General features: G+C 53.9%; 2 protein-coding genes across 12 annotated transcripts; one reads left to right on the top strand and one right to left on the bottom strand.

Annotated features, from left to right (window-relative positions):
• Window positions 1-27,186: 27,186 nt before the first annotated feature.
• Window positions 27,187-83,654, top strand: ALPL (alkaline phosphatase, biomineralization associated). Of its 5 annotated transcripts, none has more exons than XM_080800479.1 (12): window positions 27,187-27,362; window positions 64,216-64,380; window positions 68,364-68,483; window positions 68,855-68,970; window positions 70,105-70,279; window positions 71,065-71,240; window positions 74,849-74,992; window positions 76,853-76,922; window positions 79,157-79,291; window positions 81,186-81,377; window positions 81,831-81,950; window positions 82,626-83,654. In XM_080800479.1, the coding sequence occupies exons 2-12, from the start codon at window positions 64,320-64,322 to the stop codon at window positions 82,889-82,891; spliced, it is 1,575 nt and encodes a 524-aa protein (XP_080656605.1). In that variant the 5' UTR covers window positions 27,187-27,362; window positions 64,216-64,319; the 3' UTR covers window positions 82,892-83,654. The 5 variants fall into 5 exon arrangements, with proteins under 5 accessions (XP_080656605.1, XP_080656607.1, XP_080656609.1 ...); XM_080800481.1 differs by lacking the exon at window positions 27,187-27,362 and adding an exon at window positions 53,639-53,715; XM_080800483.1 differs by lacking the exon at window positions 27,187-27,362 and adding an exon at window positions 53,660-53,715 and having other exon boundaries at window positions 81,831-81,910; window positions 82,626-83,652.
• A 12,972-nt stretch (window positions 83,655-96,626) lies between these two features.
• RAP1GAP (RAP1 GTPase activating protein) lies at window positions 96,627-121,248 on the bottom strand. Of its 7 annotated transcripts, none has more exons than XM_080800866.1 (24): window positions 120,715-120,917; window positions 118,331-118,366; window positions 117,263-117,310; window positions 116,216-116,254; window positions 115,547-115,732; window positions 113,328-113,431; window positions 112,968-113,046; window positions 112,529-112,582; window positions 111,357-111,440; window positions 111,018-111,118; window positions 110,756-110,885; window positions 109,536-109,691; window positions 109,069-109,140; window positions 108,361-108,447; window positions 107,784-107,921; window positions 105,778-105,909; window positions 103,783-103,860; window positions 102,711-102,820; window positions 101,618-101,731; window positions 99,930-100,053; window positions 98,836-98,938; window positions 98,377-98,480; window positions 97,628-97,648; window positions 96,627-97,513 (listed from the first exon to the last, which is right to left on the bottom strand). In XM_080800866.1, exons 1-24 carry the CDS (start codon window positions 120,787-120,789, stop codon window positions 97,286-97,288), a joined length of 2,403 nt encoding a protein of 800 aa, XP_080656992.1. In that variant the 5' UTR covers window positions 120,790-120,917; the 3' UTR covers window positions 96,627-97,285. The 7 variants fall into 7 exon arrangements, 6 of the variants coding, with proteins under 6 accessions (XP_080656992.1, XP_080656991.1, XP_080656989.1 ...); XR_013966685.1 differs by adding an exon at window positions 98,059-98,100 and having other exon boundaries at window positions 97,512-97,648; window positions 98,377-98,511; XM_080800868.1 differs by adding an exon at window positions 98,059-98,100 and having other exon boundaries at window positions 97,512-97,648.
• Between the last annotated feature and the right edge of the window lie 18,848 nt (window positions 121,249-140,096).

Raw genomic sequence — 140,096 nt, 5'->3', positions numbered from 1 at the left:
TAGTTTGAACTCTTAGTAGCCTCTCCAGGCCAGAAGCCACGCCCAGTACTTGCCATCAGACATGCCTGGAACACCTGTCGATCTGGGCGAATTCATCTTCCTGAGGTTCCCAGAGGACCCTGAGCTTCCAGCCAGTAAGTGACATTCTTGACTCACCTGGTGAGGCTGTTGGGAATTCAGTAGGTGAGGTATCAGGCCAGCATTTCCAAGAGCTCTATGGCTCCAGGTTTCATAAAGTCAACCTCAGTTCCTGAAAGCTCTCTGGTCATATATTCATGTCTTTCTCAAATATGACATTCCAGTCAAAGCCTTGGTAAAATAACCAATGTTCCCAATGGTGTCCTGTTACAAGGAGAACAGATTCTTATTGAACTTATGCAAATGACTAGGATTGCCTTGGGAGAAAGAATACCAACTGAGACCTTTTGAATTTCAGAGGGTTCAGGTAGAGAGAAAAGTTAAATGCTTTTATTTGTTTTATTATTTCTGCATATCACTGATGTCTTTTTTTTTTTTTAAGATTTTATTTATTTGAGAGAAAGAGAGAGAGAGAGAGATCACAAGTAGGCAGAGAGGCAGGCAGAGAGAGAGGGGGGAAGCAGGCTCCCCTCTGAGCTGAGAGCCGGATGCGGGGCTCCATCCCAGGACCCTGGGATCATGACCTGAGCCAAAGGCAGAGGCTTAACCCACTGAGCCACCCAAGCGCCCCAGCATATCACTGATGTCTTAAGAGAAAGTTTCCTTAGCCTGGAAGACCAAATATTAGAGAAGCAGCAATGTTTCAACCAAGAGTTACAAAAAACTATAATCTTCTTTTCCTGATTCACTTAGTCCAATGTCCTATTCTTGTTTGGTTTGAATGCAGCTTTTAGTTAGTTCTGGAAATTCTTACCCATTTCAGTTGTAGAATTTTAAAGATTTTAAACACCTGTATCTGTCCTAAGTCCCTTTTGGAAATCTCCTTGAAGATGAACTATTTTACAAGAGAATAAAAACAGTAACTATACATGACAAAAGACTATAAAAAAGGGGATATGGTTAAAGATCTGATGAGAGGCTACAATACAGCGGTCAAGGATGTCCGGTTATTTCTGTGACACGACACTTCAATAATCAAAATCTCAAGTGATGACCTTATATGAAACCATTAGAACTTCAGGAATTGCTTATCATCTCTAGAATAGTTATAGCATTTACCCAAATATAACCTAAGGCTAAGCATTTGTTTAACAGTGCTCGGAGAGTAACTTAAATAAATAAAAAGGCCAAATGCAAATAAAAATGCCTACTGAGTGAAAGAGACTTTATTTACAATTTAAATCTTGGGAGTTTGTTAAAAGTTTAGGAAGTTTTAGAGCACAGGCCTAAATAGGATTAGGGATGGTCAAAGACTAGATGAAGGCAAAACATAGAAACTGGTTCTTCTGGGCAGGCAAAAAGAAAACAACTGTTTACATTTTCTTATCAAGAACAGACCCAACAATTCAAGAAAACTATGTCTGTTTAACAGATAGAAAGCAAACTTTCAATCTACACCAATATACTTTCAAAATCCATTCACTTCTGGACTCCTGGGTGGCTCAGTCAGTTAAGCTTCTGCCTTTGGCTCAGGTCATGATCCCAGGGTCCTGGAATTGAGTCCCACAGCAGGCTCCTTGGTTAGCGGGGAGCCTAAGCCTCCCTCAGCCTGCTGCTCTCCCTCTCTCTCTGACAAATAAATACATAAAATCTTTTTTTTTAAAAGTCCATTCATTTCAACCTTAGTCCATCCTGACCATACCTAAAATTGCTTTCCAAAGATTTCCCATCACAAACATTCTACAACTTTCTTTTGCGTTCAGATTTTGCCCAGGCCATTTTTCTCCAAACAACCATCTTATTTAGGACAAAATTACCTGTTGTTGTTGCTTTTTTTTTTCCCTAAGATTTTATTTATTTGTCAGAGAGAGTGTGGATGAGCTTACAAGCAGGGGAGGAACAGGCTCCCAGCTGAGCAGGGAGCCAGATGTGGGACTCGATCACAGGATCCTGGGATCATGACCGGAGCCAAAGGCAGATGCTTAACCAACTGAGCCACCGAGACCTCCCTACCTTCTTTAACCCTCAACAAAAATGCATTCCCATTCCTTGTAACTTTCTTACATATCTCCTACTTTTCTACTTACAGAGTTGCTTCCCATATTTCCATCAGTCTTCATTATTTAGTTGAATTTTGCACTTTTTTAGAAAACTCAGTTTCCAGTGAAGACTAAACTCATTTGATGGCAAATTTCTCAATCAGTTAAGCACAAATCATGTTTACCAACAAACTCATATATCCCTCATTTTTTTCAGTAAGTAGTCAAAAGCACAAACCTCATCCAGTACTCAGTGCTTTAGCACTTTATCCTATCTGGAAAAGACCTAGATGTCCAATGAATTTAATTCCACTTATCATCCAAGCAAAACTTTAAAGTTTCAGGTTATCAAAGACTTTGAAAAATATCTTAACAATTACCCATGAAAACTCTGAGACAAGACAAGATTAACCATCATTTTAGGTCATCTTTTTTTTTTTTTTTAAGATCTTATTTATTTATTTGACAGAGAGAGAGACACAGCGAGAGAGGGAACACAAGCAGGGGGAGTGGGAGAGGGAGAAGCAGGCTTCCCACAGAGCAGGGAGCCCGATTCGGGGCCAGATCCCAGGACCCCCGGCATCATGACCTGAGCCGAAGGCAGATGCTCAACGACTGAGCCACCCAGGTGCTCCTTAGATCTTTTTGCTAACACATTGTAACAAAGATAACATGAGCTTATTTGACCTTCACTAAATCTTGGTAGAATTAAAGTTCCACACTTAGTGCTAATAACTTTAAAGACATAACCATCTTAATTAAACCAACAAACAGCTTAAATACTGAATTATGTTCCCTGGATCTTCCGCATTGCCAATTTTTACCTGAAACACAGGCGGAGAAATCTGGAGTGGGCGGTGTTAGGTCTAGGAGGCGCTCTTCTTGCTCCTTGACAGTGAGGGGAGAAGGAGCCATGGTGCAGGAGGAACGGTGGTTGGTACAGAGGCCAATTATGCCGGCTGCACCCCAGGTGGTGCAGAAACACGAGGTAGGGGAGGGGGAGGCAGAAGAGGGGAAGTGCTGCCAGAAGGCAGAGAAGGTTCGAGGTTCTAGAGCTAATCAGCTCCAACAGAGGAACAGATGCCAAGTTTTCCTGCCAACATGGAATTATGCAGTCCATGTCAGGCGAAGACAGGGAATTTCCTCCAAAGAAAGGGAATTTTGGCAGCTGTTTGGGAATATTCCTTAAAGTTCCTGTCCCGAGGCGGACTAACCATAGTTGCCTCCAGTTACAGCCATTAACCCAGGAAATGAGTGGTGGAGAAGCTCTCACATCTATTATTAGTAGGAGGAACAGAGAGAGTCAGATTCCCCTTTGCTAGGGAGGGCCTGTGTTTCCTCCAGCAATCTAGGTTTCCTCGGAGGAGGCCTTTTTAGATAACGATCATCCATATGTCAGGAGGGATTTTTACAAGCCAAACATGTTCTGCAAGAGGCCCTTAGGTCTGGGTCCTGATTTAGAGCCCTGAAAGCCTGGATGGACCTAGGGTACTTCTATTTGCCCTGCTTCCCGCAGAGAGATCTGACAGATCCCACTGAGGCCATGCAGTGTTACAGGAGATCAGTCCTTTTCCTATGTTTTTTCAATCCGAATTGTGTCCACTGGGTTAAAAAGCATCCCAAGGAAGAGTCCTTAGGAACCAAAGAAGGAGCCTGCTGAGGCCATGTTCCCGGAAAAGTAAAGTTGATTACCAAATTCCCCCAACTCCCAAGTGGCGTCCCACACACCATATGTCAGAGGTTCTGTGTGTCAAAAGTCACTAGAGGTGTCCCTCAAACAAAAGTTGCTATTGATCACTACCCCATCTTCCCGTGAAGGCATTCCTGCCATGCCCCTCCCCTTCCCCAACGCATCCTAGGCTACAGATGGGTGCCTGATGAATGGCCTGAAACACTGTGCTGTGCTGTCCTATGCCCTGGAAGTCGTGTTACCCCCTGTCATTTTTAACCCACGGAGAACACTAGAAAAGTTTTACAAGGGAAATTACCTGATTTTGTAATTCAACTAGTTACTAGAGAACATTGACGGAAATTAGTAAAGATAGAAATCAACCACGGTTCTAAGCAACATTCCAACACAAGTAGTCTTTACAGCCAACTTCCCTAGGAAATGGTTCCCCAGCTGGGCTTTAGTTCAATCGGGTCCTGGTTTCGGCCAGCTCCCAGTGGAGGTCCCGTGGCCAGAAGTGGCTAGACCAGGTATGTGAAGCACTTGACATTAGATCAATCAGGAAGAAACCTCACACGGAGTCTTAAGATTAGCAACCATCCTGGTGACTTAGGTGGCTGTCCCGTGCCCAAGACAGATGACTTTGTATAAAGACAGGAATAAAGAGGGCATCAAGTTTCTGGGTCTTATTACATCCAGGCCAGGGTATTAACTCCAGCCAAAAGGCAGGCTTTCTCCTCCCCGCAGAGTAGCCACAGGCTAGAGGATTGTGGCCTGAGCAGTCGGCATGAAAACGTTCCAATAAGACCATACTCCTTAACAAACCCCAGAAATGAGAGTAAAAGAAGAGAAAGTACTCGCCAAGTTTGCACCCAAGCTCAGAGTCCACATGAAAAGACCCGGAAGCCCTACAGTTGGGTGCCATCAAGATGTGGTTTTGGAATATAGGTGAGGTTTGGTGGGGTGAGGTCGGGAGCTGAGGACCAAGAAAGAATTCTTGAGACATCTTTGGTGCAAAATGGCGGTTTTATTAAAGCACGGGGACAGGACCTGGGGGCAGAAAATGCTGTTGCCCCAGGGTTGTGAGAGGTGGCTGACTATACACTTGCCAGTTGGGGGAGGTAAGGAAAACAGGTTGCAAAAAAAGATTTTCATATGTTAAAGAAGACTCCCTGCTTGCCATTGTCAAGTTCAGGTTGTTCTTCCCTCCAGCAAGGCATTAATCTTAAAACAGCTTCCCATCTTAAGGAATATCACACATATCCCAACCAGGCCTTGGGGGCGGTGCAAGGTGTCAACCTGGGCTTCTTCCTCGGCTAGTCTTCTGCTCCCTCATCCCATTCATGACCTGATGGGCATTTGGGTTGTTTCTACTTTTTGGCCACGGTAAATAACGGTGCTGTGCACATTGGTGTATATGTTTTTGTTTGAATGATTGTTTCCAATTCTCTTGAATCACTGGTCATATCATAATTCTATGCTTAACTTTTTTTTTTTTTTAGAGAGAGAGAACATGAGCATCGGGGAGGGGAGAGGGAAAGAGAGAAAATCTCAAGCAGACTCGACTCTGAGCAGGAGCCCTATGTGGGGCTCAATCCCACAACCCTAAGATCATGACTTGAATGGAAACCAAGAGTCGGATGATTAACCGACAGAGCCACCCAGGCACCCCTCTTGTGCTTCACATTTTGATTAACTGCCAAACTGTTTTCCGTAACAGCTGCCCCATTTTACGTGTCCCACGGCAATGTGTGAGAGTTCCAGTTTCTCTACCCCCTCACACGTGTTATTTTCTTCTGCTCGTTAGCCATCCTGATGGGTATGAAGCGGTAGCTTTGTGGTTCAGACTTGCATTTTCCTAATGACGAATGATACTGAGCCTCCTTTCATGCGCTTTATTGGCCATTCGTATATCTTCTTTGGAGAAATGTCTATTTAAGTCCTTTGCCCATTTTAAAAATTGGGTTATTTTTCTTTTTGTTGTTGCATTGTAAGAACTCTCTCTCTCTCTCTCTCTCTTTTTTTTTAAAATAGACTCCACACTCAGCATCAGGCTTGAACTCAGAACCCTGAGATCAAGACCTGAGCTGAGATCAAGAGTCAGATGCTTAACCGACGGAGCCATCCAGGTGCCCCTGTAAGCATTCTTTTTTTTTAAAGATTTTATTTATTTATTTGACAGAGAGAGAGAGAGAGAGCGATCACAAGCAGGCAGAGAGAGAGGGGGGGAAGCAGGATCCCTACTGAGCAGAGAGCCAGATTCGGGGCTCGATCCCAGGACCCTGAGATCAGGACCTGAGCCGAAGGCAGAGGCCTAACCCCCTGAGCCACCCAGAAGTCCCCCCTCCCGTAAGCATTCTTTATATATTCTGGATACTGGACCTCTTCCAGTTATATGATTTGCAAATATTTTCTCCTAGTCTGTGGGTTGTCTTTTCACTTTCTTCATGGTTTCCTTTAACGCACAAAAGTTTTTCATGCTGATGGGGCCCAATTTATCTACTTTTTCTTTTATTGCTTATGTTTCTGGTATCATGCCTAAGAATCTACTATCAAATTCAAGGTCATGAAGATTTACCCCTATGTTTTCTTCTAGAATTTTACAGCTTTAGCTGTTACATTTAGGTCTTCAATCCATTTTCCCTTAATTTTTTTTTAAGATTTTATTTATTTATTTGACAGACGGAGATCACAAGTAGGCAGAGAGGCAGGCAGAGAGAGACGGAGAAGCAGGCTCCCCACTGAGCAGAGAGCCCAATGCGGGACTCGATCCCAGGACCCTGGGATCATGACCCCAGCCGAAGGCAGAGGCTTTGACCCACTGAGCCACCCAGGCACCTTTCCCTTAATTTTTGTATACAGTATAAGAAAAGGATTCAACTTCACTTTTTTGCATGTGGATATCTAGTTTTCCCAGCACCATTTGTTGAAAAATCTATTTTTTCCCCACTGAGTGGTCCTGACACTCTTGGGAAAAAAATCAACTGACCATAAATATACAGATTTATTTCTGGACTCTCAATTCTATTCCACTGATCTCTGTCTATCCTTATGCCAATACCACAGTATCTTGAACACTGTAACTATGTAGTAAGTTGGGTTTTGTTTTTCATTTTGGTTTTGTTGTTTTTTAAGTGGACTCCATGCCCAGCGTGGAGTCCAATGAGGGCCTTGAACTCCTGACTCTGAGATCAAGACCTGAGTTGAAATCAAGAGTTAGACACTGACTGAGCCACCCAGGTGCCCCTGTAATAAGTTTCTGAAATCAGGAATTGAGTCCTCCAATTTTGTTCTTTTTAAAGATTGTTTTGGCTATTCTGGGTTCCTTGAGTTTCCATATACATTTTAGGATCAGCTTGTCCATTTCTGCAAAAATGGTAGTTGGAATTTTGTCAGGGAATGCACTGAAACTTTAGATCTGGGGAATGCTGCCATCTTATAAATATTAAGTCTTCCAAACCATGAACAAGGGATATTTTTCTATTTATTTATGTAATTCTTTTCAACAATGTTTTGTAGTATGTATATATTACTTTTTCTTTTTCTTTCTTTTTTTTTTAAGATTTTTATTTATTTGAGAGACAGTGAGAGAGAGCATGAGAGGGGAGAAGGTCAGAGGGAGAAGCTGACTCCCCGTGGAGCTGGGAGCCCGGGGCGGGACTCGATTCCAGGACTCCGGGATCATGACCTGAGCCGAAGGCAGTTGCTTAACCAGCTGAGCCACCCAGGGGCCCTGTATGTTATTTTTCTTAAGTAAGCTCTATGCCCAATGTGGAGCTTGAACCTATGACCCCGGGATCAAGAGCCACATGTTCCACTCACTGAGCCAGTCAGGTGCCCCAGTTTTGAGGTTTTTAGTGTGTAAGTGTGCATGACCTTGGTTAAATTTATCCCTAAGTATTTTACTTTTTTGATGATAAAATGGGATTATTTATTAACTTCACTTGGAGAATTTATTGCTAAGCGCTTAGAAGTACTATGTTTGTCGGGATGCCTGGGTGGCTCAGTCTGTTAAATGTCTGCCTGCAGCTCAGGTTGTGATCCCAGGGTCCCAGGATCGAGTCCCAAATGGGCTCCTTACTCAGCGGGGAGCCTGCTTCTCCCTCTGCCTGCTGCTTCCCCTGTTTGTGCTCGCTCTCTTTCTCTGACAAATAAATAAATAAATCTTTTTAAAAAATACTATTTATGTTTGTATATTGGTATTTTGCATTGTATTGTATTTTGTATCCTGCAAAACTGTATCTTGCTAAACTTGTTTACTAGTTCTAAGTAGATTCTTTAAGATTTTCTATACACAAGATCATGACATTTGAGAATAGAGGTTTTTCCCTTTCCTTTCCAATCTACATGCCTTTTATTTCTTTTTCTTGCCTAACTGCTCTGTCTAGAACCCCCAGTACAATGCTGAACGGAAGTAGTGAGAAGAGACATCCTTGTCTTGTTCCGAATCTTAGGGGGAAACATCACCAATATGATATTAGGCGGGGGTTTTTGTGGATGCCCTTTGTCAGACTGAGGAAAAGTTCTCTTCTCTTACTAGTCTGTTGAGTGTTTTTATCATGAAATGATGTTGGATATTCTAGAATGCTTTTTTTTTTTTTCATAAACTGAGATGATTCTGTAATTTTATCCCTTCATTGTAAAAATATAGTAAATTGCATTGACTGATTTTTGAATGTTAAATCAGTCTTGAAATCCTGAAATAAGTTCTGCTTGGTTATGATATATTCGGTTTGCATTTGATTTGTTGTTTTTTAAAAATAGTTTATTTATTTATTTGGGAGAGAGGACATAGGAGCAGGAGGAAGGGCAAAGGAAGAGGGAGAAGCAGACTCCTGTTGAGCAAGGAGCTGGACATGGGGCTTGATCCCAGGACCCTGAGATCATGACCTGAGCTGAAGGCAGAGACTTAACTGACAGAGCCACCCAAGTGCCCCTGGTTTGCTATTGTTACTTTTTTTTTTCTTTTTTTTGGTTTGCTACTATTTTTTTTTTTAGATTTATTTATTTATTTAAGAGAGAGAGCTCAAGAGCGAGAGAATCCCAAGCAGACTCCCTGCTGAGAGCAGAGCCCAATGCGGGGCCTGATCTCGTAACTCTGAGATCATGACCCGAACTGAAATCACCAGTCAGACACCCAACTGACTGATCCACTCAGGTGCTCCTAATTTCCTACTATTTTGTTGAGGATTTTTGCATAAATATTCACAAGGGATATTGGCTCTGTTGTTTTCTCATAATGTCTTTTTTTTTTTTTAAAGATTTTATGTATTTGACACAGAGATAGAGTCAGCACAAGTAGGCAGAGTGGTGGGCAGAGGGAGAGAGAGAAGCAGGCTCCCCACTGAGCAGGGAGACTGGCACCGAGCTTGATCCCAGGATCCTGGGATCACGACCTGAGCCGAAGGCAGCCGCTTAACCGACTGAGCCACCCAGGGGCCCCTCTCATAATGTCTTCGTCTGGCTTTGACATCATGGTTATACTAGTCTCACAGAATGAGATGAGAAGTGCTCCCTCCTCTACTTTTGGAAGTGTTTTGGAAAGACTGCTGTTAATTCTTCCTCAAGCCGTTGATATAATTCACCAGTAAACCCTCTAGGCCTGGGCTTTGCTTTGTTGGAGTTTTCTGACCACTGATTGATTCTCTTTACTTGTTATGTGTCTATTCAGTTTTCTTTTTTTTTTTTCTTTTTAAAATTCAGTTTTGGCAGTTTGAGTCTTTTTCTTTCGAAGATTTATTTATTTATTTGTTTATTTATTTATTTTAGAGAGGGAGAGAGAAAGAGAGAGACCTTGGTGGGTCAGGAGCAGAAGGAGAGGGGGAAACTCAGGCAGACTCCACACTGAGCACGGAGCCTGATGCAGGGCTCCAGCTCAGGACCTTGAGATCATGACCTGAGCCAAAATCAAGAGCCAGTCACTCAACCGGCTGAGCCACCCAGGTGCCCCTCCCTTCACTTTTTTAACTTGGAGGCAGACTAGGGAAAGGGTGAGAACAGGAACATTGGTAGTAAACAGACCCTGCTCTTATCTAAGTCTACCATTTATTAGCTATGTATTATGGGCTGGTTACCCAGTATCTCTGAATCTGTTTTCTCAAATGTAAAGTGTTATCATTAGTGAAAATTAGAAAAACATCTAAAGCACCTGGTGCCATGTGGTCACCTACCAAATATTAACTCCCTCTCCATTTCACCTTCTTTCTTCTTTATTTAATTCTCAAAACAACCTTCATTCAGTCATTTATTCACTCAACAAACATTTATTGACTATCAACTGTGTGTCACGTGCTAAGCTCTGGGGAAACGATGTGAATTAAAATAGCCACTGTCCCTGGCTGCCTGAAGGTTACAGTCAAGAGGGAAAGATGGAAGAGGAGTAGTAATCAAATAACCATACTGGGGCACCTGGGTAGCTAAGAGTCCTGGGATCAAGCCCTGCATCAGGCTCCCCACTCAGCAGGGAGTTTGCTTTTTCCTCTGCCTTTGCCCACACCCCCACCTGCTTGTGCTTGCTCTCTTTCAAATAAATAGATAAAACCTTAAAAAAAAAACAAACCAAAACCAAATAACCATACTAAAGTTAGGAAAATGAACCCAGTTCACTAAAAGGAATAGAATGGGAACCTGAACTCTCTCATGCCTGCTAATCAGAGAGGGCATCTGGGAGATGACCCTTTAGCTGAAAATGGAGTAAATAGGAGAGAATGAGGCAAGGCTTTAAGGGAGGAAAGGGGGCTTTCCAGGCAGAAAAGACAGGATGTGCAAATGTCTTGTATCAGGAAAGAGCATGATACATTCAAGGAACCAAAGGAAGGCTTGAGCGGGCCCAGCAAGGAGTCAACTGTAGCTAAGGCGGTAAGGGCCAAACTCTGATAGGCCCAATCAGCCAAAGGAAGAAATGAGGTCTTTAGCAGAAGAGCAAGGAGGACCCATGGATGGCTTTTTGGCAGGGACGGAGGTAGGAGCAGGATGGGATCAGGTCTGCCTTTAGAAGAGAGAGCAGGGGACGCCTGGATGGCTCAGTCAGTTAAGCCACTGCCTTCAGCTCAAGTCATGATCCCAGGGTCCTTGCATCAAGCCCCACATGGAGCTCCTTACTCAGCAGGGAGCCTGCTTCTCTCTCTGCCTCTGCCTGCCATACTGCCTGCTTGTGCTCTCTCCCTCTCTGACAAATAAATAAAATCTTTAGAAGAGAGAGCAGAGAGCAGTGTTATACCCTGAGACCACGGGGAAGCCTTGCAGTCATCCTGGTAGGGAGGTGGTTGCTCTGAGTAGAATGGTGGGTGGGGAGATGGAGGGGAGTGGTCAGAATTTAGAAATACTTAGGGATTTATCATGTAAAACAAAGAGAAGCTGGACATGGTCTGGACATAGGGAGGGAGAGACAAGGAGGACAGTCAGGTTTTTGGTGTGACCATGGCTGAAAGGCAGTGTCAGTGAGACAGGAACTCACAGGACCAGGACTGAGGCGGCAGGGAGAAGTTGGGTCCTGTTATCTCCACTGAGTTCTTTTAGGTAGAGAGACTGGTTACGCCCAGACAGCTGGGTGGTGTGGGAGGGGGTAGTGATGCTGTTCTGAGCACCCGCTGATCCGGAGGAAAATTCCAGTTAGTGTGTGTGTGACAGGGAGTGGAGGTGGTGGTTAGAAATACTCGATTGCTTAAGATCTGGGAACATCCATGTCTGGGCATTCTGGAAAGGATTTCATACCTCATATGGAAGACAGAGCCAGCAAGAATGAAGCCAAGAAACTGTTTCCTGCAAGCACAGAACTATTCTGGGCAGCAGCCACCCTGCTGACGGTGTGCGGGCCCTGGCATACAGTAGGTGCTCAGTAACTGCTGAGGCTGGCCTAGCATCTGAATGTGGGGGCCACGGAGGGGATGCTTTACCCACTCACTCACAGGTGTCTCCCTCACCTTCAGGGATCAAACTGGGAAGAGTGGTCCCTTCCTCACCTGGGAAAGCCTACGTGTCAGGACAGAAAGAAAGGAAAAGTGAACTTTTCTGAATACCTACTATGTGCCAGGAATATCTTTACAGCTATTGTGAGCATTTACTTACTAGATTGACTTGAAGAGTGAAGGAATTCCCATTTGAAGTTCAGGGAGGACAGGACTTTTCCTGCTCAAGGACACACAGCCAGCCACTGACAAAGGTGTGGTTCCAACTTGGCTGTCCAACCCTTCCGGCAAGAGAGAAACTAGGTATCGGAACAAAGAGACCCAGGTTGGTTCTGAAACCCCTCAGGCTTCAGGGATTTGAACAAAGTGAAACTGATGCTGATGTAATTGGCAAAGTTGAATTTCAAAGCACCCCTCCACCCAAGGATGGGGAGGGGATGAAATTCCTAAACTGGGAAAATAATTACATCCCATTCAAGCCCTTGGCAATTTGCCCCTAAAGGTAATTAGCACTGAATGCTGAAAACAGGGAGAAAGCACACACTGGCCAGGGGCCATGGGAGAAGCGGCAACAAATTATTGTTCTTTGAGAATTACAAATATCAACAAGTCAATTCAGGGATTGTGTTGGGCACTGAGCTCCCAGAGAAGAGCTCTGCCTCATGCTGCCATCCGGTTCGGACTAGGGTGACGCAAGATCCCAGTCCCATATTGCTTGTAAGACCCCAGGACCCAGGAGCAGTTCAAGACAGTAAAACTCTGCTCCCACTCTTCCGCACAGGCTCCCCAACCCCTTAGCAAACTGGACTTCCAAGGGAAGAGCTGGCCAGGGGCTGCCATAGTAACACAGGACATCCACCTACCACTCTCCCTCAGGGAGCTCACAGCCTCGCAGAACCCAGAGTAGGAAACTACTTGAGGTGATACCCAGATTGTGGTCTTAAGTAACCCCGAATCACATACTAAGAAGGCCTTCCTTCTTCAATTTTATCTCACTCTATCAATCTATTAAGATATCTTCAATACTGGGGCACCTGGGTGGCTCAGTGGGTTAAAGCCTCTGCCTTAGGCTCAGGTCATGATCCCCGGGGTCCTGGGATGGAGCCCTACAACGGGCTCTCTGCTCAGCAGGGAGCCTGCTTCCCCCCCCCCCGCCCCCACCTGCCTCTCTGCTTACTTGTGATCTCTGTCTGTCAAATAAATAGATAAAATCTTGGGGGAAAAAAAAGAGATGTCTTCAATACCTCCCAACCAATGGCTCACAGTCTTTGGCATATAACAGATTCAAGCTAGAATTCACTCAAACTATGGTCACGGTTACCTTCTATTCAGGGCCAATGAGGTTGGTTTTCCATCAACAACAGAGATTTAATTCTAAAATAAATCGATGGGAGTTAAAAAAAAAAAAAAGTGCATCTCCTCAAAGAATCTATCAGCCAGTAGGAAAATGGTGCTGGCGTACATCATGCCAACAGCTCTCTAGGGGTAAGCAAGAGGAAACACACTGTCCCCAGCTAGTGTCATAGACTCAAAACTATATTGTGGAATCCATGTCCCACCTTTTCCCAAAATGCCCTAGAGATTATTTTTCTTTTGGTCCAAGATCAAGCAGCAAAGGACCAGCTCGGGATTAAAAAAATAATTAAGAACTTTGTTATTGTTTTCTATGGGGACTGGTTTCCTCCCTCCCACCCCTCCCCTGGGAAAAAAAAAACAATATAAACCAAACTACGTGGACTCAGTTGATATTGTGTGAGTTGAGCATTGTTTTGCAACTGAGGTCTTAAGATATTTTATCAGTCGGTGAAAAGAAAACAGTCAAGTCCTTCCATTCAGAGAAAGATGACGACTTGAGGTCACCAGTCCCAAGGTTAGGGACCTGACTTCCAGCATCAGGACTCACTTGACACCTTTAAATGCCTGAGCACCGTGGTGTCCCTTACCAACCTTTCATCATGAGATTAGAAATATAAATAACATTCAACCACACATATATACCTACTAGGTATACCAAAATTAAAACTAGTTAATACTTCTGTATTTTATTTCATTTTTTAAAGATTTTATTTATTTATTTATTTGAGAGAGAGAGTGAGAGAGAGATCATGAACAGGGAGAGGAAGAAACAGACTCCCCTGCTGAGAATGGAGCCCAATCCCAGGACCCCAGGATCATGACCTGAGCAAAAGGCAGATGCCCAACCAACTGAACCACCCAGATGCCCCTATACTTCTGTATTTTAAATTTATTTACGGCAAAGTTCCGAGTAAGACTGTCAAGATGGACTTCTGGTCTTTTTTTTTTTTTAAGATTTTCCTTCTTTCTCTCTCTCTTTCTTTCTTTCTTTGGCAGAGAGAGAGAGAGAGCTCAAGGAGGGGGAGCAGTAGACAGAGGGAGAAGGAGAAACAGGCTTCTCAAAGAGCAGGGAACCTGACGTGGGGCTTGATCTCAGGACCCCGGGATCATGACCTGAGCTGAAGGCAGAGGTTTAAGTGACTGAGTCACCCAGATGTCCCATGCTCTTGAGTTTTGTTTGATTAGGGGAGATTCTTACACTTTCCTGGTATCCTGGGCACCTTATTATCCTAAACTCTGCAGGCTAAGGGAGGGAGGGGCAGGGTGGGAGTATGACTTAGTACCACAGCTGCTGCACCCTGGATCAGAATGTAGAATGTTGGTGTGTCACCTGTCAGGGTCACTCTGTGCTGTTAGTCTGACATCAGCCTTTTAGCCAGCCAGTAAAGACCTTGCCTTTTGTCCTGAGATTAGCTGGATTCTCAGCAAACAATCCCAGTTTACTCCACACACACCCTCTGTGTTGGGGACATGGAGAGATCGGGAAACACAGGTGTAGAATAAGAAATAAAACAGTAGGGGTGCCTGGGTGGCTCAGTGGGTTAAGCCTCTGCCTTCGGCTCAGGCCATGATATCAGGGTTCTGGGATCGAGCCCTGTGTCGGGCTCTCTGCTCCTCAGGGAACCTGCTTCCCCCTCTCTCTATGCCTGCCTCTCTGCCTACTTGTGATCTCTCTCTCTCTCTCTCTCTGTCAAATAAATAAATAAATAAATCTTTAAAAAAAAAAAATAGTTGACCAGTCATTACCATAATGCAGAGCTGTGATGAGACACCTCAGAGTGTATGAGAGCAGGGCAGGGCCCTAGCCCATGCCTCGTCCCACCTTGTCATTTCATAAATAAGATTTCAGTGTTACCAGTGGCTCCTGAAAAGGAGGGACTCAGGGCATCTGGCTGGCTCTGCCAGTAGAGCATGTGACTCTTGATCTTGGGGTCATGAGTTCAAACCCCATGTTGCCTGTGGAGCCTACTTTACTTTTTTTTTTTTACTTTTTTTAAAGATTTGTTTTATTGGGACACCTGGGTGGCTCAGTCATTGAATTGGCTGCCTTTGGCTCAGGTCGTGATCCTGGGGTCCTGGGATCGAGTCCTGCATCGGGCTCCCTGCTCTGTGGAGTGTCTGCTTCTCCTTCGCCACTCTCCCTGCTTGTGCTCTCCCCCACCCCCTCTCTCAAATAAATAAATAAAATTAAAATTTAAAAGATTTGATTTATTTACTTTAGAGAGACAGAGAGTGTGAGCAGGGAGAGGTGCAGAGGGAAAGGGAGAATCTCAAGCAGACTCCTGAGCCCACATCCCACAACCCCAAGACCATGACCCGAGGAGAAACCAAGAGTCAGATGCCCAATGGACTGAGCCACCTAGGCACCCCTTGTGGAGCCTATTTAAAAAAAAAAAAAAAAAAAAGGAGGGACTAAGTACATGTATAATTTGATTATAGGCGGGTCCTAGCACACAGAAGGTGCCAAAAAAAAAAAAATCTTCATTGAATCTGAATAGATCTTCGTTGAAGACCTGCTGGAGGAGAGGAGAGGGTGGCACCAGGTCTAGGGTGAGATTCTTAGGCATAGTGGGGCAGGAAGAGAGCTAAGGAGAGCCACTCCCAGGCAGATGGAATGTTTGCCCATGAATGGTTGCCTGGTGCACAGTAGCTTCTTTATCAGCTTCTGTATTTAGTGCAGAAGCACCAAGAAGGGTGCTTGGAGGAAGTAGTTTTCTGAAAGTCCTTCTCTGGCCCTGCTTTGACATGTCAGGACCTGCCCTACTCTGAGGCCCATAGAATGTCCGCCATCCTGAAGACCCTCCCCTGCTGCCCTCAGGAATGCAGTGCCCACGCTCTGGGGTGGGAGGCCATAAAGTTCATGTCTACAGGCCATTTTGGGCAAGTTGCTCTCTATCCCCTCCCTCCTGGGAAGATCAGGTGATGCGGAGACAAGAAGAGTATTGTGGTACGAACCAGCATTTGGAGTGTCCTTAAATGGATGTGATTCTGCAGCACTCTCTAGGCACACACATGAGCACATGCCTGCCTGCACGTCCCCCACCGGCTTTAAGCAGGAGAAATAAGGGGGTGTGTGGGTTCTCTCCTCTCCCTGAAGAAATAAGGAAGTTGAATGATTTCTGGTTCATCCTAAGGAGAAATGAGGAAGTGAATTTTCCTGGGTAGGGCATTTTTGGTAACAAAACAAAAAGAGGGAATTGTGAGCTGTTAACTGGAAATTCCAGGGATCTCCATGAGCCCAGGAAACTAAACTCTGCCAGGCCTCTAGTGCTGGAGGCAGAGGCTGCAGAGACTCACTCAGTGACTCGGGCAGCAGGTCACTCTTACCTCGGTTTCTCTCTGAGTAACTGCGCCCTTCTTCTCCCTCCGCAGGTGTGCTCCACGTCCTCCGGATCCACGCGGTTCCACAAGCCCCGCAGAAGAATCTGCCCTCCCCTCGCAGTTTCTTAGTTCAGATGGAGTTAGGAGACACGTCTAGGTTCTGGCTGAATCTGATGCAGTCAGCTGTGTCCAGGGATGTGCATGTGCAGGGGTGTCCTGTGGTGGCTACTTAGAGCGGTGGGTACCGCGGTCGGGCTTTCCCACGGGACGAAGGAAACTGCAAACAGGCCCTCTATGTAAGTATACAGTGAGGCCGAGAGTATGGCTTCTCACTTTTAGAATCAAGGAGTAAAAGTGGTTTGCGAGGAAGAGTGTGGGACAAGGGAATCCCATCACCTAGGCATCTAGTCCCATTCCCAAGCCCACGCCTGTTTCCTCGAGAGCTGCCATGTTGGCATTCCGTGGCCCCGCCCCCACCCAGAGTTGATTGGCCCAGGAGTGGCCATGTGACCCAGCTGGGCCAATCCAGTTCTCCTAGGCACCCACACAGCACCTACGGCCCCACTTTGGTAGGGACCTCCCTGGGGAGGCCAGGTCCTGCTGCAAAGACTAGGAAGCGGGGCAGAAGGTCCTCAGGGAGAGGACCATGAGGCAGGTGAAGAGAAACTCAGGAAGGGAAGTGGTTTGGATTAGTGACTGATCAAATCCCTGCCTCCAGTTTCTTCTGGCAGCCTGTCTACCCTTGGGTCACAGACAAACTTTTTAGTAAATTCATCTTTTCTGTTAGTCCAGCAAGAGTGGTTTTCTATTGTCTGCAACTAGAATGCTCATTACAGGTAGCTAATAAAGTGATAATAGTAATAGCTGATATTTATTGAATGCTCATTATAAGGGGTACCAAACACTCTTCCAAAGGGGGTTTATATACATTGTCTTAAACTCAGCAATTCCATGTGGTATGTATTATGCCCGTTTCACAGAAGAAGGAACTCAGGTCACACCACTCCCTGGCTCAAGGTCACATTAGTGAAACCAGATCTGAGCCCAGGGAGTCTGATTCAGACTCTGGGTCACTATCCTACAGCCTTTTCAGTGGAAGATGGTGGGAGGTAGGGCCTCAGGCTTTCCGAGGCCACCTATCACATGCTTACTCCAGTCCTACACCCACACAGAACAACGGGAGCTGGGGGATTTGGCAGCTGAGGTGAAGTGTTTGCTCTCTGTCCTACCCCCAACACCCCTTAGAGGTAGGGGAAGAGTCTGGAGTCCCTGGGTTTCCATGACACTGCACTTTGGGGTGGTAAAGATTAAACCATTGGCTTTCCTTCCTCTGAGTGCTTGGAGCCCTCTGGAAACACCAAGGAGGAGGCTGGAAAGGAGACTGAACTGTTCTGGAGGTGTGGTACATGGTCCACTTTCACCTTCCAGGAGTACTTGTTGGGCACTTCGTGAATGAGCAGTAGCACGTCCTTCCTCTCCCAATCGGAGGCTGTCAGGGGCCATGGTCAGGGGCTAGGAACTGGGTGCTGGCTGCCTGCTCTTGACTTGTTCTCCAAGCCTGTTTCATTATCTGTAGAAGGGGATCATTCATAATAACCTCTATCCAGAGTAAAAAATGAGATAATGCATCCAGAGGGTTTAAAAACCCAAGAGGGGGACGCCTGGGTGGCTCAGTTGGTTAAGCGGCTGCCTTCGGCTCAGGTCATGATTCCAGCGTCCTGGGATCGAGTCCCGCATCGGGCTCTCTGCTCAGCAGGAAGCCTGCTTCCTCCCTTCTCTCTCTGCCTGCCTCTCTGCCTACTTGCGATCTGTCAAATAAATAAATAAAATCTTTAAAAAAAAAAAAAAAAACCCAAGAGGGATTGGGAAAATGTTTATGTTATTACATGAGGAAAGCAGGGACCCTTAGTGTGTATCCTATGATCCCATTCCTTTTTTTTTTTTTTAAAGATTTTATTTATTCATTTAAGAGAGAGTGAGACAGAGAGAGCACAAGCGGGGGAAAGGGAGAGGGAGTGGGAGAAGCAGACTCCCCGCTGAGCTGTAACCCTGATGAGGGGCTCGATCCCAGGACCTGGAGATCATGACCTGAGCCGGAGGCAGATGCTTAACCATCTGGGCCACCTAGGTGCTCCCTACAATCCCATTCTTTTAGAGTTTTTGTTTTGTTTTGTTTTAAATCTGGAAAGATAAGTACCAAGGTGATAAATGGAATATTTCTGTGTGATAAGATTACAAGTATTTTGATTAATTTTCTTCCTTTTGCATTTAAACTTTCTAGCATGGGGTTGCCTGGGTGGCTCAGTCGGTTGGGTGTCTCCCTTTGGCTCTGGTCATGATCCCCGTGTCCTGGGATTGTCCTCCCCTCCTCACGGTGCTGAGCTCCATGCTCAGTGGGGAGCCTGCATCTCCCTCTCCCTCTGCCTGCCGCTCCCCCTGCTTGTGCTCTCTTGCCTTCTCTGTCAAATGAATAAATAAAATCTCAAAAAAAAAGCATAAAATAAACTTTCTAGCATCAACATAAATGGTTTATATATTTTAAAACAGATCATACTTTACACGAATAAAATATGTTTGTTACTTACTTCTAAATGCTTTGGCAAGTATAAAGTCCTCCATACATGCGAGCGTGTGAGTACTTGCCTAAGTCCTAAAGCCCCTGGGTGCGGCATATTTGTGAGTTGCCTCGCCAGCACTCACTCCCCTCTTCTTTCCGAGCAGATTGGGTGAACCAAATCCCATCCCGCCTCCACCAGTGGGCCTGGATCGGCTTGAATCCATCATTGTGGTGATTGTGTTAGGGAGCCCGTGATGGAGGGTGGTCAGTCCTAAGACTTGTGTCTCTTTGGGGAAATAGATCTCCACTCTTTTTGGATATAGTAAAGGTGACTTCTGTAAATTGGTAACATTGACCTGGGTAAGAATGGGACCAGGTCAAGAAGGAGGGAGAGGAGCTGAGAAATGGAAAAAGAGAGAAAAACCAGGTCCTGATTATATCACTGGGCCACTGAGAAAACCTTCTCTCCTGAAGGCACACTTTTTCATTCCGTGTGCCAGTGAATTCCCTGTTTTCAAAACCAGTCTGAGAAGCTGGATTTTCTGTCGGTTACAATTTCCTAGTCAATAAAAAAACTGGGACCATAGTGGGTTGTTGTGAGTAATAGACCCCAGAGCTTGTGAGGCTGAGGAGGTAGGGGGAGCACAGGGGGCCCCCAGGCTCCTGGTTGAGAAATTGGCATTTCTTTTTTTTTTTAAGATTTTATTAATTTATTTGACAGACAGAGATTACTAGTAGGCAGAGAGGCAGGCAGAGAGAGAGGGGGAAGCAGGCTCCCCGCTGAGCTGAGAGCCCGATGCGGGACTCGATCCCAGGACCCTGAGATCATGACCTGAGCCGAAGGCAGAGGCTTAACCCACTGAGCCACCCAGGCGCCCAAGAAATTGGCATTTCTTAAATAGCTGGTGGTAAAGGAATCTGTTGAATCTTAGGATTCAAGCCAGGTGCCTATAAGGCTGCTCTGTAAGGAGACTCGTGGGAAAATTTCAAGATTTTAGAAGGGTCTTTCCTTTTTTGCAGTTATTAGTAAATTCCTGCAAAAGAGACAGGAGTCCTGGGAAATAGGCCTGTTTGAAAGGAGGGAAGGAAGTGTGAGGGTTTTGCTAAAAGGAGCCCCCCCTTTTAAAGTTTTTATTTATTTATTAGAGAGAGACAGAGCACAAGCAGGAAGAGTGACAGGCAGGGGGAGAGGGAGAAGCAGGCCCCTTGCTGAGCAGGGAGCCCCATGCGGGGCTCAATCCCAGGACTCTGGGATCATGACCTGAGCCAAAGGCAAACACTTAACTGAGCCACCCAAGCACCCCAAGAGAAGCCCTTTCTACCTGAGGTCTGCAATCCAAGTTGACGGTGAGTCCAGAATTCTTGTCAAAAAGGGGAATTTTCGGAGCACCTGGGTGGCTCAGTGGGTGAAAGCCTCTGCCTTCGGCTCAGGTCATGGTCCGAGGGTCCTGGGATCCAGCCCTGTGTCGGGCTCTCTGCTCGGTGGGGAGCCTGCTTCCTCCTCTCTCTGCCTGCCTCTCTGCCTACTTGTGATCTCTGTCTGTCAAATGAATAAACAAAATCTTTTAAAAAAATCTTTAAAAAAGGGGAATTTTCTATGTCAAGCTGTGTTTAGTGTAAGCACACTCCAGGAAGTGGGAGCCTTGGCAGAAGATAAAACGGAACACCCCTCAGGTCCCTCGCCAGCATATCCTGTCAGGCATTCTTTGTCGGACAAAGACGCCCAACTCCTATTCTTTTGCTTCTGCTGGGATGAAGCCTTGGGACAAGAGGCCAATCAGTGGTACCTCTCCACACTTGCCATGGCTTTGAGATGTCAAGGTGAGGCCATCTGTGAAACCAACGGCAGGGGGATGCACTGAGACCAAGGCCAGTTGTCAGGAGATAGGCCATGTTCGGGACACAAAGATGTGGCAGTCTCTGGCTTGGGTTTCTGGTCCATGTATTTGACTAAAAGAAAATAGGCTGGACACCTACTAAGCCTTTAAGAATAGAATGTAAGATTGCTTTCTCATAATGCTCCATCTACCAATGTCGACCATGCTTTGTCCACGCCCTAAAGCATCCTCAGGTCCCTAAGTGCATCAGACAGGAAGTGAGAGGCCAAAACAGTGCAGCCTCCAGGGGAACATCTCCAAAATCCATCTCAGATGTGTCCATGGAAGACAGGGAGATGGACAGATCGGCCGATGCACAGGCAGGAGGACAGATGAATTTTCAAGGAAGATTCTGTCTTCCTTGAAAGGGGATGAAAACCCCGTGTGTTGGGGTGGTTTGGAGAATCTTTCCCTTATCCTAGGGATAGCCAGCTTTTCTCCTACTTATTATGGATGGCTTCACTCTTGCCTCCATTCTGAAAATGCCACAGGACTGCTAAGCCCAGGCCTGCTGAATCTTCTCTGGCCCCTGGAATCCAGCCCCCAGATGGCCTTGACCCTTCCTTTTGGCCTACAGCCTTCTCCAGGGCTGAGAATAGGAAGCAACATGCTCCCGTTCAGAGCTGGGAGCTCAGAGCTCAGAGCCTGCTCACAAGTCCTTTTAGAAATAAAGGACAAAATAGGGACATTGTTCCCGGACAATGGAGTTTCTCACAGGCGGACTTCCCCTTTTGTGAGGAGAGCTCCCTTTAAGAGCAGCTGGGACTTGCCAGTTCTTAGGGCACTGAGCTGCAAGCTGACGGCTGGGAGGGACCTGGAACTGGGGATGGAGCTGTTCATGTGAAGGGACACCTTGGGTTAGTATGGCCTGCAAGATTGGACTAAGAGAAGACCGGGCGGGAGCAAGGGCCAGGCTCCAGATGGGATGAAGTCAGGGGCTAGGGCGGGATTAGGGGGTAAACCTGGGACTGGGACGGAACCCAGGGCAGGTGTGAGGCTTGGAGGGAAGAATGGGTTCTGGGAGGGCATGTCACAGCTCAAGACAGCTCAAAAGCCCCAGACATAGGCGGGGCATCAGACATAGGCGGCTCAGGTTCTCTTCTGATTGTCTGGGGGGCCTCCAGCTGGCTTTCTCTCACCTTTTATCTTTGCTCTGGTGTCATCTTCGTGCCCTTGAACATCTTATTTACTGCCACGACCTGCTCCACTTGGCACTCTTGTTCCTCCTCATAGTTCTTTTTTTTTTTTTTTTTAAGATTTTATTTATTTATTTGACAGAGATCACAAGTAGGCAGAGAGGCAGGCAGAGAGAGAGAGGGAAGCAGGCTCTCCGAGGAGCAGACAGCCTGATGCGGGGCTGGATCCCAGGACCCTGGGATCATGACCTGAGCCGAAGGCAGAGGCTTTAACCCACTGAGCCACCCAGGCGCCCCACTCCTTGTAGTTCTTTATCCACTCTCTTAACGTATTTCTTCCCCAAAGATTTTATTTATTTATTTGACAGAGAGAGAGAGAGAGAGACAGTGAGAGAGGGAACACAAGCAGGGGGAGTGGGAGAGGGAGAAGCAGGTTCCACTCTGAGCAGGGAGCCTGACATGGGGGTCGATCCCAGGAGGCTGGGATCATGACCTGAGCCAAAGTCAGCCGCTTAACCAACTGAGCCACCCAGGCGCCCTTCCCTTACCATCTTCTAATGTACTCTATAATATGTATTTATAACGCTTATTGTTTATTATGTCCTCCCTAACTAGAATGTCAGCTCCATGAGGACAGAAATCTTTTATTCACTTGTGTCCCTGGTTCCTAGAACAGTGCCTGGCACAGACAGGGATCTAATAAATAATGGTTGAATGAACCTAGTTGTTCAGTTTCTCTGATCTGAGAGCTTCCTCCGGTGAAAAGTGAGGAGAGATAGTCACGATGCAGCCTTCAAGCTGCGGAGAGGAACAAGTGAGATCACGTCTCCCACCGGGCTGGTGGGCACTTCCGCCAGTGACAGCTTGTATATGCCTCTGTTTCCTCATCTGTAAAGTGGGGAAGTCATACTTTATGGGGCTGTTGTGAGGAGTAGCAGTAGATGGATTAATAGGTACAAAGAACTTAGACCAGGGCCTGTTATGAAGTCAGGGTTCAGTAATGTTGGGCATCATGTTGGTTTAATGAAAGTGCCTTGTCCTCAGTCTTCCCAGTTCATTATCGTACAGAGTCGAAGATGGGGCTGGAGGAGGCACTGGCTGAAACTTTGGTCATGCCTGCACTTGAGATTAAATGATCCTTTGAATATAATGGTCTAAACAGGCAAACGTTTCCGGACACCATCCCCTTTAAATATCCTCCCAGACTTCAGCCAGTGTTTCCCCAGCCCTGGGTCAGGACCAACTCCTCACTGCACCCCCCCCCCCACCCTGCCCAGAGTTTCGTCTCCTCTCTCTGTTTTTTCTCTTTCCTCCCTCTCCACCCAGGGCCTGACCCATGTGTGCTCTCCATCCTAGAATTTCCCACCACAGGAAGGCTCCCCAGGGCAGTGGAAATGAGAATTAAAATTCTGGGCCTCCTGGCCTTCTCACCTCAAACTTGGCTTTTTTTTTTTTTAAGATTTTATTTATTTATGTATTTGACAGAGAGACGGATTGAGAGTACAAGCAGGGGGAGCAGGAGAGGGAGAGGGAGAAACAGGCTCCCTGCAATGCAGGGCTTAATCCCAGGACCCCAGGATCATGACTTGAGCTGAAGGTAGAGGCTTAACTGACTGACTGAGCCACCCAGGTACCTCTGAAACTTGGCTTCTAATGCCTGGTAAACTTAAGGCCTTGCTAAAAGCAGCCGGATAAGCTGTTGTGGGTGAAAAACATCCAGAACAGAGCCCAGATTCTTGGAGGAGCTCTGTCATTGCTTACAAATCCCAAGGAAGGGTTTAGAGATATGAGGAGGCTTGAGATGGCGTCATCATCAGTGAGCCAGGGGCAAACCCTCTGGCATGGAAGGTATGCCTGTCGCAGCCTGGGCAGAGTCTGGGAGGCTGAGCCAGCGGGAAATTGGGGGAAGCCCATCCCACCTATCATGAGCCCCTAGCACCAGCCCCTGACTTCTGATCTCCCCAAAGCTAGGGGGATAGCTTTTCTGGATGTACTACATGGCTAGCATTGGGGCCTCTGTGTCTGGGTGATTTTCCCCAAGGTACCATTCCACCTTGGGGGTCCATTGATGGGTTATCAACAAAAGGAACCGCTGCCTGGGCAGCCCTGCCACCTTCCTCCCCTATCTCTCCTATCCTGCTCCTGGGCTTTGTCCCACAAGGAAAATTCACCTGAGGTGGGGGCAGGGAATACCCAGCAACCATCACTGTCCCTGCTGCCTGGGTACCTTCCCTCCTGGTGCTATCAGCCTAACAGGAAGGAGGCCTGGATAGGAAACTAGGAACCCCACCTTCCAACTCTGCCCTAGCTTTCTGGGGGAGCTGAGAAGGTCACTCTCCCTGCCTAGGTTCAGATGCCCCCCCTGGCTGGTTGGACTGACAATCTCTAAATCCAGCTGAGATTCCAGGACCACTGGGCTGGTAGTAAGCAATTCATTCCATTAAAGTTTCTCTACATCTATACATACCTTGTCTCTGGGCTCTGTTTCTTTGTTGGAAAAATAAGCAAATTGGACTGTTTGACTTCCAAGCTCTCTTTGCTCTAAGAACTATGATCTAATGATCCTCATGACAGTTTTCATTTTTTTAGATTTATTCATTTTAGAGCGAGCGAGCGAGCGAGAGAGAGTGAAAGAGAGAGACAGAGCACAAGCAAGGGGAGAGGCAGAGGAAGACGGAGAGAACCTCAAAGACTCTGCACTGAGCGTGGAGCCTGATGTGGGGCTGGATCTCGGGACCCTGAGATCACAATTTCAGGAGAAATCAAGAGTTGGACACTCAACCGACTGAGCCCCCCAGGTGCCCCCTGACAACGGTTTCATATAGTAGACAGGACAGGTACTGATAATCCCCACAAAAAATGAGGAAACTGAAGGCCAAAGAGGCAAATTACCTGAAGGTCAGGATCAAAGCTGGGGCTTTTTCTACTTTTTTCTACTCATTCATTTATTCCATATTTGTTAAGAACATGCTATGCTATGAGGGGCACCTGGGTGGCTCAGTCAGTTAAGCGTCTTCCTTCGGCTCAGGTCATGATCCCAGAGACCTGGGATCGAGCCCCACATCGCGCTCTCTACTCAGCCAGAGCCTACTTCTCCCTTTCACTGCTGCTCCCCATGCTTGTACTCTCTCTCTCTGTCAAATAAATAAAATCAAACAAAAACAAAAACAAACCCACGCTATGAGCCACCTGCTTTTAGCAAGGCCTTAAGTTTACCAGGCATTAGAAGCCAAGTTTCAGAGGTACCTGGGTGGCTCAGTCAGTCAGTTAAGCCTCTACCTTCAGCTCAAGTCATGATCCTGGGGTCCTGGGATTAAGCCCTGCATTGCGGGGAGCCTGTTTCTCCCTCTCCCTCTCCTGCTCCCCCTGCTTGTACTCTCAATCCGTCTCTCTGTCAAATAAATAAATAAATAAATAAAATCTTAAAAAAAAAAAAGCGCCAAGTTTGTGTTTCCTAAACTTCATTCATTTATCACCTCCATGATTTTTGCCATAATAACCTAACCCATTAAATATGTAAATAAATAATATTTACTCAATGTTTTGATTAACTTTTTAAAAAACATAAACTTAGGTCAAAAAGGAAACGTTGTATCATTCCTGTAAATAAAGAAATAGCATCAATTGCTAAAAATACGGAAAGAAAAACAAATACAAAGACATTCTTGATTTCTGGTGCCAGGCCCCAGTTCTGGCTCCAATCTTATGATAAGTTCATATGCTCTTTCTGGGCCTCTGTTTTCTCTTCTGTAAAATGGGATTGTTGGGAGATATTATATGCAAGATGCCTGGCTCTGAGCTGCCATGGAGCAGGTAAGAGACTTCTGGGCTGGTATTGATTCTGCTGCTGCTGACGTGGTCTCCCCTCTGCTCTGGACTTGATCCCCTCCTCACCTACAGGAAAAGGTGGCTGCAGGAAGATTGGGGCTTAGATACTGAGGATGGCAGGGATCTGGGGGACCCAAGATCACTGCCTTCAAATCTCTGGCAATTGTGGGTTAGAGGCATAAATTGCTCCGGGCAGCCCTAAGTGTCACTGAGAATACCCTTGGCTTGGGTGGCAGTGAGTTCTTTGTCACTGAAGGCATTCAAATAGAGCTTTGGGGCTTGGCAGAAGATTGTCAGAATTACACTCAGTCTGGTTCTCAGGGAAAGGGAGCAAATCCTTCCTCCTGCCCATGGGGTACTGGTCCCTGGGGAGCAGGGATGGAGCCCATAGCATTCAGCATCTGCTGCTGTCCAGCCCCCTCACATTTATCTAGAGTTTTAGAGTTTCCTGTGTACTTTTCAACCCCTGTCTCATATGACCCTCTCAGCACGTGGTGAGGGAAGCCAGGGAAGACAAGGTCTGCCTGCTAAGCAGCAGGCAGATGCACAGCGGGGGCGGGGGGGGGGGGGCCGCAAGTGACTTGTCCAAGGTCATGAGGGTGGAGTCTTGAACCCAGGCTGTCTGACTCCAGTGCCTGGGAAGTGTGGCTTCCTACTCTGTCACCCAGGAGGCTTGTGGCTGGGACTCTGCTTGGGACAAGTCAGCATGAACCCTGACTGGCCCCTTCCTTGTCAGGAGAAAAGAGGTAACAGCCCCTGTCCATCGGAGGCTCCCCTCCGGGAAGCCACACTTCCTAGGCCATTCTCTGCTTCCTTTGGTCCTAGCCAAGGAGACAGTCCAAGGACAGGGAAGAGAGCTAGCAGGGAAGAGTGCCGTGGGAGGAGAGAGAGGGCAGGGAGAATCAGACACACAGGTGGGCAGTGACAGGATAAAGATGGATAGAGATATGCCGAGATCCGAGGAAAGCCCGGTAGACAGACACGGACAGACACACAGAGAGGGGCAGGAGGAAGACCAGAGAGAGACACAGAACGAAGTTGCAGCCAAAGATAAAGACGACTGGGATACACGCGCAGACAGCGGAATCCGCCCGACCTCGCAGAGAGGAAGGGACAGAGGGTCCCCGCGGGAAGCCAGGAGGTAGAGAGGGCCCGGGAGCGCTGGGGGACTAGGAACGCGCAGGCAGATGCTTCCCACCTCCCCCGCCCCGCCGTCCCTCCCGGAGCAGCCGGGCGTGGGGGGCGGGGGACTGGGCCGCTTCCCGGCAGGGGGCGCCCTGGCCGCGTGGCCCGGTCGGCCGGCTGCGCTCCGGCGGGGGCGGGGCGGGGGCGGGGAGCGGGCGGGGAGGGGGAGGGCCGGGGCCCGGGCCGGGGACGGGGACGGGGCCGGGGACGGGGACGGGGCCGGGGGCGGGGGCGGGGGCGGGGGCGGGTTGCCCCGGCTGCTCGCTGGGCCCCTCGGCCGCCTTTATAAGCCCGCGGGGGAGGTGACCCCGGCAGCGTCGCGCTCCCGCCACTGCGCGCCTTCGGTCCCAGCGCACCGACCCCACGTCGCTTGTGCCAGGACAGACCCTCGCCCACGAAGTCCGTTCAGGTAAGGACTCTGTGCTGTCCTCCGGCTCCCCGGGACCCCCGGGGAACGTGATCGATCCCGGCCCCTCCTACATCCTCCTCTCGTCCGGGGGTGGCGGCGAGGATGGATATAAATGTCAGGGCGCGGACCTCCGCGCCTCCACACCACCCAGGGCAGCCCATTGGGGACCCTCAGGCACCTGTTCTGTTTCGGTTTTCGCGCGCATCCGGGGCTCCCGGCAGCGTGCGGGGCTGGAGGTTGGAAGTGGCGCCCGCGGGGACCGCGAGCTAAGGGGACGGTGCTCGGGACCGCTGCTGTAGTCCTGGGGTTACCTGCCTCCCGGGTCTCTGCCTGGGACTTGGACCTTTCATCTATGCCCCTCTCCCCGGCGTCCCGTGACAGAGCAGCCCCGAGGATACCCCCTTGGTGGGAGATCAAGAGACTCAGGCTGCCAACCCCAGCACCCAACCTGGTGCTCTGCCATGCCTCCCACCTGGGAGCCTCTAGGTCATGCCACTGCCGCTTGGGGAGGAGGCCGGTGTGTCTATGTGGGGTCCAAAGTAGTTTGGGCCAGAGCCCGGATGAATAGAGCGAGGGAGGCGCTGGGGGTCCCAGAGCCGCATGATGGGGGGTGGAGGGGGAGAGGGGATCTCTGGTGAGTGGATGTTTGTCTGGGAGTTGGGGTGGGCACAGCGGCCCTGGGGCAAAGCTCTGGAGCCCTGGAAGCCGAGGGAACCGATGATTCACCTCTGGCAGTGCTCAGGTGAGTGGGTTGCCCAGAGTTGTTTCCCATGCCCACTTTAAATAAAAAACAGTTCAATGCCTGGTCACAATGTTGGGAATGGAAGCTGAGAAAAAGCCCCATCATTGTCCCTTCTGACCCTTTTCCAACTCATAATGGGGTAGGGGCCTTTACAAAGGCCTCTGGCTGGAGGAGAAAAAACGCTGGAGATCAAAAGAGGGGGCCATTCTCAGGTCAGAAAGGGCTTTGGACCCTGGGGAAAACTGTGGGGGGGGCAGGCTTCCCAGGGAGGCAAGGGTCGTTTCCCACAGGAGCCAGGAAGAAAGCTGTTCATTGAGTGCCTGCTGCGTGCCAGGCCTGCTCCAACAATTCACACTCATCGTCTGGTTTACAGATGGGGAAACTGAGGCTTATAGACATTAAGGAAGTGATGAGACTAGGATTCGAACCCAGAGTCTAACCCACACAACCTTAGCTTCCCGATTCCACTCTACCACCTAAGAGACGAAGGAGCAGAGCCTTAGTTCCAGGCTCCATTCCTGCCCACCCTCCAAACCTGCTTTCTCTTCAGTCCTCCCCACCTGTCCATCTGGGCCCTCTGTCTCTTTTTTTCTTCCTGAACTTCATGCCTCTGAATTCACTAAGCAGAACACAGCTCCCCAACTTCCCCACCCCTGGAGTGAGATCAGCGTGAGTGTCCCTGTCTGAGGCACCACTTGTAAATGGGGAGCGTGCCTCGTGTGTAAGACTCTTGTGAGGAATAAAACTGAACTGAGGCCAGAAACAAAATACTATCTTTATTCAGGAAATATGAAGCTTTGTGCCAAGCCCTGTTCTAGGTGCTGGCCAAGGAACAGTGAAGAGAACACAGCAATATTTGGACATTTGCATAGAATTGGAATCAAGGAATTCACAAGGGAGGAGATTAAAATGCAGTAACACGTGTAAGATTGGTTGCTTAACATTTTGTTCTCACTCAAAGATCAGGCACCCTAGCTGTGTGACCAGAGACGGTTCTGTCCCCTATTATGCTTTGGTGTTTTCCTTTAAGCTGAGGCCATCAGTAAACTACCTACCGGTGGTGAGTTCTGGATATGACTAATGCGTGCAAGGTGTTGAGCTGGTGTCTGTGCTTAAGAAAATATTGGCTCCAGTGAGCTCTAATCTCAGCAAAAAATGCAACCTTAACCCTGGGTGTGTGGTTATGTCACTGCCCCTGACGCCTGGTCACCCACCTTCACCCGGGCTCTGCCCAATCTTTGATGAGCTGCCCTAGAGGGTGGCACGGTGCCGTTGCCCATACTCAGAAGCTACTTCCTATCATCCGAGACACAGCCTAGGTCAGGAGCCCGGAGTTCTGTGCCGGGCATGGGTCCAGGCTTTTACCTCTGCAGGACCTCCTGCCCTCTGTCTCACTGTGTCCCAGCTTGGAAATGGAGTGAAACAGAACTCAGCCCCTGTTTGTCCCACTGGACATTACCTATCCGACCCTGCAAGCTAGATGCTGTCCTCGCCTTACATTTCCTGGGAGGAAGCTGGTCTTAGGGGAAGGGATTTGCCCAAGGACACTCAGATGCTACTGGGCGGAGCTGGGATTGAGGGCCCAAGTGGTGAGAATTCCAAGTCTGGTGATCTCTGTGTTGTACCCATCTCCGGGGATGAGGGTGTCTAAATCCAGGAGCAGGATCCAGCAGCACAGCCCAGAGACCTTGAAATAGGCCCAACTGAAGTTATCGATACAAACCTCAGATCTCGAAGAGAGCGTTGCGGGGAGAGTGAGCGAGCTGGGCTGAGAACCAGCGCTCGGAAATCTGCGCATGGCCACAGGAATGCTGACTCAGCTTTCCCAGGGCAACGTAGTCTCGGGCAGGCTGGAGCTAGGCTGGGCTGTATGGCTTCATTTTTTTTTTTTTCCATCCCTTCTGGAGGTATCCTGACTTTAGGGGGCAGGGAACAGTAGCTTGCTGTGGGGAGGAGATTGGAGGGTCATTCCCAGCATTCCCATGTGACCCTGAACCAGTTACTTTCCCTCTCTGAGCCTCAGAAGAGGAAATCATCTGTAATGTGGGTTAATAAGGGGCCAGCAAGATCATAAATGGTTTTCCAACACTGGGATGAACCAGTGTTGGTGGCTGAGAAGTTCTGTGTTCCCAGGGTATTTTCCTTTACCACTAGCAGGTGATCCATAGGGCACGGCAGAGACCCTGTTTAGGTGAAAGGCCCGGACAGCAGGGGAAACCCTGGCTTCCGGGTCAGCATCTTGGGTTCCAGTCCTCACTGGGACCTCAGGCAAATCACTTGGCCTCTCTTGAGTGCTGGGTTCACAGTCAGCCCTTAGCAACTTTGGTAGAATGTTCAGGGTCCAAAGAACATTCATGAACAGTCTCTATGTTTTCCACCTCCCCATACCACCCCCCAACAGTTCGTGATTGCTCCCAGAAAAAGTTCATGCTTAAAGTTTTCCATGCTGAAATTCTCAACCTCACTGTAGCATGAAATCAATTGTTTGCATTTAATTTGACTTCTCAAATTAAGGGGTAAAATTTGAGATGAGGGTAGGGGGTTGGGGGAGGAGATGAGGAAAATGAAGTTAAACCAGATGTGTTTTTGTTTAACTGTCGGATGGTGGTTAAACTGCCTGAGTATTACCATGGTTCTTTCTGGATTCCAGTAACCAGGAGTCAGGTTTCACTAAAAATTGTAGTTTGCCTTCCCAGCGAATGTGGGCTTGCCTTCCCCATTATTATTATTATTATTCTATATTCATCTGTGGCCACAAAATATTGAGCAGTGAGAATACCTCACAGATGCCTGGATTTCAGAGCTGGAAGGTGTTTAGCAGCTGGCTCTGTCAACTAGCTGCTTTGCAGATCAGGGAGATGGAGGCCCAGAGAGGGGAAGGAGTTTACCCAGGGTCACCCAGCTGCTTAGAGCAGGGACTGGGAATTCAGTCTTTCGGCTCTAAGGTCCACGACTTCCTTAAAAGTAGTCAGTGTTGGGATGCCTGGGTGGCTCAGTTGGTTAAGCTGCTGCCTTCGGCTCAGTTTATGATGCCAGGGTCCTGGGATCGAGTCAAGCATTGGGCTCCTTGCTCAGCAGGGAGCCTGCTTCTCTCTCTGCCTGCTTGTGCACTCTCTATCTCTCTGACAAATAAATAAATAAATACAATCTTAAAAAAAAAAATCAAAATAAAAGTAACCAGTGTTTTGGATTTGGTCAGTCTCGTGTACGTAGTACATCCACAGTGTATCTAGTTTTTGAAAAGGAAGCTGTTCAGGGAGGATGCAGATGGTGTGGATCAGTAGGAAAAAGATCTTCAGCTCATTTGAGAGCAGGGTTTGAGTCCTGAGGGGTTGATACACTACTGATAGGACCTTGGGCAAGTCCCCTCTCTGAGCCTCCGTGTCCTTGTTGGTAAGCCCAAATGCCTGACATCCGAAAGACTAGGAATGTCTCTAATTCAGTGAATTGTCTTTCCCATATTTATGGCCCAGGTCATGGCAGGCCTAGACAGGCCTAGGGCGCTGACTACCCTCCAAATGGGGCAGGGGACAGCTGTGGCCGATTGTTGGCTTCTGCAGTGATTTAAAGACTGATTTAGTTGTTGCTGTTACTCAGCCAAGTGATTTCATTCTACTTTTCTTGAAAGACCAGGGGATGTGGCCACACTGGGCTGCATCCCAGCCGTGTCGCCATGGGTCGAGCTGAGTAACAGCTCCTCTGTCCACTTGACGACAGTCCCCACGGCTCCCTTCTCCCTCATGCCCACTTTCCTCGTGGACATGACCTCCCTGCCTTCTGAATTTGCAATTTCTGGGTGAGATGCTTTGAGGCCTTGGAAGGAGGTCTCAAATCTCATCCGAATGAGGGCATGGGGCTTGGGCCGGCCCTCAGGGAGCTCAGGGTAGGAATGTGGGACACGTGGATAGCAGTCCCTCTTCTGTGGCTCCATGGAAGGAGCTTTCTTCCTGCTCTGGTGGTCCCTGGGAAGAGTCTAAGGGCTCTAGAGGTCTAGGGGTGATGGCGACAGCCTGTCAGGACTTAGATAGCTGGCCCGGGGCCTACCCACTTGGGGACAGGCAGCCCTTGGTCATTCAGGGTACAGATGACACAGCTCCTTCAGAGAAGGGACTCCCTGGACTAGTACCCGTTCACCTAAATGCTCCCAACTGCCCTGCGTGCTGCTGTCGCTCATCTCCGAGACAGGAAACACTGTCTTGCGCTCTGAACTCAGGGCTCTGTTGGGCCACCTTTGCTGAGTGCCAAGGCCTAGCCATGACAGGCAGGCGTCATGGTGGCAACACAGACCTCCAAGTCACTGTGACTGAGCTTAAGGGCAGTGTGGCAGGCCATGAATGAAGCCATATGGTCAAATACAGGGGGTCTGAAAGCAGCTGCCTGGACGGAAGATTCTAGAAGGTCACAACTGTTCTGGGGGTACAAGATGAACAAGGAGGTCAGATACCCCACCTGACAACCTGATAGTAGCCACGGGCCCAACATGGTCCTCCCACTTGCGGAGGAGCTCAGAAATGGGCCCCGTGTGGGTTTGCATTTTGTAAGTGCCTGCTGGGCACCAGGCATCTTGGACATTATCTCTGATCCCTTCTCTCCTCCCCACCTCCTGCCCTTTTGCAGTTGAGACCGAGGTTCAGAGGGTAGACATGCCAGGGTCAAACCCCTCCCCAGTACTTCTGACCCAGGGAAGGAAGAAGAGGGGAGGAGAGGCTGGGAGGCTATTTCTGGGAAAAAGACCTCCAGGACAACTCCCCTCTCCCCAACCCAAAGTTCCATGGAAGTATCTTCACTCTCCCAGACCTCAGTTTGTGGTTTGGGTGAGTGAATTTCATGAGGTCAAGTATGTAGGCTGCCAGGCAGAGCTCAGCAAACATTTTATGTTCTTTAAAAAAGTGTTTAGGTGGCTTTTATTTGAAAAGCCATAAATCCAACCTTTAAAAGGATCTGCCATGTGACTTTTTGTTAAGTCAATCTCTTGCCTTCTTTGATCTACCTTTTCACTTTGTCTAGGAAACAACGAGGGTGGGGGTGTCTTCTCAGATCTCAGGCTGAGGCTCCCAGGTCTCTGTCCTGTAATCCCCCAGGCCTCTTGTAGGCTGTCACTGAACCGTGTCAGGCTTCGCCTTTCTGAGTATCATTTGTCAATTTATCCCTCCACCTGTCCCCACGTTGACTTACCACCAGCTTCTTTACATATAGGAGTTAATAACTTACCCATCTGCCACCATTCTGGGCAGAAAGTGTCTAAACGGATTCTGATTCTTCCTCCCTTCCCTCACTCTTAGCACTGTTGTAGGTGCTGTTTTCTCTGCCTCCTTCAGTGAGTGTCGCCCACTCCCCGTGCCACATGTCCCAACGCTCGCTAATACCTACTAGCATTGCCAGGCCAGGGGTGGCCCACTGCCTCACCTGGAATTGCTCATTTGGTCTTAACAGTAGCCCTGGGTGGCCAGTGCTATTATCCCCATGTTACACAGGAGGAAACTGAGGCATGAAGTCCCCCATCTGGCAAGTGGGAAGCAGACACATTTGTCCCCCAGTATTGCCAATCCATCCACTCATGGCTGCGTCCTTCTCTGTGACATAAGTGATACAATCCATTTTCCTAGGAGAATCTGGTTCCTTACTTATTTTGAAATCATCAAACTCGGTAATTCATGTTTCGGTTCAGTTAGCCAGCTATCAAGGATGAAAAACAGGGCTCCTCCCGATAGCCCTTCCAAACCCTTGCTTGGATCGCTTGAGTATTTTTTTGTGTGAAAATGATGTGGGTTTTTTTTTTACCCTTTAACCTAATCCTGATAATTAATGTCTAAGGGCTTACTCTGCGTCAGGAACACGGAGCTAATCTCTTTGAATGACTGTATTGTGTTTTTCCCTCCTCTCCATTTTACAGAGGAGCAAACTTAAACTCAGAGAAGCTCTGTAACTTCCCATGACACACAGCTGCAAAGGGGAAAGGGAACCAAATCCAGGTCTCACGTGGTCTTGCTTAATCTGATTAGCATCTGAATTCAAATCTTTGTTTGTATACAAGCCCTCAGGGGATGGTGCTGTCTACATTTGTTTTCACTGGAACCATCTGCCTCTGGGGTTTGCAAAGTGTGGTAGGAGGCCCCCGGGGTGGGGGTGGGGAACCGAGTAGGCGGTCCTCTTCCCGGCCTGCGGCTTCTGGCTTCTGTTCTCTCAGACAGTGGGTCTCAATGGGCCTGGACACCTCCTGTTCTGGTCCAGAGGAAGGAAGTGACAATCGTGGCAGGAAGCATCCTCAGAAAGCCAGAGGAGGCTGAGTTTGAATCCCTGCCCTTTTGCATGCTTTGTGACCTTGGGCAAGTCCCTTTCCCTCTTGGCTTCCAGTTATCCCACCCGACAACCAGGACTTGTATTGAGGCAAGGCCTTCAGGGCTTTTCTAGTTCTTTTGCGGCAAATAGTTGCACTCAAGTCAGATACCATCACTCAGCCACGGCTCTTTTTCCTTCCGAACTTCAGGGCCTTCTAAATGCAGTCCTCCAGGCAGCCCTTTTGAACAAATTAGAGTTGGCACAAGACTGAAGGATATCCCAGAACCAAATTAGATCTGGTCATTGCGTGGAGGGTGGAGAAGGGACAGGCCCAAGGAGGCCCTAGGTCGTTGTCCCCCAGCTCCTCAGTCTCCTTAACTCGTACAGGAAAGCAGGAGGCGCCCAGAGCTAGACTGAGCCAGAACTCCCCTCTGGTGCCTTTCCTGGGGCACACAGTAGTGCCCATGTTTAGTCCTCAAGGGGACGGTGCTGGCTTCTAGGGATGGTGATGACCCAGGCCGTATAGTGAGTGTGGAAAGAAAGAAAGGCTGGTTGGTCCTGGAGAGTTACGCTCACCCCTACCCCACCCTCTATAACAGTACTAATGGTAGTAAGAATGGTAGAGTAATAATAGTGGAGTCACTAACATTTGGGGCACCTGGGTGGCTCAGTCGGTCAAGTGTCTTGTCTGCCTTCAGCTTGGCAGACCTTGATCCTAGGGTCCTGGGATCCAGTCCCGCATGGGGCTTCCTACTCAGCAGGGAGTCTGCTTCTCCCTCTCCCTCTGCTGCTCCCCCTGCTTGTGTGCTCGCTCTCTCTCAAAAATTTTAAAAACAAATTTAAAAAGAACTAATGACTTTTGGACATATTTTGAATACTATAAATATGTATCATGCACCGAGCCATTCTGGTTAAGCGCTTTGTATATATACACTTTTAATCGTTCTAGCAACCCATTCTCCAAGCGAGGGAAATGACTCAGAGGTGAAGCAATGTGCCTGAGTTGCCCAGGCTGGTGAACCCAGGAGTTCTGCCCAGATTTTAATTCACGTCCTTGCGTCCCTGCCGCTGGCTCCCTCCTTGGCTCCGTGTGGGGACTGCCAGACTCCGCACTCGGTCTTCCCCAGCCCAGCTGGCTCAGCTGAGCAGCCGCCTCCTCCTTTGTGACTGGGCCACCCCTTTCCCTCGGGAGGGCGCCCTTCCCTGCGAGGCACCTCCCATCTACCGATGAGGACAGCCCTGCAAATGGCATCTCCCCTTTGGCAGGTTAGAAAACCTGGGGTCCCAAGGAAAGAAATGGTAATCCCTGCTCCAGGGGATTTAGTGTTCTACCTGTCCCCTGGGCCTCGTGAATCGATGGCCCCAGGGAGCAAAGGCAGGCAGCGGAGAGGGGCAGCTGACTGAGGGGGGCGGGGCCTGGCCTACTGAGCTCCTGTTCCAGTTCTAGCTCCTGTTCTAATCAGCCAGGTGACGCTGGATGAGTTTCTGTGAGACTCCCAACCTCAGCTTCCAGCCTCCTATCGTACTTTTCCATTTTTAAAGCCCATTTATTTATTTATTTGAAATCTCTACACCCAATATGGGACTCGAACTCGCAACCCTAAGATCAAGAGTCATATGCTCTGGAGCACGTGACCGGCTCAGTCAGTGGAGCATATGACTCTTGATCTTGAGGTTGTGAGTTCAAGCCCCACATTGGGTGTAGAGATTACTTAAAAAAAAAAAAAAAAGGAGTCCCATGCTCCACCAACTGAGCTGGCCAGGTGTACTTTTAAAACCCTTTTTAGGGATGCCTGGGTGGCTCAGTTGGTTAAGCGGCTGCCTTCGGCTCAGGTCATGATCCCAGGGTCTTGGGATCGAGTCCCGCATCGGGCTCCCTGCTCGGTGGGGAGCCTGCTTCTCCCTCTGCCTCTGCCTGCCTCTCTGTCTGCCTGTGCTCACTCTCTCTGACAAATGAGTAAATAAAATCTTTAAAAAAAATAAATAAAACCCTTTCTTATTCGTGAACTCACTGGATCCTTAAAACAGCCCCCCAAAAATATTGTCTTCATTTTGCAAAGGGGAAAATGAGAAAATGAGGCTCAGGTCAAACCAATGGCAAAAATTAGCCCCCAAATTCAGATCAGGATCCCAGGCCAATGGTCCTTCCCCAGATGTGTTCTGAAGACTCCTACAATCTGATTGTCTATGGGGTGTCTGCCTCGGAGTATGATTTTTCTGGAGGGCAAGAATCTCATCGAATCCTTGGTGAACTCCAGTGTCTAGCAAGGTGCCTGCCTTCGGCAAATGCATGTCATCCTTGGGTTAAGGAAAGGCTGCCCCACCTGGCAAGGCTTTCCCCAGCCCAGCTGGACTCTCTCACCACAGGGAAACCAGTGGCGGCTGGTCCTGCTGGGTGTGACACCTGAGCCACCCCAGGACGAGCCTGGCTGCCCTTCCGTTGATGTCTTCACATCTCCGCTGATGACACCAACTCATAAATAGTTTGGTAGTGATTGGCAGCAGGACAAGTCAGTTTCCTTATGGGCAGCTCAGGCCCTTAGTCAGGTGTGGGTTCTCCCAACGAATACCTCTGACTGATCTTTTCATCCGTTTTATTTACAGATGTACCCTCAGTGCCAAACAACTTTAACTCCCCCCCCCTTTTTTTTAAAGATTTTGTTTATTTACTTGACAGAGATCACAAGCAGGCAGAGAGGCAGGCAGAGAGAGAAGGGGAAGCAGGCTCCCCGCCGAGCAGAGAGCCCGATGCAGGGCTCCATCCCAGGACCCCGGGACCACGACCCGAGCCGAAGACAGAGGCTTCAACCCACTGAGCCACCCAGGCTCCCCTAACTTCTTTAATAATAATAGAAATGGCTGTCATATGCTGCATCAATGTGTACTGTGCTTTTTGGCACATAATACTCACTTAATGCATATTTGATGAATGAATGAATACTTGCGCATCACACCCCCAGGCAGGGCCTCAACAGAGGTTTCCAGGAAGGGGAACCTGCCTGTCACCTCACCCCTGCCTGGGGTAGCTCCTGCCTGTGTCAGCTTCCTAATTGCCCAACACTGCCCACAGTCGGCAGCCGCAGAGATCAGCATCTTTCCCGGTGAGGAGGAACCATGACCGCTTGGAGGGAGGTATGGCTGTGGCTGTGATCCGGAGTACCCAGAGGCAGAAATGAGACTCAGTGAGGTTCAGTAACTTGCCCGGGGTCACAGAACTGTGAAGCTGGGATTTGGACCCAGAGCCTGGAGTGTTTCCCCTTTTTCCATCCCAATCGGCTGAGCAGGTTGGTTTTGGCTCTGGTGTGTCTGTCTATGGATGTCTGGTCCAGAGTTCCAGGCCTGACTCCAAACAACCTCAATGTATTTAATCATGATAGTAAGAGTAGTCTTTCACCAAATCCCGTACGTGTGCTTGGCCTGCTAAGTAAGTGTTCGACACACCCTTCTCTGTTTGGGTGACTTAGCCTCCCCATCCAGTAGGTACAAATCAGCTGGTTTTAAAGGTAAAGAGCAGAAGCACAGCAGGGAACTCAAGGTCATGCAGCTCATAAGCAGTTAAGCCAGAATTTGAACCTGGGCAGCCTGGCTCCAGAGTATATGGGCCCGTAATCATTTAATACTAGATAAATCTCTGCAGGCCAGATGTGTAAACTCCTGAACCTCCTGGTTCTTCCGAAGCCAGGCTCGGGGAGGAGGTACAAGACAGAAACAGACTGCGTGACGCTTCCCGGCCCTCTGAGCCGAGGAGTGCAAAGTTTATCTGTCCCCTGTGTGGTTCCTGGAGGCAGGGGAGAAATGGGGGTGGGGGGCACAGCAGGGCAGTCCCGGTGTCTCTGGGAACCTGGGTCAGGGGGAGGCCAGGGCAATTAGCAGACTGAAACCACTGCTAACTCAGAAACCTCAGTGGGAGATTGGCCCCAGCCTCGGTCCAGGAATCTGGCCTCCGGCCTGACCCTCCTGGGTTTCTGTCCCACCCTTCTAAGGTCTTCCTGAGTTGAGAAATGTCAGAGCACTGGCTTAAGTGAGAACTTGGCATTGAAATTTCCTCTTTCATGGAATCCCTGGGCTGGCCTGCCTGTCCCATTTCCTTCCCCTAAAGGAAGTGGATCCTGTCCTGTAGGGTAGCTACGTGATTCGATTTGCCCCACCAGCACCTGGCCACGGATTGCTCAGCTGTGCAAGGCCTCTAGCTGGGGCATTGAGGCAGGCCCGCCAACCTTCTCAGCCAGTCATGGAGGGTGAAATACGGGGAGAACGCCTGTCTTGTTGGTTTGGCCAAGGCAGGCCCCAGAGGATTCCTGTGAGAGGCAGTACTGGCCTGTGGGTTTGTCCCCTCTGAGGCCTGAAGTGGCTCCTGGGGCGGGGAGGGAGAGAGAAAGGGGCTTCCCCTTCTCCATGATATTCCGGCTCGAGTGGCCTTGCTCATCAGCTCACCTGGGTGTAGACTTCTTAGCACCTGTCAGGGTGGAGAAAGGAGGAAGCAGAGTCAGCAAGGGGGAAGAGATGAATGTGGAGGACATTCATTCATCCATTCATTCAACAAATAGTTTCTTAGCCTGACTGCCTGCTGGGCCCAGGGCTAGGTGCTGGAGTTCATGAATGAATCTGGTCCCGTTTTTCCTTCAGAGAACATCAGTGTTTGGGGAGATGCTCAGGTGGACAGGCCCCTGCAGAGTCCCAAGTGGTGTAGGATGAAGGAATGTTCGAGGGCCGCGGGACCAGAGTGGGGGGCCTCCTCACCAAGCCTTGGGTAGAATGACCACAAGGGATTTCTGGAGGAGGTGGCGTTAGATCTTTTTTTTTCCCTCCCTCCAGCAAATATTTATTGAGGATCTTCTATAGGCAGGTGTGGTTCTAGGTACAGGGGGGTACAGCAGCAACCACCACCAAGTCCTCCACAAACTCCATGGTACTGGAAGAGATAGACCATAAAGGAAGTTAAGGAAGTTAATTTCAGACAGTGGGAGTGCTGGGAAGAAACTAGGATTGTAAAATAGTGGGGGGACTGGGGAGGCGTGGGGGCCTCTTCATCTGGCAGGGCAAGGAAGGAAAGGACGCGAGACGTGGCCTCTGACCTGAAGAAGGAGGAGTGAGACCAGCATTGTCCTGGGGAAGAGTGTTCCAGGCAGGGGATGGGCCAGCACCAAAGCCCTGAGCGGGACCGGCGGGGGGGTGGGGGAGCTGGGTAGACAAGGTGTGAGTGGTGAGTGGTGCGGGTGGGGGCCAGGAGGTGATGTCAGAGAAGTGGGCAGGACCCAGAGCTTGCAGACCTCCCACCAGCTGTGGAGGAATGAGCCAGTGGCCAGAGCAAATAAGGGGCTGGGTGACCTCCCGTTTGCTGAATGGCCCCTTAGAAAGTTTGAGTAGGAATGGCCTTTGGGACTCGCCATTGCAATCTTCTCTAAGCACAGAGGGGGCAGCTGAGGCCCAGAGAGGGAAAGTGACCCTCCTGAGCTCATAAAGGGACGTGGCAGGAAAAGATCGAGGTCCCATAGCTAGCAACCAGGTTTTCGCCAATATGCCGACACAGCCCCTCACAGCAGACATTTATTAAGCGCTCAGTGCTTGCCGAGAAAGTTACATACGTTGCCTAATCTGACAGGAGGAAGTGAGGCTCAGAGCGTTACAGGGACCTGGTGAAGGGTTCTTCAGACCCGGTTCCATATCCTTGGCCCTGGCCAAGTGACTGAACCTCAGTTTACTCATAAGGTGGGACAGTAATGGTTTCTAGCTCATAGATTTTTTTTTTTAAAGATTTTTATTTATTTATTTGACAGAGAGCGATCACAAGTAGGCAGAGAGGCAGGCAGAGAGAGAGGGGGAAGCAGGCTCCCCGCCGAGCAGAGAGCCCGATGCGGGGCTTGATCCCAGGACCCTGGGATCATGACCTGAGCCGAAGGCAGAGGCTTTAACCCACTGAGCCACCAGGCACCCCTAGCTCATAGATTCTTGAGGATGCAATGAGATAGTCTATGTCCATCCAGCACTGAGCATTTTTGTTTTCGTTTAAGTGATTGTATGGACTCTGGGATCTTTCAATGGATTAATCATAATCCTTGTATCAGGCAATCTCATCCCTTGTCCACAATGGCCCTGTGTCTATTTTATTGTGAAAAATAAACTTAAGCCTGGGTGGCTCAGTCGGTTAAGCATTTGACTCTTCCTTTCAGCTCAGGTCGTGCTCTCAGCGTCGTGGGGTCCCCACGCACTCAGCAGGGAGGCTGCTTGAGATGCTTTCCCTCTGCCCCTCCTCCACCGACACTCTCTCCAGTCAGTCAATCAATCGATCAGTCTTTAAAATAAATAAATAAGTAAATCGATTTAAAGCCCCTATGAACCATCATCCACTACCAGGACTAGAATATTGACAGTAATTTACACCTTTCTCTGAGCTCCTCCATCCTCTCTGCCCACTGCCTGTCTTCACGGAGGGTAATCACTCCTGAATCCAGGGTTTCTCATTCCCAGTTTTAAGTTCTCACTTTTATTTATTTATTTGTTTATTTATTTATTTATTTTTAAAGGTGTTACTTATTTGAGAGAGAGAGGATGAGCGGGGTGGGGGTGTGGGCAGAGGGAGAGGGAGAAACAGAGTCCCCACTGGGTGCAGAGCCCGCTGCCCATTCCAGGATGCCGAGATCATGACTTAACCCCCAAGTCAGACGCTGAAATGACTGAGCCACCCAGGTGTCCTGATATACACTTTACAGAGGTGTCCCATACTTTATATAATGATCTCCTTGGACTTGGTTGTAAGTGAATCTTACGTTGTTGAAATTGATCTGCTTGCTGCCTGTGGCTGTAATTCTTTCGTCGTTGTTTAAATAGGCTCCAACCGTGGAGCCAGACGCAGGACTTGAACTCACAACCCCGAGATCAAGACCTGAGCTGAGATCAAGAATTGGCGGCTTAGCCGGATGAGCCATCCAGGCGCTGCAGTGTTTTTTTTTTTTTTTTAAACTGCTTGCTGTATATGTCATATATACACCAGGTAACTGTTTCAGAATTTTATTTAATTTCTTGTTGGTGGCACTGGGGTTGTGTTCAGGTTTTTGCTAGTGTAGGAAAAGTACTTACAAATATGCATGTGCATGTTCTCTAATGCGTGCAGCTAGGACTTTCCTCTTGATGTATACCTAGCCACCGATTGTTGGGCCATAGATACCCTATGAAAATTTGTTCAGCGTTACAAGATAAGAGCAAAATGATCGGATCTATTTGTACTTCCGCCAGTAATGTGTAAGAAGTTCTGCTCTTCGTGTCTTTTGTAACACATGGTGTTGTCAGACTTCTTCGTTATTTCCAATCCAGTAAGTGTAACGACTTCTCGTTGTAGACCTTGATTTGCAGTTCCCAGATTTCTGGCGGGGTTGAGTAAGTGTGTAAGCATATGTGTGAGTCTTCTTTTGGTAATGTGTTTTGCCTGTTTTTCCTATTTGTCTTTTTTTTTTTTTTTTGCATTTTCTTACTGGTTTGTCGTCGTTCTTTCTTTATATTCCTGAGTCTAATCATATTTTGGAAACTGGACATTCTAAAATTGAATATAGGTCAATTTAGCAGTTTGTTTGTTTATTTATTTATTTACGATTTTACTTATTTGTGAGATAGTGAGCGCACAAGCAGGGGGAGCGGCAGGCAGAGGGAGAAGCAGGCTCCCCGCTGAGCAAGGAGCCCAGTGTGAGCCTCGATCCTAGGATCCTGGGATCATGACTTGAGCTGAAGGCAGACACTTAACCCACTGAGCCACCCAGTTAAGAGAGAGGGAGAGAGCAGGGGAAGGAGCAGAGAGAGGGACAAGCAGACTCTGCAGTGAGCAAAGATCCCGATGTGGGGCTCAGTCCCCGGACCTCAAGATCATGACCTGAGTCAAAACCAAGAGTCAGACAGCACTGACTGAGTCACCCAGTGCCCTGAGCACCTAACTTTTTTTTTTTTTTTTTTTGACAGAGAGATCACAAGTAGGCAGAGAGGCAGGCAGAGAGAGAGGGGGAAGCAGGCTCTCTGCTGAGCAGAGAGCCCGATGCAGGGCTTGATCCCAGGACCATGAGATCATGACCCGAGCCGAAGTTAGAGGCTTAACCCACTGAGCCACCCAGGCACCCCGGAACCTAACTCTTGATCTCAGCCCAGGTCTTTTTTTTCCCCCCCAAAAAGATTTTATTTAATTATTTGTCAGATGGAGCAGCAGTCAAGGGAGAGGGAGAAGTAGGCTTCCCGATGAGCAGGGAGCCTGATGCAGGACTCAATACCAAGACTCTGGACACATGACCTGAGACAAAGGCAGATACTTAACCAACTGAGCCACCCAGGCATCCCTCAGCCCAGGTGTTAATCTAAGGGTCATGAGTTCAAGCCCTGCATTGGGTACCACACTGAGCCTGGAGACTACTGAAAAGAAAAGGAAAGGAGAAGGAGAAGGAAGAAATTTTATCCCCGTTTCTTTTTTCTTTCTTTTTTTTTTTTTAAGATTTTATTTATTTATTTGACAAAGAGAGATTCAGTGAGAGAGAGAACACAAGCAGGGGGAGTGGGTGAGGGAGAAGCAGACTTCCCTTCAAACAGGGAACCCGATGCGGGGCTCGATCCCAGGACCCTGAGATCATGACTTGAGCTGAAGGCAGACGCTTAACGACTGAGCCACCCAGGTGCCCCGTATCCCCTTTTTTGTAATAGTTGTGTCTAATCTCTATTTTGTATTTTTAAATTAAAATTTAAAAATTAAATTAATCTTGCTTTAGGTTTATTGACTTTTTAAAAAGATTTTATTTATGTATTAGAGAGAGAGACAGCGAGAGAGGGAACAGAAGCAGGGGGAGTGGGAGAGGGAGAAGCAGGCTCCCCACTGAGCAGAAAGCCCAATGTGGGGCTCGATCCCAGAACCCCAGGATCATGACCAGAGCCGAAGGCAGATGCTTAGTGACTGAGCCAGCCATTCGCCCCTTATTGACTTTTTTTTTTTTTTTAAGGACATACTTGTGGTTTTGATCTTTACAAATGAGTCTTTGTTCTCAGTAGTGTTGATTACTGTTCTTTATAATCTTTTATTTTCTTTGGGTTGCTTTTTTTCTAACTTCCTAAGTTAGATGCCTAACTCAATACTTTTTAAAAATCCATTTACTTATTTGAGAGAGGAGGGGGTGGCCATAGGGGCAGAGGGAGAGAATCTTCAAGCAGACTCCCTGTTGAGTGGAGCCCCATGAGGAGCTCAGTCCCACCACCCATGAGATCATGACCTGAGCTGAAGCCAAGAGTTGGTTGCCAACTGGTGAGCTGGTGGTCAACCCACTCAGCTACTCAGGCGCCCCTTCACTCATTAATTTTTACCCTTTCTTTGCTGCATTCTGTACTTTTTGATATATCAGTGTTTTTATTAATCACCCAGTTCTAAGTAATTTCAAACTTCTACTATGACTTTTCTTGGGTCTATGAGTTATTTAGAGATGCTTTTAATCTCTGGTTGTATAGGGGATTGTTTGTCCTTTTCAAAACATGATTTCTAAAGAACATAAAATAAAAGAACATGACTTCTAACGTAATTGTACCATTGTCAGAGAATGTGGGCTTTGTGGAAACTGGTCATTTAAAATGAGAGACTTGGAGGGGCGCCTGGATGGCTCAGTCGGTTAAGTGTGACTCTTGATTTCCAGCTCAGGTCATAATCTCAGGGTTGTGGGATCGAGCCCTGACTGGGGCTCTGTGCTTAGCAGAGTCTGCTCCACTCCCTCTCCTTCTGCCCCTTCCCATGTGCTGTCTCTTGCTCTCTCTCTTTCAAATAAATAAATCCTAAAAAATAATAATAATAATAAAACATCCTTTAAAATCCTTTACTTCTGAGGTGCCTGGGTGGATCAGCGGGTTAAGCCTCTGCCTTCAGCTCAGGTCATGATCTCAGGGTCCTGGAATCGAGCCCCGCATCAGGTGCTCTGCTCAGCGGGGAGCCTGCTTCCCCCTCTCCCTCTCTCTGCCTGCCTCTCTGCATACTTGTGATCTCTCTGTGTAAAATAAGTAAATAAAATCTTTAAAAAAATAAAATAAAATCCTTTATTCCTTTAAAATAAAATAAAATGAGAGCCTTGGAGCTCATGGCTGGTTCTGGTTCAGTTGTAGAGCCTATGACTCTTGATCTTGCGTTTGTGAGTTTGAGACCCATGTTGAGTGTAGAGATGACATAAAAATAAAATCTTAGGAGTGCCTGGGTGGTTCAGTCGTTAAGCATCTGCCTTTGGCTCAGGTCATGATCCCAGGGTCCTGGGATCAAGTCCCACATTGGGCTCCCTGCTCAGTGGGAAGCCTGCTTCTCCCACTCCCCCTACTTGTGTTCCTTCTCTCACTGCCTCTCTGTCAAATAAATAAATAAAATCTTTAAAAATAAATAAAATAAAATCTTAAAAATCAATAAAAATAAAGGAGAGACTTGCTTTTGTGGGCTGGTATGTGATCAATTTTTAAAATGTTTTGAGTGTTCCTGAAAAGAATGTGTCTGTGTTCTTTTATTTCTGCCTTCCTACATTTTTATTTCATTTTATCTTGCTTTTTCTTTCATTTTAATGTCTCGTTTACTTAAAAAAGATTGCCAGCTATAGTTTTTCCGTACGAAGGCCCCATTAACATTTGCTCATGTTCCTTGGTCTCCCTCTTAAGCCCTTATATTCACTGACTTGTCCTTCAGATTAAAATTTTCCAGATTTTTTAGTACTGAGTTATTTTTGGATATATGTTCTTGTTCTTTTCTTTGATCTGGGAGTTGTTTTTTTGTTTGTTTGTTTTTAAAGATTATTTATTTATTTATTTGACAGAGAGACACAGCAAGAGAGGAAACACAATCAGGGGGAGAGGAAGAGGGAGAAGCAGGCTTCCCACCAAGCAGGGAGCCCGACATGGGACTTGATCCCAGGACTCTGGGATCGTGACCTGAGCCGAAGGCAGAGGCTTAACGCACTGAGCCACCCAGGTGCCCCTAGAGGGTGTCTTTTGAGACAAACGTGATCCCTTCAATGTAGTCTTTAGCATCTGAGTGACAGTTTAGCTGGATATAAAATTCTTCTTTTTTTAAATTTTTTTTTAAAGATTTTTTATTTATTTATTAGTCAGAGAGAGAGAGAGCGCACAGGCAGACAGAGTGGCAAGCAGAGGCAGAGGGTAAAGCAGGCTCCCCGCCGAGCAAGGAGCCCGATGCGGGACTCGATCCCAGGACGCTGGGATCATGACCTGAGCTGAAGGCAGCCGCTTAACCGACTGAGCCACCCAGGCATCCCGGGATATAAAATTCTTGCTTCAGATTCTTTTCCTTTGGTACTTTGGTCAATTCAGTTTGATACGTATTCCTTTGTAAGTGATCTGATTTCTCTAGACTTTAGAATGTTTTGTTTTGTTTTAATATTCACTATAATATTTTTAAGTGTGCGTTTTTCCTTCTCTGTCCTGTTTGGTTTATTTGGGGCCCTTTCAAAGGGAGATCTTTCATCTTTCTTTAGTTCTATGGTTATTGTCATTATTTCTTGAAATACCCAGATGTTGGGACTTACACTATCTTCCTTTTTGTTGATGTACAGTTTCATGCAATCAAATGCACAGATGTTAAGTGTACAATTCCGTGTGTTTTGACATGTATACATTACCTTATAACCATGATCCCAGCCAAGATTTAAAAAACATTTCTCTCTCTCCAGCAGTTTCCCTCTTGCCCCTCTCCAGTCCATTTTGTCTCCCAAATGTAATCTTTATTCTGATTTCTTTCACCGTAGATTAGATTGGTCTTTTCTGGAGTTTCATATAGATGGATTATACAACATGTACTCTTTTATGTTCAGCTTCTTTCACTTAGCATAATGTTTTTGAAATAGATCGGTTGTATTCTTTGTTCACACCTCTTTTTGCTGAGCAGTTTTCCCTGTGTGTGTGTGTGTGTGTGGAGGGTGTTTGTTAATCATGGATTGTCAACTTTAGTAGTTCTTTATTTACTGGATACAGACCTTTGTCAGTTGTATATACTATGCATGTTCTTTTCCATTATGTGCCTTGTCCAGTATTTTTTTTAAGACTTTATGTATGGAGGGGCACCTGGGTGGCTCAGTGGGTTAAGCCTCTGCCTTTGGGTCAGGTCATGATCTCAAGGTCCTGGGATCAAGCCCCGCATCGGGCTCTCTGCTCAGCAGGGAGCCTGCTTCCTCCCCTCTCTCTGCCTGCCTCTCTGCCTGCTTGTGATCTCTCTCTCTCTCTCCGTCAAATAAATAAATAAATAAAATCTTAAAAAAAAAAAGATCTTATTTATGCATGAGTGGGGACGGGCAGAGGGGAAGAGCAGGGGAGAGGGAGGGAGGGAGAAGTAGGCTCAGGGAGAAGCAGACTCCCCGCTGAGTGGGGAGTCTGATGCAGAGCTGGATTCCATGGCACTGAGATCATGACCTGAACCAAAGTCAAACACTTAATGGTTGAGCCACCCAGACACTCCATCTGTTCAGTTTCTTAATGGCATCTTTTTGTGTGTGGGGGGGGTCTTTTGACTGGCAGAAATTTTAACTATTGATGAGTCCAGTTTATCAGTTTGTTTGTTCTTTTGAGCTTAAGACTCATTGTCTTCCCCAAAGTCACAAAGACACCCTCTTATGTTTTCTTTTAGAAGCTTTGTGGTTCTAGCTTTTATCACTAGACCTGGGATCCATTTCAAATTAATGGAGTAAGTTTGGGGTTGATGTTTTAACTTTAACTGATGTTTTACCTTCTCTCTCTCTTTTTTTTTAAAGATTTTATTTATTTATTTGACAGACAGAGAGAGATCACAAGTAGGCAGAGAGGCAGGCAGAGAGAGGAGGAAGTAGGCTCCCTGCTGAGCAGAGAGCCCGATTCGGGGCTCGATCCCAGGACCCCGGGATCATGACCCAGCCAAAGGCAGAGACTTTAACCCACTGAGCTACCCAGGTGCCCCTGTTTTACCCTCTCTTTAAAAATCTTTTCTATTTCTTAATCCTTCTCGGCTCTTTCCTGGAAGTGTTCCCCGATCTGGTATCTGTTCCCTATTTCCACTTTACCTCTTACCTTTGTTATTTCAACTGTTTTTCATACAGAGTATTTCCACTTGGGTCCTCTAACACTTGATTGTTCTGTTTTCTATTGCTAATATCTTTCCTTACTTCTTTTGTGTGTTTCTAATGCTTAGTTGAAATTCTTGGTCCATCTGTTGAATACAGCTGATTCCAGTCGTATCTCTAATCAGTTTGTTTTGAAGTCACTGTGTTCCTTGGATTCCCCGGTCTTTCACCCGTGATCTCATTTCTTGGGGTCAGGTGTGTTTATGGGGGGGGAGGTCAGGTTCAGAGATTATGTCTGGTGCTGAGGACTGAGCTAAGGATCTAAGCCTTACCCTGGTCTCTGTCAGCACCAATGAGCCCAAGGAGATGGCAGTCCTGGCGTGGAGAGCCTCAATTTGGCATTGCCACTCCCCCTCCCTAGGTAACCAATACCCTAGGACTGGGCCTCACTTCCAGCACCCCAGAAGCAGCGGGCAGGGAATGGGGCTGTCTGGTTAGGTCAGAATCCACCAGCCGTGAGGTCTGGAAGGGGAGAGGTGGTTGAAATGGTTGGAGGCCCGTCCGTTTCCTCTTGATTCCTGTAACCCCACGTGGCCTGCTTCACTGCCCTGACTGCACTCCAAGGTTGTTGTTTGTGGTTTTCTTTTGTTATATAGGTTTTATTTTGGGGACGCCTGAGTGGCTCAGCCTGTTAAGCGTCTGCCTTCGGCTGAGGTCATGGGATCTCAGAGTCCTGGGATCGAGTCTTACATCAGGCTCCGCAGAGAGCCTGTTTATCCCTCTTCCTGCCGCTCCCCCTGCTTGTGCGCGCGCGCTCCCTCTCTGTTTGGCAAATAAATAAATAGAATCTTTAAAAAAAAAAAAAGTTTTCTTTTTAAGTTATTTCTGCACCCAACTTGGGGCTTGAGCTCAACAACCCTGAGATCAAGAGTCGAATGCTGTATGGACTGAGCCAGCCAGGTCCCCTTTGGCCCTGGTTTTACTCCAGCAGACACTCAGGCCTGCAGACACTCATGTCCAAGTGAGCGTGCTGGCTTTGGTCGGTCCAGGGCAGTGGGCCTGCTGGGGAAGGGAGTGTCTGCTGGGGAAGGCTTTTGATGCAAAGGGGTAAGAGCAGAACTCAAACCTGATTTTCTTTTCTATTCTAATATCTCCGTCAGCCTAAAGACTATGTCCCACTCCTCCTGGCTGCTGCACCAACCCCCTACACACCAGTTTAAAACTCCCTTCAGTCTCCCCTGAAGACTGCATTTTCTTCATAAGATTCGTAAGATTGCATTTTCTCCGTAAGTTCCTAGGCTTAGTGACGTGTTGCTGCTTTGCTTTTTGGTACTCAGGTGTTAATTTGAGAAAGAGGGTCCAGGAGGGGGATATCTTCCCGTACCGTTAGCTATAACAACACTGCGTGGCTTCCCTGCTCCGGCAGCCGCTGTGCCACCAGCTGGAGCCCAGTGGCTGCCACAGAAAAACGGCGCATTGATTAGGGGTACAACTGAGTCCGTGATACTAGAACAGATGGACCAAGAATTTTATTTTATTTACGTATTTTATTTGACAGACAGAGATCACAGGTAGGCAGAGAGGCAGGCAGAGAGAGAGGAAAGGAAGCAGGCTCCCCACCGAGCAGAGAGCCCGACGTGGGGCTTGATCCCAGGGTCCTGGGATCACGACCCGAGCCGAAGGCAGAGGCCCCAACCCACTGAGCCACCCAGGTGCCCCTATATTTACATATTTTAAGATTTTATTATTTGATAGCAAGTGAGTGTGTGCTTTGAGCAGGAGCTGGCAGTGGGGAGGGGCATAGGGATTTGCTGAACGTGGAGCTGGAAGTGGGGCTCGATCCCAGCACCCTGGAATCATGACCTGAGCCGTAAGGCAGACACTTAACTGACTGAGCCACCCAGGCAACTCTGTACCAAGAACTTTAAATAAGCATTAGAGGGGCGCCTGGGTAGCTCAGTGGGTTAAAGCCTCTGCCTTCGGCTCAGGTCATGATTCCAGGGTGCTGGGATCGAGTCCCACATCCGGCTCTCTGCTCAGCGGGGAGCCTGCTTCCCTTCCTCTCTCTCTGCCTGCCTCTCTGCCTATTTGTGCTCTCCGTCTGTCAAATGAATAAATAAATAAGCATTAGAAGGGTGCAAAAGAAATAAGGAAAGATGGTGGCAACATAGAACAGAATAAGAAAGTATTAAAAAAAATAAAAGAACAAAATGGAGGTATTTAATATGAAAAACCAGCCTCATCATCTGCCCCTGCCCCAACCTTTACATGCACTTCATAGCTCACTATTCTCCAGGGAAAAAAAAAAAAAGAAGACTTTAGTGACCCCTAGAACTTTGCATGGGCTGTTTCCTCTCCTGAGACTGCCTTCCTTCTACTCTGCTGGAAAAATTCTGGTGCATCCTTGAGACTCCTTCCCTGGTGGCCCCTCATGGTCCGTGTGATATTCAGGGATGGCATTGCGCTCTGGAGTTAGGAAACCTGGCTGCTCGTTCTGATGCTTCAGCTCACTGGCCGTCTGACTTTGGGAGGGTCACACTACCTCTTTGGACTTCAGAAACCTGCTGGGGGGAGGGGGGATATGAGTGCGTCAGGGTAGACTAGAGTCCCTTTGGGCTCTGACAAGCCAATGGGATAGTTAAGCGTGAAGGTTCTGGAGTGGGGCTGCCCATGATCCCTTCCTGGCTCAGCACTTAATCCCTGTATTTCAGTGCCTCAATTTACTAACCTGGCATAATGGTTTAAAGTCTGTACTTCCGAAGTGGGCATTCCGGGTTCCTAGTCCCAGCTTTACTGCTGCCTGCTGTGTGATCATAGGCAAGTTACTCAACCTCTCTGTGCTCCCCCCCCCCCCCAATCCCTGCCTTCTGTAAAATGGGGTTGGTACTGAGGATGCCTACTAGGAGCATAATGAATGCAGCTATTGTCTGGCCGCTGGTGGTGGTTCACCATGACGCAAACGTCTCTATTCAGTTCAACAAATTCTTGATGTTTGTCCACCAGGCCTTCCTAAATGTTTTCTAAATACACTTTCTATTGAGTTTTATCTCTTAACAGATACTCTCCTGGGCATCTTATCTTTACAACAACCTTGCAAGATGGGCTTGACTCACCTTGTTTGATGGATAAGGAATCTGCAGCCCCAGACGCAGAGTCACTTTCAAAGTTGGACAGACTCAACCCGTGTCTGCCTCCTCCATGGCCAAGGTCTTTCCACTATGCTCCGGCGTTCAGGAAGATTACACGGGGGTTTTGGGGATTCCCGGACAGATCCAGATGGGGAAGCTCGGTGAGACGCTCCCCACCCCTTCCTCGCGTGTTCCAGCTGTCCGCCCACCCTTGGCCTTACACAAGATGTCTTTAGGAGGCTTAACACAGATGCGGGTTTAGTGATGGGCAGAAGTTAATTACAGGCTCGTGTGACCTGGGATAGAGAGCCACAGGGGCTCTGGGAAAGGGAGAGGGACTCTCGGAGGACAGGGAGTCAGCGAAGAGGAGGCTTGAGTTTCAACAAGCCCAGAGCTGGAGACGGAAGGCGAGGCCTTGGGAAGCAGATGTGGGCCTTGCCCAGAGGCGGCTGCAGAGGCTGGCACCGGGGCTGACCCCGGCCTCTCTGTGCTCCTACGGGCCCGGGCTTGTGCCTTCACCTGGCGGAGCCTTGCTTGCGTCATCTGCCAAAGGGCAGCTAGTGCCATGGGGTAGGGTTAGGGGAGAGGGCATCAGGGAGCCCAGCAGCCGCTGGTGAGATGAGCAGACGGAGGCGGACACCAGCTTCAATCCTGAAGCTTCCTTATCTGCAGTTCGGGAATCACATGCCCAGCGGCGAGAATTACTGCCTTCTCCTGCCGTCTCCGGCTTGTCCTCACCATCTCCCCTTGTCCTCGCTGCCTCCTGTTTTTCCGTCAGGCCTAGCACCACCTGGTAGCCTGTTGATTTGGCTCCTTCTTTGTTGTTTGGTCACCCCAGCAGCAGGGATTCGGGTGGTTCTGTTCAGTGTGTAGAATACCCTCCAGCCATAGTAGGTGCTCAGTAAACAGCAATCAGCCTGATGTTGGTTGAATTACAAGGAGGGAAGGCCCTGGTGTGCCGGCGGTGCTGTCAGTATCAGCTGGATCTCGGCGAGGCAGGGTAGAGGCTGGGACAGTTCATTTGGGGCGCCCAGGGCTGCCTGTGAAAGCTTTTGAGGCCTAGATTTCCAGGTTGTGCCTGGTTCCCTCTCTGGCCACAGCCTGCAGGAGGAGAGTCTCATAGGATAGTAAAGCCAGATGGGCCTGCTCACTGGGGCTTTGCACAGAGCCAAGAGCCTCAGGCAAACAGGAAGCCCATGATGCTGGGCTTTCTTCATTAGATTTTTAAATTGCATTTATTTTATTATTTTTATTTATTCATTTTTTAAGTAATCTCTATGTCCAATGTGGGGTTGGACTCATGACCCTGAGATCAAGAGTCACACTCTCTACCAACTGAGCCCGCCAGTTGGCTCCTCCTCGTCCTCTTCTTCAGCTCTTTAAACCACTCTGACTTCTCAACAGCACAGCCTGCCTCGGAGAGTTGACAGCCCCAGTGCCAACCCTGCACCCCAACGACTGGGAGAAAAAGCTCTGGGTCTGGAGCCAGGCCGATCCCAGAGCATGGCCTGGCCTGGCCCCCTCTCTAGCAGAAGGATCTTGGGCAGGTCACTTCACCTCTCTGCATCTCTGTTTCTTTCTCCGTGAAATGGGTGTAGCAGTATTACCCCCCATACTCTGACCTCCTGGGGCTTTCGTATAAAACCCAGTGCAAATGTGTTTGCTAGACTGAAGGGCCTACAAGGCAGAGCTTTGCACCTGCAACGCCGAGCATAGGGCCAGGCACACCACAGACACTTGGAACAGGTGGAAGAGGTAAACCCCACTGACATCAGCTGTTGGAAGGGGAGGGTCTCAGTCCTGTGGGCAGTAGGGTTGTGGGTCCTGTCCGAGGACCTCCTATGATTCTAAGGGTTTATAGATTCCAAAAAGAAAACCTAACTTGTATTCAGCTGGACTCCTATTTAATCATGCACTTGAAATTTATGGACCCATCTTTAGCTTGTTTGCAAGCTTTTTCCTTTGGTAGGAACAGCTGGCTGAGTATGACATAATGTGGTTGCTTACATTATAAGGGGCTCAGAAGAACTGACTGGACTGGAGTTCTGAGGTCAGACTGTGTTCCAAGAAACAGGAAATCCAAGGCAAACAATAAGGGGAATTAACTGGTTCATGGAACCTGGATGTTCAGAGGCAAGCTTCAGGCATGGCTGCATCCAGGGACTCAAGCAATGTTACCCAAGAATCCAGATTCTAAGGAGTGGTTCCATCTTTAGGCCCCACACACTGTTCCTCCCCTCTGCCTCACCCTTAGAACACACCATCCAGGTGGAGAAAGTCTTCCAGGGTAAGCCCAGCAGGACCCACCTGGAGCTACTGGGGGTGGGGATCAATCCCACCCAAACCCCAGGGCTGAAACGGGGAAGGTGGCTGTCCAAGGAAACTGTGGTATTGTTAGGAAGGGGGAATGGATTCCGGGTGGCCAGAGATGACAGCGGAGATCCACTCTGGTCATCAGAAGGGGAGCTGTGGAAAGCCTTAGGAACATCTGCACAGCACTTTATAGTTTGGAAAGTTCCTTCCCTCCCTGGAAGCTGATACTGGAGGCAGAGTGGCGTTTATTATCCCTGCTTCGCAGATGAAGAAACAGCTCTTGACTATTCGGCCGGGACCCTGACTTGTACCCCCGGGCTGCCCCTGCCCATTGCAGCCTCTCCGGGGGAGTTACAAACCGGGAAAGGCTGACCTGGGAGGGAGGAAGCGATTGTGACCAAGCAAAGCCACTCCCCTTATGGAGGCAGCCCAAGGGGAGTTGGCCAGGGGGCGGAGGGAGCAGCCTGACTTCAGGGCCAGCGGTGGGGCAGGGGCTGGGCACACACACCAGGGATATCCCGCAGCACTCCTGCGAGGACTCCAGCGTGCACACAGAGACGGGCAGAACGAGATCACCCGGCATGCTGACATAGGGCTCCCTGTACGGGGGGTAGCTGAGGCCTCAGCTTTTACCACCAGTGGTGCAAGTTGTCCTGGCAGATGGTTGGGATGGGGGCAGTAGCAAGTACACTGGCTGTGGAACCAGCCAGCCCTGGCCTAGATCCCAGCTCTCCCACGCGATGGCTGTGTGACCCTGCTCCTCCCTCCTACTTCCTGAGTCTCAGTGTTGTCTCCTGACCCAGAGCTGATAATTCCCACCTCACAGGATCCTTGGAAGGCGGAATCAAAAGCTCCAGCACATAGTAGGTGGTCCATTAAGAGTCTCCCTTTCCATCTCCATAGTGTCCTGTTCATAGCGGTGTGACCTTGGCCAAGTTACTGAACTTCTCTGTACCATGGGAGCAATGGTGGCACATACGGGAGGGTTGCTGTGCGGGTTAGGCGAGTCAGTGCATGTGAGGCGCCTCGGCACGGGGCCTGGCATGCTCGTTCCGCCCGTTACTACCAGCTAACATTGAGTGTTTAATGTGCCAAGCCCTGGGCATTTATCTCCCGGTTTATTGTATTCTTGTACTTCCAATCCGACAGTGACATAGGCACACACGGTGATGGTCTGCCTGCGACAAGGGAGGATACTGAGGCCCAGAAGGGTGAAGTGACTTGCCCAAGGTCGCAAAACCTGTAAGCCACAGGGACTCTGCTGAGCTGTGCACCCTTGGGTGGGATCCTTGCTTCCGTGGGCTCAGGTTTCCTGTGGGGCGAGGCAGTCTCCCTGCCCTGCCACCTCCTGGGGTCACTGGCAAGTGCACCAGGGGCAGGAGTCTCCACCTCTTGCTGGAAGGTTCTCTGGGAATGTGCGGAACGCGCTTATCCGGGGCCAGCTGCAGCTGGCTATTTCTGGGAACATCCGTGTCCTCCCGGCTCTGACGCCAGCACGGTGTTTGCAAGCCCCCTGGACATGCCACCCAGGGATGCTGCTTGTGTTGGCCGCTCCCCAGCAGGTTACAAGTTAACTGCCTATTTCCCCCATCCCCAGCCGTCTGGCCTCTCTCAGGGCCCACATGGGGGCTGTGGAATGGTGGCTTCCTCTCCCAGGGGAAGGCTGCCAGGGTGCGTGGGTTTGAGGGGGAGGGCGGGGAGTGGGGAGAGCCGGGGTGGTCCAGGGACCTGCTCCAGGACCCCTCGGAATAGGGGTGGGGTGGGTCAGGCTGGAGGCTTGCGTCTAGGCTCACTCACGCCCTCTGACCTCACTCGGTTAAGTCTCCTCGCCTCACCTCTGTTCTGTAAGCGGGGACAAGGCAGAAGCCCTCCTTCTGGGGGCTGAGGTGACATGGGATGGGTGGGTAGGGAGCCCGAGCCCGCTAGTAGCTGCACATGGCCCATTCATCCACAGACACAAAATGACCCACGCTGCAGCTGGGGCCAACGTGGTTCCTTTCCAGGCTCGCTGGCTGCTTAGGGGTTTACACTCGGCCCTGGGAGACAAACATCCAGAAGGAATGTTGAAATCTGGCTGGGCTGTGTGACCTTGGGCAAGGGACTTCAATCTCTCTGTGCTTCTGCTGTGTCACCTGCAGACTGGGGGTAAGAATAGTGCCCACGTGGCAGGTGGTGGGTAGGGAGTAAATGAGTGGATAGAGGTAAAGTGCTTTGAACAATGGCTGGCGCAGAGTAAGGGCTGTGAGTAGGTTTGAGGGCTTTTTTAGAATGGTCTCGGTTTGAATGGTTCTCTTTAGGTGACACAGATCATTAATGTTTGGAATGCCAAGACCCGGGCGCCCACGCTAGGCTCATGGACTGCCTTGTGCTTCTAGTCGCAGCCCCCGCCTTGGAGCTGGCTTCCGTGGAGCCCTGTTCCTGCTGTTGGTGTGCTGTGTGACCCCGGGGAGGCGTGTACCCTCCCTGGGCCTTCCTTTTTGTGTTGTTGATTGGGAGAGCGAGGATGGGACAGTCTGGTGTCCTGGTAGCGGAGGGGCTCCTGCCACAGGGGTGCTGAGTGTCCCCCAAGTACGGGGATGGCGGACACCTTGGAGAGACATGGCACCTGCCTCCCCTGCCCGTCCCTCCCCATGTCCTCTCCGTGGGATGGTGGAAGCCTGTGTGCCCGTAGAGCAGCCATCCCTGACCTCCTCTGCCCAGGCCCTCGGCCATCTCAGGCCCCAGGCACGGATTTCTGGGTCCTTCCATCCCCCCCATCCCCGTGGCAGCTCTCCTCCCACCACTTGGACCTTGACTGGCTTCAGTCCTCTGCCCACAGAGCCAGTTTGTGGCATCCAAACCATCCGGATGCCCTAGGGAGCCCCAGAAAAGCTTTGGCTCCTGAACCCGGTCCTTTGGGGGCCTCTGATTCCAGCTCCGCAGCGTGGCCTCGGGCAAGTGGCAGATGCCTGAGCTTCAGCATCCCTACCTGTTAGATGGACTGGCACGTCCGTGTGCAGGGACACGCAGGACGTGCTCTCGACTAGGCTGAGCTGCGCGAGCAGAGCCCTTTGTGACCGGTCTGGGCTGCCCCCTCTGCCCTCCTGCCAGGGGCACCGCCCGTCTCCGTTATCTCCACGCCCCCCCACCCCATCTTTCCAGCCTGACTTCCTCCCCCTCCATCCATGGAACCTTCCCGGCCGATCCCTGATGTTCTCTCTCTCCCCTTCAAGAGGAAAAGAGCATGTCAGGCTGCGTGGTGGGTTGTTTCCTCCCGCGTGGAGACGTGGAAACCCCTTGACTCAAAGAACTGGACCCTCACTCCCTTTCCCTTCACTAAATAGCACCCCCTCCCGCCACGTTAGCACTCTGCAGCCCGCCTCCGCTGGGGCCTTCCAGACAAGCGGGACTGTGGGAAAGCCCTGAGGGTGACTGGCTGCCTGGCCGAGTGAGCAGAGAACGGCCTGTCCATTTTCCGCTCCAGACCCTCACGTGCCCCTCCCCTTGCCCGTCCTTTGTGTGTCCATCCATCCTCCCCCACCCCTCATCCCCGCAGCCCGCCAGCAGTCAGCCGAACACTTACCATGCCCTGCAGTCTGTTTTAAGCCGGACCATCTGTTAACTCCTACAATCCTTACAACAACCCTGTGGTTTCTCTTGGTCTCCCACTTTGCGGATGAGAAGCCCGAGGCACAGAGGGCTAGTGCTTAGCCCTTAGCTGGTGGTCCTTAGCTACCCAGCTGGAGGGGCGGAGGCAGGGTCTGAGCCCGGTGGCCTGGCGGCAGGGCTCGCTCTTCTGCTGCTGGGCTGCGTCTTCAGCCTCTCACCCCCCTTGACCCCACCACCCTCTCACCCACCTGCCGACACTCCCTGGCAGCCCAGCTGTGCACCTGGCACTGCCAGCCACGGGGCTGCCACCGTCAGCACAGCTCATGCTGTGGTGAAGGGGCCACAACCAGTGGCTCTCTGAGGCTCTGATAGGGGTGACCGTGACCAAGGTCTTGAGCGCCCCAGGTTCTGGGAGCTTGGGGAGGAGACATAACCACTGCCTGGGCTGAGGCAGGGGTGCGGGGCAACTCTGCAGAGCTATCAAGGTGGAGCGATGATGGGAAGGCTTCATGGAGCGGATAGCAGGGAACATTCTAGACTAAGGAACACTGTGTACAGAGATGTTGAGACTGGAAGTGCTCCGGGGACAGCTGGTGTCTCAGCTGAGCCTTAAAGACGCAATGGCTTGGCAGCCGGATGACCCCGTGCTTCCCCGGGCACTCCCACATCTGTTTTCTGCTCATGTGGAGTGCTGTCCGCGGCTGGAGGGCTGAGCCTTGCCCTGTCCCCAGCATCTGGCCAACTGCCCTCTGGGGAAGTCCCTCCTTGGGTCTGACCTGCAGCCCACTCTGGCCACCACACATTCCTTCCTGAGCCCTGCACCCGGAGGTTGCTTCGTGGAAGCCATAAATAAGCCATGTCACTGAATGAATAAAGTCCGGGCCAGCAAGGCTTGCCAGGGACACCAGGCTTGGCTGAGGGAGGGATTCCATGTCCCCTCTCTCTGACCCTGTAGCTGAAATGTTCCTCCCCGGGGAGCTGCTACGGCCCAGTTTGGTGCTCTAGCAGGCCCCCAGCCCCCATCCCGGTCCCCAGCCCGCTGGCCCGCTGGCAGCTCAGGGAACACGAAGCATTTCCTGTGGCCACAGCTCCTTCAAAGAGCCAGGAAGGCCCAGCTTGACAGCCCAGAGGGCGCTGGCTTCCGCCTGTTCCGATTCTGATTGTTCCCTGTGTGTGTCCATGGGAAGGAGGAGCTGGGCAACCGGGGTAAGTCTTTTCTCTCGGCCTCAGTCTTCCCGTCTGGGCAGTTGGGACGGTCTGCACAGCAGTGTTTCCCAAAGTCATCTACTCACAGAATGACTCGGCAGGTCCTGGGGGGAGAATGGGAATTTGGGGGTTGGCGTGTCTCTTTAATCTCCTTTTAAATTTGAATCAGCCACACCCCTTTCTTTCTCTGTGCCCCCTTCACTCAGAACTCATCAGGTCCTCAGCACCTGGCAATACAGGCAGAGTGAGGGCTGTTAGCCCCTTGCTGGAGTTGTATAGATACACAAACATGCACTTTTAATACCTCCCGGTCACCGTAAAGAACACCTCCATCACTGTCATACTTTTCCCAGTCTGTCCCCCTCCCCAGGAAACCACTTGGGAGTAGAACTTACTACCCCCCCCATTCACCCCCAAGTGATTCTTGTGGCCTGGTTTGGGGAAGTCTGCTCAAAGGACCTCCTCAGCCTAGATTTCCCAGGGCTGTGACCTCCAGCTTCCTAAAGGACAAATCACTGCCCTCTGGCCTGGCCAGGTAAGGCCCGGGAGCACGAGGTGACCCTCTTTGGGTCTCCTATTGATTTGGGAGGCTGGAGAGTGGGGGAGACTTAGAGCTGTCCCAGCCCCAGGGAACTGGCAGGGAGGGTCTCTGGGTGAGCTGTGGGGGAGGGAGCCTGGAGCAGGGGTGACCTTCTGGTAGCTTCCTTGAGGGGTCCTGTGCAGGGCATGGTCAGCACCTCCCACTACTGCCCAGGCCTCCCTTCCCTCACCTGGGAAGGGGGACAAATGACCTAGCTCTCTTGCTAACAAGCCTACGGTCAGGTGTGTCCCACTCAGTGTCTGGCACACCACAGGTGCTCTCCCGAGTGGGTGATGGGTGTAGGCTCAGGGGCACAGGGACTGACCCAATGTCTCACAGCTCGGGGGTGGAGAGGGATGCACTGGGGCCTGACCCAAACAGTGCTGGCCTTGTGAGAGCTGGGCCAGATGACTTTACTGATGAGCCTCAGTTTCCCTCTCTGTCATTGGGGCCCATAAACCAATGCTGCCCGTGTCCCTAGTGTGCTGTGCTGGTCTGATGCAGTCTGAATTAAGGGCCTATTGAGAAAGAAAAGGCTTTCATGGAGTCATACCGCTGGATTTCCTATCTTCATGGCGAGCCTAGTAGCCCTTCTGGGACCAGAAAAAGGGGACTACTTGGCATGAGAGGGTAAATGCCTCTTCCCCTGACCTTGAGTGTACCATGGGGTGTGAGGTGTCCCAGGTGGCAGGAGTTGTAGCTGGGAAAGGCCTGGTCTCAAAGGCACACCGCAGGTGGTGTCTGGGCTCTGGTTATGTCTAGTGGCTTCACTTCTCTGAGCCTCTGTTTTCCCGTCTGTTAAGACGGGAACTGTAAGCCCATCCTGGCTTGAGGAGATGTTGTTGGGACCCAAGAGAGATGGATATTCCTTTCCGGAACGGAAAGGGACCTCCAGGCAGGCCGCGGTAGCTCAGCTGCCTCCAGCCTGTGTGTGCGGGCTCTGCGGGCTCTGCGGGGATAGCTGGTGATTTTACTGAAAGCCGCTGTCCTGCAGGGCTGGTGTTCTCCCAGTTCTGGGGCAGTGCAGGGGTGGGGGTGACAGGCTGTTCTGAGCTTCTGTTTCTTTGATCCGGGGATGCTGATGCCCATCATGGGGCCAGACACAGTGGGTGCTGCATAAGAACAGTTCCTCTTATTCTGGACATCCCTTCCTCCTTCTGGCTGATTCAGTGCAATCTCGTTCCCAGGCTTGTAAATGGGGTGGGACAGCCACTGTTGCTGCTTCAAAGGAGTCAAGGATCGTGGCCTTTGCCAGCTGGGGATTCCCTTCCTTCTGTGCTTTTATCCCACGGGGGGACCAGCATGATGGCAGCTGCTTAGTAGGTGCTCTTTTTACGCTGGCTGGTCAAGGATCTCCAAGAGGATAGAGACCGTGTCTATATTGTTCCGCCAACGAATCCTTAGTACCTAGAACAGAGCCAGGTACACAGCTGGCGCTCACTAAACGTTTGGGACTGAAGAATGAATGAACGAAGTTGAATGAATAGGCATCAGGGTAGGGAAGGCCTGGCTTGGGGGGGAGGGGAGCTTCATGGGCGGTTCCCCCACCCCCACCCCTCCCAGTTCATCCTTCCTGGGCTAATCCCCAAAAGATTAACCCCAAGGAACAAAGCCAGGTCACAGCCACTGACCCAGGGCATTGCAGAGAGCATCCAAGGCTAGCCTGCCTGGGTTCGTACACGGTGCTCTGTGGGGCCCTCTCTGCCCCCAAGATGGCGCTTGTGTCCCCCACCCTGGACCTGGTCCTCACAGCCGTCCTCAGCCTCCTCTTCCTGACCCTGGCCTTGAGCCTCCTCTGCTTCTTCACCTGCCGCCTGGCCAGGCCACTCAGGTAGGAGAACTCACCTGGGCCATACTCCCTCCCCTGCCAGCTCTCCCGCCCTAAACTCATTTGGCTACAGTTCGCTCCTGTGGGATAGAAAAGGGGTGGGCGCTGGTCTCTCTTGCCCTCTGTGGTGGGGAAACCAAGGCCCAGAGAGGTTGAGTCAGCCTGGGTTGGAATCACCCTTGGCCACAGACTCGCTAGATCCTTTGCTCAATTTCCTAAAGTGTAAAAGAGGCTAATGACGCCGCTATGAGGGATTAAGAAAGACCACAGATGTCAATACTTAGCACAATGTTCGGTACTACATGAGTGCGCGAGAAATGGTCGTGATTTGTAGCTGTCAGTTGCCCTGGACCTTTTGAGACCCAGCCTTCCAGGACTGGCATTTTGCCTGGCTCCAAGGGGCTCCCATGCCCTCCGCCCCAGGATGCTGAGTCAGTCCTCAGGGCCAAGGCTCAGCCCCCCTGCTCCCTCTCCTGACCTGCCAAGTAGCTGCTCCTTCTCAAGGAGCCAGAGCCCAGTTAGGGCTTCTGCGTACTTGTCATGAGTAATCAGAACACGTAGCTGGGAGCCTGGCAGAGACGGTCTAGCCGGGAGGTGGGAGTCAGTGGGGCTGGCACACACTCGGAGGCTCCGTTCTGAGCTAGTAGAGCGTTGGCAGAGGGTGGTAGGCAGCCGGGGCCCCTGCAGCCCCAGACTGGGCCCCACGGAGCCCATCACCAGGGCTTCGAGAGAGTAGGCTTGGAGCCTCTGGGGGGTGGGGGGGGTGGGGCCAAGAGAGGAGCCAGCAGAGGAGACTCTTGTTTCCGAAGGGTTTCCTAGATTTCAGCCCCCTCTCCTTTTCAGGCGGTGGCAGTGGGAGAAAGCACAAGGAGAAGCCACCTGTCTGTCTCTAGGACAGCGGGGTCTCAAAGTCACATCCTTGGGGCCAAAATTCAGAGCATTCCAGCCTGAATCTTGAGGCTTTTCATCAAGTTAGCATTTACAGAGCTGCCCCTGTGTGCACAGGGTTGGGGATCCAACAATGGGGAAAATGGTGTTTACTCTCCCAGAGCATCAAGCGGACAGAGAAGACAATCAAATAAGAATAATCACGTGGTCTTCAGATCTCCTGGGGCCACTCTTGATCTTTCTTTTTCCTTCTTTCCTTGTTTGTATTGGGCCCAACGGGTAGAGGATTAAGTCCTGTTTCTCGGTACATGGTGAACTATCATGAGCCTTGGTTTTCTCACCTACAGAGGAGAATGTAGCCCCCCTCTGTCCACTGTAGGGCTTCCTAGTGAGAAGTCATGGTGGAAGGCTTCATGAACAGCGACGGGCAGTGCACCGGTCATTTGCCTTCTGTCTGTGTTTGCAGATTGTTTACCTAAGCTCTTAGAGAGCTTCAAATAGAACATACATGCCTACATGCAGAAAAGCGTCCATATTCTACATCATTATAATATACATATATTTCAGATGGAATCCACCCATGGAACTAGTCTACAGACCAGTCCCAAGTCCCCTGTGCCCACTCCAGTCACCACACCCCCAAGTGCAACCTTCTTCTAACCCCTCGCTTTGTCCTTGTACTTTGTATCTTGGGAATTACTCTCTACGTACTCTTGGATCGACTTCCTCCCATCAACCTTAGCTTGGCAAGATCCGTCCATGCTGTTGGGCGGAGTTGTCAATCATTCGTCCTCACTGTTGTGTAGATTTCCGTTCTGGGAACCCACACAGCGTATTTCCATCCTGTTGGAGGTGGAGCCATTCTGAGGCCATGACCGACGGTACTGATGCCAATGTTCTCCTGCTTGTCTTTTGGTGAACACACGTGTGCATTTCTATTGGAGATAGATGGGTCAGAAGGCGGATGTACATTTCAGCTTTGGTAGACGCTCCTAGTTTTCCAAAGGGATTGTACCAATCTGCAGCCCTCAGCAGTGAATGGATACTCTGGTTCTGCCCCATGCACTTGACAACGAGTGCATCTCCCCACACACAAAGGAAGGATTTGGGGGTGATTCTTCCTTTCCCCCACCTCCCTCCTTAGAGCGTTGGCTTTCAATTGATGTCAATATTTACCAATACTGCCAAGCCCTGGAGTATGGACAAACGAGGCAAAGTCCCAGCTCGTAGAGAATCCCAGTGTGGTGAGGGAAATGACCAGAAAAGGATTACTTTCAAAACAGGGACATGCCCACAGTGATGGAGGTTGTATGAAGTTCAGAGGTAGCATCCTGGAATGAGTGGCCATCCAAAAGGCTTCCTAGAAGAGGTGACTTCAGTTTTTAAGCTACTTGGAATAATATTGTGATGTATTGATATTGCTTATCAATTTAATAGCATTCTTTCTGACGTTAGGATTTACTCTAGAAACATTTGAAAAAGGGGCGCCTGGGTGGCTCAGTCAGTTGTGTCTGCCTTCGACTCAGGTCATGATCGCAGGGTCATGGGATCGAGCCCAACATCAGGCTCCCCGCTCAGTGGGGAGTCGCTTCTCCTTCTCCCTCTGCCCCTCCCCCCACCGCTCCTGCTCACTCGCTCTCAATCTCTCTCTCAAATAAATAAAATCTTAAAAAGTTTTTTTTTTTAAAGGTAGAGTAAAAAGAAATCAGAAGTCATACCTCTCAGTAAAGTGCTCGTAGATGTCAGATGTAGCGTTTCCTTTTAGTTCCTTCCTGCCCCACTGCCCCCCATCAAAGAGCCAGGTGGATGTAGAAGGGGCTGGAAAAGCATAAGGGTGCAATTTGGTGCTTTTGGTGAACGTTGAGTGTTTGTGGGTGGGAGGTGCCGGTGAGCCCTCACCTCTGGGCACTGAAATGTAGTGTGTAATTTTCCCTCTTAGATTTATTTATTTGAGGGGGAGAGAGAGAGTGCGCATGTGCGCAGGTGGGCAGGGCCAGGGGCAGAGGGAGAGGTAGAGAGTTCGATCTCCTGACCCTGAGATCCTGACCTGAGGGAAACCAAGGGTCAGACTCTTAACCAGCTGAGCCACCCAGGCATCCCCAGCACACACATTTTTAAGGTTGAATCAAGATAGTGGCAGCGTGGTTTCTTATCTGACACCACACTCAACGGCAGGAAGTGGTACATCACCACCATTGGTACATACACCAAATGGAGTAATCGTTTTTATCTCGGTTTTGGCGGAAATAACATTTTCCTGTGCAACTGTTGCATTTGAAATCTCTCCTCTTCCAGGAACATTTACACACAATAGGGTTAGTACATTTCTCGGCTGCAACTGGGGTTACCAGTTGTGATTCTGATGCATGACCGTAATTTAAAAACTTTCTGATGCCATCGAATACGTGTGGAAAACTTAAAAATATATATAATAAAAAGAAGAGGAAATCATCATTCCTGGTCTTTCTGCCCAGAGAACACCACAGCTAATGTTTTGGTGTATTTCCTTCCTGTGCGTGTGCGTGTGTGTGTGTGTGTGTGTGTGTGTGTAACAGGTTTTTTTTTTAATTATAAAGGTAACATCTCAACACAGAAGAAAATTTGGGAGATGCAGAAAAGACAGTGAAAAGGCAATCAAGTCACTGAAATGTCACCACCCAGAAACGGGCAGTCTTAGCAGCCAGACTTTCTGTGTGTCACTCACTCCCTATAGCTTTTATATCTCACTGCAAATGCCAAGTTCTAGAAGAGAATGTGGCAAGTGCAGTTGTCCCTTTAAGAAAGGGTGGACTCTGTTTTGTCTCTGATGGGCTCGGGACCCGGGTCATTAAAAGGCAGTAGACTAGTCAGAATTGGGAGCAGGAGCAGCCTTACCTGGGAGCTCGTTGGAAATGAACTCAGGAGTTTGGGCAAGGGCAGGTGGACCCTGGGCCCATTCCTCTAAGAGATTCTGGTGCATGCTGCAGTTTGGGGAGCATTACACAGGAAGACCAAACTCTGGGTTCCGGGTTCCAGATGGAGTAGAGGTGGGGGTTCACCTGGGAAATGGGGAAGGAACCGCTTTGCAGGGTGGAGTTCATTATATTTACATGACTGCGTGATTAAGCTTCCGGAGGGAGGGACTGCCTGGGTCGGAGCCCCACGCCAAGCCCCATGCAAGGCCGGTGATCAGTGCTCAACAAATAAGGAATGAATTAGGAAATGTGTAAGTGAATGGACGAATGAATTCCAGAGCTGTAGCTCACGTGGGTTTTTTTTCCCTTTAATTTCTAGGATCGGCACATCAATTAACATCTGACCACTGCCAGCCCATCCCCTCCCACCCACGTTGATCATACCTCTGGGCTGGAGAGAAAGCCGGTCTTGGAGAGGGCACCATGATTTCTCCCTTCTTAGTGCTGGCCATTGGCACCTGCCTTACCAACTCCTTGGTGCCAGGTAAGCTGGAGGACCGGGCAGAAGGGCGGGGAACCCCAGTGCGGGTGGGACAGGAGGAGGGTGATGTCTCTGTTCAGGGTCATAGAACTATTCAAAGGCTTTAACAGCTGGAAACACGTGTTCCCAGAGCAGGAGATCCCAGCTCTGCTGTTGCACATGCTACTGTTAGGCCACTCTCTTTCTCTTTAGATGATCCTGTTCCTTAATGGGGGTATAGACTATGCCAAGTCTTGGAATGTTACGTCTCCTGTTGGTTTTGTCTACCTTAACACTCTCCCATGGTGATAACATTCCCTTGTGGTCTAAATTTTCTGGTGAAATCGACATTAGTTTTGTTTCGTTTTTTTCTTTCTTTTTTTTTTTTTTAAGATTTTATTTCTTTGATAGAGAAGGAGAGATCACAAGTAGGCAGAGAGGCAGGCAGAGAGGGGTGCGGGGGAAGCAGGCTCCGCGCTGAGCAGAGAGCCCGATGAGGGGCTCGATTCCACGACCCCGAGCTCATGACCTGAGCCGAAGGCAGAGGCTTAACCCACTGAGCCACCCAGGCGCCCCTCGTTTTTTTGTTTCTTATTGGAGACTCACACGGAAGTGTTTCTGATTCTCCAACACATTCTAGACAGGTTGTTTATGTTAACTCTTCAGTTTCCGGTTCTCACGCTGTAAATTCAGACCTCCGCGGAGACTGGGCCTCCTTTCGGAGTGGCGCTCACGGTTCTCAAGACTCGCTTTTCCGCATCCCTTCTGGAGTAACACATGCGCATTATCAACCTAGATCTGTATCCGATCTGACCCCTCGGCACCCAGCCCCGGCCCCAGCAGGAGAGGGGAGCCCCCCCGGGAGCCCCCCCCCCCCCGGCTCAGTCTGTCCCGTGGAAGTTCTCTTCCTGACCGGTGGAGACAGTAATTCCTCCTCCTTAGGGCCGTTGTGGGAATCACGCAGTATAGTCAGTGCTAGGCAGGGAGTGAGTGCTCTTGGGAAGAATATTTTCAACAGGTGGGGAAATTGGGGTGCAGGGAAGGGACTGACTGGTGCTCCCCCCCCCGCCCTGTGACACAGCCCGTCAGGGCTGGGGATGGAACCAGAGCTGCCAGAGTCTCAGGCCGTCGCCCCCATTTGCGATCCCATGATGCCTTTCAGTGTGGATCCTTGGGGACCTGCAGTCACTCTGTGGGACCACGTCCCCGCTTTCTCAACACACAGCCCGCCTGAGTAAAAGGTAGACAGAGGGATGAAAGGAAAAGATGGACAGGCAACAACTTGAGAAATCTTCAGATATTCAGCAGTTGAACGTCTTTTGTGTTTGTTCCCTTTTAGCCGTTCTGATGGGTGTGTAGTGGTGTTACATGGTCTCCTCTTTTTATTTTATTTTTTGATTTCTTATTTTTTATTTTCTTAAAGATTTTCTTTCTTTTGTTTGTTTGTTTTTTTTTTAAAGATTTTATTTATTTATTTGACAGACGGAGATCACAGGTAGGCAGAGAGGCAGGCAGAGAGAAAGGGGGAAGCAGGCTCCCTGCTGAGCAGAGAGCCCTATTCGGGGCTCGATCCCAGGACTCTGGGATCACGACCAGAGCCGAAGGCAGAGACTTTAACCCACTGAGCCACCCAGGTGCCCCAGATTTTATTTATTTCTTTGAGAGAGAGAGAGCGCACGAGAGGGAAGAGGTCAGAGGGAGAAGCAGACTCCCCGCTGAACAGGAAATCCCATGTGGGACTCGATCCCAAGACTCCAGGATCATAACCTGAGCTGAAGGCAGTTGCTTAACCAATTGAGCCACCCAGGCCCCCTCTTTTTTTAAATTATAAACTTATAAATTATAACTTATAGTAAAGTGCACCAATTCAAAATGTATCGCTTTGTGGGTTTTTATACATATTTTATGCCCACGCAACCACCACCCAGATGAAGAGAGAACATTTCCAGTCATGGGACAGAAAGGGCTTTCGTATGCACTCCCCAACCAAGCCCGCCCCTCCACCCCCAAGCCAAAGGAGGTGACCTAGACTTACTCCTGCCACCATACATGAATTGAGCCTGTTTGGAACTTCATGTACACGGAACTGTACAGTATGTACTGATAAGTACTCTTCCCCTAGCATTATATTCTGAGCATTTGTGCGTGTCCTGTAATGTTCTCTAGAAACAATGGCCTCCTGATACACTGTTGTCCAAGGCCGTGATTGCTGAGGCCATTCCTCTGACAATGAAGTCAGTTTCACATGCACCAAACCCTTTTCAGGGTCAGGCCCTGGGGGTGGCGCTGGTGGAAAAGACAAGGGCACTCACCAGTCTTTGCGGGTCTCACAGGGAGCATCCAAAACTGGGAGCCTGGCAGAGTGGGATCAGAGCTGGAATCAAGAAGAAGGAATGGGGGCAGGGCAGGCTGATGTCAGCCCAGCCCCTGTGGTTGGGTGGGGGGGAGGGGGGATCTGCCTGGATGTTGGGGCTAGGGGAGGGAGGGGCCAGTAAATCAAGACCACCCGATAGCACCCAAATGGCCCGGGAAGCTCCTTAACCCAGGCCTTGCCACTGTGGTAGGTGTGGAGGAAAGCAGAAGGAGATGGGAGCCAGCCCTGGTCAAAGCCACCGGTTCTGTCATTTGTTGAGTCTTGAGCTCAATCCTAAAACTGCTTCTAGAAAACTGCAACTCCCATTTTCCTGGGGGCAGAAGCTCAGGTGGTGGGAATTTGCCTCAAGGTACACAGCTGGATGGGAGGACTGAGGCTCCCTAGACTCCAGCGGGGGTGGGGGGCGGGGGGGCAGGGGGGTCTCTTCCCCCTTGAGTCAGCAGAGCCCTTCAGAAGAGTGGTGGCCCTGGAGGCTGGGGGCCCCGGGGCGGGGCGGGATGGGGCACTGACAAGTCCCCGTGGCCTCTGCTGGGAGGAACAAGGGATTCCAGGTCTGGTGTGGAATTATTCCTCGGGGTGCGGGATGGTGATCTCCTAGGGGTCCAGTACACCATTTATTGAACCTGTCCACACAGTGACCTTGAGAGGAATCTACATAAATAAATGCATTTGAGGGCGCCTGGGTGGCTCAGTTGGTTAAGCAACTGCCTTCGGCTCAGGTCATGATCCTGGAGTCCCGGGATCAAGTCCCACATAGGGCTCCCAGCTCCATGGGGAGTCTGCTTCTCCCGCTGATCTCTCTCCTCTCATGCTCTCTCTCTCATTCTCTCTCTCTCTCAAATAAATAAATAAAATCTTAAAAAAAAATGCATTTAACAGGAAAGGAAATAGGGAGGTGTGACCTGCCCCATGGGGGTCCTTGGCACAGGTGTGGTTGTCACTGAGGTCTGTCAGGAACTGCCCCTGTGTTCTTTCCATTGAAGGATTGACTGCTGGATGGGGGGGGGAGCGGGGGGGAGGGATGGGGGAGAGGAGCGTTCCTGGTTCCCAGTTTTTCTCAAGACCAGGGACACAGAACACCCTCCTCTTTGCTAATTTCTCCTAACAGGGGTGACATTGTGTGTGGCTGCTTTAAATCCGATTCGTTAAACAAAGGGCAATCTTGCTTTCCAGTACTGCAGTCAATGCTATTGCTAACTCAGGTTTCTGCTGCCTTTAATGACTAAGCCAGGCAGAGTTTATAATTGATGGCTGGATACCTCTGGGGACTCCTTCAGGTGAAAGTAGTTTGTTTTCTTGAACAGATTAAACATTACCCTCCTAATTGTGCTTGCACAATTCATTTGCTGCCTTAGCAGAATGTCTCTCTACTGGGTGGAAGGAAACAGACGGGTTCTGGGGAGCGGAGCCAGAGCTGTGCGGCCCTGGGCACATTGATGGGCGTCTCTGAGCCTTGGGCTGACCTAAGTCTACAGACCACACAGTGGCTGGTGGAGGCAGACAGTCCCGGCTCCCTCCACCAAGTCCAGACAGCCTTGCCCTCAGGCACGAGAAATTGGGGTATCCATAATGTCTGGGGATGGAAAGCTGCCCCCTACCCTTGCCAGATAACTCTGTCTCTCTGTCTCTGCAGAGAAAGAGAAAGACCCCAAGTATTGGAGAGACCAAGCTCAGCAGACCCTGAAGTACGCCCTCAGGCTTCAAAATCTCAACACCAACGTGGCTAGGAATGTCATCATGTTCCTGGGAGATGGTGAGACCGGTGGGGGTGTGGGGGGTACGAGGACACAGCTGGGTGCAGGCACCTCCGTAGGGGCCCAGGGAGCCAGGCTGCGGTGGAGGAGGCTGAGTTGAAGAGGCTGGGGCCCGGGGAGGGGGGGATATTTAAAGGGATGGGGGAGGGGACAGGCTGTGGACCCAGGAGGTCTGTCTGATCTGCCAGGCAGTTCCTGAGGATCTGGGGAAGGGTGAGAGAAAGGGGCCACAGAGTCAAATTTGTAGAGCCCCGTGCTCTGGTGCCCACCCCCCAGCCAGCCTTGGCCCCAAACTAGAGAAGGGCAGGTGGTGCCGGAGGTGGAGGGGCAGGGAGCCCGAGACACTGAGTCCCCCCTTCCCCTGCCGCAGGGATGGGTGTCTCCACGGTGACAGCCGCCCGCATTCTCAAGGGTCAGCTGCACCATTACTCCGGGGAGGAGACCAGGCTGGAGATGGACAAGTTCCCCTACGTGGCCCTCTCCAAGGTGAGCTCCAGCCTCACAGGCCCAGGCCTCCCACTTCTCAGCTTGGCTGCACCGAGGAAGGGCAGGGCAATCGGGCCTGTGGGCGAGGCAGTCAGCCCTCCTGGGTTCTCTTGGCCCCATGGTGCAGGGAGGATAGCAACAGCTGCTTGCCAAGACTTGATCTTGAGGGTTGTAGTCATTGGTTTAAAAATCGACGGAAGTATAACCCGTACGGGGAAAGTGCATGTGCCCCAGCGGGCGGCTTGCGTTATCGCAGACTGTGCCTGTCTGTAGAGCCAGCGTCCAGGCTAAGAAACTGAACATGACAGCAACCACCAGGCCCCCCAGCTCTCCCCCAATCCCTTGTCCCCCCTGACCCCCTTCTGACTTCCAACACCACCGCAGAGCTGTTCTGCTTCGTCCTTGCTGTCCAGGGAATCCCGTGGCTTATGTGCTTCTGCACTGGTCCTATTGCGTTCATTCCCTCCCCAGGGGCCTCCGGGTGAATTCGATTAGTGACGGCAGCTCTTGTTGTTGGGGTCTCTGGTGGGGGCAGCGGGGGCGGCAGTGGGGATGTTAATGTAATCAAGGTCCTCTGGACATCATGGGTCAGGCCTGGGACTCACTTCTGGGGCAATGGCAGGAGCCAGGATGCAGCTCTCAGCTTGGTGGGGAAGGCAGGCAGGCACACAGCTTCAGGGTCTCAATTAGAGGTTTTCCCCATTCTAGATCCTGCTCCCCCCGTCTTTTCCTCCCTTTGCCCCAGCCTCCCCCATGTCACTTTTTCAAGAACACCCCTCTCCCTTTCCCATCTCTAGGACTCACCTGCCTCCCTTGCCCCCTTGCTGGCTCCCATAGCCCCAGACCCGGAGGGAGGCCTGAGTGACCCAGCCCCACCCCCCTGCACGTTGGAGGGTTGCATTCGCCCCTTCCCGCCACCCTGGCTGCCAGGGCATGGGGTGTGGGGGCAGAAAGCAAGGGGCTAAGTGATACTTTGGCTCTGGGGGGACCTTGGGATGTAGCAGGGCTTCGCTAAGGGCACAGGAGGTCTCTCTGTCTCCATCATGCTCCAGTCCTCATGGTGTGAGTGGGGGTGAGGTGGAGGCCGGCAGCAAGGCCTGGCCAATTCCTGACCCTCCTTTTTCCCACCTGCAGACGTACAACACCAATGCTCAGGTCCCTGACAGCGCAGGCACGGCTACTGCCTACTTGTGTGGAGTGAAGGCCAATGAGGGCACCGTGGGGGTGAGCGCAGCGACCCAGCGTACCCAGTGCAACACGACTCAGGGGAACGAGGTCACCTCCATCCTGCGCTGGGCCAAGGATGCCGGTGAGTCGGGTTGTGGTAGGCAGTGGGGCCCAGCTCTATGACTGGTCTGGGCCTCGGTCTGCCCCACTGGGGAATGGGGAGAGAACAGAGAAAGATGCTCTCCAGGGCTCTTCCAGCTCATGGCTGGGAACCTAGGAGATATTTGTGGAATCCCGTCCATGAGCAGGAAGGCAGATGTGGGTTCCTGTCCCAGCTCATTTCCCTGAGTCTATTTATTTGACGATAAAATGGGCATGAAAACATCGCCGCCTCATAGGTATGGTGAGGTAAGGTGAAGAACGTAGAACGGAGCCTGGCGCTGGCCCCGTGGGAGATCAGTGTCTGCTTGTCCCTTCCTCCCTTGGAAGTGGGGGCTCTTCTCCCACTTGGTGTCCCGGGAACTTTGGAGTCAGGGTATGAGATCGACTGACAAGGTGACAGAGCCACACCACCTGAGAGCCCTTAGGAGGGCCCCTGTGTTCTTGCAGGGCACCCGGGGTGGGGGGCTTCCTGTAGGAGGGGCTTCTGCAGGGTGCGTGATGGAGGGGAGGACCCCGGCCCAGGTGCTTACAGCTCAAGGGCCGTCAAGGGGGGAGGGCCACAGAGGCAAAGTCCGAGCTGTGCTGTGGGGGTCTTCGGAAGCCCACCGTTCCCCCCACCAATTCCCATAGGACTGGGTGGGGGGGGGAGACTGAGGCCCAGGCAGTCAGTGGAACGGAATGGGAGGCCAGTCTTTAGTCGGGAGAGGGAAGAAGATGGAGCGCCCCATCCCCAGACGACGCCAACCGTCCTCTCCCACACCCCAGGCAAATCTGTGGGCATTGTGACCACCACGAGAGTGAACCACGCCACCCCCAGTGCCGCCTACGCCCACTCTGCAGACCGGGACTGGTACTCAGACAACGAGATGCCCCCGGAGGCCCTGAGCCAGGGCTGCAAGGACATTGCCTACCAGCTCATGCACAACGTCAGGGACATCGAGGCGAGTTTGTGGGTGCAGGCCGCTCTGGGACGGGCAGGTTTGTGAGGCGGGGCCTCTGACGGGCCTCTGGCCTCTGCTGGCTCAGGAGAAGCGGCCGGCCTGGCGCCCCACACACCTGGGAGGCTCCCAGCCCATTAGGGGATTTGCGGTCGGGGCAGGGAAGCCCTGGAGGCTCTCTTCTCGGTGGGGCTGAGGGCTAAGCCCCGGGGTGGCTGCCACCACACCCCAAGAATCAGGCGCCCAAGGATTATCCTGTAAGTGGGGATCTGGCACTGCTCCACCAGCGCCCCCTCGCCCACCCGCCCCCCCACGTGGGGAGGTAGGGGTGACCCATGGCCATCTGAGGGTTGTACCTGTCCTGCATGTGCCCTTGGGCACAGAAAGCCACAGGTTGGAGCCCCCGACCGGGAAGTCCGGAGCAGAGGCGGTGTGGGCAGTGGTTAGCACGAGCACTCATGGTTCAGCTTCCCGGCTGCCAGCCCTTGTCCCACCGCCTGCTGGCTGTGTGGCCCGTGGGTCAGTTAACCTCCGTAGCTTTTTTTTTTTTTTTAAGATTTTATTTAATTAATTTATTTATTTGACAGAGGTAGATCACAAGTAGGCTGAGAGGCAGGTAGAGAGAGAAAGGAGGAAGCAGGCTCCCTGCTGAGCAGAGAGCCCCATGCGGGGCTCGATCCTGGATCGTGACCTGAACCAAAGGCAGAGGCTTTAACCCACTGAACCACCCAGGCGCCCCTCCATAGCTTCCTTTTGAGGGCTTGTTGGTGACTTGTGGCTCCCTCGTCAGCCCATTGCAAGATCCAGATAAAATAAGCCCTTAGAGTTTAGTAAGGCCCGACACCTCGTGGGTTTTCAGAAGGTGGTGGCATTCTGCACAAGCCCCACAGGCCTGCCCCGAATCCCGGCTTCACCACCCCAGGCCAGCATGTGTGTACAAGTGTGAACACATGGCCCAGGTACTGTCCCCTTGGTTCTCGGGGGGTTCCCTGCTCTGGCCTTAACTGAGGACCTCCGGCTTATTCCTTTATTAGGCTCTTCTTACCCATGCCTGGGGTCTGGAGAGGGCGCGAGGGGATGTTAGCTCCCCAAAACTAAAATGTGGGTTCAGTGGGGCTCAGAGAAAGCCCGCAGGCCCCACTTATCCCTCACCTGTTTCTACCACCACCAGACAAACGGTCTGGCTCCCAGACCCACCCTCTGTCCCCCATGCACCACCCAATTTCCAAGGCCCCTCTCCCCACCCATGACTTCCCTTTTCCAGGCAGTGGATTGAGCACCCCCTTTCAGGACAAACAGTCCTAGCAACCCGTCCTCGTGAGCACAGATCTGAGGCCAAGCCTCTGTCCTGACCTTGCCTCCACTTGACGCACATCCTGGGGCAAGTTGCTTCCCCTTCCCGAGCCTCAGTTTCCCCACCTGTGCAACAAGCATAGGGCGCCCCACCTGCCCCCTCCCAGGGCCGCTGGAGGCCGAGATGAGGTCATGGATGTGAGAACATTTGTTGTACAAGCGCAGGGTGTAATTACGGGGCTGCTTCTCGGGGAGATGTGCCAGGAACAGCCGGAGAGGGGGACAGGAGCTTAGGGAAGCCTTCTCCATGGGGCGAGGGTGGATGGGGGTCCTCGGGTCACTGGGGAACATGCCGGGGCATGAGTGAGGGGGTGGGCCGGAGTGAAGGCTGCCCCCCTTGCTCTCATTCTTTCCCACTTTGCCCTTCCATCCTCTCCTGCATCTCCACCGTCCCAAAGCCCCCCAGCCCCAGGCTGCACATGAAACACAACTCCTGGTGTCCGCCCTGAAAATAAATATCTTTTACTAAAAAAAAAAAGGAAAGAAAGAAAGAAAGACACAAACCCAAACCCCAAAGCCAAACAGCAAGTCTGTTATTTGGGAGTTTAATGAGCGTGTGAAGTCCCTGCTGGGGCTGGAAATGATGAGGCTCCCGGCATAGAAGATTGGGGGCTTCATTTTCCACTCTGAAAATGCCAAGGGGTCAGGTTCTGTGGGAACGGGGGTGGGGAGCCGGGGGCCGGTGACCCAGGGTCCCCTCTCCCTCCCCTCAGAGCCCGCCCTGCCCCCAGAGCTCCTGGCTGGGGCCGGCCGTGAGGAACTTGCCTCTTTGGAAATACTCTGGTGTCCTCTGCTTCTGCCAGAGAGAACACCTTCCCCTGGGCCGCCCCCGGGTGCTGGGACCACACTGTAATGCTGTATTAACGCATTTCCCTCTGCGGCTGTCCTGCCGGTGGGTGTTGCTTCCATCTTACAGATGAGGAAACTGAGGCTCAGAGAGGTGAAGTGACAGGCCCTTGGTCCGTAAGTGACAGAGTCGGAGTCAGACCCAAGTCTAACTTCCAAGCCCATGCCCTTTCCAGTTCCCTATGACCCAGGCTGGCCCTGGGCGCCTTCCCCACGTCCGCTATCTGCCCGGACTCCTGGGTTCTTGGGAAGAAATGAAACGGAAGGGAGACCTCGGAGCCTAGGAAATGCCAGGCCTGGGACGGTGGATCTGAGGCCAGCCAGAGCCGGGCTCTGCTCTCCCAAGGTGTCCAGGGGCGGCGGCCTGGCCTGACGCCCGCGGTGACAGGAGGACACCGGTGTGGCGGTCACCGCAGGCGGCGACTGTTATGCTCTTGGCCCCATTTTAAAAATAGTCAGGACTTCAAACATGGACTCCCAAGGAAAACAAACAGTCCCGCGTCCGTCCGCCCACGCACACCAGCCGTGGTGAGTAAAATTAGCCTGGCGGGGACTACACAGACGTGAGCGCTGGCCGTTGTTTGCCCAGGCTCCCGGCCGGGCGGCCCCGAGACCTCCCTGGCAGCGGCCTCTTGCCTGCGGCATGCTGCTTCCCACTGAGGAGAGGAGGCTCTTGGCCTCCCCGTCCTCAGCTCTGCAGATGGACCAGGGCCCCTGCGCTGAAGTGAGGGAGCCCTGGGTTCAAATCCTGGCTAAGGCCGTGTGGCCTTAGGGGGGAAAAATCCCCTACCTGTTTCCATTTCTTTAGTTGCAAAATGGGGAGTCAGGTTCCCTTGCAGCGTTGGTAATGAAGTTGATTAAGATAACATATCGGGGGGCACCTGGGTGGCTCAGAGGGTTAAGCCTCTGCCTTCGGCTCGGGTCATGATCTCAGGGTCCTGGGATCGAGCCCCGCGTTGGGCTCTCTGCTCAGCAGGGAGCCTGTTTCCCCCTCTCTCTATGCCTGCCTCTCTGCCTACTTGTGATCTCTCTCTCTGTGTCAAATAAATAAATAAAATCTTTAAAAAAAAAAAAAGATAACATATCGGAAGTGTTTAGTGCCTGACATGCCATCAGCGCTCCGTAGACAGTGTTACTCTTAAGCGAGCAGGAGCAGAGTCAGGCTTCTGGAAAGCTAGGTAGGAGAAGTTATCAGTACCTCCAACATTCCACACAGATGCCCCAAACCATGGTCCTCATATGTTCATGATTTCATCTCCCCAAGAGGAAAAGCAGAGGCTCAGGGTGGGCAGTGTAGACCGAAACCAAGACTCTCCGAGTTGGAGAAGCGTCCACAGTATCCCCAGCGCCTCCAGGAGCCCAGCTCTTGAGGCTTGGAACCCTGGGGTACTGATGGCTCCTGTCCCCTATAGGTGATCATGGGGGGTGGCCGGAAGTACATGTTCCCCAAGAATAAAACCGACGTGGAGTATGAGACGGATGAGAAGTCCAGGGGCACAAGGCTGGACGGCCTGAACCTCATAGACATCTGGAAGAGCTTCAAACCAAGACACAAGGTAACCTGTCCCGGGGCCCCGTGGCCACAGGGCTGGCTTGTGCTGGGAGGGGCTGGGTCCCGTCTCTCTGAGTCTCGATTTGTTTCCTCCTCTGTGGGGAGGGGGTCGTCATTCTTACCTTGATGGGCCCAAATGGTCTAAGAGACACGTGAATGACACTTAGCAGGTGATCAATCAGTTCCTCCCTCCAGGGGCGGGCACCCAGGGGAGCTAACCGGGCAGTGAGGACGGTGGCCATGGCAGCACCTGCATGGACATTCAAGCCCCTTGAGCCCCCACTGTGTGCAGGGCCCCTCGCTGGGCATGAATTCCAAAGGATGAATCAGATGGGCAAGGAATTGTGGATCACTGTGTGCTTGGATGGCGAAGGGCCCAGGAGCTACGGGAACCCGGAGGGGACAGACCACAAGGGAGGGGCTGACCAGCCCTGAGCAGGAGGAGGGGGAGGAGGGTTAGGGGAGTGCTCGAGCCATGAGGGGAGGTGGAAGCCCTCCATCGTGACTTGGCTTTGGCCCCCGCGGTGAGGGCACGTGCTGGGGAAGAAAGGCTGGAGCCCTGGCAGGGCCCGAGTGCTGGCTCCCTGGAGTGGCTGTGGCAGCCGCTGGGCCTGGGGCAGATGGGGTCTGGAAATGACTGTGGTCAGGACTGAAGACAGTGGGGAGCAGCCTGGGATCCACTTTGATGTCACTCTGGGGTTGGGTTTCTGAGGGTTCCAGGACTGGCCCCCGGGGGTGGGGTGGGGGCCTTGTGGGATGGGGCTGGGCCAAAAGCAAGGTGGGGGCAGGGGCCTGAGGATGGCCCCCACAGGGTGGATGAGGGCGGGACTGAGCCAATTTGAACCCTTCCCATTGGTCTGAGTCAGCCCCGGCCAGGCCGGAGCCCCTTCCTGGCCCAAGCCAGAGAGATCCTGCTCCTCCCAGCCTCAGTTTCTCTACGTGGAACATGGGACCAGGGTTTAACCCTTCTAGCCTGGGCAGGTGCTTAACCCTGGAGCTCAGTGTAGACTCTAAGAGGGAGAGATTGGACCCTTCTAGAGTCAGACTCCCCTTTACCACCGAGTGGCTCTGCCATCTTTGTCTGCAAAATGGGAATAAGTACTTTCCTCATAGGGCCGATGTGAGTGACCGAATGAGGTAACACAGGGGAACCAGCTCAGCGAAGCGGGGCACTTCCTCAGCCTTCCCGCCCTCCCCATAACAGCCCCTGAGGCTCCAGAACCACAGATCCTGGTCATTGCCCAGAGAAAGCAAGGGGCTGTCCTGAGGATGCACAGCCGATTCCCGGCTCTACTGTGGCCCCCAGCCCAGCCGCTGAGTGGTGCCCTCTCCGGATAAGTCAGCCAGCTTCCTCCGGTGGCCTCTGTCCTAGGGCAGCCACACTTCCTCACCCTCTCCGATGGGGTCACTGGTGCAGAGCTAGGGCTTCACTTCCTCCTTGGCTGTCCACAACTTCCATCATACACCCAGTGCTTAGCTCCTGATGGACACTCCAGGCCCCTGGTGACCTGTATCTTCCTCTTCTTGCCTCTATGATCCATCCCTGCTGTTTGAAACTCTCCTTCCTGACCCCAGGTGATCACTGGCTTCTTGTCCTCCAGGGTCCCATGAGGACATCACCTCCACTAGGAGGCCCTCCCTGTTGCTGCCTCAGGGCTCACAGTGCCTCCTGGTCTCTCCATTCTCATTCCCCTGCATTAGAATTGTTTGTTTGTCATTTCTTGAAGGCAGATGATAGAGCCTTAAGGAGGGATTAGTAAAGGGCTGAAGGAAATAAATATATTCCCTAGACCCCGAGACCAGCTGAGGTCAGTCCTCCCAACCCCCCAGCCCCCATGTGGCTGACAAAGGCCCTTCCTCCTAGCACTCTCACTACGTCTGGAACCGCACCGAACTCCTGAGCCTTGACCCCTACACTGTGGACTATCTCTTGGGTAAGTTGGGGGGGGGGGTGGGTGGGGAGGGGAGAGGTGGGATGGAAGACACCCAGCTGGGTGCCCTGGGGCTGGGGCTGTGAGTCCAGCACCTGGGGGGGCCAAGGCCCTAGCCTTCCCCCTACTTAGGGACCTTTGCTCTCAGGCTCTAGGACCTGGGAGAGGTGTGGAAGGTGTTCTGGTTCATAGAATTGGGCCTGAAATCTGCTGCCTATGCAGAGTGAGTGGTTCCGTTGAGCACAAAGGGAAACAGAAGCTCAGGTTGGGGAGGAGACTGGGATATGCCCCTCAGCCCAGTAGCATCACGGCCCAGGTAAATCTGACCCCTGGCTGGGGCAGGAGGCCTGGAGCCAGCCCTGCTGTGTGGCCTGGGCAGAAGCCCACCAGGCTGTCTCTGCTGGTTTGACTGGAGGTCCTCCCCCAGGGAGTGGGGAGCACGGAAGAGGCCCTGGCTTGGTGGAATGAGGCCCTGAGCCCTGCCATGCCAACACCTGGGTCCCCTGTCCCACCTGGCTGTTGTGCCCAGAGAGTGGTGGCAAAATCTGCAAACCTTTCCCAAGGGGCACAGCCCCTAGGTCCTGGGTGTGTCATTGAAGGTTATGGGTTCAAAGCTGGGCACCTTGGAGGGTCCCCCAGACACACACACAACACACACACACACACACACACACACACACACACACACACACACACTGCTTGCCTGGGTCACACGACAAACACCCTATGCCACACACAGGCTGTGGAGAGCTGTGTAAGTTCCCACGTAGCACAACAGGCCCCCTCATGGACCTTAGAGCCTGAGTGCTGGGTTCAGATCCCCCTCTACCACCTATAAGCTGTGCAACCTTGGGCAAGTGATTTCTCCTCTCTGCGCCTCAGTTTTCTCTTCTGTAAAGTAGGAATGATGACTATTCTGTAAGATGGGGCAAATGACCTCAGGGTTGTTATGAGCACACAAGAGCCAATGCCTTGTGTAAGTTACTTGTTATCTCCAAACAAATTATCTCCAAACTGTTTAAAAGAAGAGTAAACTGAAAAATAAAATAAATGAAAAATAAGTAAAAAAAATAACAAAAATAAACATTTATGACTACACACAGTTTCTTGGGGTCAGGAATTTCGAGCAGCTTAGCTGGGTCTCCCGTGAGGTTGCAGTCATCCGAAGGCTTGACTGGGGCCGGGGATTCCAAAATGGCTTCCTCCCATGGCTAGCAAGTTGGTGCGGGCTACTGTCAGTAAGCCTCAGGTCCTCGCCACATGGAGATCTCTGTAGAGTTGGTGGGGTGTCCTTACAACATGGCGGCTCGTTTAAGGGCTAAAGCCATAATATTTTATGTCATGGCGTGGAAGTCACAAAGCATCATTTCTGTGGTGTTCTATTGGGTACGCAGGATAGTCTTAGTGTAGGAGGGGACACACTAGGGTGTAAATTCAGAAGGCAGGGATTATTGGGCGCCATCTTGGAGGCTGGTGCCTCTGTGCTTCCAAAGCTCCTAGAAGGGCACATGGCACACAACATTCTGTCCGTTGCACCTCTTGTCTGGCTGTACACCTACTCATGGAAGAGGCAGGGTGTTCTGGAAGGAACACTGAGGGCAGGAAGCACCAACCTGGTACATGTGGACTCTTGTGACTTGGGCAAGGGATAGATCAGTCGTATTTCATAAGTGAGAAAACTAAACTTGGGGCACAGAAGGGACAGTGAGCCAAAGCTTCTGCTACTTCCCTGCACAGGGCACTATAGCTTTCAAGCCTGACCTATTCGTGACATGTAAGTACACACCCAAGCTGCCCCGTTGAGTCCATGATCTTCTGCCCCGGGGGGTTGTGGTGCCGTGTCTGGAGCCCTTTAGATCTGGGACTGCACTGAATGGATTTTAAGTCCTGGATCGCCCACTCAGCAGCTGAAGATACCAAGCTACTGAGCACCCGTGCCTCAGTCTCCTCTGTAAAATGGACATAGTGATCCCCTTACCAGTCTCCTCTGTAAAATGCATGTGGTGATCCCCTCGCCATAGTGTGGCTGTGAAGGGGAAACGAGGCCATGCTCCCACAGTGCTGGGCACAGTTTGGACCCACCTGTGGGCAGCTTCTTCCTGGCTTGCTCTAACCCCAAGTTGTGTGTGGGGAACCTGTGTTCCCTGAGACAGCCCAGGCTCCTTCGGCGGGGGGGGGGGGGGGGTGTTCCTCCTTGCAGGGTCACAGGAAAACCTCACCGTCCACATCTTCCTTAGGTCTCTTTGAGCCGGTGGACTTGCAGTACGAGCTGAACAGGAACAATGTAACTGACCCGTCACTCTCCGAGATGGTGGAGATAGCCATCAAGATTCTGAACAAGAACCCCAAAGGCTTTTTCTTGCTGGTGGAAGGTAGGGCCCCAGGCTGCACGGCCACTTCCCTGAGAGCTTCTGGGTACATGGCCTTCGGGTCCGGGGATGGGGTGCTCCAACTCTCAAAGACAACCATCCACTTTTGGGGAGAAGGCTAAATTCCTTTTGGGGAAGACGGGTTATGCATGGTGTTGAAACTCCCAGCCCAACAAGCTGTTCTCCTTTAGGCACGAGGATCACCTGTCAGGCCAAGTAGCCCAGGAAGGCTTCCCAGAAGAGGAGGTGGAAGCCTTCCTTTTAGGGGTCCCTCCCTGAGCTTCCCTCCTCCCAAAAGACAGGTCCAGGGTCCTCCACGTCAGATACCTATCAGTCTGAGGGAGCTCTCAGCTGGATTGCAGGCATCTGCTGTTACTACGCCCTTGTGAGGCCAAGGTCAGATTCATGACCCTGGGATGTCCCAGGTTCCCCAGACTGGGAGAGTCGGTCCCTTTAGGAGTTGGCAGTGATGTATGCCAATGTTTACGGGGTTTCCCAGCACGCAGGGAGGCCCTAGAGTCAGGCTTTGGTTCTTTGCTGGTGCTGTATGACCTCTGCCTGTACATTTCTGTAAAATGAGGTAAAAAATTGTCTTAGAAAGATTATTAACATCCATTGCGTTCAGAGACATAAAGTACTTGGAATGGAGCCCAGCAGAAAATAAATCTTCTGTGTTTCTATTATTACCATTATTATGATTACACAATAGCCAAGTCAATAACAATAGGAAGTGTGAGGAAGTGATAAAGTTTCCAGAATCTTCCAGAGTTCTAACAGCCATTGTCTCCCATGGTTCCAGATGTTGCCTCACTGAACTCTCCCTGTACACACACACACACACACACACACATTTGCACATACACACTCACCACACATATACACACTCAGGCCCCTCTGCCTTCCAGAGGCCAGCGGCCGGCCGCCTGGCTTGGCGGCTTTCTTGCCAAACCCCGGGGTTCCCACTCAAGCAAGGCGGTCTCAGCCTGGCCTGAACAGGCCTCTGACGCCAAGGACCCAGCCAGGAACCAGTGGTGGTGAACATGGGCTCCCCTGGGAGCAGTCCTCTTTGTGACTCTCCCAGAACCACAACAAAGGAAGGACCCACCCTGCCAGCGTGCCAGGCCAGCGTGGTGAGGCTCAGGCCAATGGGAAGGGAGGATGCCCAGGCTCAGGACCCTCAGAAGTGGGAGTGTCCACTCAGGCAGTGTCCTCCTGTTAGAGACAAGAAGGAGTCGCCTCAGGTCATGCAGCCCTTGGCCATGACTTTGAAGCCAGGCGCAAAGCCAGGCCGCTTGCACCCACCTAGGAGAGAGGTGGCACAGACTTTAGAGGCCTTTAGGAAGGCCTGCCATGGGCACTGCCCAGGTATGGAGAATGAGAGTTAACACCCAAGTTCAAATCCCAGTCATCCCACCTTGGGCACGTCACTTCTGCACCTAAGGCCTCAGTTGCCCCATCTGTCAATGGGGCTGATTTTGTACCCGTTTCTGCCTAGGATTGTTATGAAGGGGAAACTAGACACCAGCTTGTTATGACTGGCACTCAGTAGCCCCTTAGGCACACTTGTTCCATTTCCACCTGTCAGAGGTCTCCGACTCCTTCGAGGAGTTGGAGAAGCTGCTCTGAGGGCCGTGAGGGGTGCTGGACAGAGCACCAGCTTTTCAGTCAGGTGGATCTGCTCTAAATCCTGGCTTTGCTCTCTCCATGCATGGACCCTTGGTCCACAACCTGTCCCCACCGAGCCGCTGTAAAGGTTGCACGGCGGCATGATGTGTCCGACATGGTACTTGGCACGTGGCCATTCCCCATCCAAGAATGGTTCCTCTGGCGGTCATGTGATAGGACCTGGGGGTGCAGCTCTCCCCCTCACCCAAGGCCTTTGCCTTGGTGTCTCAAGGAGGCAGGATTGACCACGGGCATCATGAGGGCAAGGCCAAGCTGGCACTGCACGAGGCGGTGGAGATGGACCGGGCAATTGGGAAGGCGGGCACCATGACCTCCGTGGAAGACACGCTGACCGTCGTCACTGCGGACCACTCCCACGTCTTCACCTTTGGGGGGTACACCCCCCGGGGCAACTCTATCTTTGGTAAGTGGGCCTTGCTTGGGGTGGGCACTGGGCACTCCCGCGGTCTGCCCATCGGGGAGTGGGAGTAGGGTGGGAGAGGCAGCGAGCTCCGGGCCTGGCACAGGTGGGACTCTGTGAGAATGGAGTAAGGAAGAGAAGGTAGTGTTGGGGGACGGGCGCCGTTACAGGATGAGGGGACAGAGTAAAGTGAGTGCTCAGGTGGGGGGCCGCATGGCTACCTGGGGGATGGGTGGATAGAAGAATGAGAGAGGATGGGTGCATGGCCTGGGGTGGACGCACCGCCATCGGGAGGAGTGTGGGCATCGTGAAAACGGAGGGGTAGTTGGTGGGAAATCAATCAGGTTGGGAAAGTGGCTTCATGGAGTGGTTCAAGGTTCTTCACAGGGGATCCAGGGATCGCCAAGCTGTAGTCTTGGTGCTCCAAGATCCCTGGGCCAATGCCTTCCCGCGCAGGCCTGGCCCCCATGGTGAGTGACACGGACAAGAAGCCTTTCACCTCCATCCTCTACGGCAATGGGCCTGGCTACAAGGTGGTAGGTGGCGAGCGCGAGAACGTCTCCATGGTGGACTACGGTGAGATTGCCCAAATCCAGGGCAGGGCACCCCGTGGGGATGGGCCTGGGTATACTCTAGGCTCGTGGCCAAGGTCGGGGGAAGCTCCAAATAGCCAGGACTTGAATCAAAACAATCTCAGGTCAACTCCCCATCTGCCGTGGAGCAGCTCTGTGACCTTGGGCGTGCAGTTTTGCCTTTCCCAGCTTCCCTTTCTTCCGTGAAAGAGTTCTGCCTCCCAGGGCTGTCTGAAGGGCTTAACGTGGTTCCTGGCACCTTTTGCTGTTACACCTCCATTTCCACTGTGGCAGTAATTCCCCGGAGCTGAGCCTTCTCCGTGTGCACCTCTAGTTCCGTATGGTTGAATGTTCATTTGCTCCCGGTGGCCCCAGTGGTCCTTGGGGGTCTCACTGTGCCTCTCTCAGCAAGCCCAGTGAGAGGCTCTCCTGGGTTCACTAAACAGCCCAGAGGAGGTGGATTTTTCTCTTCTGGGGGTCGAGGGGAGGCTTCTGTGTCAGAATAGACTCGGCCCCAAATCCCGCAGCCTTTGCACAAAGTAACGTCCCTGCAGTGAGCCTCTGTGTCCTCCTCTATAGAAGGAGAGCATTCGAGCCAGCCTGGAAGGGCAGGGAGAAGCCGCAGCAGAGCCCAGCCCCCCCCGGCAGGCTCTCAGCAAGTGTTTCTTCTGGCCCACAGCTCACAACAACTACCAGGCGCAGTCTGCCGTGCCCCTGCGCTATGAGACCCATGGTGGGGAGGATGTCGCGGTCTTCGCCAAGGGTCCCATGGCACACCTGCTGCATGGCGTCCACGAGCAGAACTACATTCCCCATGTGATGGCTTACGCGGCCTGCATCGGTGCCAACCAGAACCACTGTGCCTCGGCTAGCTCAGCAGGCGGCCCTTCTCCGGGCCCCCCCCTCCTCCTGCTGGCCCTGCTCCCCTTGGGCATCCTGTTCTGAGGGCCCAGGGCCCAGGCACCCACCAGCCTACGACAGATGGCCAGCCTCCCCCTCTCAGCACGGCCCACCGTCTGGGAGCCCGCCCCTCAAGGGCCAGGTAGGGGAGGCCTTCACAGCCTCGACAGCTGCCAGAAAGAGGACCCAGGAAACCAAAGTCTGTTGCCCAGCCTCGTTCCCCTCTGGAATCCTCCACTGGAGCCAGACCAGTTCCTGGCCTCCGGCCTCTACTCCCTTCCTGCTGCCCCTTGGGCCAACAGAGTAGGTTTCTCTGGGCAGGCAGAGAAGGCTGACTGCAGAAATTCTCAAAGCATCTTATTTTTCTAGCAAACACACTTCTCCAGACCTGGAGGTCCTGGAGCTTCCATGGAACATTCCGGATCTGATCTTCCCGCTCCCCTCCCCTCTTGGAACCACCAGGTCCCATTGTGCTCATGTCCCTCCCTGCTGGGGAGACCCGGTTCTTCTCCCCAGGATGGGGGTTTGCTCACTCATCCCGGGGCTGCCGGGGGCTCCCAGGAGGTGAGCTGGGACTGGCCATCCGACCCCAGGGCTTCCTGGGCCGGGAAGAGCAGCCGGGACAGGCAGACATTTCTCAGCTCTTAACACACATGCCCACTCCTCTCTGAAGGGACACTCCTGTTTGGAAAGGCAAAAAAAAAAAAAAAAAAAAAAAAAAAATCTTTTTTTTTTTTCTCTTTTTGGTGTTGGTTAAAAGGGAACACAAAACATTTAAATAAAACTTTCCAAATATTTCTGAGGACAGAACTGAGTCTTTGTGGTCAGTGAGGAAGAGAGAGAAACAAGCTTGTTTCTTTGGGAGAGGACTGGACTCTGGGCCCGGGAGTGCGGGTGGCATCGGGCCGGGAGGAAGGGGCCGCCTGCCGACCTGGGGCTTCACCACTCCGTACCTGTGTGACTTTCGGCAAATGGCTCTGTATCTCTGTGTCTCCGTTTTCTTAACAATAAAATGGGACATAGCCCAGTCCTGGGTTGCTGTGAAAATCCAAGAAGAATGCCTCTGGGCCCTGAAATCCACAGCAAGAGGCCTCCAAGGGGCCTAGGACACCCTTGCCACACATGCCTACAGACAGAGCTGCATGCCCTGGCCCAGCGGAGCTATTCGTTCCTTCATTCATTTGTTCATTCATTCATTCATTCATCCATTCAACAAATCCATTTACCCTTGAACAATACAGGTTTTTTTTTTTTTTAAAGATTTTATTTATTTATTTGACAGACAGAGATCACAAGTAGGCAGAGAGGCAGGCAGAGACAGAGAGAGGGGGAAGCAGGCTCCCTGCTCAGCAGAGAGCCCAATGTGGGGCTTGATCCCAGGACCCTGGGATCATGACCTGAGCCGAAGGCAGAGGCTTTAACCCACTGAGCCACCCAGGCGCCCCGAACAATACAGGTTTGAATTGCTTGGATCTACTTGCAGATTTTTTTGGATAAATACAGTTCTGTAAACTGTATTTTCCTTATGATCTCTAATAACATTTTCATTCCTGTAGCTGACTTTGTTGTAAGAATACAGTCTATACTACATATAACATACAAAATATGTGTTAACTGAGTGCTTATATTATCAGTAAGGCTGTTTGTAGTTCATTTTGGAGGGGGGAGTCAGAAATTACACATGGATTTCTGACTGCAGGAAGTTGGCATCCCTCCCACTCCTGTTCAAGCGCCAACTGCATTAAGCAGATGCTGGGCACTGTGGCAGGTCTTAACGAATTTTGCGGCAAAGCACACAGACCTTCACAGAGCTTCAGCCTGGCTTGGCGATTGTGACCTCTCTTCCATTCCTAATTATCAGGCCTGGGTACTAGACTCAGGGTTGCACCTGACATGGGGTATTCAGGGTCCGCAGGTTTGCTCCTTGCCTTATTGCAATGACAGTCCCTATAATTAGCTGGACGGAATGATTACCTATAATGGTAGTCCGCATAACCGTTCCCTTCGATTGCTTACCATCTGCCAAGCTCTGTGCTTGATGCTTTATATGGAGTCGGTTAATCCGACCCTCGCTAGGAAGTAGGCCCCCGTCATCCACATTTGTAGATGAGGAGAGTGAGGGTCCAAGAGATGGTGTGATTGCTCAAGGTCCCCCAGGTTGCGAGGCTGGGATTTGAGTCCAGGTACATTCCATTCCAAAGCTCCTATACTCAAGACATCCTTCATTTGTTTATAATACATTTCTCACCACTTGCCAATACGGTTCTGATGCAGCCAGTCCAGGTGATTCAACACACTGCCGGTCAAGTGTGAGCTCGGAAAGCTGAGACTACGTCGGAAGAGGGCCCTCCTTCAGGGAGAAAATGCAATCGAGCAGGTTTCTCTCTGAACTTCCCGGCAGTCCTGGCATAAAGGGGGACACAGCCACTCGGAAGCTGGCTCGGAAAATTTAAACCACGTGCTCACATTCTCACCAGGGCAAAGAGACCACTCATACTACCTTCCCCATCGTATCACCTTCCCTATTTTTGTCCTATCGCTACTATTATTTCCTAAACACTGGTTTAAATGCACAGGTGAGGAGTCAGATTTTAAAAGTTCACCAGCACCACCTGAAATCAACTTCTGTGTCCCAAGGTGTAAACTGTACTTTGTGTCTTGGGTTGGGTTCTCCAAGGCAGACTCTTGAGATTTGTGTGCAAGTGGTTTGTAAAAGGAGCCCAGAAGGTCGGGAAATGGGACAGGGAAGGGAAGGAAGCTGATAAAAGGTAAGTTATGAAGCAGTTTGCCATCAAAGGCAACCAGGGCTCAAGCACACCCCACGGCCACCAGGAGACCCAGCAGAGGACGCACCTCAATCCTCCCACCACCGGGCGAGGGAGCTGGGGCATTTATTCCCCAATTCCTCCCTCATTGGCTAAGGGCTGCTTCCTGGAAAGGGAACACCCTGACACTTCCAACCTGCCCTTGAAGAGCTCAGAGAACCCCCACCCCTGAAATGTACGGAAACACTAAATGCTCAGAGGATGCCAACAGGGCACCAACAGCATCTGTGAAACTTCGGGATACACCAAGGAGGTTGGAAAGCAGGGACCAGGAGTCAGAGATGGGGGAGCACGTCTCCATGAACGAGGTCAAGATCTTTAACTTTGCTACACCTGAATGGAGGGTGCCCAGTGCCGTGTCGAGCACGTAATGAGCATTAGCTCCCATGAGGAGCAGGGGGCCCTTCCCACCCTGAGTCTGCCCCGTGGGCTTTAAGATGAATCCGTGGTGCTCAGGCACCCCATGCCCTTGGGCACTCTCACCCAAGCTGGGTCCCCACACCCTCAGGTCACTTGTCACCTTTACTGTAACTAATCCATGTCAGGGGGGTGAGGCAGTGGTACCAGCCCCGCCCACCAGCACCCATCAGAAGCTAAGGTTGAGTGTCCTCCTTCTTCAGCATGGGTTTCCAGGGCCCTCAGATGCTTTCTCAGGAAGAAAGAACAGAGAGGGGCTGACAAATACACCTCTATTCATCCACATAACCCTTATCCTGTTAAAGATAAATCCAGAATGTAACACAGTGAAGAGTTTATTTCTATCTCAAACATGTGATGGTGCATCTGGTCAGGTGACAGGGACCCAGGCTCTTTCCATCTTGTGGCTCTGCCCTCCTCCGAGTCCTGGATGATTTGTCTCACCAGAACTACTGAAGTCCTGTGAGCAGCACATTGATGGGGGGATCGAGGGGGGTAGGGACCCTTTTTAACCACTTCTTCCCGGAAATGACACATATTGCTTTCACTTTCATCCATTGGCGAGAACTAGTCACATGATCCCAACTAGCTGCACAAGAGGCTGGGACATGAACACTCTCTGGCTTTTTTTTTGAAAAAAATGGGAAGATCTGGCTGGTAGATCATTTCTGCAAGGTAATGGCTGATTGGAGCCAAGAGATGGCTGTCCGTCCAGGGTATGGCTCTCCCTTTTGCCACGGTCCCCAGCACTCTTGGTACTCTTACACTAAACCCCTTAAGACAGTGCTACCCCTCTGGTCCCGGTGGAGACCTAGCTCATGGCCCCTGCTTTACTCTGGGAGTAGGCGAGGCTCTCCATCCTCGGAAAGCTCCTGTCTCAAGACACAGATTGCCAGAAGCCATCCCAGTGCGAGGAAGTTGGAAGCTGTGGGGCAGGGAGGGGGTGCCTGACCAGTGCAGGGCACGGTGGGGCAGGCCCAGAGGCAGAGAAGGCAACCAGTCAGCTGGGGCTTGACAGGCCAAGGAGTCCTGAGGCAGGACATGAGGGTACAGAGGGGACTTTGGAGGACACTGTGGGGACAGATGGGCAGGAAGTTCTCAGATGCCATTCCAAGGAGCTGCAGGTGGACCGAGCACCTGGGAAGCTGGGGAGTGAGCCTCATTTTTGAAAGATCATCTTGGCTGCCCAAGAAAAGTGCTAGAGCAGACCAGGCAGAAGAAACTGGGGCCCGGGAGATGGGGACGGGGAACAAACCCCGAATATGGGCCTGAGAGTCCCACTCCTGTTTGTCAGGGAGGAAGCTAGACTGGCACACGAATGAATAGGTCATCAGCAAATTGTTTGGTCTGAGATGGAGGGAAGGGGAGAGAATCATACCCAGAACATGCCACACACCCATCTAAGCACCCAGGACTTGGACATGAAGTTGCCATCTTGAGGGTACACTTGTCGCATATACTGCCCCCACCATCCTGTGAGGCAGGCGTTAGTTATCATCCCCATTTTGCAGATGAGAAGGGAGAGGATTGGCAGAGCACAGTGACCTGCTCAGGGCCCATGGCTTGAAAGGGACAGCTGCAAGTTGCACCTAGGTCCGCTTGGCTCCCAGCCCATGTCCCCTCCCTGGCCTCTGGGTGCTAATCTCTCCAAGGCAAACAACCCAGGCCCCACCAGCCGCAGAAGCCATCAGATGGGGTAGTAAGAGCCCCACGCCAGTGGAGTTTATAATTAGCCCTGGTGGCTAACCCAAGACCTCCCAGCAAGATCTAGCACCAGCCGATCTGGGGGTGGGGGTGGGGGGGCTGGGGGGATTAAGTTCTCAGAAGGGGATTTGGGCTCCCGAGTTTCTGGAGTGTCTGGGTGGCTTCCTGGGGCCTCCTGGTGCTGCTGCCCCGGCGTGGTTCCAGGCCCTCTTTTGACTCCTCTGCTGTGGGCGCCGGCCTCAGGATGGGGTGGACACAGGCCCCATCAGCCAAGTGAGGGGCGGGCCGGGTTGGGGTCCACCACCAGCCAGGGCCACCTGTCCCTTCTACCCGTTGGAACACAAGCCAAGGATCACTGGAAGCCAAGCGGTGGGCGCACTTGCCAACATTCCTATGGTGTCCCCCAGAGTGCCAGTCACGGTTCCCAGTACCTCACAGGCCCTGAACCCACTTATCCTCCCCACTACTCCCAGAGGGTGGGACTGTGTCTGTCCCCCGTTTCCAGATGAAGACACAGAAGCAGAGAGAAACTGGTGACTTATGCAAAGCCGCACCACCAACAGGGGATGAAGGAGGGCGTGAGGCCAAGCACTGTGGCTCCAGAGTGGGCTCGAATCATCCTGATAGCTCCTTTCGGTGGGGTAAGGAGCAGCAAGGAGGGGTCAGGAATGTAATGCAAAGGTGGCTGGGGTGGGACATCCCTGGCAGAGGTTCTGTCCTATGCGGTTTGTGTCCTTGTCCTGGAGGGGAATGCCTAGAGGCCTCCCGCAGAGCCCCTGCTTCCACCCGCCCAGGCCAAGGTGGGCGGCTCCAGGGTCTCTGGGGTCAGCCTGGGCTTGCACATGCTGGCTGAGGGCCCTGGAATTAGCTTCCTGCCCACTCAGGTCATACCTGGCTGGGGAACAATGGCAGTAGAGAGGCTGAGCCCCAAGGACGCTACTGTCCTGACATCCACTCTCATGGCCGGTTTTGGCTCTTCGTGGGCCCTTTGTCTGCCGTGCCTGAGGGATCTCCTGGGGCACAGGTCTCTTGCCACTGTCCCCCAGACAAAGCTCAGGGCTGGAGGCCAGAGAGGAACATGGCCCAGAGAGGATGAGACATCAAGGTGAAGGTAACGCAATAAAATGGGTTAGACACGGAGGGAGACGCGGTCTGACTGATGCTTTGGAGAGATCGCTCTGGCAGCCACGCAGAGGAGGGGGAGGGCCCAGGGACGCCAGGAGTTGATGCTGGAGGGCAGTCTGGAGGCCTTTTTGTCACTGGGGGTGGAGGTGCTGGTGGCTTGGACCAGCCGAGTGTGGTGGTGGCGGGAAGCAGCTGGATCCCAGGCATGTTTGGGAGTCGAAGCCAGCAGGGCTTGCTGATGGGCTCACTGTGGGGAGCAGAGGAAATAGCGGAACCAGGGATGCCCCCTCAATTTTTGGCCTGAGCACCTGGGTGGAGTGCCATTTATGGATATGGGGGAACAGATCTGGAGAGAAAATACAGATGTGGTTTGGATCATGTTAGCTTAGAGATGTCCATTGGACGTGGGGGTGGACGTGCCCAAAGGTAGTTGGGAAGGAGGAGCCTGGGGTTCAGTGGAGGAACTCCACTGGAGACAGAAGGGGGGTTGGGATGGCATTTCAAGCTGCAGGGCACAGAGAGAATATGGTGCATTCAAGATCACAGCCAGCCAGTGGCCAGGATTTGAACTGGGGTCTGTTAGACTCCAAAACCCACAGGAGCCGTTTCCACTCCGGCAGGTGTTCACCTCTGGGTTTCGTCCAAAGCGTGTGTTGGGCAGGGAGGAGGTGGTGCCAGAAGCTTCTGGAAATGAATTTGGGAACTGAGAAACTTCCAGCCCGGGCTACCCACCCCACAGCGACTACCTACCTGGGCAGATGAGCTTTCGTCTAGCATGGATTCCTGTCCCCTTCCCATTGTACAGATGGAGACACTGAGGTCCAGAGGAGCACAGAGCCAGGATCTATGTCTTCTGCCTGCCACCCTGAGTTTTCCACCGGCCTCTGAGTTAGGCTCCTGTCTCAACCAACTCAATGGTTGGGTTGAAACCACCCAACAGAGACAATCCTGGAGGGGGAGAATGTTTCTCTTAAGGCCCTCAGATGGAACCAGGGTCTGGGGCCTTCCCTCCTGGGCTCCCCACAAGGCAGTGTTGACCCCACGCCTGCCTCTATCCCCAGCCTTCAGGACCCCTCCAGGTCCCTGGTAGGGCAGCCTCGAGCCTGGCCCCGGTCCCGGCTCCTGTCCCACAGCCCAGATCGAGCCCCTCTGGCCCCCGCCCAGACCACCCAGCGCCAGGGCCTGGCAGAGCCCAGTGGGGCTGGCGGGCAGGGCTCCCGGGCTGGCCAGCCGCGGTCTGGCTCCACCCGAGGGGCTGTGGCCTGGGAACCGCTAGCTGTCTCCTCAGGGAAGCGGCTGGGATCTCCAGAACAAACAGGGAAACCACAGGCCCCTGCCCCACCCGAGCCCCACAGAGCTGCCTCTGGCCACGTCCACCAACACCCTGTTCTCCAGGCGCAACCAGTGGGGAAGGAGCGGAATGGCCGTGGTCACATGTGGACAGAAAAAGCTGCGACGGGGGGGCTTGGCCGACGCTTGCTGCTCCCGCAGAGCCCCCCAGGAGGGGGGTTTGACCGAGCTGGGGATGGGGCGTGTCTCCTCAACTTCAGGCTGAGCGCAATGCCCTGGAATCAAACAGTTCTGGGTTCAAATCCGACCCGCGCCTCTTCCTAGATGAGCGGCCTTGGGTAAGTGACTACACTTCTCCGTGCCTCAGTTTCCTCTCTGAAAAGTGGTTCAGTGGCCCCTGCCTCCCACAGATGTAGTGAGATGACCTGGAGTCCTCCTGGGTCATACTCCGGATGGAAAGCGCCTGGCTTGGGGCCTGACACACAGCAGACTCTTGGAAGACCCCAGTGCCTGACCTGTCACCGGCGCCATGACAGCTAGAACAATCCCAGGGGATTCCTGGGCCTGGCAGGGCAGGTCGGGACAACCTCCCTGATTCAGACCAGCTGGGGGATGGGGAGCATCTGACTCCACTAAAAGCCGCAATTAGAGCCCAATTTAAAGAAACGCTGTGTTAGTTCTTCCCAGGGCAGATGTGATTATAGGCTCGGAGCTAAACCGTTACTAACAGGATGACACACAGAAAGGCCCCTTCCAGGGCATGGAGGATGTCCAGCCCCAGCCCCTCGTTGTACAACTGGGGAAACTGAGATCTGGGGCAGGAAGAGACAAGCTCCAGCGCACACTGCAGGTTAGAGGCGGCCAGGCCCAAGCCCTGCCTCCCAATGGCCGCTCCAACCTCTGTCCCTACTTCTTGCTTTTCCCCGAAGGATTCATTGCTGCGTCTGGAGGCCAGAGGCACCTTGAAAGAGATGATATTCCCTGAGAAGGAGGGACGAGGGCCGAGATGATGAAATCTGAGCGTGACACTGGCCGTGAAGCCAGGGCCTCGGGACCAGGGGCAGCTCCCTGACTGCCATGCAGGGACCTCATGAGGAGGACACCGATGGTAACAACTCCGATCAGGAGGTGCCCCCGCCACCGCAGCCCCCTTTGTGGGCAGGCACCACCTTCCATCTTTAGCTACTCCAGCAGGGGGCTGGGGGCCCCATCCCCACTGCAGGGATGGCAAAGCCCAGGTCCTCAGTCTCTTGCCCAGGACTGCACAGGGAGCCAGGGACAGTGCGGGCATTAGAACAGGTGCGCTCCTGTTAAGCCCAGACAATTTGCTATGGTCCTTTAGCCCAAGTCCCCAAGTGAGGTCATCTCAGCAAATGGTGACAGTGGGTGAGTCAGGAATGAATGAATGAATGAGGGATGAAAAGGCTATTTAAGGACCTCTGTTCTTGGGGTGGTGTGGGAGGGCATAGTCATTCCCTCCAGGGAGTCCCCTGAGGTTAACAGCCTACAGGAAAAGGCCGATTTCAGCTCTCCAGAAACGAGGGTCCCCAACTACCTGGGGTCCCAGGAATTCCCCCAGCTGTCTGAGTGCCCCCGCGAAGGAACCCTGAGAACACCTCTGTGGTCTGCCCCTCCACTTTCGTCCCAAGCAACCCCCCAATGCTGTCAGCCGGAGGTCCTCCTGCCCTAGTCCCCACCTCCCACCACCCTCTTGCCCAGGCTGAACTCCGGTTGAGAGTGGAGTCTGGGGCGCGGGAGCCATAGGGAAAAACCGGCCTCCTCTCTCCAGTCCCTCTGTCCCTCACTCCCTTCCTGCAGCTCACTTAGGGGAGCCCCCAGGATGGGGGCTCTGCACACACCAGTTATCTCCACGGAGCTTGCGCGGTAGGCTGCTGGAGCCCCCTGCTGGCCAAGCGTTCCGCATCCCCACGGAAGTGGGGAAGATACTTCATTCATTCAGCAAATAGTTATGAAGCCCCTACTATGTGCCAGGGCCTGGGATAGACCCTGCGGCTCAGCGGGGAACATACACAGACCCTCCCTTCTATCCCTGTGGTTCCCTGTGTGGTGCTGGTGTCAGGGTCACGGCCCCCCGCCCCCAGGCTCCCAAGGACGGTCCCTACCACCAGAAAACTGAAATCTCCCTGTGGGCAGGAGGTGCGCCCCCGCCATGAGACAGGGCATGGTTGTGCTATTCCCCCTCCAAGCCTGGGACTCCCACAGGCTATAAAACCTGCCATTCCCGAGAAACCTCTCAGGTCACTCCTGGAAACTCCCAAGGTTAGGGCTGCCAGATAAAATATAGGATGCCCAGTTAAACTTGAATTTCAAATAAACAAGGGATGATTTTTTAGTATAAGTATGTCCCAAATATTGCATGAGGTATACTTAAACTAAAAATTATTTCTTGTTTATCTGAAATTCAAGTTTAACTGGGCTCTGTGTTTCTACTTGCTAAATCTGGCAACCCTACCCCTGGAGCTCATTCCTTCTGTTGGCACCTGGCCTGTCCAGATGGTCCATGTCGTGCCTCGACATGGCCCCTGCCTGCCCCGTTAGAGCTCTTGTCCGCCTCCAGGACCACTGCCCTCCCCAACAGGCCCCTGGTTCCCAGGTGGGCACCCCGTCCCACCTGGTGTGCACGCTCCAGCCTATGGTCTGTCAGGAATGCTGTCTGACCGCCTTCGTGATGGGCCCAGAGAGAGGGGGACAGAGCCACTCCTGCAAAGAGGGACCTCAAGTGTCAGTGACAGAGACAGAGATCCAAAGATTCCAGGGTTCTCCCTGAATGGATCGGGGTAGAGGCTGGGCCCCTAAGCCCCAACACTGGACTTGGGACTCTGGGTCCTGGATGGGAAGGCCCTGAGAGGCAGCTCGGGGTCTCCCACCCTAACAGTCAGGGCGAGGAGTCCAGCCCCGGCCCCTGCTGCTCGCCCCTCACCCTGCTTCCCAGGGGCAACACAGGGACATTCATGGCTTCCCAGAAGGGCCTATGGGGCAGCCAGAGTGGCTTTTAAAATTAGCCTCCCTAACCAGATCTGGTTATTTCAGGAGGCTCCGTCCCTGGCTGTCCCCTGGGCAGGGCGGGTACAGGGAGGGAGGGAGGGACCTCTACATTCCAGGGTCCCCGGCTAAGTACCCCCTGTGGCCTAAGCAGTAGAGAACATCCAGGTCCGGGTCCCCTGGCACGGGGCGGGCCTGGGCCTGCGGCTGTCTCTTTGGCAAAGTCACCCAGGGTTAGCCATGGATGACAGTGCACACCCCAGCTGCTATGGGATGGGGGAGGACCCCTCCTAGTGGGCATGGGTCTCAGGCCAGGCACCTCAGAAACCATGAGAGCCTCCTCACAGCAATAGGTAAGGCTTTGTCCTCCTTTTATAGGTGGTGAACCTGCGACCTGGAGGGACAGGTACCAGCTCTGAGGCAGGGGAGACGGGTGTCGGGTCAGCCAGGCACCCAAGTCCCTCTACAGGAGGCCTCTTGCCTCCTGTGTCTGGAGACACCCCTGGCTGCCATTTCCACCACCGGAGTTATTTCTAAGTAGAGTCCCCGGCTTCCCGGAGCCTGGGGCCCCCCACCCAAGCCCTAATTCCAGCCTGGGGTCAGTGTCCTGGCCCGCCCTCCCCACCTCAGAACCCAGAGCGAGCCAGGAGCTGGCGCGGGCCCAAGAGAAACCATCGGACACTTTGATCCTGGAGGCCAGCCTCCCTTGGCCCCACCTTGGAGGCCGGGGAGGTGGGGATGGGTTGGGGCCGAGCCCGAAACTCAGCCCAGAAGTCAGCCCTCGCCACAGAGGGGGGCTAATGCAGGCTGGGCCGGCAAAGGCAGGTTCCACGTCTGCTGTGACAGACCCCGGGGCTCTGGCCCAGGTGCGGAGTGGAGCAGAGCACAAGCGGGGTGTGTGGGGAAGCACACAGTGAGGGTGCCCAAGCCCCCTTCTGAAAAGACTGTCCGTCCCGGCAAAGCCCCGGGGAGCTGAGGCTCCGGGAGCAACTGGCGATCACACGTCGCCAGGGTCTGGACATCTGCGTCGGGCTGGCACGGGCAACTCCATCTTCCGCACAGAAAGCCGACCCCACACCCTCCGATGGGGCTGCTGCATCGGTCCCCGTAAACGACAAATCACTCCCCCCATCTCCAACACGTTCACTGTTTATAGAGCACACCCCGTGCTGGGGCTGCACCCCTGAATCCTCATGTCAGGGCACCCAAGTCAGAGCTATCAGCACTCTCACTGTGCGGATGAGGAAACTGAGGCCCAGAGAACCAAAATCATGTCCCCCAAGTCACAGAGAGAGGAGGTAAAGGCACCCAGCTCTTGACCTTGGTGCTGAACTGCGGCTGCCTAACCCTAACCCTTCCATGGTGGGGTGGGAGGAGGCCGGGCAAGAGACAGAGGGGAGGACGGAAGGTGGCAGGAAGGCTTCAGCCTACTGGACTGGGGTGAGGCTGTGCAGGGGTTGGTAGGGGACCCATGGAGCCCAGGGCAGCCTAGAGCCAAACCGGGCGGGCGGGGTTAGGGATTGGTTGTGAGTCACAGCCCCTGGGTGGCCCCAGACATCCTAGCGCCACTGTCAGGAAAAACATGGCAGCCCCTTGGAGGGGGGAGGTGTGCGCTCACCACTGTCCTGGGGAGGGCGTGGGGGTTGTGGCAGGCAGAGGAGAGGCCGCAAAGCTGTCAGGAAGGCCAAGGCATGTGCCAAGATGCTCTTCATCCTGCCCTCCTACTTCAGAGGGGACCCCCCTACCCAGTAGTGGGGTTGGGCTCCCCCGCCTCAACCCCACATCCCATCAGGCCCTTCAGCCAGACGCTCATGCCCCCCAGTCCTTCCAGGCCTGCCCACTGTCCCCAACGACAGCCTTCTCGACACTCCCTTCCCTGCCTGACGCTGCCCAGCCCAGCAGCAACCCCAGCTTCTGTGGCAATCTGGGTTTCAAATCCTCCAGGGCTCCCTGCTGCCCTGAGCACAGACCCCTGGCCCCTTGGTCTGGCATTCAAGGCCACATGGCCCTGGCCTCGCCTTTACCCTGTCACCTTCCCATCACTCAGAACTGTTTGCAGGGCCCCTGGGTGGCCCAGTCGGCTGAACGCCCACCTCCACCTCTTGATTTCGGCTCAGGTCATGATCTCAGGGTCGTGAGTTGGAGCCCCAGGTCGGGCTCTGTGCTCAGTGCAGAATCTGCTTAAGATTCTCTCTCCCGGGCCGCCTGGGTGGCTCAGTGGGTTAAAGTCTCTGCCTTCGGCTCGGGCCATGATCCCGGGGTCCTGGGATTGAGCCCCACATCGGGCTTTCTGCTCAGCGGGGAGCCTGCTTCCTCCTCTCTCTCTGCCTGCCTCTCTGTCTACTTGTGATCTCTGTCAAATAAATAAATGAAATCTTAAAAAAAAAAAAAAAGATTCTCTCTCCCCTCACCCTCTGCCCTTTCACCCCCGTTCATGAATGCTAAGTAAAGAAATACAGTCTTCAGGGGCGCCTGGGTGGCTCAGTGGGTTAAAGCCTCTGCCTTCGGTTCAGGTCATGATCTCAGGGTCCCGGAATCGAGCCCCGCATCAGGCTCTCTGCTCAGTGGGGCGCCTGCTTCCCCCTCTCTCTATGCCTGCCTCTGCCTACTTGTGATCTCTCTCTGTGTATCAAATAAATAAATAAAATCTTAAGAAAAAGAAAGAAATACAATCTTCAGAAAAAAAAAAAATAGAACTGTTTGCTACCTTCCCAGTTCCAGGCACTCTGCTCCATCACATTTGCACCTGCGGTTCCCTGGCCCAGGGACCCTTTTTAGGCCTTTCCAGGATGCTCGGGCAGCATTGCTGTAGAGTCTGCTCCACGACTCCCTCACCCAGGCTGGGCCCCCCGGGGTTTGTGCACACCCAGGTCACGCCATACCCTTATTGTAACGGCCCAGCACCGGCCATCCCCGTAATCGATCCCTTGGCGCCCCCTGGTGGCCACATTGAGGAAATTCTTGGGCTTCACTGAGCAACTGAAAGGAGAACGGGAGGCCGATCACCCAGCACCCACTGCGCGGATGAGCCAGGTGCTTGCTCTACACCGGCTCGAGGAACCCCCATCACAAGCCCTGGGGACAGATACTCTCGCTCCCACTTCACTGCAGTGGAAACCGTGGCTCCAGTTTCTCAAAGCCCCCCCAGCTAGAAAGAGATGGCGCCAGGACTCAAACCGAGGTCAGCCTGACTGCAGAGCGGTCTTCCTCCCCCTGCGCAGACGGGGAGCACCGTGGAGGCGAGGGCAGCACGACGGGAAGGAAGCACACAGAACCCGTAGTTTGGCCATGGAGGTGCCCGTGCAGCTCTGAAGGGTGGGGTGAGGGGGACGGACAGGCTGGTACCCCAGGGCCACTGAGATCTGTCTGGAGTTGGTCGGGTCCGCACAAAGCCAGGCCCGACCCGGGGTACAATAGCGATAAATAGAATTTATTTTGTACAACTGTTACTGACATACACACAGCCACGGGGGCTTCCAAAATGGGTGTTGGGGCCGGAAGGCTGGCCTTTGGTGTGGTGCCTAAAAAGTGTGGACAGACACACACAAGGATGTGGACTCACAGCCGCTGGGCCTGGCTGCCCCTTCCGTGGGAGTTGGGTGAGGGGCGCAAAGGCGAGGCCCATTACTCTAGGCCAGCTGAGACCCCTCGACCTGGGGTGCCCAGAGCATGGGATGGCAGGGGTTAAGCTGGGTGCTGGCTGAGGAGCTAGATGGGTCCCCCTCCCCCTCAGGGGGCCACTTGTCTGTCAGGTGGAGGCAGTGGACAGGACCTGTGGTAGAGCTCGAGGGTCCAGGAGGGGCAACGGGCATAACCAGCTCCCAGCCCTTCAGCCCACCTGGGGTCCCAGGGAACCCAAGAAGCAAGGTAGGGTGGTAGGGGGCCCCTAGGAGGATAGCCCCCATTGTGGGGCAGGTGCATGGAATCACAGTCTTCAATGACCTCTGAAATAATCTTGTCCATTTGCAGCAGAGGTACCCAGAGAGGGACGGGGACTTGCCCAAAGTCACACAGCAGAACCAAAACTGGAAGCCAGGACTCAGGACTCCCAGCCCAGCGCTCATTCCTCCAGATTTCACAACCCACTGCCTCCACAGTAGGCTATGTACGCACTAAGACAGGTCAGTCCTCCCCTCCCATCCTGCTCTCCATGAGTCCAGAGGGGCACCCAGGTGTGATGAAGGGCCCGGGGTGGGGGCAAGCCAGGCCTGGGGTTCTGCTTCAACTGATCACGGCCTGCCCCAGCCTCGGGGGTAGGGATGATGCCAGCAGCTTCCCCCTCCCAGGTCTGGATGGCTCCGCCCTGCAGAGACAGCCCAGACGGGTGGCCAAGGTGGGGACAGGGGACAGCCCACAGGCTGGTGCCGGCCTCGGGGGCAGAGGGCCTAGCCGCCTGGACTTGACACAGCGTCTTCACCTTGTGCTTCTGCGGCCTCGTCTGCAGGGTAAAGGGAGATGAACACGCCATGAAGCAGGGAGAGAGAAGCGGGAGGGCCCCCCCCTGAGGTCCCAGGCTCTATCTCCGGGTTTTCTGGTCCCACTGGGAATCCCCCAGGCCCTTTCCTCCCAGCAATTCCCAAGTCCTTCGAAGGCTCCCACCAAATCCTCCCAGCAACTGGTGGCTGGAGGTGAGGCAGCAACTATTGGACCCACTACACAGATAAGGAAACCAAGTCTCGGAGAGGGGCCAGCGACCTCCAGAGTCCCACCCAACCTCTGAGGGGCACAGGGTTCCAATCCAGGTCCACAGATGGTAGATGAACAAGGAGGACTCACGCCCCCTTCCCGCCCACCCCTGCCCCCTCCCGCCCTCTCCACACCAAACAAGAGCCAAGGACTGGGTCTGACCTGCTCAGTGTCACCTTCAGAACGGGAGCCTGGCTAACAGCCCTGCGCGGACAGAGTGCGGGTGAGGCAGGAGATAGGACAGATGACAACACAGGGCAGGAGACATAGGACAGATGACAATACCGGGCAGGAGACATAGACAAGCAGAAGACACGGGCTGCCCCCGGGGCCAGATGAACCCAGCCCCTCCTGGCCTCAGGGGACCTCTTGGTCTGGCGCCCACCCCCAGTCCCCTTGGACACCTGTCCCCTTTCCCCAGCAGCAGACCCCCTCCTGGGGAGCGTTCTCACCGGGCAGCCCCTGGGCGGCGGCACCTACCAGCTGGGATGTGTGCTGCTCAGATGCCTCCAGCTGGATCTTGATCTCGGGACACGCAGGGTCCCCCGACTTGCCGACGTCGGGATGGGGTGACCGTGAGGGGCCTGGGGAGGGGGGCAGGAGGGAGCCACCTCACTGGCCGCGGGGAGGCACCAGGGAGAGGGACGCATGGATGGGCGGTAGGCGCCGGTGCTCCGCGCCCCCACCGAGTCCCTCCCTCAGGGAATCCCTCTCTCCTCCCTTCTTGACCCCTCCTCCATCATCCCCCAAGAGCCCTCCAGAAGCCAGTAGCTCTCTTGGTGAGATAATGACCCACCCGCTGTCCCCGCTGTTGGGGGCAGGCCCATCACACACCCACCACCTGGGGCGTGAGGAGTGGTCTCGGCCCTCTGTGCCTCTCCCTGTCCCCCTCCTGCCACATGGGGGGCTTGGCAGGGGAAGCTGCCTGTGGCCTGGTACCTGGGGAGCTGCCCCCACTCGTGGTGCTGACGCTATCCTCCAGCCACGTGCTGTAGATGAAGGAGTCCCGTTTGTGAGGCGTCCCTGAGGACGAGACGCTCTCCTGGGGATGGGGGAAGAGAGAAAGAGGGAGGTCAGCTCTCCAGGGGCTGGCTGGGCTCCCGGCCCGCCTCCCGGCCGCCTCTGCTTGCGGCAATCCAGAACCCCTCACCCTCGCCCCCCTGCAAAGAGGATGGGGGCCCAGCAACATCTGCCCCAGCGAGACCACAGGAGGACAGGGTAGGGGGCATACACCACACACTCCCCATTCATTCATTCAGCAAACATTCACTGAGGTTTATCCGGGGCCAAGCCGGTGAGAGAAAGCAGGCAGGGTCCCTGCCCTCAGACAGTGAGGTCTAGGAGGCAAGACAGGCTGTGAAGAGACTTGTAGAATTCCAGACTCTGAGCCCCACGGTCAGGGCCATGGTCTGCACTGCTCCCTGCTGCATCCGCAGCCCTTGGAACAGGGCCTGGCAAGGAAGAGGGGGCTGCTAGAGCTTTGCTGAATGAAGAATGACACAAGGGTGCTAAAGGCAAAGCCCCGGGGGGCTGTGAGAGCATGAAAAGGGGGGTTCCCAACCTACCCTGGGACTAGAAAATCAGGGAAGGCTTTCAGGAGGAGGTGATGGGAGGCCAAGTGGGAAGGATGAATAGGAGTCAGTCAGACAAAGGGGGAAAGAGGAGACAGGGAGAGTGTTCCAGACCAAGGAGGTATCAAGTGCCAAGACCCAGAGGTGGGATAAGCCTGGTATGTTGCGGGGACTGCAACAGAGCACAGGACAGCTAAAGTGGTAAGAGATGAGGCTGGGGAGGGACCAGCTCCTCAATGGAGCCCTTAGAGATGGGGCTCTCTGAGGTGACCCTGGGGAGCCATGGAAGGCTTCAGAGTAAGGGAGCGTTCGTCTGCATGACTCCTTTGGGCTGGGTCCCCTGATCGCATCTCAGCACACTCACATCTCACCACACACCACGTTTCTGCCCCGAGTATCTACAGGGACCAGAGGGCCACCTCCCGGCCACTGGAGAGCACCACGGCTCCCTGGGCCTCTCACCAGGCCTGTGTCGTCCGCGTCCCCACCCTCGGTCTCCTCCACCACGCTGGCAAAGCTGCTGGCGCTGGACGAGGAGCGGGAGAAGTCCTTCAGCACTTCTGCCCTCTGGGCTGTCGTCTCCGCTCTGCGCAGACAGCACCCTGTCAGCCTGCGTCTGCTCCGGGCCCCGCACCCCGCTTCCCTGCCCTGGGAGGCCCAGCCTGCAGCCACCCAGGCACCCCTGTGGCCCCCACGACAGCTGCCCAGGCCTCAGAGCCTCCCCCCACGGTTGTCCTTCCTAATTCATGGGTCTGAGCACACCTCTCTCCTGAGCAAAACCCTCTTGTGTTTCCCCATCGCCCCAGATAAAGTCTAATTTCCTTGGCAAGGTATTCAGTAATAATAATAACTATTCACAGAGAAACTCTGGTTCAAGGTATGTTTGCTCTGTGCCAGACACTGTTTTAAGTGCTGTTACTGGAGTTATCTCATGGTTATCATTAATAGACCCATCTTACAGATAAGGAAACACCGAGGTTCAGAGAGGGTAGGCACATAGCCCAAGGTCACCCAGCCATAGGTGGGAGAACAGGGGTTAGGACCCAGGCCTTCCAACTCCACAGTCTACTCTCAACCCTCTCAGTTTTGTTCCATGCCCAGGACTTTGTGTCTCCTGGAGTCTCACCCCTTCCCTCAAATCCCCAGAAGCAAATTCATCTTTCAAAACTCAGCTGAGGGTCTCCTCCTCCCTGATTTCCTCCTCTCAAGGTGGGAAAGGACCTCCCCACTCTGGGTCTGCAAGCCGTGTCTCTCCCTGTCCCTGTCATGCATTCCTTCTTCTCTGTTCACTGGCCTGACCCTTCAGGAGAGCACAGTCTGGGAGTCTAGACACTCCCACAGCCAGGACAGAGGAGGCTGAGCCACAGCATTGGAGAGAGGGGTGGCCTCCCCCTACTTCCGTTCTTCCTCACCCCACCTCTTCACATGGCAACCACAATCAGGTTGGAAAGCATCACTCCTCTTAACTAAAATCCCAAAGGGTCCTCCTTGGCCCCACTTAGAGTAAAATGCAAAATTCTCATACAGCTTCCAAAGTCAGGATCCAGCCTCTGCCCACCTCCCTGACATCCTCAGCATCACCCAGCACAAAGTCTGCCTGGGCCCAGCCCCTCACTCACTCAGCTCCAACCGCACCACTCTTCTATCCTTCAAGCATGCCTCAGGGCCTTTGCACTTGCTGTGTTTTTTGCCTGGAGCCCTCTTCCTTCTGCCATGCCAGTCTTAGTAGGGATGGCTCCTCACTCAGCTCTCACTTGAAGCCTCCCTCACTTCTAGATGTCTTTCTTGAGCACCAACTACCTGCCCCCACCCCAGTAAGTCCTCATTGCATCCCTTGCTTTATTGTCTTCTTGTGTCACCATCTAGAAACAGCTCATCAGGTCACGCTACTCTGCAGTGTCAGCTCCATGGGGCAGGGGCTGTGTATGCCCAGCTCACTACTGGATTTGGAGCTTGGCCTGGGGCCTGGCATGAATGAAGCTCTCAGTTGGTGTGTGTCAAAGAAGGACCTGTGAGAGTGCCCAGACCTCCCTGATGCCCTGGGTGTCCAACACACAAAGCCCTGGTGCCCAACGGGCAGCCCCAGGCCCACGCAGAGACTAGAAAGGGTGAGTCCAAGCCCCCTGGCTTGGCGTGCCCCGAACCCCAACCTGTTCTTGGTCGTGGGCATCTCTGGGGAGCTCTGAGTGGATGAGTTCTCCGACTTGGGCTCCTGTGAGGCGTGCCCGCTGTCTGGGGTCTTCTGGCCGGCGGGGGGACTCTCCCTGCGGGGCACACGGGGGCAGTGGGGGGATTCAGCACCGGGCCTGGCATCAAGGGTAGAATGAGGCCCAGGTGGTGAGGTCACGGGTGCCTCCTGCCTCATCCCCATACCCTATATCCTCAGGGGCCAACCCCAGGGCCGTCCCTGCAGCAACGCGGCTGGCCTGGCCGAGGAAAGGAGCAGGTGTGCCGGAACACCTATGGAAGATAGGACACTCCTCCAGTTCTCCCCTCCTTATCCCTGTCATGAGGAAGGCAACTGGAGACCAGAGACAGGAAGGAATCTGCCCCGCGATGCACAGCTAGGTCCATGGCAAAGTCAAGATCTGAACCCAGGCTTCACAGGCTTCTGGGCTCCCATGGCCATGAGGATGGTACCACCTCCACTCCTGAGCCCCGGGCCACCTGCCCTGTCACATAACCCCACACCACACCTCTACGGCCGCGCCCTGCTATCTGTTGTGTTCTTAGCCTCATTTTCCAGATTAGAACGGTGAGGCTCAGAGAGGTCCAGTGACTTTTCCAGGGTCACCCAGCCCCGACGTGGTAGAGGCAGCATTCACAGTCAGGACCTCTCCTCTGCTCCCCAGGGGCTGTCCTGCTTCTTCTGAGGCATGCCACCTGCACTCTCCCCACACAGGTGTCGCCCCGCAACCCCCACAGGCCAGGCCGTCCATCTCCGCTCCGCCTCTCACTGGCTGTGTGACCTGGGCAGGCCCCTGCACCCTCTCATCTACAGCACCTTGCCATGCAAGGTGTGACCCGCTGGGGAGCCAGCAGACCCGCTGACCAAAGGCAGCATCGCACGTTAGATGACGAGCCGGCCCAGGGACCTGGCACACAGCAGGTGCTTGGCTGCATAGCTGTGCCCAGAGAGGGACAGGGGGCAGAGGAGTTGGCACTCCTTCCTGCTTGCCTAACTCTGCCACTTCACAGGAGCCAGGGGAGGGGCTGGAGGAGACAGGGGACCTGCCCACCCACCTTTTCTCCTGCACCTCCTGGATGTTTTCGATCCCGATGGCACTGCTGCGGCGTGAGCCGAACGGGCCCGACTTCTTCCTTGTGGGGCTCTTTCCAGGGACGATCAGTGACTGCAGGGAAAGGCCCCAACTCAGTGCCCACCTGTCCTGGGGGAGCCACTGCCCCCCACATGCCACCTGGGGCCCTGCTGCCCCAGGCCCTGAAGCAGAGGCAATGGAACAAGAAAGGACGAGAGAAATCTCCGTCTCCAGAGACAGCCCTCCACGTTCACAGACAGGGAAACAGGCCTGGTGAGGGCCAGGGCCCCCCAAGAGCACACAGCAGCATGGGGCCTGGAATCTCAGTCCAGGAGAAGGGCAGGAACCCGAGGAGGCTGGGCAGCCACTCTGGGCCGGGATGGGAAGAGGCCGAGACCGCAGCATGACTCCCAGCCCCCTGCCCCCACGTCGTCTTGGGACCTGGAGGCTCGGGGCCACGGGGAGAGGGTGGACGTTGCAACACGAGCCCCCGCCCCACCTTGCAACCTCCAAACTGGCTGGAGGAGATACTCGCCCCGTGGCTGAAAGACACCCTCCCTCCCGTGGTTACTCAGCACGCTAGGGTGGGAGGCCCCAGCGCCAGAGGCAGACCCCAGCTTCTCTGAGGAGGCAGGAAGGTCGGCCCCAGGGAGGCATGGAGTGGCAGGAACCCTCAGGCCGGTTCATGGTGCAGGGGGCGGGAATCAGGGCAAAGGAGAGGGATGGCGTTCCATGCAGAACTGGCGATATTGGGGGACGTGCAGCTGGGCGTAGGGTCTTTGGGTACCAGATCTTGGCAGGGACTCGGCCAGGGTCCCAAGGGCCAGGGCAGGGCCAGAAGCCCCTGGTGGGGGGCTTGGGGAGGGGGTACACGGGCTCGGGCACAGGTATGAGGCCTCCGAGCCCGAGCTGCCAGCACTCCACCCTGCACAGCCCCGGGCCCGGCCCAAGGGAAGGTGGGGGGCAACGTCCCCAATATGGCCTCCGTCCTGAGAGCGAGCAGAGAACAGCACGTGCAGGCAGCCTCCAGAGCGGGCGGCCCCGCGGACGACAACCTCTTCCACGGTTCCTATGCCTATGGCACTGCCCCGGCGTCCGAATCTACTCGCGCTTTTCCCGGGAATAAGCAATGACTGGCAAGCGGCAGAGGGCAGGGCCAGAGAGAAACAGATAGACGTGGAGAGAGACACACAGAGAGATGGACGGGGCGGGAGAGGCGAGACAGGGAAAGGGGTGGGGGGAGGACAGATGGACAGAGAGAAACAGAGTCGACAGTGAGGCAGTGGGTTGACAGAGACGACACCGCCAGGAAGGGGTAGGACAGTGGATGGAGGAGAGAGATGCGCCAAAAGACGCGGACAGACACAGGTTGGGGAGCACAAACGGGGTCACGGAGAGAAACGCAGACAGACAGAGCCAGGAAAAACAGGGAGGTGGGAAGGAGGAAGCAGGGAGAGAACGGTGTGGACGGTGTGGACGGGGGTGGGAGGAGGGAAGAGACAGGGGTCCGTGGGGGGGCGGGGGCAGTAGGGAGGGAGAGGGAAGGTGGATCAGGGACGATACAGACGCAGAAGGGAAAGGAGTAAGAGCAGAAGAGAGAGATGTACAAAAACAAAAACAGAAATGGGTCTGGTTACTGCCCTGGTGGGTGCTGTTGGCCTGGCCCGGCCCCGGGGCCCCTTGACAGCACCCACAGGAGGCTGGGCCACTCGGCGGGAAGGGAGGGGGTGGGCCTGCTTCTCCTGGGACAGTAGGCTTGGTGACTGCAGGCCAGCAGAGGCCCTGCCTTGCTCCCCGGGCCAGGCCAGACCATGGGACAGGGGTGGCTGGGGTGTGTGTGGGGGGGGACCTCCTGCCATGTGACACAGCCTCACAGCATGGAGCACAGGGCTTGGCATGCGGCATGCAGTCAATGAAAGACAAAAGGACAGTCGGACAGATGGATGGAAGAAAGATGGCAGGACGGGAAGAAGCAGAGCGGCGGGTGCCACGCCAGGGGCGGACGCTGGGCGTTGGAAAGCAGATGGGCCCAGAGCTGAAGGCCTCATCCACCCCGTGTGCCCAGCACACCCCCCAGTCTTAGCGGCAGAGTCCCGCAGAGGATGGCAGACAGGAAGTAATCACACAGTAGGTGCTCGCTCGGGAGACGCTTGCAAAGAAGCCAGTTCTTGACACATGAGAGGCAGCCACAACCAGAGAGACCCCGACACACAGTAGGTGCTCACAGGCAGCCTAGGGCCAGGCGCGCGGAAGAAAGGGCTCACAGAGAACACGCTCACACCACAGCTCGCTTCCTGACACGCAGCGAAATTTCCCCGGTCTCCAGGGCTTAGCATGGACCGTGTGCTCGGTCAGGAGTCAGGAGCCCGTCTCCAGATGCATAGTAGGTTCTCACACAAGAGCCCAGGGACGGGCATCCAGTGGACACTTACAGAGCTGATGCCCACACAGCCGCCCAGGAACGGACACACAGTAAGTACTCACAGACACTCAGGCTCAGGCCCACGGTAGTAGCTCACACAGTACACGTCCACACAGCAACCGGGTCCTGACACAACAGGAGCTCGCAGAGCAGCCCAAGTCCTGACACACAGTAAGTACCCACCAGAATCTCAGGGCCAGGCACACGGCAGGCGCTCACACAGAAATCCAGGTCCTGACACACAGTGCGTGCCCACAGCCTGACACACAGTAGTGCTCCCAGCAACCCAAGGCTTGACAGTAGGTGCCCACAAAGCAGCCCCATTCCCAGCACATGATAGACAGTACGTGCTCAGTAAGGAATGTCATACAGAGGTAGCCCCAGAGCGGACCCGCAGAAAGTCACCTGAATAAGGGACCAGGAGGAGGGATGGGCTGAGGAGCTGGAAGGGGGCTGCAGGCTCTCAGCGCCCCACTGTCGTGGCCTGGACATTGGACCCCCATGGGGAGCGGTGGCTGGAGTCAGTCTAGAACCCAGGATGGGCACTCAGCGGGGCAATGGGGGGGGGGGTGCGGGGCAGGCCCCAGAGGTGGGGGGGAGCTGAGGCCTGCTGGGGGAGGGCACTCACTATTCCAGCTGCCTTGGCCAGGTCGGGGTTGTTGGGGGCAAAGCTCCCGCTGTGGCTGGTGGACACGGTGTTGGGCTTCTTGTTGCTTAGTCCCATGGCATCCATGGACTGGCTGCGGCTTCGGATGGCCCGCTGTAAAGGTGGGGTGGGAGTGGAGGAGGCACAGACTTTGAGGTCCCCCCTCCCCCCAGGAAACCTAGGAGCCCAGGCATCTCGTCCCTCGCCACCAGTGCCACTCCAGGTAACCCCAGGAAGTCTCTGCCTGGGAGGCCACAGGAGGGGCAAGCCCACATGTCGCCTAAGGGTAGTTTGGGCCTTGGCTCTGCCACCAGCTTGCTGGGTGATGTTAGACCAGCCACCGCACCTCTCTGAGCCTCCTAGACTCTCACGTGGCTGTTGTAAGGATCGCAGAAGATGCTGGGGCAAGACCAGAGTGTGCACAGAGAACCCTCCAGAAATCTCAGTTTTCTGCTCTTAGGGTCCTGTAGGTCTTTCTTTTCTACTTTCTTTTCTTTCCTCCCTCTTGCCTTTTGTTCCTTGCTTTTCTCGGCCAGTCTGTACTGAATGTTTCCTATGGGGCCGGGCACTTTACGTTCACTCAGTCAATCCGCCCTACGAGGTAGGCACTGTTACCATGCCGATTTTACATATACGAGACAAGCCTGGAACCCATATTCCAAATCACACAACCTTAACTGTGGGTTCTGCTGCCTCTGAGAAATTCTTTGACTTAATCCAGGTCCACTGTCCAGCACCTACCAGAGATGTGGGGCCACTGGACCCCCATCCCCCTCGAGGCACCCCAGAGCCATTTTCACCACCCCCTCATTCCCTGTCTCCAATGGACACAGGCAGGGCTCTCCTTTGGCTCCTTTCTCAAAGACGGTCTGCTTGCCCAAGTCCAGGGCAGGTGGGGGCAGTTGAACCAATCCGCTTATGCAAACCCATTGCAAACCTACATCTCCAGCTTTGCTGCCTGCCCTGGGCTGAGGGTGAGGCCCAGCCTGCCTGGTGGGGCACCTGAAGGGTGGGCAGTTTCCCTCCCGTGGATGGAGGAGAAAGTGGCAAGGAAGCCATGGCCTGGGGACCTGCAGCTGGGGGGGGGGGGGAGTCCAGAACCTGAGGGGGAAAGAGGAGCTCCCCCCTCCTCTACCTCTTACTTTGGACAGCAACTGCGGAGGGAGATGGGCAGGGTTTTGCATTTTGCTTTTGGACTTATATCTCACTAATATAACTCCTTTACAAATAATTCTCAACAGGTGTAGGAGGTAAACTGCCACCACCCTACCCAGTAGATAAAGAAATGGCTCAGTGGGAAGACCATGTGACTTTTGATCACGGGGCCATAAGTTTGAGCCCCATATTGAGTGTAGCGATTATTTAAATAAAACTTAATGAAACAAAAGAAAGAAACTGAGGCTCAGAGGATGCTCAAGCTGGTGAGTGGCAGAACTGGGAATAAACCCAGGACTTCACCAAACCAGAGACAGCCAGGTCACAGGGTCACACAGGCCTGAGGTCACACAGGCCAGGTCCCTCTCCTACAGCCACTCAGGTCACATACTGCACCTCAGAATTCTGTTTCTTTCCCTCGGAGGACAGACACCTCTTCCTCCCTTTTCTGCTAGCTGACCTGGTGGCCACCACCAGAGGCACCTGGTTGCCACCCAGAAGGCTCCACCTTCGCAGAACTCCCAAGGAGACTCCACCCCCAAGCCTAGGCTCCGCCTCCAATCATTAACTCCTCCCAAGTTAGAGCCCCACCCTAAAACCTAGGCCCGCCCTGAAGCTCGCTATTATCCAGACTCCACCCAGGTACTTGCCACCTAGCTCCAAGCTCATCTCACGCCTGTTTATTAACCCCGCCCCCAACTCCACCCCTCGGCTCCACCCCCCATGTGAGCCCGCCTCCGGCCACACCCCCACGCCTTGCCCATAACCCCGCCCCCGACTCCACCCTGGATACGCCCCCGCCCCTCCGCTCCAGGTAGACCCGGGCTCTTCACCTTAAAAGACTCGAAGAAGCCGCCTCCGCCGCCGCCGTTCTCCATCTTGTCCTCGTCACCGCCCAGGCCCATCATGGACTGGCTGTGGATGTGCAGTTCCTCATAGAGCGTCTCCAGGAGGGCGGCGCGTGTCCGCTCCTGTGGGCCAGGTGGGGGCCATCAGGAGAGAGCGCAGTGATCGGCCCTTCGTTCCACAATTAGAATCCCATCCGCCTTCTCCGAGTGAGTAGGGGGTGAGCCTGGGTTCCGGGAGCCTACGCTGTCTTCCCCTGGGCCCCTCCGCAGCTCCGGCAGCCCCCAGGGCTCCTCCCGCCCCGAACCCCAGTTTTCCCCCTCCCGCACGGTGTCCTCTGTGCCAGCCTGCCCACCTGCGGGCGCCTCCTGGGACATTCCTCACACATTCCTAGAAATTCCCTACTCCCTCTCCCCTGACCCTAGCCCTGCTCACGTGTAAATCCGCCCCCACCCCAGACGGCTCTCCCTCAGGCCAAAGTCTGAAGGTGGCGTTTCCCTCCCCAGGGGCAGGGCTGACATCCCAGGTTAGGGGGAGGGGTTCAGCCCAACAGCCCATCCTCACCTCCAGTTTGGCAAACTTCTCTGCCTTGTAGCAGGCGTATTCAGCATTGATCAGCTTTGTCAGCAGAAATTCCTGGAACTCAGGCCCCTGGGAGCCCCCAGTGTGGAGAGGAGAAAGGTGCTCATATGAACACAGAGGCAAGGGGCTGGACCCCAGTGACTCAGGGGCTGGAGTCCCTTGAGCTGTGCCTTGCTGGGGCCCTGGGGTCGCCCTCTTCACTCCCAGAAGGGCGCTCCTTGGCCTCAGCTCCCCAGCTTCAGTACCTGTGAGGGTCCCCTGTGCCCTTCATGGTCGCCCACCCCTCGGGAGAGGAAACTTCACAGTTGTAAGGGGCTGGCTGGGGTCTCCTATGCCTCAGTCTGGGGGAAAAGTGAAGCCAGGGCCTGACAGGTAAGAGAAACGTGTGCCCCCTTCCCAGACGTTTTAGAAGAAAGAAGACTGTAATTGTCAGAAAGATAATAGCAGTTAGGAAAGGCCACAGAGTCTCCCATGAGAAATCTAAAACAATGGTGCACTTTGTTCTGTGGCTTTGTAAGTGAAGATGGCTTTGAATGAGAAGCCAGGCCCCAGTTACATGGTTGGGGGGGCCCAGCTGGCCTGGCACACGGTGGGGCTTCAGGACCACTTATAGCAGAAGGTGTGCCCCCTTCAGTCCCCACCCATCTCGTCCTGCTCTCTCCATGACTGGGGCTGGGGGCTGCCCCTCACCTTCCTGAACACAGCGGGGTCCGGGAGGGGGGGCCCAAAGAAGGGCACGTCGTCTCTAGCAGTGACAGAGACCTGGAAGGGAGAGCAGCAGTTGCTGTGGAGTCCACACCCCCGCCAGAGACCCCTAATTCATCCCGGGCCTGCCCCTTGCTGGGGAAGGTTCAGTAACTGCTGATTGGGCCAGTGAACCCCAGGATTTCAGCTCCTCCATCCTCGGTCCTGAATCTGAGTGGTGAGAAGAGGTAGAGGATCTCAGGGGTCATGAGGATAGTGAAGGCCAAGGAGATTAAAGGGTGGAGAAGGGTAACCAGCTCCGTGGAGGGGGATAACCTGGGGGAGGGCAGAGAGGGCAGGCTGGGACTCCTTCATCAACAGAGCAAGAGGGGGACTCAGAGCCCTCTGGACCGTCTCAGTGACTCCGGGCGGGGCTGGGCCTGGGGCTGCGGCTGATTGGTGTCATCACCCACCTTGTAGAGCGGGCCATCCGGCCCCCCGCCCTCGGCCTGTACCACCACATAGGCATGTAGAAAGTTGGATGCAATCATGTCAGGCACAAAGGGTGTGTTCTCGTCCTGGAAGACGACAGCGACAATGTCGTTCCCGATGTGCCGCTTCCGCTGCAACTGAGCACAGGGCCACAGGCCTTGACCACCTGGCTAGAGAGGGGCTCGCCGGGCACAGGGGAGGGTGAGGAGGGTGCCCGCAGGTAGGTGGGAGGGTTTGGGGTAGGCAGAGGGTACGTCTGAGAATTCACTTCTCTCCCCAGAAAATGTCAGGAGAAACTTGTCTTCGAATTATTTTAGTTTGCTTGGAATCCTGTGACCGGTGAGGAAATGGAGACTGACAGAGAAGGGGCTCTTGAGGCCCCACGGTGAGTGAGAGGACCCCAACCTAGGGCTCCTGGGCCCCAGGCTCTACCTCGCAGCCCTCCTTCTGTCTCAATACCCCAAACACAACCCCTCGTGAGCAAACAGGTTCCACTCAGAGTATACATTCCTGGTGCTGAGATGAACACAGGATCCTCTCAGAAGAAACTTGAAAGATACTAAACACAAATATTTCCATTTTTCTCACACTACCCTTTTATCTCCCTGGGGTGGCGGCATGAGGTCAAGGGGACCACCCTGCAGGAAGCTTGGGACAGGTGACAAATTTCGGAGTTCAGCTCCCAGACTACGCCCTGCACTTCCTCGCCTCCAGGCCTCTGCAGGACGTGGAAGCCATTTTCTCCACCTGGAATATTCCCCCTCCTTCTCCCAGCTCCTCTGCGGCCTAGAAATCATTTCATCTTAAAAGCTTTTCTTGACTCCTACCTCTGCCAAGTTTAAGTAACCCCATGTGACCCCACAATGCCTCTCCCTCCCTGTAAAAACACTAACTCCAATTTATTGAGCTCTTGTCATGTACCAGATACTGTTCTAGCCACGTGGTATGCATTCCCTCCTGAACGCTCACCTGTGAGGTCAGTGCCATTACCATCCGCACGGCATGGATGTGGAAACAGGCTTTCCCAACACTACAGCAGTGTGTCACCCTGCCCCCACTAGGGCCCACAAGTCGGGGAAGGGATCATTTCCATGTCTATACCCCAGGGCCCCCTGAACCTGGTGTGGTGAACACTGAACAGACAAGTGGATGGGGGGGCAGGGGGACAGGTGGGAAGCAGGTGGGTGGGTGCCCAGGCTACCTGCTGGGCGTCCCCTTCTGTGTAGGGCAGCTTGGTGGACACGTGAAACATGATCTCCTTGTTGCGGAAGTTGCAGTACACAGACTCGGTCCCCGTCTGCCCGTGGGTCACGTCCAGGCCTCCTCGGAACCTGCCCCGGGCCCCCCAGGCCACGGCTCAGTCTCCAGTCCCAGCCAGGCCTCCATTGGGCCAGGACAGGGGCTCCCTCCCTGCCCCAGGGCATGGGTCCAATTAAGCGATGCTCTTCCCACCTAATGCTCACCCTTTAAAGTCCTGCAGTTTGACCTTCTGGCCCAGAAATTCGAGAAACTCCACGAAGGCGGGGCTTTCCTCATTGGTGCTGAAGAGCTCTTCCTCAGAGGTCTGGGGACACAAGGAGGGCAGAGGTCACCAAGCTGGCACTCCTGAGCTGCTGCGGCCCCCAGCTCCCAACTCGCACCTAGAGCAGGCTGGGAGGAGGACCTCGGTGTCCCCTCCCTCTGCCCCGCCCCGAGCTCCTGGAAAGCACAGTCCCTGGGCAGGCGCCCTCGCTGGCAAAGGTCTGAGGCCCCAGGTCCATGGCCAGCAGGGTGGGAAAGCCTGGAGGAGGAAGTGAGCGCACCTGCCCAAGCTTCTGATAAATGACTCCAAACTTGAAGTTATTGCTGATAACATGCTCGTCAAAGGTGACGATGAGCCGGGAAGCCTGGGGGGAGAGGACCTGGGGTGAGATGGCCGCTTTTCCAACCTGCCACCACGTCCCGCTCTGACTCCGTGCTGAGCGCGGGGCTGGGTACTCTACCCAGGTCATCTCACTGAACCTTCATGACAAGCCCATGAGGAAGACGCTGCTGCTGTCCGCATTTTACAGATGAAGAAACCAAGGTTCAGAGGGGTTAAGGAAATTGTGATTTGCCTAAGGTAAGCCGCTTGCAAGTGGCAGAGCTAGGACTCGAACTCGCGACCAAAGCTTACGCTCACTGCTCTGGAGTCTTGCCCACAGGCCCCCACCCGAGTCCACTCTGTAACACCCAACTTTGTCCTTGGCTCCTTTGTAAACCCACAGCCTCGTTCTAGAATGAGACTAGTCCCACCAGCTTGCTGTGGAGCCTTGAGACATTCCCCTCACCTTGGGTCTCCGTTGCCTCTTTTGTACCTGAGAGGTAACATTTGATTTCTGAGGCCCCTTCCTTTGGGGGAACTTTCCTGGACCACAGCACCCCTCAGGGTCCTCATCTCGTTCCAGAACTCAGTCAGAGCCATGAGGGCTGACATGTCTTTCAGGGTCACCTCTTCCAGGAAGCACCCCTGACTCACTATAGACAAGTCCAATTCTTACCCCACCTGGCCAGAGGGCCTCAAAGCCAGCGCCAGAGCGGGGAGCATAGCCGCTATCTGTGGGGCAGCATTTGTAAAGGCGCCTGTGTTATTCCTTCTCCCGGTGTCCCCTTGGGTCAAAAGGCAAGGCCACTGGAGTCCCCTGGCTCAGGAGCACTGACTGCCCGTGCGAGGGGCCCCAAATGGCATTGAGAGCTCCTGGATGTGAGGCTTGCCTCCAGGGCGGACAACACTAAGGTTAAAGGCAGGCCGCCTTCATCTGCTGGGCATCGCCAGATAAGGCACTGGGCCACTCTGGGTCTCTGCTTCCTGTCCTGCAAAAGCAGACTTTGCACAGTTGTGTGGATTCAATGAGAGAGGCTGGGGGGGACTACCCTGCACACAACAGGTGCCCCATAAGTGCTCAGTTCCCTAGTTAGCCACCCAGCCCAGAGCGGAGCCCAGATACAGCCGTACCTTGGGGTAGAGCACAGGGTAAAACCGGTCCACGTTCACATCTTCACACACCAGCTGCAGGGAGAAGGGAGGGCCTGGGGGGAGGGGCTCCGGGCCTCTGGGCCTCCGGGGCCACCATCTGGGAAGGACAGCAGCCAAACAGAGAGGGAACAGCCGAGTCTGCAGCCAGACTGGGGGCTCATTGCTGCTCAGGATGGGGCGAAGAGAACCGGGGTCCCTGTATCCGAAGGTGCTCTAAAGTGACCGAAAAGCACACGGGCCGGGGACAGGAGCCCAGACCACAGAGCCACATGCCAGCGTCATGGGACACAGGGGAGGTGGGACCTCAGAGGCAGGGCTGCGGCAGGCAGGGCTAGGACCTGGAGCTCAAGAGGACAGTGTGCACTGGCAAAGCTGCACCTGGCCGTGTGCCCCCTTGGGGTGCCCAAACAGGCCTCACCTTTGCCATCTGGACCACATTGGGGAACTCAGTGAGGCAGGAGATGGGGATGACATCATGGTGTGTCCGGCACTTGGTCCTGGGAGGAGAAAGCCCACACTGAGGGGCTAGGCAGCAGAGAGGGAGATGGAAGAGCCCCTCTGCACAGTCAGCCCGGAGGGGATATATCCCAGGGAGAGGGAGAACCGGAGGTGATGATGGGGCCTGGCCTGGCTTGGGGGCTAGTTTGCGGAGCAAACTCAGGCAACTCCCTGGCCTCATTGGGCCTGGATGAGAAGAGTGGGTACAATGAGATGAGCTTCTAGGCTGTAAGGCCTCAGCTCTTCCTGCTACCGCGGGGTCCCCTTGGCCCACCCTCACCTGAGCAGTAGCCGGAGATGCTCCTGGTCCCCGATGACGTCATACTTCAGCGAGAAGACAAGGTGGCCCAGGGCAGTGTCCAGTGAGTAGTAATTGAAATGCTCCTGTGGTGGGAGGCAGGGGCCAGGAGAGAGGGTAGAGCTGAGCTTGGGGCTTCCAGAAACCAGGCCAGAAAGCCAGCTCACTCCCAGATGGGGGTCCTTCACCAAGCAGCAGGTGTCGTGGGTGATGGCAGACTCGGTATCAGATAGACCTGCGTTCAAATCCCCTCTCTGCCACTTGCCAGCTGGGCAGCCTAAGATGGTCACCTCGCCTCTCTGTGCCTCAGTTTCCCCTCTGTAAAACGGGAGGCCAACTGCCTTGTAGGACGGTGCAGGGACTGAAGAGATAAACAGCCTTGCAGAGTGTAGGAGTTCACTGAACATTTGTAGTTACTTTGGCCATCTGGGTCCTCATCCGAGTCAAAACCACATTTGTACCTGCATACCTATCTCCCAGCCCCTGCTCTTCTCGGACTGGGCACACAGTAGGTGCTCAATAAAAGTCTTCTGTCTGATTGCTCAGCTTGTGGCTCTGTGGTCCCTGAAGCCAGGGCCCGTGAGAAACAGGAAGTGAAACATCTCATAAACACACTGGGCGGCTGACCCGGCAGGTTCCCACCCTCCTTCCTCACCTGGAGGAGCCACAGGGCTAGGAAGAAAAACCGCAGTGGGACTGAGGGGGAGCTGCGACAGGAATGGTCCCCCCCAGAGGGGAGCCAGGGTTGGCCCCTCCGGACGGGGAAGTCCCGAGGTCAATGGCAGGCCCAGAACGCCAAGATATTCCACCCAGCCTGGCCCTGCGCCCCCTGCTGGCCCTGGCCCTGGAAGTGGTTCTGGCTCCTGGCCACGCCGGCCACAGGAGTTATCCTGAAGTTAAGTCCTGTTGAAATGGGAACACCTGGGCTCAGAGGACAGGTGGAGAAAGGGGCAGGGGATGTGCCCCACAAACCCGTAGCTCGGGGACAGTCTGGGTCGACCTGGAGCTGAGAGGCCCCCTGAGCCCTGGCTGGGCATACAGTGACGGAAACCCCCAAATGCTTGGCACCAACTGCAGACGGAGCTGCAGGCACTTGGCAAAGGGCCACACTGAGGTCTTCAAGTCCCTTGAGCTGGAAGCATGAGCCCTCCCAGCACATCTTAATGGAACGTCAGCCGGAGCTAGGTCCAGTTCCTAGCTCTGTAATTGTGTGACCTTGACCAAGACGCTTGACCTCTATGAGCCTCAGTTTTCCTCTTCTGTAAAAACTGGGATGCTCCTGATCTCACAAAGTAATTAGGAAGTTGTAGTAACAGCGAACACTGATTAAGTGCTCACTCTGTGCCCAGCGTGAGTGAGCTTTACACATGCTTCTACGAGCCACGTTCTTAGGAATGAGGAAACAGGCTCAGGGAGGTTAAGTAACTTACCTAAGGTCACACCATCAAGAAATGGAAGAGCCCAGATGCACACACAGGCCATGAGACCCCCGAGCCCGCACCTCTCCCCACCACCTGGGCTGCAAACTGGCATAGAAAACAGCATCTGGCACGGAGCCAGACACACACGATCCCAGCGTGCAACCTCCCCTCCAGCCCCCAGAGTCTCAACCGCTGACTCTGACAAGCTGTCACCGGGCAGGACCCCTGCTCTGGAGGTGGAGATGGGACAGGGGTTTGCATCGGTCCATGGCACTGTTCTTCCAGCCCCGATCTGAGGGTGGGGCCTGGGTCTGTTCCCTTTGCTGCTGCATACCTGGTACCCTGAACAGGGCTGGGCACACAGCTGGTGCTCATTACTTGCCAACAACATTGACTGAGGCCTCACTTTATGCCTGACACCATTCTAAACACCTTGCAAACACTGCTGTCGTTCAGGCTTTACAGCAACCCCATGAGGTGGGTGTCACCACCATCTCAGTTTTTATGGACAAGGAGACAGAGGCATGGGGGAGGGGGGGTTTGGTAAGTGACTTGCCCAGTGTCTCATGTAGCAAGTGACAGAGCCAGGGTCATGCCGTGGTGCTGCCTCTGCTGCTAACTATGGCACCATACTGCCTTTTGCAATGAATGTTTGTTGAATGAATGTGTGAATCCACCACAAATGTTTTGAGACCCGGGACTTGGGGACTAACGACCAGCCCCAGCGCATGGGTTTGGCTGCCTCCCAGGCCCGGCCCCCATCACCGGTGGGCTACCCACCTTGCCAAGAAAGTGCTTCCGGTAGATGCGGGCTGTGGGGTTACACTCGAGCTTCACCTTGGTCGTGGGTGACTGAAGCGGCTCCGTCTCCGGGATGCTGGTGATTTCGTGGTTGGTGCCTTCGATCCAGTAGCCCCCAAACTGGGGCAACAGGATGAGGGGGAAAGGTCCTTCTCGCCCTAGGACCTGAAAGGGGACTCAGGTGAAAACCACCCACGCTGCACCCTACCAGGGCCCCGGGACACTCCCCCCACCCCAACTCAGACCGGGCCACTTCTGCCATGGCTCAGGAGTGCCAGGGAACGAGCCAGAGCTTACGTGGGCCCCAGGGTTTGCATCCACCCCCCTCCAGCAGACGTGCTCCAGCCCCTCTCCTCCTACTGCAGGCATAGACCCAGGGCGCATGGGATTCCAGTCTCCAAGGATGAGGACTTGGGGGAAGGTAGCGTTGGGAGCATGACCTTGGCCAAGAGGCTGGAAGATTTGGATTAGAGGTCTAAGGGTTCATAGGGGTTCTAAACACTTGGGCCAGTAAGCTGAGGCTCCGGTGCCCACAGCAAGGCCTGAGATCAGGTTCCTGGCAGGGAGGAGGACCTGAGAATCCAGACTCCCTTTGTGGGCACCTCTGGGCCCCAAGCAGGGATGGGCTCGGGGGGTCCAGCCAGTTACCTCGTGGACGCTCGGGTAGGGAATGTAGTCCTCCTCCGTCTACAAAACACAAACAGGGCAGAGACCCAGCTGTGGTGGGGTCTTTACCCTTGACTTAACCTCCAGTCTCCCCAGAATGCTCCATCATTCAGCCAGCCATCCCGGCTGGGAGTATGGATGGGGCCGGGGCATCTCCCCAGGGCTTGCCTTGGGGTGACCCCTGGAGGCAGAGGCTGAGGCAAACTCAGCTCAGTAGTGCTGGCAGCATCCTCTGGGTCTCTTTCTGCCTTGGGAAAAAGGCTCACTGCCTCCCCGGAAGAAACCTTGGGACCAGTGGTTCTCAGTGCATTGGTATGGCCTCGAGGACTCCTTAAACACACTGCCGTGCCCCACCCCCCCAGTTTCCCAGGGTCTGGGTGGGGCCCCAAAAATTTACTTTTTTTTTTTTTTAAGAATTTACATTCTAACAAGCTCCCAGGTAATGGGGATGCCCTGGTTTGAGGACCCCACTTGGACAATCCCTGCTCTGGACAAAATGTCAGGCATATATATGCCCATGAACTTGCCCTTCAACCCTCACCTTGCAGCCCTGGGCCCACCTCGCCCCCACCCCCCAAGGCCCAGCCTGCCAGTCTTCTGGATTGTTGAGGTCCCAAATCAACCACAGAACCATATGCCTATCTGCAGGGGAGGTGCGACCCCCTCTACCCCCCTCCCCCACAAGAAAATTCTGAGTCTAAACAAGAGCCTCCTCCCGTCTCCTTCCAGCCCCCCACTCCTGTCTGTCTCCTCACAGTAGGCTGGGGAGGAAGGGGTGAGGGGGTGGGGGGGGCAACCAGGTTACCCCTCCCACCTCCTCCTGTCCTCTCCTCCCCTCCCATCAGCCTTCCCAGGCAGAAGCCACCTGAGTCCTGGGTTTGAGTTTTCCTGCAACTGGCTGATCACACCTGGGGAGGGAGTCTCCCCATCCCCTCCAGGTCCCAAGCCCTTTGGAGAGGCTGCTCAGGAAGCAGACAGCACGGGCAGAAAGCCACAGAAGAGTGGGGTGGGGCCACGGTTCCAACCTACTTTGAGGGGTGGTGGGAAGGAGCATCGCTGTTCATCCATCCTGCTTCCCTGCAGAGAGAAGGTAATAAAGCCCGTTCTACCCCTCCCATGCCTGCAGCCAGTGCTGCACCCCACTGGAGGCTGACACCCTGTAAGGGGGAAAGCCTGGCCATGGTTGGGGGGTACTCACGGGGCAGGGTGCCGGGTACTTGGTTACACAGGGAGTGCTGGGGACTCTGTGCGGGAACATGTGCCACTGGGACTGGGGGTAGGTGGGGGCCTGCACGTGCTAGTATGTGAGTGTGGGAGGGAGGTCACTGCATCTACAAAGATGTGTGTTTGGGGAGAGAGAGGAGAGGGACAGAGGGAAAGAGAGAGAGAAAGGCGGGGACAGGTGGAGACAAAAAGTGAGAGAGGCAGAGAAACAGGAAGGGGCAGAAGAGAGGGTTTGGAGGGCGAACTGACATTGGAGGGAAAGCTCCTAAGCTTTGTTCAAGTTGCCCCACGCCCCTGCCCACCTCCCAGCATGTACCCATGCAGAGGCCTGGACAGAGGCCTGGAAGACCAGGGCTGGGAGTGCAAGGCGGGCAGGGTTCAGGCAGAGGGGGTGGGGCACATCCCCCTGCCTGTGGCACAGCCTCGGGTTGCCCTGTGCCCTGGCACCTGTCCCTCCTGCCATCCTACACAGGGGTCTGCGGAGCCTGGGATGCCTCTTAGCAGATGGGAAATGTGTGTGAATGTGTGTCGGGGTTTGGGGGGTGCATATGGGGGTGGGGGTGGGGAGTTGGGAAGAGCCACTGATCCCAGCCCTGCTGGGGACCTACACGGGGATGGGAGCAGGGGAGACACAAGTGGGGTCTGGGCCCATGGGTCAAACAGGGAATTAGCACTCCCAGCCTCCATCCTCTACTCGGACCCCCAGAGAGAGGGCTCAGGACAATGCCCTGCTACCACCTCCTTGCAGAACAGCCTGCTGGGGGCTCCTGGCCCATCCTCAGAGAGGAATAGGGCTGGGCATATAGCAAGGGCCCCCAGCCCAGCCCAGCCCCTTCTGCGGCTCCCCCAAATGGGCAACAGAGCCAACCTCACCTGCATCTTCTCAATCATCTCAAACAGCTCTGTGTTCTGCAACAGAGAGGGAGGAGGGCAGGTCAGTCCTCAGGGTCGGCCCAGCTGACCCCACTAAGTCCCCAAGGAGTCTCCACAACTCTAACCAACCCCCGTGGGCCTGTCTGAGCACCAAAAGGCAGTGGAGAGGGCAGTGCAGAAGGGAGCTCTGGGCAGATGACCCGCAGAGCTCAACCAACTGCTTCGTGAAGTTAGCCCAGGGCCCAGGCCCCTTCCCAGGCAGCCCACCCCACTCAGTCCCCTTCTCAGAGTAAGGAGGCTACTGCCTCAGACACGGCCGGATGTGACCCTCGGGGACAGACACGTCTCTCCCATGTCACTGCATGTTTGGCAGTGCCAGGATGGGCCAAGTATCCCAGGTCCCAGCCCCAGAGAGGAGACAGCGGGGTTCTCAGGAGGGTCTGTGGTTCCACCCACCCCTGCTGGAAGAGGGCCCCACCCCCACCCCACTGCAAGCGGTATGGGGGTAGGGGGGTGCTGTTGGGGGAGACAGTGCTGGGATGTCCCATCAACTCAACAGCATCCCCTCACCCCTCCCACTGCAGCTGGCCTCTCCCAAGACCAGCCAGGGCCACACAGGGTTAATCGGGGCCTCTGCCAGCCATGCTTGGCAGCTCTGGCCTCTCCAGCGCCAACTCCCTACGAGCCTTCCTGGAAGGCGGCATCCTTGCCCGTTGGCTGGGCTGGGGGCTGGGCCTAGGAAGCCCCCAGGGTCTCCATGATAGTGCCCTTCCCCCAGCACTTCCAAGGCCTCAACTCATCTGGCTCCTGCTGCCCGGTGGGGGCACCGCCTGAGCTCACACGCATATGCTGTAGGCTTGTGCACCAGGAAACATATACTCTCTCTTGCTTGAACACACACAGCCTTATACACCAATATTTAAACACACTCTCACTATACCAAAGAAAGCAAACACACATAAATCAGCATCCCCCCCAACAAACCCAGAGGGTCTGTGCACACCCATTCGGAGCCTCAGAGCCATAGGCTAACACACAAGTAACACATGGCAATGTCCTAAATGACACAACAGCACACCCACTCACACACAGGTCCACGTCCTGCAAAGCTGAACGCACAGATGCCAACCCACCCCTGTGTAGAGGTGCACGTCAGTAATGGAACACGAAGCTACACAAACCCCACAAAACCACTCTCACATCTGTGTGCCGAGAGACACAATAGCATGCACTTGCAGACACCGGCAGCTGTGTTCACAGACACTGAGCCACGGAGCCCCAGTCCCTCGTACAAGCTCACCGTTCCCTAACAGAGTCACATACCCTGGCAACAGACAGGACAGACTTGACCCCACACTAAATGAGTTTTGAGGGGGGAAACAATGAATAGCCACTGTGCAAGTGGTTCATCAGCAAGGGTGGGGGCACAGGTCTGACCCTCACACATTCCCCCTCATGCCCGCTGGAGCACACACCACCCATCACACGTGCACACACAGCGTGAGGATCATGAGATGCAAACACTCCATGTGCACACTCGGGGACCTTGTCCCCAGACGCAAAACCCACCCTGTAAATGCACTACGAGAGGCCACGGGAAACACCGACCCACAGTCACCTACAGCCACACCCAACACTCTGAGCCTGGAAGGGACAATTCCCCAGGCAGCCACCTGCCACACCTGCAGTCCAGGTAGACAAACACACCAGTTACCTCAACATTCTGCCCAACAGCAACAGGGGCTTCTGTGCCCGGGCTACACAACCTCGGCCCCGCAGGGTCCTGGCAGTGATGTGGGTGCATTACTGGCCCCCAGAGCGCCCCACTCAGGATGACCCGAGGGAACAATGGCCAGGAACAATGCACGCGGAGTCACAGCCACATAAACACTGACACATGGGACTGTCATCCAGGGAGCACACACAGCAACAAGTGACACCCACAGTTACAGCCTCACGGGTCAGCAGACGCCAGCCACATGGCAGACCTTGAGCGAAGTGGCTCAGAGCACCCCCGCAAAGTTACACTGGGACATTCAGACCCCTCCTAAAGGGGGCAGGGGTCGGCGAAGTGGTCCCGAGGCTGACAGACACGCCGACTCACGTACGCACCCACAGCGCCGCGGTAGCCCAGAGCCACCGTGCCACCACGGGCACTCCGATCCGGGGGCGGCTCGAGAAAGAGCCCAAGGCCCAGGACCCCGGGCAGGGCTGCGCCCTGTGGCCGCCGTGCCCGGGTGTCAGCTCAGAAGCTAACACACCCTCCATGACGGAGGCTCGCACACCGCCCTGGCTGGGACAGAGTCTCCCCAGCTTCGAGGAAGTCGGGCTGAGCCGGCTCCCGCGGACCCCCTCGGCCAGGCCGCCCTTGCCCCGGTCCTCACCTGCCAGCCGGCCCCAGCCGGCAGCGAGCCCCTCCGCGGACGGCCGGGGGGCGCCAGGGGCCGCGGCTGCGCCATCCCGAGCCTGGCCCGGCCGGGCCCCCGCCCCGGCTGCGCTTCAGCTGGCCCGGCCGGCTCCCGCCCGTGCGCGCCCCGGTCCGGGCCCCGCAGCGCCGAGCTCCGCGCTCTCGGCTCCGGGCTCCCGGCCGCACACTGCCTGAGCTGGGCTCCCCCGGCGGCCGGGCCCGGAGGGGGCGGGGCGCCAGGTACGGGCGGCGCGGGGGCGTGGCTTCGGAATTCCGGGGCGGGGACACCGGTGGCCACGCCCCCGGCGCGGCGCGGCGCGGCCCGGCCCGCGGTCCCCGGACACTGCGCCTGCGTGCTCTACGCTTTCGGCGCTTAGAGCACCCCCCCCCGCCCCGCCCCCGAGCCCCCAAGCGGTACTCGGCGCGCCCCTACCTCGCCTTCTCTATGTTCCCGGACTCTGGCTACCCCGCCTCAGGGATTCTTGGGACAGGCTGTGAAGCTGGGCTGGAAGAGGAGAGGGTTACCTCGTAGACAGAGGGCTCTCCTTGAGCATCTACTTGACGTCGCACTTAGCAAGGATGACCTCTCCCCACAATCCTGGACGTACAAGTGTCAGCCCCATTTTACGGAATAGAAAACTGATTTAAGAGGTGAAATATCATACTCAGGTTCACACAGCTAGGAAAAGACAGAAACTGTTCCCTGTTCTCCAGGGAAAGGCCTGGAGCTGCTCTCCCCTCCCTCATCTCCCCCCACCTCCTAATGCCTGCCGGTGACTGGCCTGTTCCCTCCCTTCCTCAGATCCTATGCCCACACCCGATGCTAACTGCCCTGATCCTGGAGGAGGGAGGCAACAGGGACTGCCAAGGACTTCAGGACATGAGGGTTCTAGCACTGGCCTTGCTACAACTTGCTGAGTGGACTTGAGTGAGTCCCAGCCACCTCCGTAGGCTTCAGTTTTCCCATCTGTAAACTATAAGGCCCTCGGTTTTCCCACCTCTGCAGGCCCTTCCAGTTGACCCTACTTTGGGTCTGCCCCTCTACAGCAGGGGCGGGGCCGTCCCTTCCCCGGACAGGTACTGGAAAAGCAGCACTTGCTTCCTGAGCTGCGGCCAAGTCAACACCAGCTGCTTTGGAGCCTGCAGGGGCAGGGCTGCCCACCAGCTCAGTGCACAGCCTCTCTTCAGTTCCCTGGAGGAGCCGCCAGCCACTGCCCACCACCCTCGTCTCCAGGGCTAAGGGCTTCTGGAAGGCAGGCACCGGAACTTCTTTCCTCCAGACCTGGCCCTGGGTCAGGTTGGAGCCCGGGGAGTCGGCGGGAACTCTGGAGATGTGTGTTCCAGACACGGTGTAGTTTTGTTTTTAATAATTAACAGCAGCAAATATTGATTTACGCAGGCGCTTCCAGGCCTGAGCGCTTCCGGGCACCCATCGAAATGCAGCCAGAGAAAACATCCATTCCCACAGTGGGAGGAGGTGAGACCTTCTCGCATCACTGGAGACATCTGTGTGACAGGCAGACTGGAGGGTGTACACACATGTGCAAGCAGCTGTATGTGTGTGACTCTGGGACCAGATGTGGCTGCGTGTGCGTGGACATCCTGGGTGTCTGTATTCGTGTCTGTACATGGGTGTCTGTATACATAGGCCTGTGTACACATGCACGTCTCTGAATACATTTGCAAATGTGTGAACGTGTCCATGGACAGAAGTGTGGGTAGATTGTGTTGTACACGTGTGCAGATTCCTGAATTCCTGCATGGAGAAATCCCTATTGGGGGGGGGGGGCAGGGTGGGTGGGCCCTGAAGAGCTCCGTGTCTGTACAAATGTGGTTTTTCCAGTGAGAGGGCAATGTCCTTTCTGGGAGTTCCATCCTGCCCTGGGAACGTAACATTGCTGAGCTTCCTGGTTTCTGCTTTCCAAAGTTAGTTCCATAGTCATCACCCAGCTGGAAGCTGGCAAGGTGGCTAGAGAAAGAATTGTCACCTCTGTCTTACAGATGAGGAAAATGAGACCCAGAGGGGAGCAGGGACTTGCCCACTGGCACAGGGAGGTGACTTGTCCCTCAGATGGGCTGCATCCACGTGATAAATGTGCCCAGACTTAGGGGTGCTAGAGGAGGGGCATGGAGAATGTATCATAAGCCTGAGTCCCCTCAGCCCCACCCCGGGTTTACTGGACATCCAGGGGGATCGCTCAGTTTCTCTGTACTCTGGTTTCCCTCCCTATCAAAGGAGGGTGATCCACAGCCTGGGGCTTGCTTCTGGAGTAGGGGTGAGCTGTCAGGGCAGAGCAGTTTGAAGCCCACCGTCTGAGCAGCGTTGGCACAAATGGAGGCTTCTGTCTGACTGGGCAGAGGCCAGGAAGCCCAAGGGGAGGTGGCTCGGAGCTAATCCGCAAAAGGCAGCCCTAGGCTGTGTGAGCAGGTGGGACTCAGAGTGATGGGTTTTTCCTACTCTCATTAACGCTTTGCGGGCACTAGTCCATTCCATCCTCCAACTCTAAGTACTATGTGATAGCTACTGTTATTAGTCCCACTTTGCAGATGAGAAAATCAAGGCTCAGAGAAGTTAAGTTCCCTGCTTAAAGACACACAGGTTAGGATATGATGGGGTGTGACCCCATATCATAGGGAGGGGAAGACTGAGGCCCAGGGAGGGGAAGCTATGGTCCAAGGGCACCTAGCCCTTGGTGGGAACCAAGACCTTCTCCTGTAGGCTTAGGGGAAGAGGGACTTGGGGGCTTCATGAACCCAGGTTCCCTCAAGTTGATCCCTTCCTGCCAAGCCCCAGGATCCACATGGCCCCATCCTGGGCTTTTGCCCAGGCACAGGGAGCAGGCGAGGGTCTCAGGAGTCCCTCATGCTGCCCCAGGACACCCACTTGGGACCCCAATGGAGGTGGTGGTCCCCCCCGCCAAGGATTAAGGTCCTCGGCCATTTACCTTCCTGGAGCAGGAGAGGTACACGGCCCTTGGCCGGCCCTGTGTCTGCTATTTCCTGGCTGTGTGACCATGGGAAAACCTCTCTGAGCATCTGGTTCCTCATCTGGAGAATGCCTACCTCAAAGTCTGATGAAGTGACCCAGAGGCATGATGTCTGTGGACATGCTTTAGAAACCAAAAAGCGTACTGCAGAAGTGAGGCTGATGACCTGTACCAGGCCCTCTGGTCACACAGCGTGATATCCTATGATATGGGGTCACACCCCATCATATCCTAACCTGTGTGTCTTTAAGCAGGGAGCTTAACTTCTCTGAGCCTTGATTTTCTCATCTGCAAAATGGGACTAATAACAGTAGTCCCATAGTACTTAGTGTTGGAGGATGGAATGGAATAGTGCCCGCAAAGCGTAAAGTACCCAGCTGGCACACAGTAAGTCTCGGTAAATCTAGTGGTTGCTGCCGGTGTTCTGCTAGGTTGTTCAGTTATTCATCTCTCATCAGGACTCTGGCTCCTTGAGGGCAGGGTCTGTGTCAGACTGATTTCTGGCCCCGCAGCACCCAGCACAAAATCTGTCACGAATCAAGTGCTGGACAAACGTTTGATTCTGATGATCTCGTTTGTAGAGCTTTTGCCCCGTGCCGGATATTGTACCTGGACTGCCTTTCCTTTAATCCTCACGACAGCTCCGTGCCGGGTGCTGTCATCATACCCAGTCTGCATATGAGGAGGCTGACGGTGATGTTGATAATGAAGCTGGTGACCTGGTCTATTCCCAGCTGCAATGCCCCCTCCCCAGCAGAGCCACATGACCCACCCAGGGGTGAGGACTGGTGTCCCCTTGGGGACCTAAACCTTAAGCAGCACCTGCTTGAACATTTTACCCCTGTCCAGTGGTCCTTTTTAATGAGCTCTGGGCCCCAGGGCTCCCCAGAGCAGGGGCAGTGGGGAGGGGACACTCACCTTGGGGTAGAGTGAAGCAGGATTGGGGGGAACCAAGTCCGCGCGTGGCAGGTCTAATGCCTGAGGGAAGCGCTGGTTCTGCCCATCACTCCTCCTGGAAGACAGAAAGAGTCTGTGGTCAGGGAGAGCCCCAAGCTGGGAGATGGGTGGACTTTGGGAGGAAGAGTTGTTCTCAGAGTTGGGGGACAGATTTCACGAGGAGGGGGGTCCTGGGTTCCCCAGGAGGAGGGAGAGGAGAGGCTTCTGGAGCAGGGTGGCCAAACAGGCTCTCCTTCCCCAGAGATCAGGGATGTGGACAGGGTCTCTCCCCAAGTTCTATGTTAGCCCCCCCACACACATACTCCAGCCAAGAGGACATCCACAGCCATTCTGAAGATGGGTAGACTGAGGCGGGGGCAGCGAGGGCTGTTGTACAGGGCTGAGTCCTCTGACCTCTATCCTAAGCAGGGTGTTCAACCTTTATAGATCCCTCCCTGAGCCTTCGAGGAGACACAGCCTTAGGATGGAGAGAACACTTGGGCTATTGCTGTTCTTAATGACGGTAACAACCGTAGACACCCACTGGGCCTACTGTGTGCCAGGCCCTGTGTCAAGCCCCTCTTTCCAGGCCCAAGGGCACAGACTCCTCACCACACTGGCATTCTCTCTTAATAGATGGGACCCAGAGGCATGCCGAGGTCACACAGCTGGTCAGGGGCAGAGCCAGCAGCTGCATGAGGCCTGACTTCGAGTTCAACCTCCTTGTGCACACCCACACCTCTCCCTGAGGAAAGGAAGCAGGTCTGGTGAGGGTGAAGTCAGCTCCCGTCACCCTAGAAAGCCTGCTGGGGAGGCCACCTTGGGGGTCAGGGAGAGGAAGTGCCCAGTGTCTCCTGGGACCCGGGGAGCCCAGGGCAGGGCAAGCAGGCCTGGCTTCCCCGTGCTGCCTGGGGCCACCCTGACGTGGCTGCACCCCCGCCTGGGTCCCATCCACCGAGGCTGGTCCTGAGAGGGTGAGTCACTCAGGCTGCTGAGGATCGGGGAGCTTGAGTCAGGCGGAATCGGGACTGCCACACCCTGAAAGGGGGAGGGCCTGCAGGAAGCTGGCTGGGGAAAGAGACCCCAGGACCCCCTGAGCCACCTCCCCCCTGCCCCTGCTGACTCCCCTCAGCCCAGCCTCTCCGGTAGGAGAACCGGTCCGGAGGAGCCGTCCACAGCCCCGCCGTACATAACGGATGCCTCTCGGCCTCTCAGGGCTGCTGGCTTCTTTAAAGAGGAGCCCACACTAAGCAGTGCTTGATCCAGAAAACCAGAGATGGTGGCAGTGGCAGTGGCATTGCAAGCTGTGGCATCAGTGTAAGGAAGGTGTTCCCAGGCACTTACCTGTTGTGTGACCTGGAGTCAGTGACACACCCCTCCCAGCCTCTGCTTCCAAAAAATCTCATAAAGCCTGGGCAGCTAGTAAGTCTTTAGTCAATGAACTCTTTGGTATTCATTCATTCATGGTAAGCTCTGGGTCCCCGACTTAGGGTCTCATTCAGTATTGGTCGAGCGGATAAATAATTGAATGAATCCTTGAATGGATGGAGGTTGGCAGCAGGGAGGCACTGGGGGTTTGTGGAGCAAGCAAACAGCCTGAACTTCGGTCCCTGCGGGTTGCAAGGCGTGCTGACCTGGGGAGAGACTGGACCCAGAGGAGTAAGGGGAGGCCCACAGAAACGGCCCAGGCAAATTCCATGGAGGACTCTTTGTCAAGCCCCGGGTCATGGGCCTGGAGCCGGGTCAAGCATTTTTACACCCTCCCCACGGTGCTGTGACACTGGCGTTATTTATCCCCGTTTTTAGAGATGGAGACCCTGGAGCTCAGAGAGATGAAGCCACTTCCCCTAACAGACGGGAGACAGAGCCCGAGTGTAAAGGCAACGGCCTTGACTGAGCAAGGTCAGTGCCAGGGGCCTGGAGAACAGAGGCTGCCCAGGGTCCAGGAAGTGCTGGGGCTGCAGCCCCCGGGGAAGCTGGGTCCCCATATTGTTGGGGACATGGGGACAGTGGTCTTGGTGTGGCCCTGGCTGCCCAGTGGAGGTTGTTGCCCACCGTTGAGCTATTCGGGTGGTGTTCTTCTGTCTGCCCCTCCCAGGCCCCCAGGCTCAGACGGTGTCCTGCTGCAGGTCAGTCCCACAATAGCTCCCTAACATCCTGCTCTTCCAGAACCCTCTGTCTGAGCTTCCCCATGTCCAGGTACCCATCCTGCGCCGGACTGCTCATGCTGGCACGGGACTAGGGAGGTGTCTCAAGACAAAGGAGGGGGGCTCTGACTTCCATTGGGGACCCTGCCCCAAGGCCCTCAACTCTCTAGTTCCTGGCTGGCTAGAGTGGGCCCCTCCCAGGCAGTACCCAGCCCCCTCTCCCTTCCAGGCAACTAACTCCTCCACCTACAAGGTCATTGCTGAGGTCCTAAAGGGCAAGGAGACGGGAGGGGCTCCACCACGGGAACAGAGCTGGAGGCTCTGGGCCCTTCCTGCCCCCATCCGTCCCAGCCCTGAGGGAGCAGAAGGACAGTAATCACGAAAGCCACAGCCCACCTGTGCCTTGTAGGATTCCACTTAATTAACACAGCAACCCAGGGAGGCAGGTGTTCGAAAGCTGCCTGCTTCTCACACGGGGACGCTGACATTCAGCAAGGTGTGTTAACTTGCCCAGGGTCACACAGTGAAGGAGGGAGAGCAGGTGTTGGGATCCAGGTGTGTCCCTCCAGAGCCCAAGATTTGAGCTTCACAGCCCGGGCGGACCCAGCCACTCACATCAGGGAGGCAGTGGTAACAGTAACAGCAAGGGCAGCTAAGGCTGATACCGGACGCAGGTGCCCCAGGCAGGCTCTGCTCTAACTGCTTTGCTTGGACTCACTCTTTCGAAGGAGGGCACGAAGACACAGACTGGTTAAGCAACTTGTCCAAAATCACACCAACAGTAAGTGAAACGCAGAGGATCTGAGTCTAGGTGCCCTAATGCTACACTCTACTGACTCTGAGTAGACACTAGTTCCTCAATAAATAATTTGGCAAGGATGAATAAACTCAGCCTGCCTCTTCCCCACCCACTCCCCTGCCACGTCCCCTTGCTCTCCCTCCCCTGTCAGCCTCCCTCTCACCTCATACCCATCTCACCCCCATCTTTCTCCCCCCCCCCATTTCCTTTCTGCCTCTTGCCTCTACAGACCTCCCCCAACTTGGCCATTTCCCCGCCCTCTTCTGAACTTGAACTTCTCCATCCCTCCCCCATCTCTAGCCTACCCTTGTCTCCTCCTGGTCTTCACCATTCCGTTCGCATGGGGTCTGCCCCTCAGCACCTCTCTGCAAATCTTCCTGACCCTCTGGCCTAGCTCAGCTTTGAATGCTTTGCATTCTCCCTCTCCGTGCAGCAGTTGGGAGGTGCCTGGAGTGTGCTGGGACATGGGGAGCTTTCCCCTGTTTTTCCCTCCCCATGCCATGACCAAAGTCATATCTGCACAGCACTCTACAGTCTATCGTCTCATCTGAGCACCATGGCAACTTGGTGAGGTTGGATATTATCCACCTTTTCTCCAGATAAGAAAACCAAGCCTCAGAGAGGTTAAGTGACAAGTCCATGGTCACACCAGGGAAAGGGCAGAACAGAGGTTTTACTCCAGCCCAAGGTCCTTCCACTACACACATCATAGCTGCTCTCAACCCAGGACCTCAGTCCAGCCACCCAGCCTTGGCTTCCAATGACTTCCCAGCCCTCCCTGGGCCTGGCAGCCGCCACCAAGCATCTTCCTTAGGCCTAGATCCAGTCCTGCCCTGTTTGGCCTGGACACCCGCCTCCAGGTACAGGACACCTGGGCACAGGAAAAGGTGGCAGCCAGAGAGGAGGTGACTTGCCCAAGGTCACACAGAAAGCCTGAGCCAAGCTGGCGTCTGGACCAGGCACATTTCAGGGTCACCTTCAGGGCCTAGAGGTATGTGGCCGCCAGCCAGCTGGCCCCAGCTCCCCACTGTGTTGGAGCACCCATCTCTCCCAGAGAAAGGGTGCAGCGGGGTGGGGGGTGGGGGGTGGAGGAGGGGCCCCTGTGGCCCAGCTCCTGAGTGGGATGGGCCCGGCCGGAAGCCGCTGCTGACAGCTCCCGGGTTTCTTGGCAACTGTCACAGCTCCTCCTCCCATCCCTTATCTCCACATCGAGGTAACAATAATAATCTCACTGTCGTGAGTACAGCTCTTTGTACTTTTCAAAAGTGCTCTTTATCTGCTCACTCCTGGGAGTCTCACCGGAACTGGAGTGGGAGATAAGGCAGTCGCTAGGATCCCCAATTCCCAGAAGGATAAACCAAGTCTCAGAGAGCTTAAACCACCACCTCAAGGTCACCCAGCAAAGCAGAAGCAGATTGGGGACCAGAACCCAGGCCTTCCATCAGTCCAGGGCTCCAGATGCCGCACTGGGGTAGTAGGGGTTGGGGGCATCTCAGGGTGGGTCTGTCCACAGCCAAAGGGCAGGTCAGATCGAGGCACGGTGGAGGGAGCTAGGTAAGGCTGAGGAAAGCTGCCAGATGCCTTCCTGGGTTGCTTCCCCCCAGCTGGAGAGTTGGTAGGAGAGTCCTGTCTTTTTCCTCCTCTGCAACATGAGAGATAACATCCCTCCTTATAAGGCTGCTGTGAGCCACAGAGTAGAGGAAGCACTAGAGAAGCATTTGCTATTGTTATTATTATTAGCCATATTAGCCATTCTCCTGGAGAACCCCATCCTTCCAGGGCACCAGCTCAGTGGCTGGGCTGTCCTCTGGGTATGACTCGGCCCTGTGGCCACCCAAAGAGAGCTGCTGGATGGAGGTCCCCAGGTGGGAGTGGCCCCTGCAGACTGTCCCAGCCTCATCTCCACACACACCCCCTTCCTGTCCTGCCCCAGTGGCCTTGGCCTAGCCTGGCCCGGCTGCAAGTGCTTTTCCAAACAAGACACAGTGTTTCACTGCTGAGCCTCTGCACACTGTTCCCTCTGCTGGGGCTCCCTTTTCCTTCTTTGGGGGCTGGTGAACTATTCGTGCTTTAAAGTTCATCTTAAAGGGGTGAGGCTCTGGTGGCCCTAGCAGGTGACATATGACCATCAAGGCAGGAAGCCTGTGACCGGGAGCAGGGGAGCCAGGCAGGTGCTGGAGAGCACACACACAAGCTGGAAAACCAGCCATCAGAGCGGGTACTCAGCTGGCCAGAGAACACAGGGCCGAGAGGGACTTGGGGTGGGGAGGGGGCTAGCCCAGCACAGCGCCTGAGTGGTCCAGCCCAGCCCGGCGCTGGTCACCGGAGGCCGGGGTCCCTTGAGTTTCCCTGGGCTCCATGAAACCAGATGGTTTCCCAAGCTGGTAGCTGACGTGGGGGACTGCAGAGGGCACAGAGGAAAAGCAGGTGTGGGGGGCTACTCCTGTGGGTCCTCACACCCCTAAGGGAGGCCCTCTGGATGGAGTGTGGGGGCTGCCCTTGTCTCCCAGCCATGGTATCAGGTCTGAGGGGACTCTAATCTCCTGAAACCGGAGACTAGAGACTCCCTGACACTGTCCCCTCCCCTGTGGGCCACAGAGGCCCATTGTCTCCAGTGTTCAACCACCCGGCATGGCCCACCCCCCCCCCGCCCGCTGCTTGCCCCTGGCCTTGCCAAGATGCCAGGGAAGGTGGCCAGGGGCAGCCCAGTGAGCAAGTTTCTGAGGCCAGGCCCAGGGAGGGGAGGGACACAGACAGGGCCACTCCTGGCCCTCCTTTCCCCAGGCACCTTTGACCTCTACCAGGACAGAAGAGGGAGCGTGGGGGTGGGGATGCCAAGCGCTGTGATGTCATGTAGTCCTTATAGTGACAACCCTAATGGAGGGACTGTCACAGCCTTTCAGAATAAGGAAGCAGAGGCTCGGAGAGGTTGCTAGATGGGCCGGGGTCCCATAACCACCAAGAGGTAGCATTGGTGGGGCCCCCTTGGGAGTGGAAGGAGCAGGCTTCAGTCTCCAGGCTGGGCAGAGGGGGTGAGCAGGAAGGCGGCACATGGGGCCCCCACCCTCACTCCATGCTGGCTGAGCGCCAAGACACCCGGATGCTGGAGCCGGGCCAGGAGGTGGCCTCCTGAGCAAACAACAGGTTGGCAGCCCCAAGAGGAGGTCATGGGACCGGCCCCCACCCGGGGGCACAGCACCTAGAGCCTGGGCCTCCCATCCACCTGCTGCCTGCCAGCGCCTCCCGTGCCCAGGTGTCCAGAGCTCCTCTGTGGCCTAGGCGTGAACCCCGCCCCCCCCGCCCCCCCGCGCCTCCCTGGGATGAACTCCTCCCTGCACTCGGGGCAGGGGGGAGGAATGACACCGAGATGACCTAGGCACGGGGCCTCTTCCTGCCGGGGTCATGACAACAGCTGCTGACCCAGCCTGGTACTTTACAGTCTACAAACTGCCTTCTTCGCGCTAGACCTTGCCAACAGCCTCACAAAGCACCTAAGGCAGATAACGTTATCTTCTCCCGTCCATGGGGAAGAAACCAGAAGCCAGGATGGCAGTGGCCGCTTGCCCAAGGTGCTGCTCCAGCCCGCTGCTCCACCCTCATCCTGTGGACACAGGACGGGCCTCCCTGACGGGCCTGCCACAGGCTGCCACCCCCAGTGCCCAGGGAGGCTGTGAGCCGGGCCCTTCCTGGCACCCATGGACTGGGGCCCAATGCCACCTACACTCCCCCTTCCTCGTTGACCTCATTGTCCTTCCCTGCCTCTGCTGCCCAGGGGGTTGGTCTCCCTTTTCTGCACCCCACGCATTCCTTCACTCACATGGATCTGCCCCCTCCTCCACTTGACCTTCACCCCTACGCTCAGTCACTTGTTCGGGATTCGTGCCCTGCCCCCTGCTCTGGGCCAGACAGCGGTCGGGGCGTTGGCATCTGAGCAGGGTGAGCCCAGCCTCCCCCACCTCCAAGCAAAGCCCCAGGGACACCCGGCCCACTGTTCTCTAGCTGTTCTCGGCACTCCTCGGGTCCCAACCCCCTGACACCGAGCCTTCGAGGGCTGGGGCCTTGTTTAGTCCATCCCTCTCCCTCCCTAGCTGGTGGGCTTGCCCCCTCGTGGGCCCCAGGCGAGGCCGGTGAGCAGAAGTCCCTGCCAGGCCAAGGCGAAACCCCCTCAGAGAGGGACAGGGTTGCCATGTCCTAAGCACCGGTGACAAGGAGGAGCCCTGGCTTTGCCTATAAATCAGCACCTGGACGGGATTAAGTGATCACGATCTCTTCAAGCCGATTCCACGGGGAACTGGGATTCTGATTAGACGGTGCTAAGGCCCAGGTCTGACATCCTCCAGCAGGATGGACGGGAGGATGAGACAAATGGGAGCACCAGAACCCTGGTGGGCTTACTCTGCCCGGCGGGGGGCTGGGGAGGGGGCCGACTCCTCCAAGCTGCTTCTCTTCTCTGAGCCTGCTTCCTCATCTGCAACAGGAAATAGTAAGACGTACTTTTCTGGGTGGTTGTGTAGAATAAATCAGAGGTTACATGCATAGTCCGACTAGCCTAGAGCTGAGTATACAGTAAGCGCTCAGTAAGTCACAGGCTCCCACCTGAAGAAGCAGTGTGGCATCACAGGTGTGGGCTCTGGAGCCAGATGGCCTGAGTCTGTACCCTAGCTCTGCCACTTAATATCTGTGTGACCTTGGGTAAGTTACTTAACATCTCTGAGCCTCAATTTCCTTATCTATGCAATGGGAATAACGACAGTGCCTGCCTCCAAAGGGTTCAGGAGGATTGAATAAGCTCGTCCACGCGAAGACTATCAGCATTAACCCTGAATAGTTCCTGGCCTTCCCTTCTCTTCCCTTCCGTCTTCCCTTTCTATGTGGGTTGCTGAGGACTGGAGGCAGGAGTCCTGGGTGGACGCTGGGAGAAGGCCGACTGGAGCTGCCCAAGAGTGAAACAACCAACACATGAGGCCCTGAGCAAAGCCAGACACGGCCGTGCAGGGGTGAAGCGGGGAGATTCCTAAGGTGCGGGAACAGGAGGTGTAGGGGGAACGTGCAGCTGGACGAGGCGACCTCCCAGGCGCCTCCCGCATTTGGAATCTACGCCTCTTGATGGCTCCAGGGTCCCTGTGGGGGGTGGCGGGGGTGGTGGGTAAATTCGCCTGATTTTGAGACGCGGACTTTTCCAGATCTGTGGGGGCCCGTTGCTTGCCACCACTTCTCTGCAGGGGTTTGGGCCGCTCCTGTTACAGACAAAAATGTGTATAGTCTTCGGCCCAGCCCCTCCATTTCTAGACATTTATACCCACATGTATAAAAACATACGAACAGATGACATCCCGGCGGCAGCATCTGCAGGGGCCAACATCTGAACGCCACCTTCAACGTCCATTCAAAGGAGTCTGGATAAAAGCCTCAAGGCCCACGCAAAGCATGGATGGCCGCGCACTGATCACAAAGGACGCCTCTTGTCCAGATGGGAAAAGGGGTTTGAGGCATATCGTTAAGTTAAAAAAAAAAAAAAAAAGCAAGTTGCCCATATCGTTAAGTTAAAAAAAAAAAAGCAAGTTGCCCAACAAAAGCCTCACTTGTAAAAATTAAAGATGAAATGTAGAAGTTCACGTGGGTTATCTCTGCGAAGCAGGACCACTAGGCACGCCTGCCTTCTACAGGATATATTTTTCCTCATTTTTTGGATCTTTATGATGAACACTTATTATTTTTGTAATGGGGGGAGAAAAGATCTCTTTAAGAAAATCTGAACACTCGGGGGGCGCCTGGGTGGCTCAATGGGTTAAGCCTCTGCCTTCGGCTCAGGTCATGATCTCAGGGTCCTGGGATCGAACCCCGTATCAGCTCTCTGCTCAGCGGGGAGCCTGCTTCTCCCTCTCCCTCTCCCCCTGTTTGTGTTCCTTCTCTCTCTGTCTCTCTTTCTCTCTGTCAAATAAATAAATAAATCTTTAAAAAAAAAAAAAAGAAAAGAAAAAAGAAAATCAGCACTGACTATGAGTCAGCTCTGGGAGTAGCTGACTCCTACCTGTCTCAGTCATTCTGAAGTAGATACTCTTCACTCCTTATTCTAAGGAGGAGACACTGACATAGAAGGAAGGTTAAAGACGATGTCCAAAGTCCCCTGGTCAGGAGTCACAGAGCTGGGCTGTACCTCCAGTTCTGACCGACTCTGCAGCCCATGCTCTTTCCCCTACGTTAACGCATTAGGCAGCCTTCTCTGCGGTCAGGGAAGGGAGAAGACTGGAGAAAAGCAGCCCAGGCAGCTGGGCACAGGGCCATGCCCCGGGACCTCAGCTGTCATGTCCTGGGAGCCAGGCCAGCTGGGGTTAGCCTACTGGGGTTGGGGGGGACAGGGCTGTCTGCCTTATTTGCAAATGCAAATACAGAGTCCGGGCTCCGGGCTTCAGCTCTCTGCCCTGAGCTGCCCCAGGCTGGCGGGCTGGCAGGTGTTCAGTCCCACCACTGACCTTACCCCACAGAGGCTGCAGGGTCACTGGGCAGGTGGGCACGCACTGGGGCCCTAAGTAGCTTTCCGTGTTGATTGACCTGTTTCTGGAAGGATTTGTCACTGAAGGTTGCCTGCCACATTTTGCACAAGAGCCTGAAAAGGCGACATGCACATCCACATGTGCCTGAGTCTGGACGGGCCACTGAACACATCTAGAGGTTAGGTGGACCTGCGTTCAGATTCCGACGATGTCAAACTCTAGCTGTGTGGCCTGGGGCCTGTCACTTGACCTCTCTGGAGCTTGTTTCCCCAGCTGCAAAATGGTGTTGCTGATTGTTCCCTGCCGGGTTGCTGGGAGCATTCAGTGAGAGGACGCCAGCCGCCGTGCTCCCCAAGCTGGAAGCCACCTGCCACGTGCAGGGGACAGTGATGCTCCTGCCCAGCGTGCAGGGACAAAGGTCGATCCCGGCTGAGTCAGAGCGCCCTGCTGCTCGCACTTGACGAGCCGGAGCCGGCGGGGCAAACGTCTGACGCTTTTGCTAGAAGCCAGCTCAGAGTTTTCTGCGGCTCTGCCTGGTGGTGCGAGAGGGTGTGTGTCTCCGTGGGGGAGGATGTCGAGGCAGGCCTGGCAGGAACGTGAAATGTGGGTGGGAGAGAAAGCGTTCGTGTCTGGGCCGTGTGGGGGTTTGCATCTCTCGCGTCATCCGCCTGCCTCAAAGCCCCCCGTGGCTCCTCACGGCCCGCAGGCCTCACGCAGCCCACGAGGCCTCTGCACACACACCACACCCCCTACCTGTTACACACGCCCCGTCTTCCCCCATCTCACCGCAGGTGGTACCCTCTTCTCCAGGCTTTCCGGAACCCCTGCCTCACACTGGCTCAGACTGCCCCTCCCCTGACCCGCTTCTCCTGTCCTGGAGGATTCTGCAGAAGCGTGCAACACTCATGGACTGACCACTTTGCCTTGCACACGTGCCACTGTGACCTAGATCACTGCCAATCTCTCCTTCTAGAAATGGAGCTTCCTCAGGTGAAGCCCGGATCTGTTTGGGGGCCTAGCACACAGTCGATGTTCAGTGAGGCTCTGTGCCAGGAGGGACCGTGTATGGATATAACTCTCTGCTCATGACAAAGCTGTCTGGACAGGAGTCAAGTCCATGAGCGTAAGTACAGAAACCGTGTGTGTATGTGTGTGTGTGTGTACGCGTGCGTGTGCATGTGAGGGGGGTCATCTCAAAGAACCTCTGGCCCCGTGGGTGGGCCAGATCTGGCCAAGACACTCCTCGAATTGCCCAGCATCTCTGTGCCAGACCCCAGAATACTTCTTGGCAGGAGGGCAGCCAGGTGGGCCCAGGCCTTCAGCCCTGCCAGCTCAGAGGACGTTCTGCTCACTCAAGGCCCAACCTAAGCCTGGTCTTTCCTGCCTGCCCACAACGCCCACCCCCCCACCCCAGACCTGCCTCGTGAGCAGCAGTTCTTGATCTGAGAGACGGTAGGCCTCCAACGCCCCTGGCTGCTCAGCTGCCTTCCACCTGCTGCCAGAAGAGGATCTGGAATGTTCCAGATTTGGGGTGGGGCAGGGAACCTTGCTTCTGCCTCAAACCGTTTACACTCAGTCACTCTGCCTTCTTTCTGGACTCCCTTTCCCATGGCCAGCTCCATCCCACTCAGGCGTCGAGAGGCCCTCCCTCATACTCTTAGCCAAGGGGGACCCCTTCCCACTCACCCCGTCACTCATTACCCACCTGAAATGACCCAGTTTGTCTGTTAGCTCATTTTGTGTCTGTCTTCTGCACTGCGAGGTAACCTGCACGAAGCCAGACACCCTGGCCATTAGACTTGCTGCTGTGTCCCCAATTCTTAGACACTACCTGGCACACAGTAGGGTCTCAGTAAATATTTGTTGAATGAACAAATGGCTAACGGAAGCCACGAGAGAATCCTGTGAGGTGAAGATTGTCCCTATTTATAGATGTGGGAACTGAGGTTCAGAGAGGTTAAGTCTCTAGCCCAAGATCACACAGCGAAACAGACCCAGTCAAGATTAGCGACTATCTGACTCTGCTAGAAACCCAGCACATCGGAATGTTTTTGTAGCCAATCTTCCCACCCTACAGGCAGGAAAACAAGCCTCAGAGAGGGAGAGTTACGTTTTTCCAGGTCACCTGGGCCCAGAAGCTGGCGCAGCTCGAGGCACTGGCTGGCCCTTCCAAAGTACCTTGTCATTGTTCTCCCCGTCGCTCACATGGGGACTATGGACACCCCACGGAACAAAGGAAGAAACCACAGATCAGCGAGGGCAGCCACTACACAAGGCCACCCAGCCGGGACTGTGCAGGCCTGTCTGGCTGCATCAGCCAGCGTTCTTAGGGCCAGTTCAGGTTGGGGCCGATGGCCGGAGAGCGTGCTCGCGTGTATGCACCTCTCCCCTCCTGGCAGCTGGTGAGCTTCCAGACGCCAGAGTTCACACTGTTTCCTCCTTCTGCACGGCCCAGCACATAAGGACGACATGGCAATGACCGCGATCGCTGCCATCGCTCCGGGCCAGCAGAAGCTTTCCACCTTGGCACACATGATCTCATTTCGTCCCCACAATAATCTTTGAAGGAGGTGCTTTGGTTTTCTTCATTTTACAGGTGAAAAAAATGAGCCCCAGAGAAGCAAACTTACACCGCACACAGCACAGCGTAGAGCAGTTCCAGGAGCAGGAAGGAGGGCAGGGGACCCTGGCAGACCTCTGTCCTGTGGTGGCCTGGGGGTTCAGACCAGGGGAGCACCCACAGGAAGTCACGGTAGGGCTTGCAAGGATATGACCTGATGGCGACCCCTCCCACCTTCAGCTGCCAGGTCCAATTCTGTCCTGTGTCCGGCACAGGCCATCACATACTTTTCTCCCTCCACAGTGCTGCTGGGCCACTTCCTCCAGGAAGCCTCTCCTGATTCCTAGGTGTGGGGGAGGAGTCCTTCTCAGACTCCCTGTATCTTCCCAATCGACACTTATCACCCCCAGTAGAACCACCTCCTTCCTCATTTCCTGTTTGTCTCCTCTCCAATGTCAGTCACATCCCCAGTGTCTGGCTGGCCCTCAGAGGGCATCCCCATGCTAAATATTTGCTGAATTAATTTGCTGAATGAATGAATGCCTTGGGGGAGACCCTGAACTGAGGAAAGTCTTTAAGGGATTTGGGGATATTAGAAAAGTCCCCTTTACAACCACTGCTTCTCAACCAAACCACCTCAACAGTGCCTCAAATTTAGTATTAGAATCTTACTGAGTCTCTTTCTGGTATAATGAGGCTTTTCTCTTAAAAATGCAAATGCTTGGTAAAAGGGAAAACATCCACTGAGGACACACATTGAACTTATTTCATTCTAAGACTCCCGTGGGGTAAGCAATACAGTTCTCATTGTTATGGACAATCTGAGATTCAGAGAGGTGGACTGGTGTCTGCCAGGTCACACAGCAAGTAAGAAAAACTGAAGTTGGAATCTGAAGTCAGGGCTGCCAAAAAACCCAAATCTTCCCATGCACCACCTACACAGGGACCTGAGTCTGAGCATTGCTGGGATGTAGAGGCGAGCAGGGCTCTCCAGAAGGAGAACCTTAGAGCTGCAAGTGCCCTTATGGACCTCTTCTGTCTCTTCACTGTGCATAAGGTAGGCAAGGGGAAACTAGCCAGGGATGGGGACTCAACTGCTCAAGATCCCACGGGAAAACAGCGGCAGTCCTTGGACCAAAACCCATTTGGAAGGGATCTTCTGTTGTCTCCTAAGCTGGAAAGACTCTTCCTTGGAAGAGGGGGGTCTCTCTGGTCTGGGCTCTCTCCCAGGAGCTCTCCCCTCCCAGAAGGAAATGGCCCTCCTTAGAAGGGGCCATCGCCTGGCCCCCGAGGAAGATAAAGGGCTTTAAGGCCTGCCAGAGCTAAGCTGAACAGAGGATGAAAATGAGAAAGGACTGGAACAAGTAGCTGTTGAGTCCAGAAACAACAGACTCAGGGAGATAAGATCTCTGTCCTTATCTCATTAAAGGGCCACTGTGGGTGATCAGAGGCCCCCGAGGATACATCGAGGCTCAGGCAACTGGTTGTAAGTATAGAAGAATTTTTGATATCCAAATATGGAATGGACTACTTCGAGGAGAGTGAGCCTCCTGTCACTAGGAGTGAGCAAGGAAGAGCTAGTCAAGGAGCTGCCTGGAGGTCATGATGGTCTTAAGGAGGGATGGTGGGCTTCAGGAGGTCTTCAAAATGAAAGTGAATTTTTCTCAGGAGACCCCCAAAGCCTCATTCCCATACTCAAAGGGGTCATGAACCAAAGCAAGGCCTTCTTGCTAGGCGGGAGGTCATAGGAGGGTATCTCAAAGGTCTCTTTCATTTCCAAAGATTCCAGAAGGCCCGAATTCTCTGATTCTAAGATTTTACAAAGCCGGGAGTCTGAGACTCAATCGTTCTGCCTGTCAGTCACTGACATTATATCCAAACTCCCAGCAGGCCCTGCTTGATCTCCCTCCTCCTCGCTCTCCCAACCCACCCCTGACCTCGTTTTCCCTCATCCCTGCAGCCATACTGGCTTCCTCCCTGTTTCCAAGACACCCAAAGCTTGTTCCTGCCTCAGGGCCTTTGTGCCTGCTGTTGCCTCTGTCAAGAATGCCTCCTTCCTCCGGCTAACTCCTCCCACATCCAGCTCCTCGTATTCTTCAGGTTTGGGCTCAAATGCTACCCCCTCAGGAAGGCCCTCTACGACTCCCTGGATCATCCTTCAGCCGTACAGCCCAGGGTGATATGCAAACTGGAGCCCGGCTGCTGAGGTGCAAATCTCAGTCTTGCCAAGAGACCTTGAACACGCTACTTGACCCCCCTGTTGCTTCAGTTTCCTCAGCCCTAAACCGGGGGTAGTAACAGTAGCTCCCTCGGGGGGCCATTGTAAAGATTAAATCCATCAATCCATGAAAAGAGTTTTGGAACACAGCCCGGCACGCTGTAAGATTTAGCTAAGGATCAGCTCTTGGTAGCATGAACCCTTGCTTTAAAATTCAGCACAGGGCGCCTGGGTGGCTCAGTGGGTTGGGCCTCTGCCTTCGGCTCGGGTCACAGTCTCGGGGTCCTGGGATTGAGTCCCACATGGGGCTCTCTGCTCAGCAGGGAGCCTGCTTCCCTCTCTCTCTCTGCCTGCCTCTCTGCCTACTTGTGAGCTCTCTCTGTCAAATAAACAAATAAAATCTTAAAAAATAAAATAAAAATAAAATAAAATTCAGCATAGCTGGGGACACCTGGCTGGCTCAGTCGGTGGACATGCGACTCTTGATCTCAGGGTTGTGGGTTCGAGCCCCACGTTGGTTGTAGAGGTTGCTAAATATAAAATCCTTAGGGGCACTTGGGTGACTCAGTCATTAAGCATCTGTCTTCGGCTCAGGTCATGATCCCAGGGACCTGGGATCCAACCTCACATCAGGCTCCCTGCTCAGAGGGAAGCCTGCTTCTCCCTCTCCCTCTGCTTGTGTTCCCTCTCTTGTGGTCTCTCTGTCAAATAAATAAAATAAAATCTTAAAAAATATATACATATGTGTGTGTGTGTGTGTGTGTGTGTGTGTGTGTGTATACATATATATATATATTCCTTAAAAGTCAACACAACCATCACGGTTCAATCACGGTTCATTTCTTAACTATTTATAGACTGTCTCCTCTAGTCCCTGTTTTATGGACAAGGAAATTGAGGCTCCAAGAGGTGAATTTCTGGCCACACCAAGCTCTCTGAAGACCAGGACTGGGCCTGTCTCATTTCCTGCTGTCCCTAGAAATGTGCCTGGCATACAGAAGTCACTTGCTAGTTTTTTTTGTGGCTGAATGAATAAATGACCACAACTTCATCGCTCTGAGGTTCTATGCAGCCAGGAGCCTGGGCCCAGAAGACCCTGTTGTGGCCTGCCCCTGCCCACCCTAGCCCCAGGTGACCCCCCAGCGCAGTCGAGGTCCCAGCCTCGCTCGGAAGTGGCTGCTGGGCTGGGCAGGCTAACGAGTGGGTCATCGGCATCCA

This window comes from Martes martes (assembly GCF_963455335.1).
Source record: "Martes martes genome assembly, chromosome: 4".
In the NCBI taxonomy this organism is placed as follows: domain Eukaryota; kingdom Metazoa; phylum Chordata; class Mammalia; order Carnivora; family Mustelidae; genus Martes; species Martes martes.
This window is presented reverse-complemented; position numbering and strand designations above follow the sequence as displayed.

What these genes read in the sequence shown, in the direction of transcription:
- ALPL (XM_080800479.1), top strand. Translation starts at nt 64,320, where the DNA reads ATGATTTCTCCCTTCTTAGTGCTGGCCATTGGCACCTGCCTTACCAAC. An exon ending in CCTACGTGGCCCTCTCCAAG is followed by an intron (nt 68,971 to 70,104) that starts GTGAGCTCCAGC and finishes TCCCACCTGCAG; the next exon opens with ACGTACAACACCAATGCTCA. An exon ending in CCGGGGCAACTCTATCTTTG is followed by an intron (nt 81,378 to 81,830) that starts GTAAGTGGGCCT and finishes CTTCCCGCGCAG; the next exon opens with GCCTGGCCCCCATGGTGAGT.
- RAP1GAP (XM_080800863.1), bottom strand. Translation starts at nt 120,789, where the DNA reads ATGGCGCAGCCGCGGCCCCTGGCGCCCCCCGGCCGTCCGCGGAGGGGC. An exon ending in GCATAGGAACCGTGGAAGAG is followed by an intron (nt 102,821 to 103,782) that starts GTTGTCGTCCGC and finishes CTTTCCCTGCAG; the next exon opens with TCACTGATCGTCCCTGGAAA. An exon ending in CAGGAGGTGCAGGAGAAAAG is followed by an intron (nt 101,732 to 102,710) that starts GTGGGTGGGCAG and finishes TGTGCCCCGCAG; the next exon opens with GGAGAGTCCCCCCGCCGGCC.